General features: G+C 43.3%; 6 protein-coding genes, 1 long non-coding RNA gene and 1 pseudogene across 9 annotated transcripts; 3 read left to right on the top strand and 5 right to left on the bottom strand.

The window, feature by feature from the left end:
• Positions 1-2,745: 2,745 nt before the first annotated feature.
• Positions 2,746-7,847, bottom strand: LOC148813998 (uncharacterized). Of its 2 annotated transcripts, XM_088907319.1 has the most exons (4): positions 7,396-7,847; positions 6,656-6,859; positions 5,255-5,779; positions 2,746-3,381 (listed from the first exon to the last, which is right to left on the bottom strand). In XM_088907319.1, exons 3-4 carry the CDS (start codon positions 5,517-5,519, stop codon positions 3,209-3,211), a joined length of 438 nt encoding a protein of 145 aa, XP_088763445.1. In that variant the 5' UTR covers positions 5,520-5,779; positions 6,656-6,859; positions 7,396-7,847; the 3' UTR covers positions 2,746-3,208. The 2 variants fall into 2 exon arrangements, 1 of the variants encoding a protein (XP_088763445.1); XR_016086168.1 differs by lacking the exon at positions 5,255-5,779 and having other exon boundaries at positions 3,296-3,381.
• On the top strand, positions 6,335-7,031 carry LOC148813999 (uncharacterized). The gene is made up of 2 exons (XR_016086170.1): positions 6,335-6,577; positions 6,774-7,031. It is a non-coding gene; the product is annotated as an uncharacterized LOC148813999 (long non-coding RNA).
• A 3,529-nt stretch (positions 7,848-11,376) lies between the features above and the next one.
• Positions 11,377-14,360, bottom strand: dohh (deoxyhypusine hydroxylase/monooxygenase). The gene is made up of 4 exons (XM_088907617.1): positions 13,657-14,360; positions 12,951-13,027; positions 12,522-12,762; positions 11,377-11,980 (listed from the first exon to the last, which is right to left on the bottom strand). The coding sequence occupies exons 1-4, from the start codon at positions 13,928-13,930 to the stop codon at positions 11,664-11,666; spliced, it is 909 nt and encodes a 302-aa protein (XP_088763743.1). The 5' UTR covers positions 13,931-14,360; the 3' UTR covers positions 11,377-11,663.
• Positions 14,361-17,634: 3,274 nt separating this feature from the next.
• LOC148813996 (uncharacterized) lies at positions 17,635-21,523 on the bottom strand. Its single transcript, XM_088907450.1, has 2 exons — positions 21,339-21,523; positions 17,635-19,547 (listed from the first exon to the last, which is right to left on the bottom strand). Exons 1-2 carry the CDS (start codon positions 21,501-21,503, stop codon positions 18,432-18,434), a joined length of 1,281 nt encoding a protein of 426 aa, XP_088763576.1. The 5' UTR covers positions 21,504-21,523; the 3' UTR covers positions 17,635-18,431.
• A 917-nt stretch (positions 21,524-22,440) lies between these two features.
• Positions 22,441-35,423, top strand: fzr1a (fizzy/cell division cycle 20 related 1a). Of its 2 annotated transcripts, XM_088907448.1 has the most exons (14): positions 22,441-22,681; positions 24,970-25,084; positions 26,287-26,415; positions 27,264-27,327; positions 27,526-27,656; positions 27,772-27,854; positions 28,753-28,936; positions 29,336-29,401; positions 30,023-30,125; positions 30,616-30,800; positions 31,378-31,611; positions 32,067-32,171; positions 33,095-33,187; positions 33,588-35,423. In XM_088907448.1, the coding sequence occupies exons 2-14, from the start codon at positions 25,016-25,018 to the stop codon at positions 33,627-33,629; spliced, it is 1,488 nt and encodes a 495-aa protein (XP_088763574.1). In that variant the 5' UTR covers positions 22,441-22,681; positions 24,970-25,015; the 3' UTR covers positions 33,630-35,423. The 2 variants fall into 2 exon arrangements, with proteins under 2 accessions (XP_088763574.1, XP_088763575.1); XM_088907449.1 differs by lacking the exon at positions 32,067-32,171.
• A 1,980-nt stretch (positions 35,424-37,403) lies between these two features.
• On the top strand, positions 37,404-56,410 carry comp (cartilage oligomeric matrix protein). Its single transcript, XM_088907447.1, has 19 exons — positions 37,404-37,482; positions 40,985-41,058; positions 41,730-41,781; positions 42,813-42,976; positions 43,336-43,473; positions 46,897-46,974; positions 47,557-47,709; positions 48,624-48,728; positions 49,569-49,676; positions 49,852-50,011; positions 50,423-50,541; positions 50,790-50,842; positions 51,608-51,801; positions 52,474-52,652; positions 53,055-53,103; positions 53,401-53,597; positions 54,742-54,914; positions 55,121-55,260; positions 55,650-56,410. Exons 1-19 carry the CDS (start codon positions 37,404-37,406, stop codon positions 55,706-55,708), a joined length of 2,274 nt encoding a protein of 757 aa, XP_088763573.1. The 3' UTR covers positions 55,709-56,410.
• Positions 56,411-58,502: 2,092 nt separating this feature from the next.
• On the bottom strand, positions 58,503-101,476 carry LOC148813992 (CREB-regulated transcription coactivator 1-like). Its single transcript, XM_088907451.1, has 14 exons — positions 101,345-101,476; positions 94,113-94,229; positions 91,928-92,065; positions 90,888-90,949; positions 89,603-89,697; positions 88,289-88,374; positions 88,142-88,185; positions 85,360-85,580; positions 83,132-83,277; positions 80,224-80,703; positions 74,211-74,312; positions 71,957-72,043; positions 70,531-70,711; positions 58,503-70,141 (listed from the first exon to the last, which is right to left on the bottom strand). The coding sequence occupies exons 1-14, from the start codon at positions 101,468-101,470 to the stop codon at positions 69,930-69,932; spliced, it is 2,097 nt and encodes a 698-aa protein (XP_088763577.1). The 5' UTR covers positions 101,471-101,476; the 3' UTR covers positions 58,503-69,929.
• Positions 79,395-79,555, bottom strand: LOC148813993 (U2 spliceosomal RNA; annotated as a pseudogene).
• Positions 101,477-107,009: the final 5,533 nt, after the last annotated feature.

Here is a 107,009-nt window from a genome sequence, read left to right as displayed (position 1 = left end):
GAGGATGTCTTGGAAGAAGCAAGGGCATTGGGTTCAACAGCGTGGCTAGGTAGTTTGTTCCAGACTTTCTATAAATACGTGCCTCCTATCCTCAGCTGTTAATGCACTCAATGTAGTAGTTTCCACTTTGTCCTTTTGCTCATGTTTCACTGCTGGTCATGAAGAAATCCACTGAGTCTGCTTCGTTGATGCCTTAGAGGTTTTTAACTACATGCACCTTCACCTGTAGTCTTCTCGGTGTTCAGTTCTTTCAGCCGGTCAGTGTAGGACAATCTCTCCAGCCCCAGAATGCATCTGGTTGCTGTTCTCTGGACTGATTCCAGCAATATCTTTTTTGTAATGTGGTGATTACAACTGTACACAATATGTTAAATGAGACCTTATTGGTGTATTAATTTTAACCTAATATCTCTTGATTAAAGTTCTGCAATTTTACTGTAAGTGTATAACCTAACATTTTGTTTGCCTTCCTGTTGCTTCCCCACATTGTCTACAAGATGGAAATGATGTGTCAGCATAAATCAATAAGTAATCAGTCTCAGAAAGCTAGCCTGCCTTGATTGAAATTCAATCAGAAGCATTATCGGATAATGGATTTTACTTTTAGAGACTAATCTTTTAGCGATTGTACTTTCAGTAACAGAAGGAGAACATTTGATTGAATTTTAATATTTTTAACTACGTTAAACTGTAACTTAAATAGGAGACTAGAACTAGGCAGCAGTGTGGAGTAATCTTTAAACCTGGACATGAAGATTTGAGGGTTCAGATTCTACATAGATCACTGCTGTTGCACTCAGTGAACAATTAAAACACCCTGCTGTATGAATGGCTACATGCTGTACACACCAAGACCAGGTATAGACGGCTGTGGTTTGTTATAGGATCTGCCTTGAGACTGGCGTAGCAGAAACAACAAACCAAAACTCATTAAGCACGATTTGTAATGATAGCAAACACATTTGTATCTAAGACAGTGATGTCAATTGGTGTCCTGGACATGAAGGGTGTAGAGATTATTTAGACTTAATTAAAAGCAGACAGGTCACCTTTAGTTACTCAATGGAGAAGATCTTTAATTAAACTCACTAGGTCCCAGAGAAAGGTTGGACATCTTTTTTCATGTTTTGTGAAGTTTGCATTCCTTGTTAGCATTTCAATATATATTCCAAATATGCCCTTTGCCTAACATATGCTGTCCTTTATACAGTAGGTTATTCCTTGCTTGCAGCAGTGGATAAAAGAAAAACCATTGGTGTGGTTTTCAGAGTTACGCAGAATAAAGGTTTTGAGCAGCAGTCCCCAGTCCTGGTGACCCACACACCTGCTGGATTTCATTCCTCCCCACCTACATTGGATCATTGAAGCCTTACCTGATCTAAGAAGTTGCTTCAATTGAATTTGCATTTTGTTTCTAGTCACAAGCTTGGGACTTTATTTCACTTACAAATTACAACGGTTAAAGCTCCATCAAGTTTAAGAGCTGGGAACTAACATTTCAAATTAATTTTATTCTTATTAAGTCAATGAAGGGTTTGATCTTTAACACCAGATGTGGCTCATGACTAACCTGCACTTTGCTGCACTGTGATGTCTTGCTAGAGGTGGGTGTGTCTGCAGGATGTCTGGGTCTCTTTAAAGCAGCAGCACCTATAAGCTGGGAGAAGCTGCTAAAGTGGTCCAGTTTACCAGCTAGTGACCATGTAGTCCATCTCATGAAGACCTGAGATGAAATGAAGATCACTAAGGTCCACGAAAGATGGTTTTATGAGAACTGGAAACATGACATTTCCCATAGCAGATTAGGCAATGATATGAAAAGATAGAATGACATATGTTCCAGCTGAATGAAATTTGTATTTACAGGAGTGCAGGTTTATATCTGTGGACAATTCGATAACAAGAAACCTTTGTATTCAAAACTTCAAATGTACATTGTGGAATCCTTTGTAGATATTCCCCTGCATATTGTATATGTACTAATATACTGTACATGCAGCTATGTTTTACCAATGTGATGTAAAAATATGTTTGCACATTCATGTTTCTGTGACTACAATTGGTTTTATTTCAATTCCCGAGCTTGAATCGCGTCCTTACCTTTAACAGGCACGTCACACCTCTGTATGTGGAGAGTTCTATGCAGGTTCACAGCTCATGCCAGTTCATGCAGCCTGTGCATAATCCGTGTGTGTTTTTGTGCATGTGTGCAAATACTGTGTATACACTGCATGCATGCTGGCAGTGCTGTAGGTGCATCGTTTATCTGTGGTTGGGGCTGATGTGCCAACTATTATCCAACGTCACGGTCCCAAGGTGACTGTCTAGTTGCCAAATTGCAAAGTCCTTGGTTAAGCGTTTAAGATGGTTTAAGGTGTCTTACCATTTTATGCTTGTGCCATCATAAAGACAGAGGGCAAGGCCTTTCAACTCAGCAGGGGCTGCTTTTGGATGACTTCAGAAATGACAGATACAATCAGAAACACTAATTGAACCTGATACCAGGAAAGCAGGCAGTTGTATTTAAATGCTGTGTGAACTACTTGTTGTTAACTGCAAATCTACCACCTCTCTCAAATATCCCTCCCTTGTTGTTATCCACTGCCAGCCCTCATTCCCAAGGGTTTAATAACCCAGAGAACACTCTATTAACTTAACTTAACTTAATTTGCACCCTCATTTGAAAAAAAAATCAGACATCCCTGTTGGATCAGTCAAGATTAAGCAGGATTAAAGTAGAACACATTTTATTTTCTGAACCCAACATAAATATACATTATATTGCAGAAATCTAAGAACTCACAACTGATTTCATTTTGCTAATGTGTTCCGTTTTCAAAGGGCGGTCATTTACACTTTCAAGGAATTTGATATCCTATAGTACCTGGTTAGAATGGGGAAAAATAAATTCACAGCGGAAAACACAAAGCAATATTCTACAGGGTGATATGTCCCAAGAAATAGCCACAGGGAACGTTTTTGGGAGCCACTCCTTAAAACTCCACTCAGTTCTTTCAAAAAGACAGACTGGAACTCTTCGGGGATTTATTGGACCGGAGCTGTTCGGGATTGGGAGAGAAGGACCGTACGAGACAATAATGGGACCCAAAGAGGCCAGAACAATCCTGCTGCTTGTTGTTGTAGATACATTGCAATGACTAGACCTTGTGTTCCTTGTGCTCCTCCCCTGGGTGTCTGGCTGACCGTGTTAGGACTGGAGGGCTCTCTCCGACAGGACCCCAGACATGGGCAGGACCCCCCTCCTCTCCACCATCAGCCTCAGAACCTCTTCATCTTTGGTGTTTTCGTTTCTCACATCTCCCTGTCCTCCGCCGTCACGCTGCTTCCTTTCTTCCCCTGTGTTTGGCCCCAGCAACCAGTCTGCAACCACAGGCGGAGAAGGTAAGATATCAGAGTCACAGAAACAGCAAAGAGGAGATGTCAGCCAGGGTGAGACCAGCACACAATCTGACTTCTCACGCAAAAAGTTACCTTTTTTTGTGTTATCCTTAGTAATCAAAGTCCAGACTCACATGAGACTTGTAAACAAGACATACACACGCACTGCAAGCCAAGAATAACTTTAATATTTGTTTCTTTCAAGAGTAGTTTCACATCATGATCTTTGAAGCGGGGTAGAGAAGACATGTGTGGCTTTATACTTATTCTCAGATATTTTTGTAAGGTCAGTGATTGTAACCCCACTGGTTTCAGCAGGTCTCTTAGCAATAAATCTGAATCAGGGGTTCAGTGTGACACTGAAAATTACACTTATATACTGTACCCCCAAACCTCCCCTCACAATGGCTGCTATAAAAAATGATGTCGTATAGACATTATTTTTGTCTGTTGGGAAGGCGGTGTAAAAATATTCAGCCACTAAACATGAAAGAGAATTTCCTGAGACGTTGTATACCAGTTCAACAGGGGCATGTTTACAAAAGCTTGTAACATTCAGTTCTTTGTGGTGTTTTTAGTAAAACGTGAAAGCAAATTAGAGAAGACAGAAATGAAAATCAGGACTACAGAGATGACTTACGATTTGCCAGTCATTACCTTAAATGGGTAACACTTAAGTTGCTAGCAGGCTGTGGTATAATGACATTCATATGAGAAAAGTGTCTAGGTTGATCTTTAAGAAAGGAAAACCATCTTATCTCGCGCTGTTGAGATACCACAGAGTTCCAGCCTGATATGATGCCACCTTCATGTTGAAATCCTTCCTGAAGGTCTGCCTCTTTTTTTTCCATTGATCTGACCTCCATATCAGTGGTCTTATTACAAGCGGTCTGCAAGGTAATTCACGAAGAGTCTCTGAAATCCTATTAAAGGAGCTTGTGTGTGTTCATACACAGAGGGGGGAGGGGGGGACTTTGTCAGTCTTAACAAAATGAACACCTATCTACTGCCCTTGCAAAAGGGGACAAACTAAGGTCACAGGTAGGTTTGACCTTTTTGTCATCAGCTAGTCATTTACCCCACTGATGTCTGGATTTTCTGCTCTAATCTGTCTGGTACGGTTTCAATCTGCTGTCACCCACTATTTTGACGAGTTTCACAGCACTCCAGTGTGAAACTTACTTCAACTTTTCTGTCTCTGAATAAAGCTAATGATAAAACAGATAGCCGTTTTCTTTCTGTTTTAATGAAGGGCATCCTTCTGATATCCCAGGTAGGTCTTGCAGCCCCCAACAGGCCCTCATTTACATACGGTGGCCAAAATGTTAGGATCCCCAACAGAGCAACGTGCTGGGCCTCAGTTAGTGCCAAGAACAGCTTAAACCCACCCTGCTCTGCAATCAACAGGGTTTTGAAACCTTTGCAGTCCAATGTCATTCCATATTAGCACTATCAAATCAATATAAGGTTGTGAGGAGGGTAATTGTAAAACGCGTACAGTATGCTGCTTGTTTTCAGTCGAATTAAGGGATTGGAAATCTGTCTTGCACTCCTCTAACAACCATGCATTTCCTGTCCCCAAGACAATCTATTCACACGACTGGGAGTCCCTAGTATTTTGGCCACTGAGTGTAAATGCTCACGAGTGCCAACCTAGGGACAGTGAAACTAGATCAATTAAGGTACATCATTCCCAGCATCCCCTTCCCTACCCCAGTCAGGAGGCAGGATGGAGTGATTAGCCTCACGAGCTGACCAGAGAGAGCGGACCTCAAGCCAAAGGAAACGCTTTGCAGAGCCCCTGCCCCACCGAGGCAGAAGAGGTCAGCATCCCCTGTGGACGAGGTGCTCCTACCTGCCAGGTCATGAATCAGGTCATCGATGAGGTGGCTGACGATGACGTACACCACCGTGAGAACGACCAAGGCTCCCATGATAAGGTAGAGGACGTGCTTGGGCAGGTGGAGGGTGTCCCGGGCTGGCGGGGTGTAATCTACGAAGTACGCCCCATTGTCTTCCTCGGAGGGGTACTGGAAAAGGTGTCGGGTGGCACGGGCAAGTGTGGACTGGTTGGCAGAGAGTGGGAACTCTGTGGAGTCGGCAAGGGCTGCCACTGGCATGATGGGGGAAGGGGGTGGAGGGGGGGCAATCTTGTGTCCTTTTCTACAGGTCGTCCACCACGCTGTGCCCCCACACAGCCCTCACCCCACCCCCAGAGGAAGCAAGCGCGCAGGCCGAGTGTGGGGCAGCTGACCTTCTTGGGGTCTGTGCTTGTTTATGGAAGACAATCAGGTCCTGAAGCTTTAGTTAATTACTCCTCAAACCATTCAATTGTAGGTAATCCTTTTATAAATGTGCCTTCAATCCAGCATGCTTAATTCTGAAAGGGATATGGAGAGATAATGCACCAGGACATGCTAAAAATATTAATTTAATTTATAATATAAAAAAACACAACATAAAAGTCATGTGTGCCATAGCTTAAGAAAAGTTGCCATAATCCTTTATTAACATGTTTTTGTGTTATCTTGTTTGAAAATGTGATTAAAAAGGATATTACAAAGTGTCCCACGGTGCTAAGTAGCTTCTAAGAAACTGTCATGGAGTGTCTCAGTGCAGCACTCCAAGAAAGCAAGCTCGGGCAGGTGTAATAATTTAAATTAATCAATTAACCAGTTTATTATCAAGCTGTCAGTCATGCTAAAACCCAGTAATAGATCCTAAGGCTCTGTATTTAACAAGCCCTGAATTACAGAGATTTTGACAGAATTGTATTTTAATCATATTAAGTGAAAAATGGCTTGAAACACTATTTATGAGAGGCTCTGATTTCCATCTCTGACACCTGCCACTTCTGTACACAAAATAAAATCTGAGCAGAGCAGTTATTGATATGTTATTGATGCAACAATAATCAATCCTTCCTATTCACAGAGATCAGTCTGAGCTGAGCAGTGATGTTATTGATGCATTTCCACTGGTCCTGTCATGTTTCTTTCAGAGAGAAGACAGCGATGTGGATGAGCCATGGGGGTTCTAGATGATGACTGGTGACTGCTAACTTTCTTTGGCAAAACGAGTGGTTGGACAAGATGAAAAAGCTCCAGTGGATGACAGGATGTTGATGAGACACCAGCAACAGGTTCAGTCAGAATGGGCAGACTGCCAAAGAGCGAAGGTGGTTATACATGAGTGCTCTTTGATCAGAAGGTTTCGGAAACATTTTGAGACACAAAAGGATCAGAAGGTGCCTTACCTTTTCACAGACAAGCTGGTTCTGTCTGTGGAAGGACCAGTGCAGGGAAAACTGAGAGCTGGCCCTTCAGTCCACGCAATCCTCTCTTTCTCAGGTTTTCTTTTTTCTTTTTTGTCAGCCAATAATTCAAGACACAGAGGAGACACAAACCTTCAAGATCTTTCTGCTTATTTGAAGACCCACAGCAGGTGTCAGGATGACTAACTATCCCAAGACGATGGAAAAACAACAGGAAAAATTAAAGAGTTAATTCATGACAGTTCAAAATTCACAAAGGTTGTAATGACTTTGCAGTCCAAAGCAGAAAATCTGGTTTCTAACTTATTGCTGTTTTATGTAAATATGAGTAAGATTAAACAAAATATTATTCTGGAAACATTTTTACTTCCTTTTCTGTTGCATCGTTACAAGACTGTACCAGTCCTAGTCACCAGCTCTTAAATCCAGAAACACACCCATTTCTTATGCACTGAGGATAATATTTCAATTCATTAATTTTCTTCGCAGTCGATCAAAAAAATCCACAATTCCCAAATCATTTAAAAACAAGGAGGCGAATCATGTTTAAAAGTCTCAGCTGGTTCGAAAACTTAATTTTACTGCTCTTTCTACTCCAGCTGACTCAGTACCAGATTTGAAAAAGTTTGGAAAGTTTGTACAATTTCGTCCCATCAATTACAGGGCAAATTCTAACAAACCCCTGGGATCCAAAGACAGTAGAAAAATCATTGTACGAGTACCTGTAAGCTTGGCAGCAGCTGTTGTCAGCAAAGCCTTGGGACCCTATGTGAAGCTGTATGAAGGACTAAGAGAAAGTGCTAAACGCTACAAGCCAGGCAGTCATGCCCATGCCCTTCTCTACTTTCAGAAAAGGTGTCTGGATTAAGCTGGATTCTCTTTGGGCTTGGGCTCTTCCTCCACCTTTCTGGAAAAGGCTTCATGGAGCATGAAAGTCCAGTAAATCACAGTCATGGTAGTGTTGACTATGATTATTCCAATCATGATTGGGTGCAGCATTCTGCCGGAGGGGTCTCAAACGCTGGCTGGGGTCTGGCTCTCCGGGGCGACGGTCCACACACTGCTCCGCACCTCTCAACCGCGTCTCTCTGTCTCTTTCTCTGACGGTATTAATTTTCTCCCCTCAATTATAACGCCTTATCCCCCCCTGCTCCTAATCTGTCTGTGGCCTCCTGCTTCACGTTCACAACGCTAATGGGCCACAGGGGATTGAGGCTTTGTAAATACGAGTGCAAGATAAATCATAGGAGATTTTTAAGTCTGTTGCCTGGATGGTAGCAAAAATAATGGCCCAACTTAAACATCAGAAATCCCACTATTATTATTATTATTATTATGATTATTAAAAAACTGGTGTTATTTGTGGCAAATAGGCAGTTGGAAACATTTATAAATATGGTAATCTTATCTGCATCACTGAGGAGCTACACTGTAACACTAGTCTGCTGACAGCACCAGCCAGTTCATATATCTCAGTTTCAGTGTCTATATAAATATATTGTCTTCTGAGGATTAAAAGAACTTTTACGATTACATTTAAAAATCATATATATGGATGCTGGCTTATGGAAAAATGCTTAAAGCTTTCAAAGCCATGTTCAAATGGTAAATAAAATGCTAGTACTCATATTATTTTTTGTCAGACATTGTGAGCTGGCAACCTCAAAGGCAGCAGAAGCAAATACCAAGGGTGCCTTCGGTGGTGTATCAAATGTGTGTACAGACTTAACGGACAAACAGCATTGCAACTTGCAGTCTCAATGAATTTGCCTTACCTGTTCTTCTGGGGTTACTGTTTGAGCTCCATTTCAGAGAGGTTTTCTCCTAACATTCAGATTGGTTGCTTTAGATGTACAAGTCTTCTGGAGAGAAACATGCATTGACATTCATCGGAATCTGAAAGCCATTCTTACCACTTCCAGTAACCCTGAAATGCAGTAATACATTCCATGCCTGCATTTATTGTATAAAAGTTATGGATGTCAACATTTATTTTATCTTTATGCTTGCACAACATACAGTACACATTCAAAAATGTGAATCTCCACTATTATGTTCAACATTTAATATCCTCCTCCTTTTAGACTAATTTCAGCTGTGCTTCCAGACTTTGAAATGGCAAGAAATTACAGATATCACACATAGACACTTATTAAATGTAGTCTCAATTCTCTTACGGGCGCTATGAGGCAAAAAGCAATCTGCAAGAGAGGATTCAGGATTCAAAAGAACAAAAACTGCCTTTGATGTCTCAGCCATTAACTCCAAAAGTCATAATTTCACAGAAAATGCTTGTGCTAGTGATCTAAGGGAGTTTAGATGATGGATTCTCCAGTCTTTGTGGACTGGTGACCCAACAGCAACCCCCACTTTAAACATAAGAGTATGCATCCCTGTCAACAGATGTTATACTATCTATAATAGTTGTAAATAAACATGTGAGATTAGGCATCAGAGCCAAAGTAATTTTTGATGATGGAGAGAAGATCCAAAAGGAAATTAAGAACATAAAAGGGCAAAACAGCAACAGGACACTGCATTTGCCCAACTCATTTGTCCAATTGTGTGCCATATACAGTAAATGAAAGTTTAGATTTCAACTAACAGGGTTCTCTTAATATAAAGGATCCCACTATGAATTGCAACACCTGCTATTACAAAGCAAGTCACCTTTTATACATCTGAGGATTGCTGCTTCTCTGAACACGTAACACTGCTTCATTATTGAGATGAATAGTCTTTGTGTTCTTTTTTATAAGGTTGATTGTCTCAATGTGCTGTGTCTGAAGGCTTTTGCAGAAGAGCACAACGCAGCAGGTGTTCACAACAACTATTTTTTAGTAGAGTCGCCATACTTACTCTGGGAGGGACGTTGGAGTTTCAGATGACGAGGTTCAGGCAGCTGTGCGAAATCATTTTTTGGGTAGCGTGCTCAAGAAGCACACCCAAATATCCATCCATCTCCTGTCTCCTGTCTCCTTCCTTTGGCTCTTCCAGCTGGGAGGTTTTCAATCACAGCTCCAAATCACACCAATCTCAGAGAAAAAAAGCTAAGCAGCGTGATTTCTATCTATCCCCTGGATTAAGAGAATTTCAACTCAGAGTCTCCCAGTCAGCCCAGTCACATGTACTGAGAACAGATGGCTTCTGAAAAGAAGGCCAATTTGCCTTGAATGGCATCCAGATTGGACTGTGATGTGACAAACTGCAGTTTTTAAAAGACAATAAAAGCTTCAGTGAACAACAATCAATTTTTTAATTTTCCAGACAAGATTTTTGTTTTCATAGGTCCTTTTTCCCCACCCACTAATTTTAAAACTAATAAAACCACGCTGCCACAGTAAAGCAAAACTGTGGCTGAGAATCATATAAAAATCACAGGAGAATTGATCACATTCCCAAAAAGGAATTTGTATGTATTCAATTGATATACCTAGAGACACACAAATTGAGAATCAAACTGGAGTAGTGTATTCATAACGAGCACATACACATAAGCTTAAAAGACAAAAAATAAAAGATCAGACTAAATGCCCTGTGCAGTGCAGTGGAGGGGAGAACACTGGCAGAAAGATAGAGATCTCGGGATATCCATTCCTGGATAAGAACAAATCTTTTTCTGGTTGGTCTTATAATATTTAAAAATAACGAGGCTCCAATGAGATGTAGCTGTCCCAGATCCAGGACAGGTAAATTCAGGAGATCAAAAGGGGGCTTCTGGTTGTTTACTCTCGTTAATTGCTCTTCGTGGTAAATGAAGGGTTAAAGAGCCTTCAACAGACAGAACACAGGATAAAAAACAAGAGAAACAGGAGGAGACAGAAGAAGCCTCATCACCCTCTTCCTCTACGAACGTGCCTCTGGACAGGACCCGGTTTCGACTGGTTTGGGAGGCCAGATTGTGGCTAAGTGATTTGGAGGGAATGGGCGTAATAAGTCCATCATCCTCATTAGTTCAGTCAGGGATCTCTGGGTATAAAGATGGGTGGGACAAAGGGCAGAGATCACAACAATGGAGTTCAACTGCTTGGAAACAAAGCCAGGATTTAACACAATGAGCCGGAACCAGCAAGAAAACAATGATATCATATGGTTCCTACACAATACAGGCTTAATCTGGCCCACTGGATCAATAAACGTCTCAGCAAACAAACAGCAAAGATGTGCTGCGCAGCCCCCTCTAGGCTTTACTCCGGCAGGAATTGTGTTTTCAATCAGGCTCCAGTCTAGATCACACATGTTTGTCTGAAGTCACCCCAAATCAGGGCTGAAACTTAACTGATAATATGCAGCTGCTGTCCAAATGACAAAGTATTTGCTGTCATTACACACTTAATCTTTTTAAGTAACGTCTGCAGAAGAGGCAAATAAAAACAGACAGACCCAGCTTAAATTTGCATTCAAGTGGCATGGCTGGCTTAATTTAAAACCACAGCTAAAACAAACATGAGAACAAACACAGGTGTTCAGTGGAAATCTGCATTTTTGAACAGAAGCATCTCTTAAGATGATGAAAGATATTGTTCTTGATTGGTTATTATTGCCACTTACTCAACTAAAAACAACAACTGTCCAGGATCGGCATTGAAACAGTGCAGGTATGGGAGAAAGGCATGTACATGCTCCTATACAGAACTTCAAAATTTAGCAAGTACTGGGAACATATTTTACTGTATTTAAAATTACAACAAACAGCAGGATTAAATCAGGAATTGCAGTTTATTGAAATGTAGCAATGCCAGAGGCTCATGTGTTATCAAACTGATATATTTTAATATTTTAAATATAAGCAGCGATAAAACCATACAATGTGCAAATGTCCAGAAAACAAGTATATGAAAATAAGTCAATTTCCCTAACGTCCTAGCATTAAACATAATAAATCTGTTTGATATGGATCACGGACCCCCCAGGGAAATTCAGAAGAGCCAGGGAGGGAGGTGGTGTACTGTGCTCTGCTTTCTCAAGCAGGCTGAGTGTCCGAGAGAGGTCACTGCGCCCCCTGCAGGCGGAGCAGCCCGTCTGCGTACTGGAACTGCCCGCTGTTCTCGTACTCGTACATGTCCAGCGCCACCTCGCAGCTCTCGTGCACCACGCGCTCGCGGTCGCCCAGGTGCTCCCGCAGCGCCCGCAGGCAGGGCTCCTTGCCGATGGCGCCCAGGGCCTCCGCGCACTCGTGCCGCACCATGGCGCTCTCGTCCGCCCTGGCCAGCGCCGCGGCCAGCTGGGGCACGCAGGCCTCGTGCTGCACCTGCCCCAGGACGTAGCCCACCTCGTGCCGGAACAGGGCACTGCCGCACTGCAGCCCTGCCGGGAACACAGCAGACACGACCGGCTCAGGGCACACTCGCCTCGCCAGAAACCACATGTCACCCCGCTTCTGACCACTTCGTCCAGTACAGGGTCTCGATGGAGGGCGCATGCACAGAGACAGAGACACACACACACACTCACAACAGGACCAATTATCCCTGAAACCAATTAGCCTAACAGCATGTCTTTGGACTGTGGGAAGAAACTCATGAGAACATGCAAACTCCACACAGACAGCACCAGAAGGTCCAGGAACCCAGGGCCCAAGCGCTGTGAGGCAGCAATGCTGACCCCAGCACCACCGTGCCGTCCCATTAATTCTCGATAACACACACGCGCAACCTGCATGCAAACTGTGAGAACTGTGAGAACTGCACTTCACTCCTAAATGTTTTTTAGAATTTCCCTATACTTTAAAGCATAGCCATGAAGAAAAATAATTTGCTCAGATTTAAAGGAAGGTCAAGAGGGTCTCATGCTGTGAAACCGAAACCCCGTGCGGCTTGCCCACTCCTCCCGGCTGCGTCACACATACCGTCGGCCAGCGCCAGCACCGCCTCCTCCGTGCCCAGGTTCCTGAGGGCGAACATGGCTCTGTACCGGTCGAAGAGGGGCAGGGACTCGTCCAGCAGTCGGGTTCGGAGCTCTGGGACGCTCCTCTCCGGGGCCGGGGGGGCCGGGTCCACAGACATGTAGGGGCTGTCGTCTTTACACTGCTCCTGCCCGCTGGCCAGCCACTCGATCCGCCTCAGCGCCAGCTGACAGGTCTCTGCAACCTGAGGGGGGCCGAGGGCGGACACTCAGCTGCACAGACCCGCTTCGACCTGCCCGGCTGAAGCTCAGCACCGCACTGCTGCCATCCCCATATTCCAGCACTTAGAGCACTTCAGGATTTTACAGAGCCGTAGATAAGAGTTGTACTAGTTAACTGCTTAGATACACTTAAGCTTTATTTGGACCTTACCTCAATCACAGGGTCTTCAGAGTAACGCTTCAGGATATCCAGAACCTTGGGATTTCCTATTGCTCCTAAAGCTTCTCCTGGAAAGATAAGCAAAATCGGCAAGGGTTAAATCCGTGTACAACATTTTTATGCAGAGAACTCAACTGGACTCTTATCACACAGCGGCATGAACAACCCATGACAAGAAAGTGCTAGGGTGGGGCAAGCTACAGGGGTACCCCCTCTGCTTCCCACTGTGCGCACAGGCGATGCTCAACTGTCTGACGGTTACAGGACACCCCGTGTCTGGGGACTGACCCACGCAGAGTCCTCAAATACTCAAACCCTCAATCATGCTAATCACAGGAACAAGTCGAGGTTTATTCAATGTTTCGGAGCCTTCTTCTTGTGTTTCTTTTCTTCTCTTGTCAGAAGGAATAAACCTTTACTTGTTCCTTTGCAGCCTACGCATGCTGACGCAGCTCCCTGATTGAGCTACTATGCCTACTACTATACTAATACTGCTGTATTTCTTAACTTCACATCATCTGATCTAGCGACTTGTTCAGAGAGGTACTCCTTTAAGTAAAGGCTTCAGCTGCGGGGGGGGGAGAGAGATTCAGGACAACGGTTGGGAGCCCCCTGTTACAGAGATCTGAAAATTATCTGCACCTCTCCTGTCAGACAGCGGTTCTCGGGGCTCGGAAGGAGAACTGTGGACCCTCACCGGCCTCGTGTCGGACCATGGGCTCCTGCCGCGTGTCCTCCAGCACGGACACCAGCGTGGGGATGGCGTGCTCGTCCTGCATCTGGCCCAGGCAGTAGGCCAGCTCATGCTTCAGGAGCGCCGAGTCGTCCGCGAAGGCCTTGCTGATCCAGTCTATGGCGGCCGTCCCGCCCAGATTCCTCAGGGTGAACAGGGCCCTGAAACGCGCCCTGAGGGGCTCCTCGACGTTCACCAGTATACTTCCCAGCGCGTCGATTTCCTTGTCGTTCACCATCTTCCGTCAGAATCGAGTTTGCCTTCTGTTGTCGAGAACAGTTAACTATAATATCAAAATGATTTTAAATTCCTGATAAATATGGGATATATCTTGTTGGGTTTTTTTAACGAAACCCTACTTATAATTCAAAGAGGATAAAGTACATTTGCTCATCGAACGCTTTACAAATAAACGATCTGTTCAGGCGTATGTTGCAACGGTGAATTAATCGAATTAAGACTACCGGAAAGATTTCTGCAAATGACGCTGTTGTCTATTTGTGTTAAACGACAGTTCAACTGTCAGAACAATTATTATAAAACGATAAATGATAAAATACTAAACTATACGTGCAAAACATCAATATAGACACGACACACAGGGCGCAGCCATCTTGCCTCACTTTGCCCGGCGTAGACAAACACTCCTGTGGCAAAGGGGGGGGGGTGTTTAAGAGGGTGTTTCAAACGAATTTCGCTATTATAATTCAACATTAACGGAAGTTTACTAATGTACTTTTAATCTGTAAGCTTACACATTTTGTATAGATTTTCTGACAATATTTAATTAATTAATTCAACTTTTATTTGAATAAGGCTATACATATCTCCCCCTTGCAACGCGGTCCGTTGGTTCCGTCTGCTGTCTTCAATCAGAAGCGATTTAAAGCGCTGCGGTAGTTCTGGCTGCAGCTGCACACTATAGGTAGCGTGTGGTCCGGTTGGTGGTTAGTAGAAAATAGCTCAGAGAATGTCATCCAGCCGTTTCTTAAATGAAGTCAGCGTTCTACCATAACCTCCACAGCCCCTTGTGTCAAGTTTTAAACGCTCAGAGTTTTCACTTGTCTGATTATCTTTCACTGTTCATTCAGCTCCCCTCACAGTCTTCTAGTAGGTCGAAGCAGTGCATACTTTATGCATAGTAATATTTGTCAGTAATTCAGGGTTTTGTTGACAGGTAAATGCATATAAAATAGTGGTGCGTTTTAACACTGCTTGGGGTCCAATTCTTAAAAGGTTGCCATTCAGCTATTAATAAAATTTGTAAGTTAATTACACTATAAAAACAACTAACACACTGGGTATTTCCATTTGACCAGAATGATACATCACAAAACGCACCTTGGTCATTCTGTGCTTTTTCCCTTTTAAGAGCACAGCTATCCCAACCTCATTTCTAGAGAGCGAGATCTTCTATTTTTTTGTCTCATCCACACTTGCCATTACTTCACTGATAGAAGTTCTACCTGAATAAACGAGGGTGTCTCACTGGTGCAGTGGTTCAGTTACGGACCTGGGGTGCCATCACGGTGGGGTTTGTATGCTCGCTCTGTGTTTGTGTGGGCTTCCTTGGGGTGCTCTGGTTTCTTCACACAGTTTGAAGAGGTGCTGGTTAATTGGCTTAATTGGTTAATAGGTTAATTGGCTCTGGCGTGTGTGTCGACCCCGTGAATGACTGCCGTCCTGCCCAGGGTGTATCCCACCTTGCGCCCAGTGCTTGCCAGGACAGGCTCCGGCTCTCCTGCGACCACAGACAGAATGGACTGATTAGAAGATGGAAGGATAAATAAAATGTGTTTTAGATTTTTCACTTTCTCATTTCACAGGTAAAACGTTTTAAAATCATTTTAAAAAAAAAAGCTAATTTAGAAGCCATGAAAAGGAGAAAATATGTAAAAAAACACGTTTTGACTCTGCAGTGGCAGACTTATTGCTAGATCTTATTTGGTGTTCTGGGCTTGTCTGCACATTCAGCAAACAAGTAATCATAAATCCTCTTAAATGAAATTCCTTCAAAGCTGGTGACACACAGCATAATTCTCACAGGGTCACCTCAAGCTCAAGCTAACAAACAAACCTGTCACCTCTCAAGGAGGGGAGGGCTATGAACTTAGAGCTGGAGAGTTTTGAGGTCAAATCTTAGGTGAGACACAACTGTTGAAGCCCTGAGCAAGACATGTCGCTCAGACTGCTTTGGTTAAATGCTGAGTTACATAAGCAGGTAATAATGTAAGATGCTCTGGATAAGTGAAAATGAATAATATAAAGCTGCATTTATTAAAACAATGCTCCTGCTGGGTAAATATGCATACACTCATTTTATGGTGTCAAATTAACATGAAAGTCATTTTCAAAGTCTTAATAACAAAAGAGCAGGTACAAATGACAGGAAGCCATTCAGTTCTCCTTGCTCATTTGAACGCTAGTAGCTTACGGAGTCAGGGATCTTGTCCAGACACATTTTGGATCCCTAGAAATGAGCATCAACAACACGTCTGCACAATCCGTTAATAAAAAAAACATGAAAGAACATTAACCACTGACACCATCGAACCACATTGTTATGCATTCTGAAAGAGTGATCAAAAGCAGTGATATCGCATTTTAGTCTGCTCCTGTCCATGCCAGGGCTCAGAAACTCAGAATCAGGAATGGGTCCGGTCAGTACCGGGACCACAGATCTAAGGAGAACCAAGTTGCTGCTGCACATGGTCTTCGTGGACCAGAAGGTTGCACACGTCCCAGTGTGGTGCTATAGGGAGTACTGTCCCTTAGATGAGACATTAAAACTACTGTTTAGACCACTTTTGCAATGAAAGATCATATGAAAATGATATGATCTCTGAAAACGTAGGGGTGTCAACCTTGGTCTCCTGGCTAAAGTCCACTCTTGACCTCTATGAAATGACCTTCCTAAAGTTCCCATTAGTTCTAGCGGTGGGGAGTTTCTCATTCTCAGCTAAGTTGCAGTGCAGCGGTGCAGAAGAACCTGATGTGTTACCACATGGCATCCAGGTGGGGACTGTATTTCAATGAGGTGTGGATGGGGTCCTCTTTTATATGTGAACAGCTCTACATACAGTAAGTACAGTGTACTACTATTTGTTAATAAAAGAACCAATCACCATGCTGACAGCAAAACTACAGGTATCTTTTATCAAGGCACCTGACAACACAGATAATCCAGTGAACTACATTCTACAGATGGAGCTTGCAAGCTGGCCTGTCTGAGGCATTCTTTCTGTCAGTTGAAAAGTCCCTGATTAAATGTTACCTTATCTCTGAAGAAGATGGTATTTGTTTGCTGACGCTAACTACATCAATGCAATGACCCAGGAATAGCTACTAGAGAAGTCTAGTAGTGAAAAAACAATTGACAATTGTGTTACCTAATCTGAAGGTCACCTTATTCCTGGCATGGGCTTCAGCCATCCAGAGGAATGGCTTTCCTACCCTGGAATCACAGGACTACACCCTGGACAGGTCGCCTGTCCATCACAGGGGATGCACATGGGGGTAGTCTTGTGGCGGCCTGCATGTCTTTGGAAGATGGGAGGAAGCTGAAGCACATAGCGAAAATCCCCATAAACCTGGGAAGACCATGCAAACTCCACACAGATTCCAGAATCGACTGCAGGATACAAACGCTGTGGGGCAGCAATGCTAACAGCCATACCTCTGCCACACACTAATTTGTAAAGTGATGTACAGGAACCCTCTGGAATATCGTACTGGGACAGCAAGACAGAAAGGATTAAAAGATTGTTGGTAAGTCTTATCATTAATCACAGAGTTAGATCTGCAGCTATACATCACTTTGGCATTTATAATAAAGGTAGCACAACTGTCAATTGTTTTTTCTGTTTGACTGGTTTAATGAAAAAAGTGCTCTTGCGCCCTCTGCTGGCATTTTGTAGAAAACACAACAGTCATTGTTAAGTAGGTGGTGGATCAGTTTTGTATTTTTAACGCTCTCAGGGACAGGGAGAGAAATACCTCCAAATACAGGGTGAGCATACAGCTGTTCTACTCCTCTGCAGAAATCAACAGGAAGCCCCCCTGCCCCCCGCCCACACCAACACACACTTACACACCACAGAAAGCAACAAAGCTCTGAGAGGGAACCAGGAAGTGAAACATAAACACAGGTCTGTTTTCCACCCATCCATTTTCTAACCACTTCATCCAATTCAGAGTTATGGGGGAGCCGGTGTTTCTTTTAGCAAGCAACGGGCGTAAGGCGGGGTACACCCTGGAAGGGACGCCAGTCAATTGCAGGGGACACACAGAGACACACACGCACACTCACACCAAGACCACTTTTCCTAGAAGTCAATTAACCTACCAGCGTGTATTTAGACTGTGGGAGGAAACCCACACAATCTCAGGGAGAACATGCAAACTCCACGCAGACAGCCGCCCCAGCGCTGCAAGGCAGCAATACTGAGGCCAGCCCACGTCCTGTTTTCAGCTTTGATAAATGTGCCCCCCTTACCTACATGTCAACAATACCTAGTTTAAGTTTTAGTAAGCTGAACTCCAGTTGGAATTAACCTTATCGTACCCCTGGAGCGCTACTCCCTAGGAGGCACACAATGCACTACTTGAGAAATGACATCTCTCCCCAACCACAAGCCAGTAATACTGACTGGCTGCCACCTTGTCAGGACCACTGCCAGGCCCCACGCAGCTCCGGAGCGAAATAATTCCCGCTGACGGGGTGTGCGGGCCAAGGGGATCTAGTCCTGCTCCCGCTGCAGGTAATCGCACAGCAGGGCCCGCACCTCCTCGGCCGCCGGGTCGTCCATGCTGGGGGGCACACTGTCGCAGGGCTGCGGGCAGTCGGCCCCGCCGACGGCCTCCAGCCACTCCTGGTTGAAGGAGTCGCTGTGCACCTCGCAGACGTTGTGCAGGATGCAGCAGGCCAGGATCATGGTGGGCACCAGGTCCAGGCTGCAGTCGTTGCGCTTGTGCAGGCACTGCCAGCGGGCCTTCAGGCGCAGGAAGGCGTTCTCGATCACGCTGCGGGCGCGGCTCAGCCGGTAGTTGAACTTCAGCTGGCGGGCCGTGAGCTCCGGGCCCTCCGGGTAGCACTTCATCAGCCAGCTCTGCAGCGGGTAGGCGGCGTCGCCCAGCAGGAAGTACTTGAGGGGCCGCCCCATGAACTCCTTGGGCGGCTCGGGAAAGAGCCCCCCCTCGCTGGCGGCGCCCCAGAGGGTGGAGCTCTGCAGGATGGCGACGTCCTCCGTGCTGCCAGGGAAGCCGGCGCAGGCGTCCCAGAACTGGCCCAGCCCGTTCACCACCCCCTGCAGCACCACCGAGTGCCAGCCCTTGCTGTTCCAGTAGTCGGCGGTGTAGCTGGGGGGGGCGATGATGGCGACGTGCAGGCTGTCGACGGCGCCCACGCAGTGCGGGAAGCCCCAGCGGGTGTTGAAGAGGCGCGCCATGTCCTCGAGCTCGTGGGCGCTAGGCGCCTGCAGGTACAGCGGCTTGAGCAGGGCCACGATGGCGTGGCACACGTCGCGCACGCACTTGCACACGGTGGAGCGGCCCACGCCGAACAGCGCGCTGATGGTGCGGTACTCCACGTTGGTGGCCAGCCGCCACAGCGCCACGGCCACCCGCTTCTCCAGGGGCAAGGCCAGGCGGAAGTGGGTGTCCTGCCGCGCCAGCCTGGGCTTCAGCTTGTTGCAGATGTAGAAGAAGGTGTCCCTGGACATGCGGAACTTCTCCAGCCAGTCCCGCGGCTGGAACTCGTTCATCACCACCCGCTCCCACCAGTCCGTGCTCTGGATGTTGGTCCAGGCCCGCGTGCGGGAGCTGCAGGTGCAGCGACTGCTGCGCGCCACCAGCATCTTCACAGCCAAAAAAAAAGAAAGAACAGGGACTCAGAGGGGGGAAAACGGCAGGGGGGGGGGAGGTTTTCGAAAACCAACTTTCATCCAAAATCATTTTTCAATTCCAATACAAAAAAATATATACGCTTAGCGGTTTGTGACTTTCGGGCACATGGGAGCGACTGCCATGCTCAATCCCATCAACCCCTGCAAGAGCAGGTATTGTGGGATACATATAGACTGTACACGGGCTGGACAAAATCACGTCGTCGCACGCCATCCCAGAAACACCTTGACTGACGTATTAATTGATGCAACCTTGGTGGACAGCACTGGAAATCAAAATGTGACAGCACATAGGCTCGTTAAGTGAATAAAGGAAATACAAAAAATTCAAGAAACCGTAAAAGAAAGAAGCTGATCTTACGACGCTTAGACATCTAGGCTTCAAGTCCTTTGTACACCTTATCACAAGTGCTTCCAAAATCCAAAATCTCCAAAAAGCTTTGGAGAGTAACACAATACATTCCAAAAACGCCATCAGAATAGCTCCTAACACGCTTTTTAACTTAAACTTGACCTAAACAGAAGATGTAAAAAGCAGAGCTGAAAGTTGTCAAATTAAAAAAAAAACTGAGTGAACTCACAAAAATGGACACATTTCAGCAAAGACACGCAAATGCAGACGACAGTAAATTTAAAGGTATTTTTTTAAAAAAGTGTTCCACACTACTGTGGGTCTATGCCAGTCCGAGAGCCGCTTGTCATCGATTTAGTGTCTTTGGTTATTAAACATCACATTAACCTATGGGAAAGGGAGAAGAAGGAAGTGTTGTTTGTGTGTTTCACTCTGCCCACACAGAGGGCTTCCCAGCGGAGCTCTGTCAAGTGAAGAAATACTAACAAAACAGAACAATGTTATCAACAGCAATGGATCAACGACAAATGATTCTTGATCCATTCCTGCAAGAGACCCGTTGATCTCCCGTCGGCTCCCACTCTATTCTTTAAACCTTGAAGTTTACGTTTAAATCAGATTTTCAGAGTTTGGATTAGTTGTAATCTGGATTTTTTTTTATCTCCTACGCTTTTGATCTTGGGGCGGCGATTTCGTTTTTCTAGTAGAACATTTTCCAAACCTAAACCGGGTCAGGAATTGCGAGAGGCTGAATCCAGTTTAAAAAGGTGAACGCTGGCTTTTAGGACAACACTCAGGCTGGATGAAATTAAAAACAACGCCGATGAAAGAAAGGCTGCACATTGAAGCTACAGACAAGGACTTTCCCCCCGTTTTTGAGAGGCTGCAGCCAGCGTTTTTAACGACCAATCGGTAAGAAAGGTTCTCTTTTTGACCAGCGTTGATTCACTGTGAGACAAATTGCATGAAACATTGGCAATGCCTGGCTGTCGCGTTGTACCTTAGTCTCAGTTCGAGCTGGTGCCCACGGTGAATGTTGTAAAACACTTCTATTGTTAGGATTAATGAAATACTAAAGACAGGTGCAACCACACAATCCCGGCAGTGCAACCGAGGATAAAACAATGTTCATCAAAGACAGAGGGAAATCATGCTTGTGCTGCGGTACTTGTCTGTGGGCTGAGATGATGCGCATTCATGCAAGGATACAACAAAAGGAAGGTGCATTTAGAAATGGGACCTACTGACACTGCACACAGTACACTGCTAGGAGAGATGTCCAGTACCCAGGACACTTCGGATTTAACACTGAACCCAGGTTTACTTCGAAAACTATTTTCGCAGAAGGCGAATTCTGGTTAACTAGTGCTCACTGGTTCAACAATATTTACCATAAGCATCCTCCTCTGCCTCTGAAAAAAGTATTGCCTGTGTCTGACTCGCCTCTGTATTTCATTTCGTCTCTGGACACTGGCATTGTTAATATCTGCTCTCCGTTTCATAAGCATGTACAGCAGGAGGAACATCAGGGGCTGTAGGGCTTCTTCTCCAGCCATTTCCTCAAAGAGCCAGGTCAAACCACAGAGAGCTGCAAAAATAAATGCTTTGAAAGGAAGTCGAAAATGAGCGACGCGCTTGTTTTTCCTGTGTGGGGAAGGGAGAGGGAAATAGACATGGCGGTAGCGCGCCCCCTGCTGGTCACGGGTGAATAATACAGCGCGACCCTTTACCGTAAGTACGACAACAGGCGCATCTCTTGTTTTAACACATTTACATGCAAATCCCGAAACACCGACAGAATATATGTGACCGGCCTGTTGTGTTGGACCACTGGAGCCGGGTTTTTATGCCTGGTTTCCACTAGCCCTTCCTAGGTATAAAAGGGCTGAATGTATCTAAAAGGGTGCGCCTTCTTCTGCTGAATCTTTCCCTGGTGTGGGTCATAGATGTACGGTAACGCTAGTATATAAGAACATAAGGTTACAAACGAGAGGAGGCCATGCGACCCATCTAGCCGTTTATAGTTAATAGTTAAAAGCTAAAAATCGCTATGTCTTGCGTTGCACGTATCAAAAAAGCCGAAATTATGTCTCAGAACGCCAGGTGAGAAGACCTTCAGAAAAACAATATCTCGAATACTTGAGCATTTCACTCTTAAGAGTCCGTCATTTTTTTTTCCAGCAGCGCAATGCTTTTACCTTGTTCCTGCACTATTTAGTTTGTTTTTTGGACTTGATTAATGAAACTGATGTAGTACATTAGATTAAGATTTTACAGTTTCTACATATAGAGTCTTGGACAAGCGTGTCGGCTATATAAGTCAAATGTTAAGGATGGCAACTAGTAATACTAACTTTGTAATAATGTGTGTATGACTTGAGCGCACTGCCGCCACCTAGCGTCTGGAAAACGTGGCCTTCGTTGCCACAGCAACGCGCCGCAGCCCTTTTCTTGTATTGATTCAAACATTGTGTCGTCATCACGCTGGCTCCCAGAGTGCCCCGGGAGGCGAAAGATAAGTGTAGTCTTGCTCGTCCGCCATATTGGGAGAGAACGAGGAGGAAGAAAACAAAAAATTAAAAACAAAACCGTAAATACCGGTCTGTGCGGGGTGCCGAGCGGAGGTTTTTTTGATATACTGATTCTCGCTGACCGTGTATCGCGGCCGATACGTTTAAAACCCCCCAGCGCTGAGATCTGTAGGCAGTTTCTAAACCGGCACCCTTCGGCAGAGGTAAGTTTCCGAAGGAGCACAAAACGGTCTACTCTGGGAGAAGGCGAGGCTTTGTTTGGGGGGGTATTTATCTCATTAGGATTTGCTGTTTGTCAAAGAAAAGCGAATCTCCCTTAATTAATTAAGAGGGGATATGCCCTCTTCAGCGAAGAAATGCAGTATAGCTGCAGACTCAGCTCATCCCTAACGCCTACTAGCAGAATGGGAGTCCGTCTGTGGACTTTGTGTTGAGAAAAACCTCTAGACAGATTTCAGCGTTAATGAAAATGCGTGTTCTTCAGATATTTGCTGAACAACTGAAATCGGGGTGATGATGTTGCTTGTGAGAAACGAAATTCAATTATTAAGATAAGAGAGAGCTAACTGCGCTCAACTGTCAAGTATACGGTAGTTGACGGTGGGGTCGGTTGCTTTTTCGTGTCGAGTAAGAAGTTCAATAGGCGATACAGGAATGTCTGGAGGACAGCAATTTTTTGTATTTGTTTTGATGTCCCATTTTACGTGTTGGACAGCCCATCTTGTCCATCCGTTCGGAGACGGGGGCGTCGTATACGCTGGTGTCTCTGTTCGCTTTTTGCGGCTGGTTTCTGAGGCGAAGAAATAAGGGAGACGATTAGGATCAGGCAGAATTCCTGGGATATGTCGATTTTTTTTTTTCCCCCCGATCTGGGCTGGATATTTGCTTTGACGAAATGAGTAGAGTGGGTGGTATTTGGAAGTCACAGCTGTTGTAACACCTGGCCCACAACATGCCCTGACACAGCTGACCGATGGAGACCTACTGCTTGCTGTTCAAGGATTTAAGCTTCATGTGATATTTGTACATATATTGGTCTGCTTGTGTCCTTCTTTCGTAAAGCTTTCCCATATACGAAAACGATATCGAAATTAATCGCATGAGTCTATTAAATGGCAGCCAAAAAATGTATCCAGCCTGCAATCGCCTTAAAATCAAGTCAGATTTAGATTCATTCTGAATATATGATCAAACGTACTACTTTGCCTTCTGGGTTTAGTGAGGACATGTTTAAATTGCAGTTCTTGCATTGTGTGAATTTGTAATATGTAAGGGAAAGTGAGATCACTGGGCAAGTTTGTGATCAAACATACTGACCTACAGTAGGTGTATAGAGTTTCGTTACCCGCAGACGACAAAGACGGTTTTTTGTTACTCTTTTTCTCAAACAAGTACCACAAACTACATGCTGCTTGATAAAGGCAGGTGCTATCTTTGTTGTGGAAGCTTGTCTTGCATATATTTCTTTACAGTGTTAAGGTGTGTTAAGTAATAGTAACATTAGTGTACACATCTTATTTTTGTGCAGAACAAGGCAATGCAATCATTAACATGTCTGTTTTACTTTCTAGGTTATACTGTTCAAATCATTATTGCATTGTGGCCATCATACAAATTGTAAGCACACTGAAAAGATATAACAAATAGAATTGTCAAGAGTTGTTTGTTTGCTATTCCCATTCCATTTTAAATATCGCTCTTGGGTACAATCCGTGTGACTGTGCACAAGGGAAAAGGGGGGATTGTAGGTAGATACCTCTGACCTGCCTTCCTTCAAGCCACTCATCCGTTAAGGGGTATCACAGCCCAATACCAGAAAGGTCAGTGCTACTTAGAGGAGAGGCCTTTCCCCACTGAGAGCACTGTATGTCTGTAGGTCCGGGGATGCCACAGAGGGGCGCTGTGTTATTGAGAGCCAGCTAAATAATCCCACCCTAAACTCAGCGCCACTTGGCCAAGGGAATAGCTGGATAGCGACAGGACGCAGGCTTGAACCTGGGATCTTAGAGCTCAGCCTGCACTCAGCCCTTTGCCCGCTGGGCCACAAAACAAAGCTTCTTTTAAAGAAAACAAAGCTGGTGAAGCTGCAGTCGTGGCTGATCCAGGGGTTAAGGGACAGAATGATGCTGACACGGTGGAGGTTCCTGAATGCTAAATCTGGTATCAATGACAGATGTGTATAATGGTCAAATCTTAGCACACGGCCACATTTGCAGTTTTGAAGTTGTGATCCAGTGATTGTATCGCCATGCATTTGTTGTCTATTAGAAATGCACCTTTCTCAAGGTAACCTATTAAAATACAGGGCTTTGCTTCTGAAATTAATAATGGAGAAACTCATTTCTCAGAGGGTTAGAATGAGTAGCTTCCAAGACACGAATGCAGGCCAGACGCTGAGAAGCAAAAAGGGGGGAGAAAAAATTGGGAGCAGTTTCCAGGTTGTTGCAAAAAGGCCAGGGATTTGACTCTACTTTCGTCCGCCACATCCCAGGAAACGTTTTGAGGTCGGACTCTTGTCTTCATCGTCTCTCCCGAGGATGGACCAGGACTACGAGCGCAGGCTGCTGCGGCAGATCAACATCCAGAACGAGAACGCCAGCCCCATCGTGAGTGAGCGATCCTCCGCCGCACGGGGCAGCCTTCAGGAGTCCAGGCTGCTGCTTGTTGACCTCCCCTCACCTGAAGCATGTGCCGGAGAAGGAATCTGACCAATTGATAGGCTGAGCAATGCGTGCTGTCAGAAGTAGTCGGTGCCCCATTCTTGACTTGATTTCCTTATCTCTTAAATCTGTGGTGTTACAAATAGATCATGTAATATTACCAATTAGAAGGGGCTAGCTTATTGTAGCTAATTAAAATGATCTTGACGCGTTGTTGCCTGAAACAAGTGGTGGCATCGGCTTCAGCAACATGGCTGTTCCACACCTCTACGTTCCTTTGTGTACAGAAGTGCCACCTCTTCTCGGCGTTAAAAGTGCTTGCCCATAGATCCCATCTGCGTCCTCCTGTGCATTCCGTCGTTGATTCTGAAGAGGTCCGTTGGGTTTACTTGTCTGTAGCTGTGAGAATTTTAAATATTCAGGTCTCTTCTTTCCAGTTGAAGAATGAATGTGGTTCTGTACTTCTAGCCCATCAGTGTAGGATATTCCATTGAGCCCAAGTACCCAGTAGCTCTTCTCTTGACTGATTCCAGAGTGGAAAATATATTTTTTAATTGTATTGTACCAAATTCCGTTATATATCTAAGTGTCATTTTTGAATAGGTGAGTAATTGTCTTCTAAATTAATATTCTTCTGATCTTCCAAAAAATAGATCCTAATGAATACAAAATTGGAGGTGAACTGTTCACTTCATGATTTGGTTGTTTTTAACACTCTAAGGTCTACTGTGCAATAGATAGCCAGCTCTTGAAAAATGGGAAATCAGCTGAATTCTTCAGAGAACTTGCACCTTAGCAGCAACTGTGAACTATGCGGATTAAGATATTTTGTTCACAGTAGAAAAAAGTAACCTTTCCTGATGCCAGACTTTGCAAAGCTTTGAAACTACCCAGAACTGTAGCAATAATAGTTTTCCGAAACCAACACTGAGCATCCAAGAGAACTGTAAACTTTGTACCAGGAGGGCTTTGTCTCTTGTACAACAGCACTGTAGAAGAAGGAGTGAAGGGTGAAACTCCATTGTGTTGGATAGTCAATTCATTTTGACAAAAATTAAACATTTGATGAACACTTTCCTCTGTCATTTGTCTGTATTTGTGCGTCCCCAGCTAAAGATTTTTTTTTGGTGTTTTTGGCACCTTTACAGAAAGCCCCTGAGGTCATGCGAACCCTGACGCCCACCAACTCGCCCATGTCTTCCCCAAGCAAACATGGGGACAGGTTCATCCCCTCCAGAGCCGGGGCCAACTGGAGCATCAACTTCCACAGAATCAATGTAGGTTTGCAAAAAGCCGAGCGAAAGATCTTCTGTGTATCTCCAGTTTGTGGGTTTTCTGAGAACTGGCAGAGCAGTGATGTGATTGCTGGTTATTGTGTGTGGTGGTGGCTTTTATTGTTGTGGTGTTAATACTAAAGTTTTTGTTTTCATTGCTGTTGTCTAAAACAAGACAAATTGGACAACATTGAAGCTTACTAAAGTATGTCATGAAAGATCAGGAAAAATCTGTAAAATTCTTTCTTGCATAATTTCATATTATATGAAAAGTTTTATGCACTACACTACAAATTGAAAAACCCAAATGAAACCAAGTACAATCCTTTTTGTCCCTTAAACTCTTTTGAACTGAAATTGTAATATTCATTTGTTTTAAAGTTGCATGGAGATATTTTCATGTTTTAAAGGATTAGAGTCTAGAGTTATATAAAAATGCTTGCTTTTACTGCAGTTTGTCTGAACAAAATTCAGAGACACTGGCATAATTCAGTGCCATATGTCATAGCCTGTGGGGACTATTGGCTCAAAACTGAAATATTTAAGAGTTGCTGACAAATGGGTTCTTGTAACCCATGTTACTGGATTCTTTGAAATGAGAAAACTACAACGCTGGCTTGTATAGAATTTTGATTGTAATTGTTAAGTGCAGATAAATATTTCATTTATACAGTAAATATATTGTACTTTTCCATGTGCCAAGAATTTCACATGTAGTGTAATTCTTCTATAATTTATTTTTAACAAATATATGTTATGAATTATCACATTTATAGTATTTGTTTAGGGTAAAAATGCACTGATTAAGTTGCTAATGTAATGTGAATAAAATTTATTTTCTTCCTGTTCAGGAAAATGAGAAGTCTCCCAGTCAGAACAGAAAAACAAAGGATGCAACATCAGACACTAGCAAAGGTAACATTCACCAAGAGCCTAGTCAGTCTAATCCAGTAACATCTCTTGATTATCCGGAAGATGTTCTCTGTACCCTGTCAATAAAAAGCCTGGTTTGACGTTCACGCATCAATAATGAAAGGCTTTCACAAAATTGGGACTTGTCTTGGACTAGCCACCTACAAGCTGGTAGTCAAACATGACGATTCTCTTCCTCAGCGGATGGCCTGGCGTATTCTGCCTTGCTGAAGAACGAGCTGCTGGGGGCAGGCATTGAGAAAGTGCAGGACCCGCAGACAGAGGATCGAAGACTGCAGCCCTCCACTCCGGAGAGAAGGAGCCTCTTCAATGTAAGGACGTGCTCACTAATGCACATGGCATCGCTGGCTGTTGTGGAGACAGGTCTGCAGTGCTGCTGGCCCAGTGTGTCCTGCTTTAAAGTAATTTCATCTTTGTTGTGTTTAGTATTCTCTCAGTGCCAAGCGCTCTACACCAGATGATGGAAATGGTGTTTCCCCCTACTCCTTATCTCCAGTCAGCAGTAAAAGGTAAGTCAGTTTTAATCCCCAGTTGTTTGCTAATGTGATTTGTTGTTCAGTTCTGTTTGTGAAGTCTTTTTATAAATATCTTGTCAGTGGCACAAAAGGATCTCAGAAAAAGTCTTTTCAACTCCCCTGGATAGAATAACAACTAAAAACCTGAAGGGATAAAAGATTTATGTTCCAAATGTATTTTTATAAAGACCTACTTATTTTTTTCCCTTTGGTAATGTGTTAAAAAATGGAGAAATAAATCTAAGAGCTCTCCTGGATATTTTGTCAAAGGCAGTTGCATAAAGCACATAGGCAGACTGTCAAGCAAGTTAATTTGCTCTTGGCCAGTTAAGTTCTCTGTTGTAATACAAGAACATCTTACTACAGACAATTTCAGTAGTTTTGTGTTCATTTAAAACTTTCACAATCAGTGTACCATAAAATATTACTTGGGGGAAAAATGTGAAAATATACACATTTGTTACATCACAAGAGTACATTGAAGCCATCAATGTAATCCTGTTTTACAGTATGTAGGTTTCTCTTTTTATGTTGTGTAATTGATGGAAAAACGTTGCTCAAGACATCATAAAACATGCTGCGTCGACAAAAAGGCTGTTAACTGTAAAACCAAACACGTTTTACTTTTTACTTAGATTAATTTTGATTCCCACAGTCCAAAAACATACTGGTAGGTTAATTGGCTGCTGGTAAAGCTGGCCCTGGAGTGAGTGTGGACGTCGCTCTGCCGTCACATCCAGGGTGTATCCTGCCTCGTGCCTGCTGCTTGCCAGGACAGGCTCCGGCTCCCCCGCAGCCCTGAGTTGGAAGAAGTTGTTAGAAAATGGATGTATGGAAATAACCCAAAGGGATAATCCTGATCTGTGACTTTTTATTAATTCCAATATCGCAGCCAGAAGCTGTTACGCTCCCCTCGAAAACCCACACGGAAGATCTCGAAGATCCCTTTCAAAGTGCTGGACGCCCCAGAGCTGCAGGACGATTTCTACCTGAACCTGGTGGACTGGTCTTCTCTCAATGTGCTCAGCGTGGGCTTGGGCACTTGTGTCTATCTCTGGAGCGCCTGCACCAGTCAGGTAAGAGTCGTCTCCCTCTGCTAGATCTATGGGTTTGTGTAGTGAGAAAAGAATCTCTTAACGTGCAGATTTCATTCGAACTGTATGTGGTATTTTACTCTGTTTGCGCATTTAATTGATCTTATGTACTTTTATGCAGAAAAATACCCCTTTTGTTACAATTGTTTTTTATCGCATAAAAAAAGTGCTGGGTTTGTAAACTGGATATGGATTATAGTATATCTTCATAATCCAAAGTAAAATTAAGAAGTCGATCATGGCTGATGAAGTGTGCGTTACCACTTGGTATAGTACCCAAGACCTAGAGAAGGAAAGTAGTTAGGGGTTCATCCTCTCTCCTTCGATGTAAAGCAGGAAACAAATTGTCAAAACCATGTCCTCTATGCTCTGTATGTACAGGTGACCCGCCTGTGTGATCTCTCTGTGGAAGGTGATTCTGTTACATCAGTTGGCTGGTCGGAAAGAGTAAGTTTGAACTTGTCAAATTAAATTTCACATGAATGCAGACTGAGTGGGATAGTGACGCAGTGGTCAGCTTTGCTGCCATGCAGCACTGGGACCCTCAGTTCAATTCTGGACTTGGGGTGCTGTTTGTATAGAGTTTGTATGTTCTTCCCACACTTGAATGGTTTTCCTTGGGGTGCTTCAGTTCCCCATGGTCCAAAGACATTGGTAGGTTAGTTGGCTACTATGAAAGTTGGCCCTGGTGTGAGTGTGTTTGTGTCTGTGTGTATCCTCTGATGGACTGGTGTCCCATCCAGCATGTATCCTGCCTTGTGCCTGTTGCTTGTCTTGATAAGCTTTGGCTTCCTCATGATCCTGTACTGGATAAAGCAGTTGTATAAATGCTGACTGTATAATAAAAAAAACCTGCATAATATGTACTTTAAAAAAAGTTATGAGAAGATGACTGGAAATATTATATGCATTTTTTTTCTCCTATGCAGATCTTACAAAAAATGAACATTATAGTAATTGTCATTTTTATAGGGGCTATATGCTAAATGCAATCAGTGTAAGTGTTTTATCTAAGTCTTTGATACAGTATTTGTGCTCGTTTTAAAAGGTTATGCTGGTTTGTTGCAGGGAAACCTGGTAGCAGTGGGAACTCACAAGGGATTTGTACAGATCTGGGATGCTGCTGCTGGAAAGAAACTGTCGACGCTGGAAGGACACACAGCTCGTGTGGGTGGGTGTCACAGTAGCAAACATGCATTCATCACGTCATTGCTTCTCTTTCAGTAACCACTTCTGCAATTCAGGGTCACAATGGTCCAGAGCCTGTCTGAGAAATCATTGGACACCAGACCTGAACATGCACACACTCATTTTTACACGGGCAAATTACTCTTCCAGCATGTGATTGGACTGTGGGAGGAAACAGAGCACCTGGAGGAAACCCATGTGACCTTAGGGAGGGAGAACATACAAACTCCACACAGACAGCATCCCAAGAATTGAACCTAGGGCTCTAGCCTTGCGAGTTGGCAATGCTAACCACTGCAATACCAAGCTGCCCTCATGCATTCATTTAAAAATTAGCTCTCTTCTCTTTGGGATTTTCTGTGGGATAATATGGTCCAGATTAAATGTAAAAAAAAAAAGTCATTGCAGGGTACAGCAGCAACGCCCTCTCACCTTCACTATCTGTCTCTCCCTCTCTCTCTCCCTGTGCACAGGGGCCTTGGCCTGGAATGCTGACCAGCTCTCTTCCGGCAGTCGGGACAGGATGATTCTCCAGCGGGACATCCGAACACCCCCCTTGCAGTCGGAGCGCCGGCTACAGGGCCATCGGCAGGAGGTGTGTGGCCTGAAGTGGAGCACCGACCACCAGCTGCTGGCATCTGGAGGCAACGATAACAAGGTAGAGGGAGAGCCCAGCTGTGCGGAATGGTTTTGGATGTGTGGTTACAGGCAGAGTTCACCTGAAAATCAGAACACTTCAATTCAGACAAAATCAGGTGAATTTGTAGATCTAATTGAGAATAATGGGGTGGAACTTTTGGCTTTATTCAGGAAAGGTTTGTTCGTGTTTAAGCATACGTAAAGTACAGATTTATCCTGTATGGGGGAAGTTATACAGTTGTCCATACAAAAAGTCTGTTGTTTTCCTACAAGCTCTTATTCTTTTGGTGAATATAAAAATGCCATAAGTATTTTTATTTGATGAATTCTGTCATTAAAACAGAAGGAAACTTCAAATTGTGTTACTTAGTACAGCCTTTATTTTATATCCTGATACAACTGGCATGTGCTGACTATGATCACTGAGTAATGATTCATGAAGAGTATGGCAAAAAAAGCCAATAATTCAGGTGGTGTTTGAGTACTTGTGCATTGTTAATTATAAAAAATTTCAAGTACAGTACTATGTTGGTGAACTCTAGTATGTCTTATGGTGAGCATTAACAGTGTTGTTTTTGTGTGCTTGTGCCGGGAAGCTGCTGGTCTGGAACCACTCGAGCGTGATCCCAGTGCAGCAGTACACCGAGCACCTGGCAGCAGTGAAGGCCATTGCCTGGTCCCCCCACCAGCACGGGCTCCTGGCCTCGGGAGGAGGCACTGCTGACCGCTGCATCCGCTTCTGGAACACGCTGACCGGCCAGCCCCTGCAGTGCATCGACACCGGCTCGCAGGTCTGCAACCTGGCCTGGTCCAAGCACGCCAACGAGCTGGTACGTACGGGCCCGGAGACGGCATCTGTCTAGCTTACTGCAAGCCTGTGGCAGTACTGTAAAGGCACAAAACACGTGTGGCTCTCCTTTTGTCCTAGCACTATATTTCCACATCTTACACAAAACTAATCCTGTCAAGACATTGTGGTGCCATGGATTTTGTTAGTGTGGGCCTTAAAATGTCTAAGGGTATGGAAACAACCAGTTTTGGGCTTTTTCTTTTTGGCACGGTTTGATATTTGATTTCTTGAATGGGAGAATTCAGCACACGGATTTGGTTACATTAGGGTGTACAGTATAGAGATCAGCTCTGTAATACCTGATTTTGAGATAATAAAGCTTTCTCTAGAACTGTCCTATAGAAAAGAAATACAAATGTTTGCTAAAGCTTATGGTGTTGAGTTCAATGTGTAAGATTTTCCTGTACTTTTGCTTACATACGTGTTTTCCTGCAGGTCAGCACACATGGCTACTCTCAGAACCAGATCTTAGTGTGGAAATACCCGTCCTTGACACAAGTAGCCAAATTAACGGGGCACTCGTACCGAGTTTTGTACCTGGTGAGTCCTGTGTTTTTTGGGTTTAATTTAATTTTTTGGGGGTGAATTCACCAGCTACAGACTTACCCAGGATTGTCTTGTGCAGGTGAGGGAGTTAGCTTCTGCATTGTTTTTCAGTTTTACTAATGATGCAGAACTCATTTTGTTATAATAAAATACCAGCTTTATTTTTTCTAATAAACACTCATTTTTTGTTTGCTTGATTAAAGTATATTAAATTGATTTTTTTCCGTATAATGGCTACATTTCACTCTATTGCACCAGGAGTCACTGTTTGCACACATTTAAACAGTTATCTCGGGTGCTCACTTCCCATCAGCGCATCCCACAATGAGCTTTTCTTCTAAAAGAAATATTAGTAGCGTCAGTGCTAATGCTAAATGAATGGCATCTAACCACGGATACCTTTCAAACATCACTTAATTACCTCAGCATGTAATTAAATTGAAATGAATGATATTTGGAAGAGGACTCGCCCCAGCTCACTCAATTTGCGTGGTTTCTTGGACAAGCATTTGGACACCAAACTCTTATGACCTGTTTTGGTGGCAAGAAATTTCCAAATGAGATCTGATCGTACCTTGAGTTTCTCCAAAAGCGGCAACTGGGGATTCATATTTGAAAAACTAAGAAGTTGAAATTTCTACAAAATAATTACTTGCACCCGAAGAAGGCCAAAACACTGAGTTTTTTCTCCTCTTTTCAGCATGGAATAAACCTATTACTTGTTCCTTTGCAGCCTACGCATGCTGACGCAGCTACCCACCTGAACTAAAATATTTACTGCATGAAATGAATTGAGGCATCATTTCTGTTGGTGCACAACCTGTACAATGCATAGCTTGCTTAAAGTTACCCAGGTGGCATCGTGCAAAAGGAAAGCCTTCAGCTCTTCCATTTCCTGACTGATTCTCTCTCTGCAGGCAATGTCTCCTGATGGGGAAGCAATAGTGACCGGAGCAGGGGATGAAACGCTACGATTCTGGAATGTATTCAGCAAAACACGATCAACAAAGGTACTTTCAAATCATTTGTTCACAGATCTAAATTGCTGCCTAACAAAGCATTCTTCAAACTGCGACAAACATGTTCTGTTGCTCTTTCTATAAAGAGACTCCAGCTGAAATATGCTACTCATTACTGATTTGTATCCACATTACCTTATATGCTTGCTTATTGTCTTACTGCTTGCTGTTTCATTTTATGTTTTTTGTGGGGCATTTGTACTTTGCATTGTGATTATTTCTACTGTACCAGCATGTAACCTCGCCTACTATTATATTGAGATGTACACTATAGTCATTAGTTCATGTAAATCTTGAAATTATTTAGGTTACCCTGGATAAGCAATTTGATAAGGAAGGTCTAAATGTACATCATTACTTTAATCTCATTTTTGTGTTTCTCTCTTTTTAGGAATCAGTTTCTGTTTTAAACCTCTTCACCAGGATACGATAAAACAGGAAAACAGCAAAAGACTTCAGTGGGAATACACTTTCTTCATCACATACACCATAACTTGCATGAGACTCATTGTGTAATTCCATCAATTTCTTTTGCTGGAGCAAAGAAGAAACTGAAAAAGAACTTTTTCCTAACCATTACATTTGTTTACAAAAAGACTTTTGTTTCAAGACTGCCAAATAAGGATTTAAGGAATTTCTTTCTGAATGTTTGTTTTTAAGTTTTGTTATCAGTGTACAGTTAAGTTGCTAATTTTCTGTGTTTTTTTGTTCTGTGGTCACATTTGGTGTTAAGCAGCCTTAATGAAGCATCAACCAATGCTGTATAAAAATGAGTTTAAAAGGGGGCATCTTTTTAGTTTAAAAATCCCAAAGGCTAATTTATTTTCAAGATGAGAATTTTAAGTCGTAAGGAAGACATTTAAGGGGGTAAAATCAGGCATAGAAATTGAAGTTGCATAGAATTATACTGTTTTTTTTAAAGAAAATAATCTAAAATTGTATTCTTTGAAATCTAGCAATTAAAATCAGGTCTTTAAATATTTCTGGCAGTTCCTAAAGTCAGAGGTGCGTGATTGAGAATGGATACATTTAGAATTTAATTTTTAATCGTTTTTTAAATTTCATCTTTTTTCCTTCATTAATGTCTTTTATGTGCCGCTGCTTTTCCTTGGGGGATGCCGACGCTGTGAAAAGCACTTGTTTTTAAAATGTTAGAAATGAGCAGGTAAGGCGGTTACTCAGAATGTGCTGTTAAAAAGAAGTAACCCTTGCTCATCTGTTATGTGCTTTTCCTCTTTTTTTCTGATGGGAGCAGTTCTGACTGTGTGCTTGTAAGAATTTGACACTTTGTACCAGGTGGAAAATGAGGACATGAGATGCACAACCCGAGCCTGCAGTGTTTATTGACAGTGGAGGTTGGTGTGAAAGGATCAGAATTCTATTCAAACAGTTTAATTTCTTGCCAGTTTGTACCCTTCATTAGTGGCGATTTTGATCACAAGCGAAGGTGGAAGTGCAGTAGGCAGGGCTCCAGAAAGCGAGCTGTGAAGGGCCTCCTGAAAAGCAGAGGACAGGTTGTGCAGGGCTCCTTATGTAGCTTCTCCTGTTGTAAAGGGCCTTAATCTGAACATTAGAAGGCAGTTTTGAATGTGACCATAAAAGGGCACAGTTTTTTTGAGGGGCTTATACACGTCTAGTTTTAACTGTAATTGTCCGTAAACTGGGCCCCTCTCCCTCACAGCAAGGCTATGCAACAGATGACTTTTATTCTCAAGGTTTAAAGTACATCTGGTCACTTGTGATAAGAGGGATCTCTGCAAATGCATTCCTGGAGTTCCACCCATTACACTTCCCTGGGCTGTTTTGAGTGGCTGTACTTTAGGCAAGTCCCTGTTTTAAAAATGGGTAAAACCTTGGATTCCAAAATATTATGTTCCATTTTATTTCTGAGAAAGAACAGGGGGGTTTGTCTGTTTGGATTTTATTCCTAGTAAATGGGTTGTTCTTTGTCTCCAGAAGAATCAATGGTGTGTTTATTGGAGTAGTTGAAATGTGCTGAAATAGAGAATCTGACTGTAATACAGCCAGAATAATGGCCAATTGCCTGTGTACCCTTCATTATGTTTCTTGCTTTAACATCACAACTGCCAACTTGTACAGCTTAAAGAATGTCTAAAATATATCACAAAATGTGACCTGGTATGTTATATACTCTGTGCATAAGTTGTAAATAAGTGCAGTGTTTAATGTAACTCTGTTCCAGGCATTAAACTCTTAAATTCACCTATCCATCTCCCCAAGCTCTTTACAGGTGTTTGCGTATATGAAACTGCAAGAATCCAATTTTAAAAAGCAGTAAGTGTATGATGAGTGCTTCATATTACTATTTCGTATAAGGGTTTTTTCTATAGTCGGCTAAAAGTCAGCCTCATAAATACAAAATATGAAATTCTTTGATTGCAAATGTAGTTTTTGCTCTGAACTAACAGCTCCATATATACACACACGTGTATCAGAATGTAGCTCTTTTGAATGACTGTCTTTAGGTAGATACCAAAGCTACAACTGCATTCTTCCACCAGCTACAACTGTGCCTCACTGCTGTGGGGAAAAAGTGTAAAACTAAATGAATTAAATGGAATCGGTGGAACTGAGCCTGCCCTGCACCTCGCTAACAGTGCTAGCAACAGCTATTGCTACAGCTAACCAGCAGAGGACAGCCATGCACACGCAAGTTTAGATTCACATCTACAACACAAGCTTGTAGTTATAAAAATGGAAACACCTGGGTAAATAAGTGAGCCCAGGTATACTGAAAGCAAGGACTCATGCAAAGCTGTGAGTCCACTTGTTGTCCAAGTGGCTGAAATGGGTCTTCATTATTTGAAGTGACCAAAAAAAGATGCAGGCAATAATTAAAGTCACAAGAAAGGAAAGACACTGAGAGTGTATTAGTAGAGCAACTTCTACTTCGGCCTTTTATAGTGAGATACAAACTCCACATAAGTTGCACTTCTGAGAACAGCCAGTCGGGCAGTATGCCACTAGGGACAGATGAAACTGGATGTGCACTCTGTGTGAGAGCGAGCTGTGTTTTTGCTTGCTGCATCTTTGCTAAAGTATTTGAATGAGCAGAGGGAGAAGAATTCAAGGTTTTCCCATCGATGTCCAGAAAAGAGCCGAGGGGGGGAAGATTCTGGAATGTAGCTACAAGCTGTTGTTGGTGCAGAGACTCCGTTATCCCTAGAACTGCATTGATGTGGAAATCAATCAACATCTGCTCATCCCATTAAGACATACACACACAAACCACATCAAGCAAATTGTTTCAGCTTTCTTCTCTCAGTGAACAGAAAGAAAAAAGTCTGGTGTGGTCTTGAAGCTCTTACCCATCCCTGAAGGATTAAACTGTTTTTTGGAAAAGGGATAATTTACAGCCCACTTACTCTCTAGAGAAGGAGCTGTCTAAGTGAAACCATTTTTTTTACTTGAAAATGTGCATGAACATTGAATTCCTGTATATTCTGTGTACAGGAGGTCTTTGATAATTCCTGCTGTAGTTCCAGTAAATGGTTTCATTTTAAAGTTGTTTTTTTTCCCCCCAAGACATTTCAAGCTTTTCTCCCAGATCCAGAATCTGTATTATTAAAGTATAAATCGTCTTGTAAAAACTCAAAATGATGCACAATCAGGGCAACATTTAAATTGTTTTACTTTTGCCGATATAGTCAAAAGTAAATTTGTCAGAAACATAAAACTAAGAATTAGCCTTGAAAAAATCAGGTTTTTGGAGAACAAGTAAAATTATAGCAACTTTCTGCCCTGAAATTTCAACAAATAAAGGTGTTTAGAACTTCTGTGACTTAATCTACAGCAGAAGGTGTGTTAGTAGTTACTAAATGGGGGTCTAATGAACTTTAGCTAATAGATTTCTTCACCAAAAACTATGTGACATTTCCCCTTGAAATGTTCAAGGGTGATGAGAAGATTCTTGAATTGCGGAGTATTTTCCAGAGGTATGCGTCTCACAACGGTTTCAACGAGTGTCACAGGCAGGCAGTGGTGATGTCAGGTGCTGAGGTATAAAGACAAGCAAGAAGCCAGGAGCGCTCTCACTTGGAATCCACCAGCAACAGCTGGGACTCCAGACCCTCCGAACTGTGCGGACAACCTCTGTCCACTCACTGCTGGGACTTGATCTTCTTGTTCTCTTGATTTTTTTCCTTGTCTCAAATACAAAAGGAGCACCCAGAGGACCAGCTACAGTATGTGGAAAATCCTGCTATTCCTTTCTGCTCTCATTTCTCGATGGCACTATGGTTGTGGTCAGCTAGCATCAGGAAGAGGTATGCAGGCTTATGCTTCTTCATTCATTCCTTTATTTAATTCCTTTATTCTTCTAGTAAGAATATATCAGTAGGGTTAGTGATATTAAAAATTAGAGTACTTGATATGATCAACAAAGATCTTTTAAAAGTAACGTACAAGCAGTAATAGTTATGGTCTCTTAAAGAAAAATGACCATATTACATTTAATTTACTAATCTGAATCGTATTTATGGTGAATACATTTATTATAATATACTAACACTAGGTAAGTTTAATAAGGCCAGTGCTTTTTAATCAGTAGATCAGGTCTGAGAAAGATGTAACATATATCTTATCATAAACACCACAAGTGATGTGAGTTCTTTCTGAACAGCTCTTTAAAACGTGTGAATGTGATGACTGAACAACAAACCATTTACTGTATTAAAATGACTCAGATTAACCTTCTCCATTTTTAGCTCAATGCATTATTGTTTGAATATACTTCTTTTTAATTACCAACAGCATTAGTAGCACAGTTCATGTAAATGCTTTTTTTAGGTAAGCATGAACATTTTATTATATAACTTCTTATTGTTTAAAAAGAGCTCATTGTATATGGAGAGAAAACTGCGGCATGCTTATCTGCATCTGAACTATGAAATAAAGCTTTCGGTGGTCGCTGAGTTCTGTAAATATTAAGGAAACTTGCCCAGTATAAGTCAAAAACTAGTTATGTTGGAGAAAAATGTACATTTGCTTTAAGTAAGTATTTTTTTTCTACTACTTAGACTTTTAAACTTTAATACACCTACAAGTTACTGTCATACAACATGCACAAGGAGCATCATTCTGAAAATGTCTGAATATCAGAACCATTGAAAAAGACCTTCAAGTCAAATTACTGTAAAGATCCAGACTGCTGGCTTGTGATAAATTTCAAGTTGTTGCCACAAAGTTTTCCAAGCAGCTCTCCTGCTCCACAGTTTCAAAAAAACTCAAATGAAGGTTTTAGAATAAAAATAAGATGTTATTAGTCCACAATGAAACCCCAGGGACAGTCAAATTCATAAGGGCAAGCTTGGCATCTGAAAAAATGAATTATTTCTGCTCCTGAAGGACAACTGAAGTCTTCGTAAATATGACCTTTGAAAATTCAGGATGCAGAGAGATGAGTGGGAAGAGTCGTTTCTGTGGAATTTAAAAAGAAAATAACGTGATGTTTTTATTGGAAACAACACACTTCCTTCTCTCACAGCCCACAGGAGTGGTATTAATAACATGTCAGGAGACCAGTGTCCGTGAACAGACACCAGTTGCGCCCTCACAGCTGGGGGCACACGAGACTCCCAGGCCTGCGATCTCTGGTCCCTGCAGTGGCTGCATTGCACAAACTGCATCAATTACGGTGCTTTTAAGTAAGCAGGGTATCGATCATTAGACACATACACAGGAGAAATGTCACAAACTAGAAGCTATTCAGCCATTTTAGTTAATTTGGTTACAAATCCAGTCACAACACATGGCCGGGTATCTTGTTCCATTCTCCCACAACCCTTTGGGTAAGGAAACGCTTCTGGTTCTCAGGTTTTAATGCACTTCCCATCTGGTGTAGTCCTCTGGGGTCCTCTGGTTCGTTAATAATGAAGATGTCCACTGGGTGGTCAATAAAATGGACTTTTAAAAACTTCAATCAAGTCCCTTTGTGGTCTTTTCTATTCAAGACTAGAAGTGTGGGAGACAGTATTTAGTATCTAAAGAAACAGCATGTTTATCACACAATTGCAGTATGATATTGAATTGCTTTTGAAATATGTGCTTGCAGGCAGTATAGAACTCTAAGGGCAACTCCAGTCTCTTTTCATGAGCCATGGAGAGAGTGCACTCATACAGGTATCTTTGCAAGAGTCTACATGCTTGTCAAAATCAATAACCTGAATGTCGCACGCATCATGCAATATAGACAAGTCTATAAATACCACAACTTTGAAGATACTGTAACACATTCCAGGTTGAGTGAAAAGTAAAATAAAAAGTCATTTAAGTAAACGACGCCCTCCACATTATCTAAACGAATTAGAGACACGCAGCACAATCTCATGCTTTTACTGACCTACAGCATTCCCAGGACAGCGCTAATTGTAGAGAGCGATTACATTAAAGGAGTTGTGGTTTATGTAATGGAAATAAGAAATGTGATTCAATCAGCAGTTACATCTAAAACAGTCCATTTAAGGATCCATACGATATATCGCAACATCGGTACCCGTTGAACAGATCTGTAATGTCTGTGCAAGTCTCAAGTCCAACTGTCAATGGCTGCATATCGAATCATCGTCCTGTGTTTACACACATTCAAGACATGGCGTTAGAATACCGCCACATGATCTTATTTTTTCAGAAATATGCGCCGTCGCCTTCAATCATCAAAGCAGGCAAAGCTGTTGCCACTCAGCTGTCCTCACTAGCACGGAAGGGAGAAGCAGCAGGAAAGCAAGGGGAGCAGTAAAAATGATGAATGAGCAGGCCGCTGCAGATCCCTGCTCCGCACATCTGCAGAGTACATCCATTCGTGTTAGTCTTGGACTCAGATCCACCTCGGAACTGCCAAGGACGTTAATACCATATTTCAGTTTCCCACGTGCCCAGGAGACTGCACTCGGAGCTCGGCTGCCTGGTCGAGTAATTGCGTTGTCAGAATTGTTTTATTCAGAAAAGAAATCGGTCTCTAACGTATGAACGGATTCGGGGTCTCTTGCATGAAGATACAGTATTTCACCTGCCTCTGAACTACAAAAGAAATCTTTGTTAACTGCAATACACTTTTCCGCCTGGATTGCGCTATACATAATGACATTTGTGATCTTATTAATGGATTTCGTGAGGGAGCTGTTAAGAGTGTTCGGTTGTGCCAAGTTGATCCTGACGTAGCTGAGTGCAGGTCTGTTCGACTCTTGATTTTTAGTCTACACCATTCCTTCACTCCCCGAGGAATCGAGTTCTGAAAACACCCCTGAAGACTTTAGATGCCCTGAAGACTTGGGAAATAAGGAGAACGTTACTTTTTGATTTACTATCTTTTACCAAGAGGTGGCGCTTCAGGAACTGAACTCGAGCAGAGCAAGAGATTACAGTTAACACTGTATTTTAATAAACCACTGTTCCATAAAATCTAATTTATTAGGATGTTTTTTTAGCCCATTCATTGTCTTTTGAACGATTTCTTTCAGTAAAGGATTTACAAAAGAAAACTCTTCAAATTTCTCCTAAACATGTGGCAGAATCCAGTAAAGAGCATGGGATTGTAAAGCTATTTAACACGACAGAGTAATTGCTGCAAATCATCTGTTGCATTTATAATAGAAATAATGGTACATAATAAGTCGGCATTCCCAGATACCTTTGTACCATTATTACTTTTAAAATGATGATAGCTAGAACAGTAGTTATCTTTTTAGAAATCTGATAAGTCATCTAAGAGCTGCACTGCAGTAATGGTGCTGGTGATCGTTCACTAGTCTGTTTTTCATTCTTTTCTAGAAAGCGATATCATCAATCAGATCAAAGGCACCAATCAGGCTCTGGCAGAGATTAAAGAGCTGCTGAAGCAACAGGTGAGCAGCGCACTGGAGAGAGATGCTGAGCACTTGAGCCAGTAACAGGCAAAAGCAAAGTTAACAGCAGCCGACACTGTTAATGAAACAGAACTGGCATAGCCTGGCGCAAATAGCTACACATACAAATGGGACACCTGGGATTACATTGGCATGTACAGCAAGAGTATACTCCAGTGTGTGAGCTGTTCTGCTCCTTAGGAACGTACTGCAGGCGAGCTGGTGGGTAACAGCGATGTCTTTAGTTGCCTCTAGTTTATCATCGCAGAATGAGTTCCTGTTGGCCCCATCTGTACCAGCGCCACAGTGCAGTTTTCATGCAACCATTCCTCAGCAAGACACCTTCTAACTTCACAAGTGCCACGTGCAGTATAAGACAAATCAGTTAAATAAGAATCAGGGTTTTTTTTCCAAGGAGAAACATCACTCTTATGTACATGGAAAGTACACAAACTGCTCATAAGCAGTTGAACGTCCAGATACATCCAGGGTGTAGACCTGCCTTGAGGCTCCAGTGATCTGGTTAGGGAATATTTCCAAGACTGACAACTTTCTAGCTACTTGTAAGAACCAAACCTCTGATCGATTTGGGAACTGGGGATCGCTCACAGAAAGAAACCTCCTTTCTTGACCTTCCCAAATCTGACTCATCTTGGCATCTTATTTTTCAGCTGAAAGAAATCGTGTTCCTGAAGAATGCCGTGATGGAGTGTGAGGCATGCGGTGAGTGCAAGCCCAATAGAGTTCCCCTAGCCGCAGGAGTGACTGCAAGCCGACAGCACTCGTGGAAGAAGTCCCATCACCTGGGAGTCCAGTCAGAGTGGGCTGGGTCTGGCATGGTCCTGGGTGACAGAGGTCAAAGGCAAATCCCCAGGGAAGCAGGAAAGCACTCCAGTTAGACATGGTATTAGGGAGACCAGTAGGTGGTGCTCTTCTCTCCTGCTGGGCTAGGTGCTGAAGTTGACATTCTTACTGCTGCAGAAATTCCAAGCCAAGTCGCTGAGCCACAATATAACAAGGTCCCATCTGCACTGTCAACACTGCAGATCCAGAGGCAAACTAAACCCGACAGTACTTCAATAACAGGTTTTATCTGGATTCGTCTTTAACACCAATTTTCAGTGGTTAAATGGGTTTTATATATCCTTTGAAGTATTCTGTCAGTAAAATAGCAGTGATTACTAACATTTTCCAATTCTTTTCTGGACTCTTACTATTCATTCTGCCATGACTGCGAAGGTGATTTTAATTGTAATGTTTCCTAGGCAGAAAAGAGTTATTAGAAACTGTCTAATGTATACAACTTTTACATTACATCAATATCCGTGAGAGTTTGTGCTTTTTCACTTGATAAAACACAGTCCACTCAATTCACAGCACAGCTCCCTTCTTTGCATCGAGCTGCAGTTGTGATCTATATCAGACTGAGGCGCCTATATAACATCTATATGGGCAGAAGTGTGGTTCACTGCAGGCAGCGGGGTGCTGCAGTGGTTACCCTGGCTGATTTGCGGCACTATCCTGGGGTGCTGTCGTGTGGGGTTTGCATGTTCGTCCTGTGTTCATGTGCGTTTGCTCTGGTTCTCCAGTTATCTCCCTACTACACCAGTAGGATACTTTCCCAGAACTCCACGACTCAGAACCGGAAGACTCAAGATGGTCCCATTTGGTCGGGAGCGACTTCACAGGCAGGACCTCCTGCCGAGCTAGGACGGAGGTTCGGGACACGTACTGCAACGCTCGTTTCCCTGCAGGCATGCGCAGCGACAGAGTGGATCCCCCAGAGCCCCAGCCCTCCTGCCTGCCCAGTCCCTGCCACCCTGGGGTGACGTGTACGGAGACCGCGCGGGGCGTCAAGTGTGGGCCGTGTCCTGCAGGGATGACGGGGAACGGGACGCGCTGCACGGACGTTGACGAGGTGAGTCACCCTCATCGCGTTGCACGTCCTCTTCCACAAAGACCCCCCCCGATCATACGGCCTTTGCAGCAGCGCAGCGTTCACACCCACCAAACTGCACCCTGGAGATCACTCCACAGCCCGGGGGTCACAGCACTAACGAGCCGATGGTTACAGGCTCTAGCCAGCTTACACCTGGGCCACGTGGCACGCAGGACTGAACACGAGAGCAAACGGCTCGCGCTGCAGGAGGCTTCTGGAGGAGACAGGCGGATTAAATAGACGATGGAATCGCGTCTGTAGGCGTTGCAACCGGAGCACGCTGGGTTAGAGATGCTGCATGCCCTGACTGCCCTCCCCTGCTGCTCTGGTGCCCGCAGTGTGCCCAGGAGCCCTGCCACTCTGAGGTGCGCTGCATCAACACCTTCCCCGGCTTCCGCTGCGACCCCTGCCCCGCCGGGTACTCCGGACCGACTCCGCAAGGCGTCGGCCTTTCCTACGCCAGGGCCAACAAACAGGTAGGAGATTCCAGCCGGACACCTGCTCTGCTCTTTCAGCTCCCGCGGGCCTGCAGGGACTCTCCCTGGGGCTCCAGGCAGCTCTCAGGATTCAGATGTCAGGTCAAACACGATCAAATCAGGATTCACCGTGTGACGGGCTGTATCGGACGCGAGAACCAGCAGCTGTAGGACACTGGCCCCCTTTCTTAACAAATAAGAACACATCTGGGATTTAGGCACTTTTAATTTGTGCATTTTTGGTTTAGCGTGCCTAAAGAATCTATGCTATTTATTGATTTATTGCGAATCAGTTCTCACTTAAAGGTGCTTTTCTTGCAGCCAGCAACAAGCAGCTTTATAGCGTGTTTGAGACGTCTCTGGTCTCAGCTCTCTTCAGCCCCTGTTCTTTTCTCATCATCGTTTTTTAGGCTGTAGCTAATAAAATCCATCCATCCATTTTCTTACGGCTTTATCCGATTCAGGGTCGTGGGGGAGCTGGAGCCTCTCCCGGCAAGCAACGGGCACAAGGCAGGATACACCCTGGATGGGACGCCAGTCCATCACAGGGAACACACACACTCACACCAGGGCCAATTTTTCCAGAAAATTAAGCTACAGTGCTGGTATGTTTGGGAAGAAACCCATGTGAAAATGGGGAGAACACACGAACTCCTCGTAATTCCTGCCCCTGGCACTGAACACGGGATATAACCACAGAGCCGCTCTGGCGCCCCTGATAAAAGTCAATAGAAATGTATGCAAAATGCGCGAAAAACATTTAAAAAAGCTTCAATGCAACGCACGTTCAAAGTAAATCGTTTGTGAGCAAAACATCGCGAGAGTTATTTACACGTCGAAAAAACAAAATCGTCAACCTCGAGATTCAACAAATAAAACAATTAAACAAGCCAGTCTGCAATTAATAATGAGAGAAAACCTCACATTATGAATAAAAGAGGTGCAGTGGTACTTACGACACTTTAAAAACAAATGGCTTTTAAAACGCACTTACCTGGACTAGAAAGGACCGAAGATAGTTGCGCAGTCTGGACGTCGCTGTGGGTGCATGACTCGTACATTTTCCACTCCTTCATGGACACAAGAACAACGTTTTCACATTGTGCATGCGACTATTACACATTTTATTATTTGGCAACATATACTGGTAGGTTAATTGGCTTCTATGAGAAATGGAGGCTGGTTTTGTGTGCCCTGTGCTGGACTGGCGTCGTGTCACAGGTGTATCCTGCCCGTTGCTTGCCGGGACAGGTTCCGGCTCCCCCGAGAAGCGCTTAGAAAATGGATGGATGACATGTATCTGTCTGGGAACAGTGCCTCGGTGTCTTACACCAGAAGGCACCCCCCCCATTAATGCCATTTCTAGGGGAAATTATTATTTTTTTTTAATTCACGCGTTTTTCAGTCATGCAGTAACTTGCAGGATCGCATTTGAGTTGTAAACGAGAGGAACCCGAACACAAGCTGTAGATGAGACGCTATAGTAAGGGTGTCCGGGTCTCCGTAAAACTATAAACAAAAGTTATGGGAGGAATTTTTCACTGGCGCTAGTAAGAAAACGACCGCAAGAAAAAAACAAACATTTTAAAGAGCCTTGCACATCTGAACAATGGATTGATGATGAGAATGACTCATGTGATTGACAAAAATCCGAAAGGGTTTTCTTAAATACGGGCAAACCTGAATTAAATTAATGTCCCTCACTTTGCGCCTTTTAAAGGAAAAGGAAGTAATATTTCTATTCCGTGCGCGGACCATGTGGTGTTTTTTAGGACTAAGCTAGATTTCAGCTCAGTGATAGTATTTCTGTATTTAACCTTCCCATCTGTCTTGGCACAATGTGGAAATTCTAAAAAAGTGCTATTGAAAACTAACATTTTTGTTAGTTGCTGACTGGCCCTGCACATGAGAACTAAGCCTGTACCCACACTCTCATGGCAGGCAGCCAGTCTAGTAAACCAGTGCTCCAGACACACAGCAGCTTTCTTGAAGTGAACAAACTGAGTCTATTTCAAGTCCCCTGAGGGAAAAGTGTTACGATCCCTGACTCCCGGCAACGGAAGAGGCAGAAGAAGGCGTAGCCTTACTCCATCCGTTTACTGTACCTAGCAGTTTTCTTATTCACCACCACATCCCCGTCTCATCCTGGACTTAAACACCTGTCTTTTCCTACCTCCTCGCTCAGTATTGGTTTTCCTTTCGAGCTTCCTAGTTGCGCTACTCCTTCTTCTGCTTTGTGTCCTTCTTGGTTTTCGGTTTACGGTTTTTCGGATCACGGCTTGGCTTCGGTACTCACTCTCTGTTTTGGATCTCTGGCTTCCCCTGGACTCTCGGCTCGTTTCTTCGACTACGGCTTTCTTTGGTTCACGGCTAGGCTTTATCAGCTCCTGCAAGTGGGTTCATTCACTGGTTTCGGTTTCTCTTACCGAATCCGTAACAGAAAAGGACATCTCGGATATTTCAGAAGTGTTCCACAACTGCTGTATTATTGGAAGCAGTGCAGCTTCAAATAATTAGGTTTACAAATTCCCAAACAAATATTACAACAGTGCCAACAGTGAGGTCAGCAGAGCAATTTCTCACACACCAGAACAGGAAGCTAAGCCTGGCAACAGAGCTTCCCAGCCCAGGCCCTCTTGTCACCAGCATCTGCTGGTTATTATTCAAGCTGGGCGCTCAACTGCTTCATGTAACCCCCAATGAACAAATCATTTCATCGATTAGACCTCGTTCATTGTTTTCTGCTCCTAAAAGTTTGCAGCGTTCACATTACTTATGAAAATTCAGCAGTGATTTAAAAATATTTCTAATCTTTGCAGAGCTGAAGCAGTTAAAAATGTCTAGTTAGTAAAGTTATAGTTAAACCTGGCATTCAATTAAATAATCGGTCTGAATAGAAGCCGTCAGAAACTGGTGTCTCCAACACCTGTACTGGGAAGATATTGAGCTGTCTGTGGGTATGAAGCAATGATGTGAATGTTGATCGACCAAGGATTTTCAGGAAAGGGTTTTTATCGAGGTTGATAAGAGATCAGAGAGCAGACAAGGACAATGTCCAAATAGAGGTTAGAAAAAGGAAACAAATTAAATCTCACCCTGTATTTAATGTGTGTCTCAAGAGAATAATACATCTAAGGAAATTAACCAATGTCGAAAGACGTTTCAAGAATCAGAAATTGAAGAACAGGGCACTTGATGTTTTGGAGTTTTCTGCCTCGGCTGTGGTCTTCTTAGAAGAAAAGTGCAAACATGAAATAGGGAACGATCGAAAGTATTATGACTTGGCTTCCGACTGAAACTCAGTACGGGCTCTGTGACACGTCCCTCTGTATCGGCACCGAGCGTTTGGCCTCCTCCTCGTGCTGACGCCAGGGGAGAGTCCAGCCCTGCGCGCTCAGCGGCTTCTGCTCTGTTCCTCTGCAGGTCTGCAGAGATGTCAATGAATGTGAAGGCCCTGCCAACGGCAGCTGTGTGGCGAACTCCATCTGCATCAACACGCCGGTGAAGTACAGTGCCATGTCTTCTCACGCCTCACAGAGGATAGCTTTCACGCCACTGCCCAGGCCTGTCACACACGGTATTCTCAGGACATGTAGAATGTGGGCACGTAGAGTCGAGGGAACAGTCAGCTGCAAATATTAAATTAACACCCTCACCATGTGGTAAAAACTGCCATAATCAGGAGTCCCGCAGGTGGCTAAAAAAAATGACATCCTTTAGCTAGCACCAAATGTATTCTGTTTTGTGGTCCTGAGATGGCCCTGGCTGCTAGGATGCTTAACTTTTGTTCATACATCAGAAGAATTCTGATTCTGCAGATCATTAAAACTGGAATATAATCATTTGTTTAGTGTTGTGGCTGCAGTTGAAACCTGGTGGTTCAGACACTTTGTTTCATGCATAAATACAATAAGAAGTGAGCAGTTAGATTGCCAAAATACGTAACTAAATCCCTTAATTTACTCTTGTTCTGATTAATTATTTCCATCTTTCTGCCTTTAAGAGAGCCTTTAAGCCCCATAAGGAAATTCTATGCATGAATCTGACACTACAGCTGTAGATGAGCTGCCTTTTGTCCGGCAGGGGTCATTCCGGTGTGGGTCCTGCAAGCCTGGATTCGTGGGTGACCAGCGGCGTGGCTGCCGGCCGGACAGGTCATGTGGCAGCGGTCAGCCAAGCCCTTGTCACAGAAATGCTGAGTGTGCCGTCCACCGGGACGGGACTGCCACGTGTGCTGTAAGATGTGTCGCCGATCTTCAAACTGTCATGGATTGATAAAGGGCGTGGAGCAGAATCCCAGTCCAGAAATCTCGAGGGCACATGACCTTTCAAAACCATAACCAAGTCAGCAGCAGCTACTGTAAATCACTGGTCAGTACCTGGATGGGAGACTCCTGGGAAAGCTGAGGCTGCTGCTGGAAGAGGTGGTAGTGGAACCAGTAGGGGGTGCTCACCCTGCTTCTGTGTGGGTCCTAATGCCCCAGTATAGTGATGGGGACACTATACTGTAAAAAGGCACCGACCTTCGGATGAGACGTAAAACCGAGGTCTTGACTCTCTGTGGTCATTAATAATTCCAAGACATTTCTCGAAAAGAGTAGGGGTGTCACCCCGGCGTCCTGGTCAAATTTCCCCCTGGTCTTTACCAATCATGGCCTCCTAATATAATCCCCATCTCTGAACTGGCTTCATCACTCTCCTCCCCACTGAGAGCTGGTGTGTGGGGAGTGTTCTGGTGCACTCTGGCTGCCGTCGCATCATCCAGGTGGGGCTAAACATTGGGGGTGGAGGGGAGTCCCCATTAGCTGTAAAACGCTTTGAGAGGAGCGTCCAGAAAAGCGCTATATAAGTGTAAGGAATTATTATTAATAATTAAGTTACTTGCATGGGTTGGGCCAGGAGGTGGCTATAGGCCAGTATTTAGGACTTGATTTGACCATGAGGCTGCAGTTAATGGTGCAAAAACCCTCAATATGAGGTCACATCCTAATCACAGATTTTAATAATAATAAATGTCATCACTGTGATTTAGATTCTCCACCTTCATCCTCCTTTCCCTGCTGCTGGGACATCTGGCTTATCTTTTTTCCTCGTTACAGGAATTGTTTGCAAATTTGCACAAAGTAATTTAAGTATTTTTTTAATGCCAGTGTGGAGTTGGATGGGCGGGCAATGGTTACATTTGTGGGCCTGACATCGATATTGATGGCTTTCCTGATGAAACCCTGGAGTGCTCAGAACGAAACTGTCAAAAGGTGAGAGAACAGAATGGGCTGCCTTTCTCTTAAAACCAATGATGCAATTATTAAGGCTCTCTGAAGAGAATACATTTGTTACAAGTACCTACTGTATAATATGAATATAATATACTGTACTCCCTGGAGCAGAGGACAACCAGAGTTCCTGTATCAGAATGGCAATATACACTGAACATGAACCCATCAAGAAACAACACACCTCAGTCATTGAAGTCCTGTTTTGAAAGCTTTTTTTTAAAGTCGTTATCTACTATTGACATTTAATTTAATTAAAACAGACAGGGATCTAGATGAAAACAGTCTTACCCTCAGTCTCTTTATATTTTTTGACATGAGAAGGGATGAGAAGGTTGATTTGGGGCTTTTAGAAAGTTTTAGAAATTTGCGGGATAAATCTACAAACGTCCTGCCAAGTCTAAATTGTTGTGGGTGGCGTAGTGGTCAGCATTGCTGCCTCGCAGAACTCACCTGGGGTCCTGTCTGTGTGGAGTTTGCATGTTCTCCCTGTTTTCACATGGGTTTCCATCCACAGTCCAAAGACATGCTGGTACAGTAGGTTAATTGGCCCTAGGAGGGAGTGTGCACGTGTCTGTGTGTCCTGTGATGGACTGGCGTCCCTTCCAGGGTGTATCCTGCCCTGTGCCTGTGGCTTCCTGGGATAGATTCTGCGACTCCCCCCCGACCCTGAATTTGATGAAGAGATGAGTTAAAACACGATGAAAAGACATTGATGAACTGGGAGGAATACACTCTGGTCTATTTACTGACATTTATCTGTTGGTAACCTGCTCTGATACAGCCTCAGAGGTGAGAGTTTCCTATTACTGTGCCCTTCAGGATAACTGCCTGACAGTTCCCAATTCTGGCCAAGAGGACGCAGACAGTGATGGGATGGGAGATGCCTGTGATGAAGATGCAGATGGTGATGGCATCTTAAATACAGAGGTCGGTGTGTAAGGCCCGGAAAGCAGCAGTCTGTAAATGCGTAGGAATGCCTCTTATTATACAGCCATGCTGGGCTATGTCATTCCGAACGGAGCAGCCATAAAAATGCTCCTCCAGTACCGCTTTGCTTGTCCTTCACTGATTAACACAGCCTCTTCTCTTCTACCACTGACAGGATAACTGTGTGCTGGTGGCCAACGTCAACCAGAGGAACGCGGACCACGACGACATCGGAGATGCCTGTGACAACTGCCGCCTCATCGTCAACAACGACCAGAAAGACACGGATGGGGACGGGAAAGGAGATGCTTGTGATGACGACATGGATGGCGATGGTGAGACTCGGTCTTCCTCATTCCACACTGGAGGGCCCGAGCTTACCGATGAATCAAAACTGCCTACACTCATTTGATTACCCCCAGTCCCTGCAAAAAGCAGCACTGAAAATGTTTTTTTTAATATTAGATAGACGAGACGTGTATTATCTGCGTTTTCAATAATTTTTACCATTCATGGCAAAAACTGAGCTTTCACGAGAGTCTTACTAGTCAGACAATCAGCAATCTGCAGTTCCACATTTGAGAGAATGAATAGGAAAGACGCTGATGATTCCAAACTAATAAAGTAACGCATGGTTATTGAAACCAGGGTGTACGACAACTTACAACTGTACAGTATGTTTCAGCTGGAGACTGTTTAAATAAAGACCATCACCTGCACGTGACCCTGCGGGGCTGGTTTTTCAGGAATCCGCAATGCCCAAGACAACTGCCCCAAGGTGCCCAACACTGACCAGAGGGACAGGGACGGAGACAATGTAGGGGACGCATGTGACAGCTGCCCCTATGTCAGAAACCCCGATCAGGTGTGTCTGCATTTCACACTATGAAGTACATTTGCCTGCATTGAATAGCTGTTTTAAGTATGCAATAGTTTACTTCATCCTTAATGATGGTTTTATCATGCATTGATGGTCATAGTGGCTTCTAATGTTTTCTTCTACTGCTTCATTTATACTGGTGTTAATGTGAACACTTTAGGGGGTCATTTAATGGCGAGAGAAAGCGGGTTTGTCTCCAGCTGCCCCAAAGACTCTCTGTTTTGTTTCCTCAGATGGACATTGATAACGACCTAATAGGAGACCCTTGTGATACAAACAAGGACAGGTAACTGCAAACAGGGCATGTTGTTGTTTTTTAACCTAAATTTGCAACGGCCAGATGTTTTGCTTTTTTATGCTGAAGAATATTGAGATTTTTGCCTAACTGATCTGCTTGGCTTATCCCTACTAGTATAGCAGGACTAAGGTTTGGGTGTGTCTTCAAAAAAGGTCCAGCTGCCTGTTGTTTTTCTCACTCTTAGGTCCACAGAGTGAACAGCAGAGGACAAATGAAGTTGTCAGCCTTGCCCCTGACAGTTCCAGCACACAGGGACACTGCGAGTTTCACTTTGGTTCAGTGAGACTGGGATACCACTGCCCACACGATACCACTTAATCCTGGCAATTCTAAGCCAGTAGCACCCATGCTGATTCATCCCAGTCTTTGGATAGAGCCGGGCTGTCTGCAGTCCAAACAAGTGCTTTTCCTGGCCGAGCCCATTGGGAAACCCACTAGTGCAGACATCCTGAACATTATCCGTGCTCTTGTTTTTCCTAGTGATTTAAACATAACCTGCTTAGTCCAGTGTTGCTCAGCTTGTGGCTATGGATTTCTGTCTAGTCAAAGGGCAGTCAGTGTTCGAGGAGACTTTGTTGTTCTCAACAAAGGAGTGTGAGAATGAAAAGCTTTTGCCTTGTTTCTTGTCCCCTTATCTAGAAGGGAAATTCCACAATTGCCCCCAGCGTTCTTATCCGTTCTGTGTGACCCCCGAGCTGTTTGCAAGGTGGTCCAGCACCCTGATCTGTCTTCTTTGCTCCTTTGCCCTGGCAGCGATGGAGACGGACACCAGGACTCGCGGGACAATTGCCCGGCTGTCATCAACAGTTCCCAGCTGGACACGGACCGGGACGGAGTGGGAGACGAGTGTGACGACGATGATGATAATGACAGCATTCCTGACCTCCTCCCTCCAGGGCCGGACAACTGCCGGCTCATCCCCAACCCGCTCCAGGAGGATTCTGATGGTGAGCCAGTCTGCTATCCCGACTCCCAGTAGGCCAGGAAAAGGGCAAAGGACAGGCACGCCTGCATTCAACCCCTTTTCCTCTTTCAATGCATCAATAGACTACCAATCTGAGCTACAGTACATTTATTACAAATGGTCTCTACTATAGCCACAAACTTACCTTGCTTTTAAACAAAACCCTTGCCTCCCTATTTCCTCCAATGTCCATTTTCTAATCTCTACATGAAATCCAGGGTCACAGTGTGGGGCTTGGGACGGAGCCTAACCAGGCAAGAAAATGGCGCAAGGCAGGGTACATCCTGGGTGGGACGCCAGTCCACTGCAGGGCACACACAGACACACACACACCAGGGCAAGTTTTCCCAAAAGCCATTTAACCTGCCAGTAATGTCATTGGACTGTGTGAGGAAACTGGAGCACCCACTGGAAAGCCACAGGAACATGGAAGACCATGCAAACTCCACACAGATAGCAGGCTGGTTGTTGAACCCGGGTTTCCAGCCCTGCAAGGCAGTAATGCCAACCACTGCGCTACCATGCCATTCTTCCTCCACCACAGTTAATAAATCGGCGCTACGACTCACCCCCGTCTGCCATGAGAGCAGCATGCCGGCCCACTGCACGGTTTGAGCAGGGTCGTGTTCCCCGCTGTTCCCTGCTGTTCCCGCAGGAGACGGAATCGGGAATGCCTGCGAGCACGACTTTGACAACGACACGGTGATCGACATCATCGACGTGTGCCCGGAGAACGCCGAGGTCACCCTGACCGATTTCCGTGCCTACCAGACTGTGGTGCTGGACCCCGAGGGTGACGCCCAGATCGACCCCAACTGGGTGGTCCTCAATCAGGTCTGGGCTCATTTTCAAACACACGTGCCGTGTTACATTCCGGCTTCTGATTTGACTGCTCCCAAACCACAAGGAAAAGCCTGACCCAGAAAGCCCTTCTTTGAAAGGACCTGCAGTGTGTTCCTTAAAATACCTTAAAATTTTACATGTATTATCAGGCAGGGGGAGGCTATGGATTGGGTAAGGGTGAACGTCATCACTGGAAAGGAGCCGGTTATAATGTTAGAGTGAATCCCAGGAAATGGGCTTACTTTCTTTTTCCTGATGTATTTTGGGACCGAGGTGCAAGGAAAAAGAGGTGTTGGCACATTGCCTCTTAAAAAAAAACATCCAACACAGAGATGAAACACCTGCCAGGCGGTATTCTCTCAGGGGGTCTGAGTCTTTTTTCTGCTTTGGCAGGGGAGAGAAATCGTTCAGACCATGAACAGTGACCCTGGACTCGCTGTTGGTAAGGTGAACAGATTTCTGTCTGCCATCAGAGTGATTGCAAATGAGTGGAGGCCTAACTTGATGATCTAGGAAAAAGAACTTCGATGAAATTGTATAGCTCGCAGTTTCTGGCACATTGCAGTCAGATGCCTGTATCCCCTTCAGCAAAGCTAATTTGATGCGATTCACACAAATATACTGGACACTGGCTCACACAGACTGCATCGCTCAAGTGTACCAAAGCCTGGTACTGAAGTAGCACTGCGGTGAACGAAGAGGCGCACGAGCACTAGTGACCGCACTCTCTCCCCTGCAGGCTACACTGCCTTCAACGGCGTGGATTTTGAAGGAACCTTCCATGTGAACACGGTGACGGATGACGACTACGCGGGATTCATATTCGGGTACCAGGACAGCTCCAGCTTCTACGTGGTGATGTGGAAGCAGGTGGAGCAGATTTACTGGCAGGGCAACCCTTTCCGCGCCGTGGCCGAGCCGGGAATTCAGCTGAAGGCAAGTCCCTCCGCTGTGATGGCTGCCCGACAAGAGCATCTCCTTGGGGCTCCCAGGTTTCAAAAAGTGCTCTTGCCTTCACTGTATGTCTCCATGTATACGCTGAACTTGACTAAACTGTGAAAACGCCAGGTACTGTAAGGAGTTTGGAGGCCACATCCAGGAACATTTACCATGACAAATCACTTTACAACAGGCTGGTTTAGGGGAGCTCAGGGAACGCATGGACGATAAATTCAACGGTAACTAAAGTGAAAGGTTAATGAAATGTGATTTTGAAAGTGAGAAGGGATTCCCACAGAAACCATGTTGCACATTAATGATAACGGCTATTTCGAATCTGCAAATAAACTTGCTTTATTCCTCATTGTATTTTGGATTAGCTACACTAATGACTAATTTAGGACACATAGGCTCATTGAAAGAGAGATCAATGGTGAACAGCTGAGTCAGGTTTCTCTGCTGGCTTCATTACAAGCTTACCGTTGTGAATTTATTTATTTTTTAACACAAAGGCTCACTGTAGAAAAGAATAGAATAGAATATGAAATTCTTAAAGGTTTTAATTGCTGGAGGAGCTCTGCTGTGGATCATGGTCTACCACTTGTGTCATTACTCATGCCTTCACTCACTGGCTGTCCCGCATTCGGAGGATGTTTGTGTTCCTTGAAGCCAGAGGTACCTGATAGGGTCAATGTAGGATCCACACACCCCTGGCAGGCTGAAGAGTTGCTCTTCTCCCAAGCACTGAAGCTCAGATCAGCCCCCTTCAGCTCTGCTGCTTGGGATGTGTTACCCGGAGGTCTCCCAGAGAATGGAGAATGCACTCTTCTCCTTGCTTAGCCGTGGAATTCCATCAGAGGAGGCCAGCAGAAGAAGAGTGTTTCACTCCTCGGAAATGACGTCCTTTGACTGAACCAGATGGAGCAAGAAAATCTGGCACGAAGCTCAAGACTAGAAGACGAAGATGTCAGATGTTCACCGTGGGCCGGTATCTCGGGAGAGAACACCTGCTCATCCCTCCAGGAAGCGTGTGGATCCCACATCATGCTCTTCTGGGTGTACGGGTGGCTATCTTCCCTGCCCACCAGGGGCTGTCCGTGACACATTTTTCAGACCCGTTGTGTGTCCTTGCGTTTCTCAGGCGGTGAAGTCACACACGGGTCCCGGGGAGAACCTGCGGAACGCGCTGTGGCACACGGGACACACCGAGGGCCAGGCGAAGCTGCTGTGGAAAGACGCCCGCAATGTGGGCTGGAAGGACAAGACCTCGTACCGCTGGTTCCTGCAGCACAGGCCTCAGGACGGCTACATCAGGTGGGGGGGCGTTTGCAGGGAGTGTTCTGGCTTCTTATGATCTGTCCTTATGCGCCGCAAAAAAAAATCTTAAAATGATCCAGTTTTTCAAAATGGACAGAAAAATCCAAACTAAATGCTGCAAATGCATGCCATCTTGGATATGTGAGGCCCGCATCTAGACGCCAGGAGCTGACATGTCTCTCCTGTCTCCTGACTGCTCTCAGGGTGCGGTTTTACGAAGGCCCGGAGATGGTCGCGGACACAGGGATCATCATAGACACCACCATGAGGGGTGGGCGGCTGGGCGTCTTCTGCTTTTCCCAGGAGAACATCATCTGGGCCAATCTGCGCTACCGCTGCAACGGTACGTACGATTTCCAGCTGCTTTCCCCCGACACAGCCCTTCTCACGCGCACAGCTCCTGGTGAAATACTGCTACTAGCAAAGCAAAGCAAACCTGAACCCCTCTGTCAAATATACAGCACTCAGCAGGAAAGTGCAGGGACAGTCTGCCAAGAACAGGATAGCTCTCGCCCTGGGTACCACTACATACTACTCTTTGTACCACAGCATGATGGTATCACTCCCGAAATTGCTCCTATTGCTCGGTGAAAGCAAAAGATGATTTTTGCACAGGACTTTACAGAATTGTCACAGAAGATATTGTGTAATACCAATAACGTTCGGGACCCCCAAGTATCAGGGGCTCATTTCCAGTTGCTGACCTCAGAAACACTGGATTTTTCTCTCCAGATACCCTCCCAGAGGACTTCGACACGTACAGGACGCAACAGAGCCGCCTCCTGCTCTAGCTGCAGGTCCACCTCGCCACCCAAAAGCAAAGATAAAGGCAACGGATTTTCGTTCATCCGTTAGTGAGCAATGTTGCTTGTCTCCACTCCCTGTTTCCTGAAGGGATTTGAACACATGGGGACAGTCATCCGTTTATCTTATCACGTCTATACTTCATAGCTTTTTATGTAAACTACTGGTATGCAATAAAATGCAGGAAAGAGGTGGAGCATTGTTCATAGGTGGGGTGTGTGTGTCAAAAAATCATTTCTCTTTGGATGACTTATTTCTTGGACCAGGTAGCAACAGGTTTGAAAACGTATCAAACTGTAGTAATCCTCTTGTTATGTTACCTAGCTTGGGTGTTTATTTCAAACTGCTTGTACTGTCTGCTGCTACTTGCCTGTATCTGAACTGTCACTATGTTTGAACCACAGTATCATGAATAGTATTGTTTGATAGTATTTTTATACTGTATAACAAGTTAGCAGAGAACAGAGTCATGGGCTAAATCTTAAAAACTCTTTTCTTTGGAAAAATAGCAGAAACGTTTTTTAAGTGGGACTTCTAATATAAAAAGCTGGACGTATAATACTGTATATCTCCTTCACTAAATTAGTTCTTTCCATTTTATATATATTCTAAGCATCAAAACAAACCCCTCTAAACTAAGCATGTATGTTTTCAGAAAATAAAATATATAGATGTTGCATACTGAATAATGTTTTTTAGACCAGTGATTAATTGATCATTCATGACTAATCACGGTACACGGCTGACTTTTAGTGTTTCATTAATCATCTCATTAAAATTGATTGGATGCTGGTGATCTTAAGCTGTGATATTTATAAGACTGTAAATCAAGAATAAACAGAAAGAATCAATATTTCCCATTTATCAACGGAATAGCCCCTTCATGCTATTCTCATCTGTAGAGCTAGCTAAATCCTCTTCGTCAATGAATCCCGGTTTTGTGTGGACCACCTGACGCTGTCGTTGGGGAGGTACAAGCCTGGTAGTCTGGGCAGAAGTATCCGGTCGCCACAGAATTCCTCTTGTAGCAAATAAATAATGCCAAACTGTAATAACATGATATCTGTAAAAAAAAAGAAAAGTAAAAATGACTTTCTTCAAGCCAAACCAATGGAAGACGTACCTGTACTGTTAAGGGGACCACAGTGAAATTTAAAGGTTAAAACAGATGCAAAGAAAACACTTTTTAAAAATAAGTTATTGATCATGGCAGTTACACTGCGTCTTATATATAGATATTGTGCAACTTTAGATTGCAAGTCACTTAACAAATTCTCACGTGCAGCGATGGCCCATCTCTGCAGCAGGGCATTCACCAGAGCAATGTGATTGAAGGATCCTGGTCAGGGGCACAACAGTAGTGTCCCATCTGAACCCAGGACCTGCCAGTGCAGAATCCCGAGCCCTGCCGCTGGTGCGCAGAGCTCTTGGCCATGTTGTTGCACAGCTGAGGGAAATCCTACTGCAGGATGCACTGCATTGCACTGGACACTAGACCGCCAAGGTCAGGGGTCAGGATAACATTCTCTGAAAAACAGGGCAGTACAAGCCGTGAAGCCTCATACCCCCAGTGTGGCCTCTCTCCTGCGGCCCTTCATCAAGCTGCCGAGTTCTGTTAAACTAACGATGATAAATCCTGAACCTGTAACATGATTATGTGGGAAAGCAGATGGCAGAAACGGAGAAATATAGCCCCTAATAACAGGGAGGGCCGGCTTAACTGCCATGTGTCCTTCCTGATTATCCTGCTACTCCAGCCAGAGCCTAAATTTACACCATCATGACAGGTCACGCTGTAAAAGTCACCACCGCCACAGTAACTCGTAACTGCTTCTTATGAGAGAACAAAGTTTTCAAGTGTCATACTAGTCAGGAACATGTTCATACTGGGAGCACTGGTGCTGAATTTCTGATATTGCACCAGCACCACAGTTTCTTTTTACAGTGCGAAAATTTTAAGGGAATCGGCAAACCTAGCAGCACAAAATATGACATAAATAAATGTTTAATACAGGGGTTGATGTTGCTCTGCTTCAAGTACGCATCGGGGACAAGGTAAGTGACTTCTATGAAAATTTAAAGGGAAAGTAAAACAAGGAGGAAATACATTAAGAACACAGTCACACAGTTAAAACTCTTGAGGCTTAGCCTAATCATTGTGTGCAAGACTATCTCTGAAACCGATCACCTAAGGAAGAAAGTGCGCAGCTGGAATGGAAGACCGCAATTATTGGGTACTGATTAAATGCAACAGGAGCGGAAACTAACATATTTCTAATATCTAAGATGACTAAATATTAAAACTGCATTTGAAGCAAAAGTTTCAATGCTCATAAAATACACAGAAAAATAAAATTAAACTGAACTGAAACTACACTACTACTGTAGCACACTGAAACGTATACAGTAGTAAACCGTGTATTAAACATGCTAAACTTCTTTGTGATAACACAGGTCAAAGAAGTGTTTGCTTGAGGTTTTTAAGGTGGATAATTTCACCCAAATGTGATTTCTGGGCGCCCAAGGAAAGCATGGTTACATGTACTGAACAAGAGACACAAAGACAAAAACCGACTGTCAGGGGCATCACCAAGCAGAGCAACACAATGAAGGCAATCGCAACTTACTGCTGTATTTTATTAATGAACCCACTCAGATAATTTTATTAATGAATTACCTAAAGAATTAACTTTCTGTTGCTTTTCATTTAGAAATGTTATTTTCACTGAATAGCTAAAAAACCGCAACAAGAGAAAAACCCTAAGAAAACCATGATTTTTCCCCATCATTTTATTATATTTCATTTACAAATAGTAATGCAAAGATACAAAGACAGAAGCCTTCACACAACAAAAATATTTAAAAATGTACTGTTTCAGATCAAGCGTTCACATCGTTTCTGAGTTAGCACACATCTATAGCCCACTTCGATTTTCCCCCATATTTTTTTCATTTTATTTTTTAATATAAAAAGCACAATAAATAAAACCAGACATTTTAAAGGGCCAGCTCTCCAAAACTAACTTGGGATCATGGAGCTGTGTGACTGAATGTAAGTTTTTGCATATTTAGCGAGAAATGATTGTACAGATCCTGTCATAGTGTTGTGAACCGTTGTTGGACACACATGCATTGTCAGACGCAGAAAACTAGGTTATTTTACATTTTTAGCTGCCATTTATGAGAAACAACTGATGGAACAGTCAGATCTCATTTAATGCTTAAGTTAAGAGGAGTCTTTTTCTACATCTGTGGATCATTCCGATTTATTTATCTCACCTGTGTTTTTCTGTTGTTTATTTTTTTGCATTTCTGATTTGCATATCCTATTATACGTGGGTTGCTGGGACTAATTTGAAAAAGCAGCACCATCTGAGAAGATTGATGCAACTTAGGTCACGCTCCCTGTTCCTTCTGGGGGAAGCATTTCCCTGTGGGACAATGCTATGCAACCTAACAGAAAACCATGGCTTCCTGAACTGTGTGCAACACTGAAAACGCCCTGCCACAAAACGCCTCGATCGGTAGTGCTTAAGCAGTCTTTTCAGACATAACAGTGGTGGCTGGGAACTGTGGTCAATCTAGTGTAAGAGCATACGCGGCGTGGGTGGAATTAACAGAGAAACGCAGATGACACACATGACTCTCATAGTCCCTATTCTGCACGTAAACAATTCAGTCGCAGTGATTTCAGTGTCGTTCACATTATAACCCCCAAAATATAAAACCTTACACTTAATGGTGAAAAAAGGACAAAACAATCTGTCCAAATTTCCCTGGAGTAAACATTCTTAATTTCCCCTTGTCGTCTGATCAGTGTCACAATATGGCCAGAACTGCTTATACGATACACACAGCATTTTGTGTCCGATACGTGAGTGCAGATTTATCAACACACAAAAGCATGCAGACGAAATTAATGCGTACATATTTCAACTTTGGCTTTCAATGGCTAATTCAATGCCGTAAAGTTTAAGCAACAGTGTCCTCCCCCCACTCCCATTTAGAAACAAAGAACTCAACACAGAAACGGATCCATTACCGACAATATTGCAAAGCACTCTGAGGTACAGAACAATGTGCAATGCTTCAAAGTATATCCAGATTGCTGGGGGGGGGGTGGGGGGGTAGAAATGTTGCTTAAACTACGTTTTGAAACAGAAAAGTGCAACATTTAAACCAAACCCTCGTTTTTTTACATCCAACTGGAACATATAGATGATTTATGGCCCAATGCATTAAAGGAAAATAAGCTTATATGAAAAACTGAATATAAAATAAGTTGCAAATACCATATACAGCTTCTTCAGGGCACCAGCAAGCAATATGGCAAAGACAAGTCTTATAGAATAAGTTCTGTTTACAGATTTAAACCAGGAATCAAGCTAGCTGTTGTAACACTTTAAGCAACTAAGGAAGACTATCAGAAAAAGGACAAAACTGTGTGTACCTTTCTTTTAGGAGCTAAGTACCAATGTCTTATGTTGCTATCTTACCTAAACGCTCATGTTTCTTGTATTTTGGACTATGAAGCCAAGTAATGAAGCCAAACTTGAATTCTATCCAGTTCCGTAATTTCTCTTCTACTTTGGTAGGCACATCACCAGTGAGAGCTTCCCTTTCTGGTAGTAAAGACACTTTAAGCTTCCTGGGAAAGACTGCCGAGTTGTATACTAGGTGAGGGCATGACCTGGTGTGGGAGCTGAAGGCCTGGATTTAGGTCCAGTCACAACTGTATCAAGAATCCTGGTACAGAACCCCCCCTCCAAACAAATCGCACACTACAAATGTTAGTAACAGTCACATTGCAGAGGTTTGGGTAGAGCTAACAAACACTCAGCATTATGAATCTGACCAGTGTCCATACAAATGCATTCACAGGCTATTCTGAGACTCCTAATCTGGAAAACTGGAGTTAAGTCCCATACTCTCACTACAAATCAAAGTCAATCTGCTTAGTTATCACCCTACAAGGAAATGAGACTGAATGGCTGCAAAAAAGAAGATGCCATAAGGATACCTTTACATCAAGACATCAAGCCTAGAACTGGAGGTTCCCTGCATCTCTTGTCTCGAGAAAGTAACCCAATCCACACACCGACAATTCTCTGTGCAAAAAGCAAGTACATTGCACTTTTCCAAGTTTCCAGTTGCTCACTGAATGTTCTGAAAGCTTAGAGGAGGAATCCCCAAATTTAGACACTAACCAGACACTCTCCTCCCAGAAAGAAACCCACCCAATGCGGAATTCGGGGAATGTGAGATTTGCTGCCACCTCCAGCTTGACTGCAGTTGGGATTTTACATTCAGACAAAGGTGATGGATAACCTGGAGGCACTCATCACTAAACTAATTACATTCTCCGTGGCCTTGAGAAGTCAAACAGACACCACTGGACAACCTGGATATAGCTCTGCCTCTCGTGGTCTCAAGCAAACCAGAAAGATGATGAAAAACCCACAAATCAGACCCCAGGACATGAAACATTTTCCCTGTAAAGCATATCCAGGCAAGGGCCTTAAACCTTTTGGATTTTCCTTGCTATACGCACTGGCGATATAAAATCACAACTTACTGATTTTTTTTCCCATTAGATACACATCTGCAATACTGACTACATTTAGAGAGGCAGGAAGAGCAAAGGGGGAGGAGCATTGCACACTTTGAGCAACACCAATAATCCTCCCTTGCACCTTTCCCTCTTACTCAAATTTCAGGAAAAAGCACTTTAGTGTGAGTTCTGGTACGAGAATAGTGGGAAACGTGAATTGTTCTGTTTATTACAAGGATTATCATGTCAGGATCTACAGTAAGGGTAACAAAAACAGAAGCACAAGTGGATATGAGAGCTTTGGGCTGCAGTGGTCTCGGAAAATAACACTCAGAGCTCCCACCCTTTTCTGGTTCACCCTAGCTCTGCGCCTTTTTCATTTTAAATACCGAAATAAACAGAACGTCACTTAAATTTTTTATTCTCACATTCAGTCCGGAGTAAACATTACATGCCTGAAAGCAAGCAAACACCTGTTTCCACCTGAAGCAATATCTGTCTTGCAGAAAGAGTCCACCGGCCCGACCAACCGTAGCACACAGACAGCCCCTCTACTGTCAGGACCCAACAAGTTCCATAAAAAAGCTTTTCTTTAAATTTTAGAACTGACTGCTGTTGCCTGCCCTCGCAGGATCGCCGGTAGACGCAGAAACAAAATCAGGAATGCAACAAACGTACATGCAAACTGATGGAAAGCTAAACTGCCCACGTTTCTTGGTACTTCAGAGTCACAACGCACACGATACAGGACACAACAAACAGAAAGTGTACTGCAGTTGCAGCCTGGTGACAAATTGGAAGCAGAGCCCGATTTCAGCTTAGCATTCTTGCTTCTGTCAATTTCTGTAGTTTTGAGAGCTTTCACAATTACAGACTAAATACACAACATTTTTTACTGCATAAAATAAAAAAGCTTACATTTATATATATTTTTGTAGTTTTACATAAAAGACAAGACAACGTAATAAATAAGTTAATACATAGTTTTTCTCTCCCCATCCCCATTCTCTTTCTTCTGTACTACTCTCATTGTTGCATAAGAGAGTCTTTCTTCTTTAATTTCCAAACACAGGAGTCTTGCAAAAAAGAGAAGCCTTATACAGAGTAAGTGAATAGATCCCTTGCTCTTTTATGCTGGTATAACGACAAACTTTGCTTCTTCACTCACATGATCGGCAGCAAATTTACAGGAAACCAAAGAACCGAAATCAGTTTGCCAACAAGTGATCCTACAGTTTGATTACTGATGCAGCATGGCACCATGAACTAAACTTGTACGTGCATTCAAGGAGTATTCAACTCTAGTTTTACAAATGTTGTAAACTTTAAAATAATTATTTTAAATAAAAGCTTGCTCTTCACTGCATCCTGTGGCTCTCCTGGATGGAAACCTCACAACAAATCAGTGTGCAACAGTCAGTTTGTACACATTCAGAAAATACAATATTTTTTTTCACCTTTGACAAAATAAAAGAGCATAAATATTTTAACCATCCTCTTTTAGTTAAAAGCATTTTAACAGTATAGAATTAAGCTTGGCAGATTTAGGTTGAATACAGTTATGTATTTTGCATCTTATTTACGGGGTGGTGTATTCTTTCAATATTTCTTTCCAGCTTTTCACTCACATTTTGTATTGACATGTAAACAATTATAGAATAACACTACCTATACATATAAATGCATGTGCATATAATAAACATAATACATACACATAGTTATGTACACATGTATGCACATGTACAGTGTCTAAAACCATGAGTTTTGCAAAAAAGTATAACAAAAGACTCTTGCAAAAATCTTTTCTCCTCAGTAACTGTACTAAGGTAGAACTTCTCTTTAAAAATCCTACTGTTTTGTCATTTTGCCTATAGCCTAATTGCCATATTCTTTACTGAGCTCCTGCTCAGTGAATATTAAAGTACATTTTGGCTTCTAAAAAAGTAAACCATTATTGTGGTACAGAATTGTGATTTTGTAAGATGCTGCATGTTAAGTTATTTTAGTATTTTTCTTGGCAATCTGAAAATAAACTAATATAGAAATAAGATGTGCAGCAAAGTCTTAGCTGCTATAGACACTGCACACACACACGCTGCACGTGCACAGGACACAGACTTTGTTTGCATTTCAACAAACCCAAGTTTGCCAAGCTTAGACATAAGGCAATTTACACCACAGCTGGAACCATCAACGAAAACGTGTCAGTAGAAGAAGGGAAAGACCACAAAAACAGTGTAGTGCTCCACTTGCAAGGTATTAAGTCCACCCATTTAAAAAAGGAAATAAAAATCAATAGTAGTTCATCTTCACATCGTGCTGACCTTTAAATAACCAAAATAAAGACTGACATTAAAAAAATACCATGCGCAGCATGCCTACAGTACAGAATTCAAACTGGATCCCAAATTAAAGAACACAGAAGGAACACCGAAACACCAGACCCAACAAAAGCAAAATTGTTCAGACTACTCCCCCACTACACCCCCCCCCCTCAATAAGAGCTGTGAGCAGAAAGTTGTTTTTTTCAGAGGGTGTAGTACATTTCATGACTGTAAATAGTGACTGGCTTTCTGCATGCTAAGATGGTTTTTAATGCACAAGTTTTTCTCCTATTCAGCAGACTGAAAAAAGTGCAAACTTGTTCGTCTCAAAGATGGGAAAAAAGATAGTGGACTCAAAGATAGTCAAGCGTGATGCAGACAAACGCTACAGTGGCGACGAAATGGTGAGAATTCTTTTTACTTGTTTCTTTTAACTTGTTACTGCACGTTGTTTGTGTGTCCAAGAAACGTTTTGCACAGTGATATAATACTGGTACTTGATTCACTAACATGCACAAGCATTTCTAGTAAGAAAATGAAAAAAGAACCAGGACCGTCTGATCGATATGTTGCTCATTCTTCATGCAAATTTCAAAAGCTGCTTACTGGGCCATTCTAGTGCAGACAGGGAGGAGCCAAACTGAGTATAATGCTGTAATCAAGACTATGTACACAGAAGAGTTGCCTTTGTCAGGTGATTTAAGGCAGTTTTATTTCCAGTTTGAAGCTCTAATAACACCACAAAATCCCTGTTTTGGGGATTTATACTGATAAAAAGATTACAGGTCTGTAAGGGATGCGACACCCACAGAAGACTGAAATGTAACATTTAGCTGTCAAAACAAACGTGCTGTAGCAGAAAGTACCTGCAACATATCGGCTTTCTCTGTAAAAGCTTGATGCATTACATGCTTTCAGGATCACGTGCCAATTGAGTTTTTCATATTCTACGCATTTTCAGAAAAAAGGTGATTAAGATGCATTGAAGAATCATCACGAGGAGACTGGTCAGGATTCAAAGTTGCAACCAGGTAGTTATTGTGCAACACCCATTCTAAATTACTGGTAACTGCAACAGTGGAGCTACTTTCAAATTACCATCCAGTTTAACGTATAGAGTAAAAAAAATTATATTGTGCTTCTAAAGTCAAATTAATTAAAAATCAATCTACACAGCCTTTATGAGCAGCTAGTATTAAATGGGTCACTACAGTAAATAAAAACTGACTTAACTATGCCTTTTACATTGGGCACCCCAAGCTACAATGACAAGAGATATGTTACATATTTCCAGTGGGTTCTGTGTATGTATAGCAGAAGTCTGCATTCAGAAAGTAAAAAGTAAAAGGATTTAATGCCACATCAACAAAGCTTCCAAAACACAGGTTGATCTTGGAAAGTGAAAGAAGAGATAAATTCTGAATAATGAGGTTAAGTTTAAGCCTAGTATTTTACATTGTTTACAATTTGAAATGTAAACAGAAGTTAAAAGCACATTCAAAATCTTCAATTGCAAATAACTCCCTCCTGGACAATGGTGTAAGACATATCTGAGGAAAATAAGCTTCTGCTGAACCCAAACAAAACACATGCACCCCAAATTTTGATGTATCTCATAACATAATGTATCCACCAACACATTGTAGCCTATAAACTGAAACTTAACAGTTATCGGATCTGACCTCTGCATTCCATTACTTCACGTTTTTAATTCAGCCTTACACACAAGTCCTACGTCCACCACTGAACTGCTGAGGGTTCACAAAGTTAAAATGAAGTAAAAAGCCGTCTTTGAAAAAGTCAAAGTTTTCCTTTCACTTCAAGCTCACAACCAAGGCACGTGATAATAATAACACACCTTGTAAATGAATGCCCCTTCATTAATTACTCACATTACAATGGCCATCTTTAGAAACAAGCAGCAATAACAATTGTAAAAGCAATCTTTCGAGCTACTTGATAGTTAATACTGAAAAGGCGTCAGTAGTTTTGGTTTGGTGCAATATATAGTGGAAACAGCTGTGCAGACTTGAGTGGCTTTGCACAGCTAGAGGACAGCTTCAAAAAGTATGAGGTTAGCAGTCACACACGATGAACGTCATACTGTAGTGCTTCATGAAGTCCCCATTCGTTCATGAATCACACCAACATATAAAACCACTGAAATATGATAAAGCTTGTGAGCAATGCAACACAAATCACGCAAACCCTGCACAGAGCCTGACTGTACACAAAGGGTTTCTCCAGATGTTTGATCAACAAAAAGAATCAAAACCCACAGCCCTTTCTACAGCTCTGACTACTGCATGTTCCTAACACATCTGTGCATTCTTAAAAATGCATCCTATAACTACGAAGGAGCAGCCTGTTAACAAACCTGTTAAATTTCAAAGCTGCTTTTCAAAAGGCAAAGTTTTTAGGAGAGTTGGAGATTTGGGTCCAACATTAGGACTCCTGTACATTATTTGACACTGTGGTATACAGTGGATTTTATCAGGCTGTAGTTTACATACATTCTGGTTGCAGCAGTATTTCTAATGCTATAAAAGCCAGGTAGTGACAATCTTTTATTACAGAGAGAACGTTTTTTCTTCAATCCTGCGTGATGAATAACAGAAGTTAATCATCCTGCTTAGAGGAGCCCTGCACCCCTGCCATGCTTTTGTCCAAGGCATTCCAGCAAGACTTTCTATAGACTTATCTTCTGGATAATCAATATTGTTACAGGTTTTTACAGCTTTCTGCTGGTCGTGAGATAATCACACATGCTCTGAAAAAAAGGAAAACACGATTTGACTTTTCTGGTGAAACGGAACAGAAACACAGGAGATTGTGATCACTCAGAAATGGCATGCAGCAAGGGACAGATATAAGGCGCTTCTGCTCCAGCAAAGTTTGCATTATTTCTGTTCTTCCACAAAAACAGGTAGTGCTTTTGACCAAATGGCAATGTGCATATTGAAATTTGGCCCAGGTTAACAACTGTTTACTCATCGCACCAGATATGTGATAATTGTCTTGTTTTCCCAAACTGATCACTTCACCAATGATCCACTATTGACAACATACCCAGGTCGGAGGGGGGTTCATATCATTTAATACTTCTGCCTGGAAGCTGAGGAGGCCTTTTCAAGCCACTGATTAGTCAATTAGCCGCCGAAGCTAAATGACTAATCAACTGATTAAAACTTAAACTATTACATATTAGGAGTCTAATCATATTTAAACATCATGCAACAGATCTACAACCAGTATTTATTTCTGCCAGGGATCTCTATTCAAGACAGCAGTATTCAGTATTAGGAAAATATGAAAATCACGTCTTCATTTATACATATATACATACATGGCTGTACAAAAGTCTTAGTATGCACCTTTTACTATTTTCAAGTTTTTCCTTTTTGGTGATCATCTACTACATGTTTTCAACATTTTAAACTAACATTGGATCTGAACAGATCTGTATTCTGCAGCACAAAATATGCTACTAGTTGTATCAATGAGAAGAGAAGATCAAATGACGTTAACAATAAGGAACACCTGACAATGCGTTGGTTATATTTTTGCCTTAAACTATTGTAATTATTTTGAAGATGAGCAATGTGAATTCAAGACTTCAAAACCTAAAAGCCTGGCTTGTTCTCACCCAAATTAAATGATATTAATAACAGATGCTGCTGTTATAATAGTGTGCATAACGTTAGCAGAGGCTTCTAGTAATTATTGATCCTCACAACATACATCAGTTTTAACTCCTGATTTACTCTAAGACTTTTGCACAACTTTGTACATACAGGTCTACAGGTAGGGGAAATGTAAGCGATAACATCATGCTAGGAATTTTGAAAAACATCCCTTATGATCCAAAGCTATTTCACTGAATCCGATGGGAAAAGTTTTTCTGTGGTCACGTTAGTCTTAGAAAAAAACTTGGCTTGCCTAGTATATACATAATTCCAAATACACTTGATATGAACTTCACACTGCACTGGAGCAAAAGGTTAATAATTACCCTAGCCCCCCTAGGTATGCAACATAACAGGAAACAAAGCCACAAGAATCAATGATGGAACAGGACTCACTGCTCAGCTGTGTCCCAACTGGACAAGTGCCAGAACTTCTTTCTGCCAGATTGCCCTGAATTTGGGATGTGCCAAAAGACAAAGAAATAAAAATGAAAACAAGCCACCCGGAAAAAGGTATCCCACACCTTCAAGGAGTAGTAAACCTCCCACTACACCTGTTAGTTTGAAGGCTCTGGCAACAATACCCAAGGAATGACAAGAGAGGAGTGGTCGAAGTAAGAACAGGGAGCACAGGTTTGTGCTGCACAACAAAGCGTAGTCACAAACGATACTCTTCCTGGGGGTTTCTAAAAACAGAGCGCAAAAACATTCAGGAGATACTTCTTCATATTCACGAGCTAATGGACAATTGAAAAGCGAACCTGACTCATGTAAGGCAATCTGGGGTGATCTCACAGTGATGCGCTGGAGTTGGCTTGCTGGTTACAGTAGTGTTTTTTCCCCCATTTTCACATTTTGTTTTTCCACCTCAAAGAAGAATGAAGTGATCCCATAATGTCCACATCCTTTTTAAAAAAAAAAAAGTCTGAGAATCTGTTACAAACGCTACCGAGACCTAGATTTTCCATTTAACCTCATTTGGAAAAACTAAAACAATCTGAGCAGGTGGAAAGTAGTCTGGTTATCTCAGTTGGTGTGCTGTGGCACGGTGATGCGCCTTCAGACTGAAATGGGATATCTGCCATTTACGAAGAAAATAAAAAATAGTATCTAAAATATTGTTTATATATTAGTTCTGTAGAGTAAGCGAAGTGTTGTGCTGCGTGTTTGGTGTGTACATACAGGGACTTTTGTGTGCAAAGACGTGATACACATGGAGAATGTTTGAAACCTCTGCATTTCGCCGTCATCAGTTCCTGCCAGTACGGGGTGACTACGCCAAGTCAGATGAAACACTGAAATAAATCTGGTCTCATCTAAGCGCTCTTTTCTAAGCGCTCGGGCCTGGCGGGGGTTGTGGTGGTAACAGGCTGAGCAGGGCAGGACCTGTTCCCCAGCAACAGCCTCCAGACCCTCCTGGGGGGCACCCAGGTGCTCCCAGGCCATAATCCCTCCAGCGTGTCCTGGGTCTGTCCCTGGGGCTGTCCCTGGGGACTCTCCCCAGTGGGCTGTGCCCAGTACACCTCCAGCAGGAGGCGCCCTCGCCAAATGCCGAGGCCACCTCAGCCAGCTCCTCACGATCCCGAGAAAGAGTAGCCCTACCCCTAGGGTCTTCCCGGACAGCCGAGCCCAGCAGCCCTACAGAGAACATACTGTACTGTAGGTGGCACAGAAAGCTAGATGAGTAAAGACAACTCAATGGAGATAAAAGCAATAGTCACACACTAGCAACTGAACAATACTTCAGGAACCCAAAACCATTTAGAATGGGGAGGGTTATTACTCCTTGTGCTTAAAAAAAATTCAAAGAACGAAAACAGAAAACTTGACCAGTGCTGGTAGATTTTAAATAAATACAAAACTGAAATTAAAAAAAAGAACTATATACATATATAAAAAGAAAAACGCGCCGACTAAAACTATCAGTACAATTTGGCAGGGTACAAAAACAGGCAGTGAATGCTGGTCAATTCCAGAACAAACAAAAGGACAAACAGAGTGAGAGAAAAAGGACACTAGAAACACTGGTTGCTGATAATCACGCATTCTGGCTTTTAAGGAAAAAGATGACCGAGATGGTAAGTTAAAGGAAAGGGAATCTAGTGTAGCGAAAGTAAGACATGACAGAAGAAAAACATGTTGCAGCCATGACTCAGACAACACGGTGTTCATATTAAATGGTGATTAAGATGGGTGTAGTGCTTCAGCCCCCTTGTTTTCTTTTTAAATACACTACCTTGCTTAAAATGACCAGATACGAGCTTTATAAAATACCAAGGAAAATAAAAAAAAATTGACAACCTGCAGCAGGTATTGAAGGAAAGTCTGGAGGAGGCTGCAGAAGAAACCTCAGCTGTCAGCCGTGACAAGGGGCGCATGGCATAAGCGTACAGTGGGCGCAGTTGGCATTACAAGCTCAGAACAACAAGCTTAATATCATTGAACCTGTTAGTGCTGCAGTTCTCCTCTCCCCCTCTTCCCCCACAGCACGGAGCAGCACGTCACCGACCAATCGGTTTGGCTGCTCGTCTCGGCAGGGCCTCAGGGGTAGGGGCAGGAGTTGGCGTAAGTTGGGGCAGGGGGTGGGGGGTGGGGACGTGTGTGTTGGTGCGTGGCTCCCCATTCCTCCACGAACGGCCGGCCCTCCTCACAGCCTGTCCATCCGAAACGTGTCCTCCGTGGCGGGGTCGGCCAGCACCATGTCCGGGTCGTTCAGCATGTGCAGCCCGTCCAGAGTCAAGGGGTCGATTTTCAGTTCGTCCAGGGGGAACTGGGAGTCGGCGTCAAAGCTGACGTCGCCGACCCCGGCTAAGGAGTTGGTCAGCTCCTTGGACAGGCTGGGCGGAGACTCCCCCGTGACTGGCAGGACAAGAGGACAAAGGGACAGATGAGGCACTCAAACCCGACTCGTTCCAGAACAGGACAGTTATAGCACTTCTCCCAGGCCCGGGCATGAAGCGAGAGAGGCAGACAGGCAGCCTCAGACGGGAGAAGGGAAAGCTAAGCATGTAAGATACTTCACAGTTAAAAGATGTTTTTGGCCAGCGCTTCAAACTGGCGCTTTCTCTGTGAACATTATCGAACCTGACTGAAAGTTTTCACTTGAACCAAGATGTGTACTGAGGACAAAAACTGAACAGAACCTTAACATTCTCTACTTTGTTAACTGTAGCACAACACGAGCTGCATTTCTGCCTGCTGCTGCGAACGGAGCCTGCGCAGACAGCCCTGGCAATGGGGAGTGGTACCTGTCAGGATGATGTTGGGGATGTTACTGTGGTTGCCGTAGCCGAGCTGCTGGGGGTCCTGCAGGCTGCCGTGGCTGCCGGTGAGCCCCATCATCGCGGCCTGCGAGTAGTTCAGAGTCGAGCACTGGCTGTACAGGTTACTGGAGCTGATGGGGTTTTCAATCATATTGAACTGTTCCAGCTAGGAGGCGGACAGAGAGAAAGAAACAGGAAGACTGGAAGATTATTATTTAAAATATAAAGGACTGTGCAAAAGAAGTTTTTCGGTATTAATAATCCTAATTCTTAACAGCAAGACGAACCAAATCATGCAGCAAGTATAACTCAAAGGTGTGTGGAAGGTGGAAGCCGGTGTGCTAAAACATACAGTATATAGATGTCACTGTGAGAGGGGCTTAACACAGGGAATCCATCAAACAAGACATGTGTGCAGTCTTATATGGCAGAACATTCCTGCAAAAGAGCTGGAGTCATATATTGGAAATAATTATAACTGAAGCTAAAAAAATCAAGACTTGAAACAGAAAATGTCACAATTAATTAGTACCAGTGCTCTACATTGCTGTCCTGAAGAGACCTAAGAGATTTCCTTTCTACTGACAATATTCCCTGAACACATGCTAGTTTTTGCTTTCAAATCACAGTAATGCCATGCCCAAAATCAGGGATCAGGGAGAACAGACAAGCTGTTTCAGATTCCCCAGCAGAGTGCTGTGTTTCATAACGGCACACTGCATCTTCACTTGTCTTACTTTGGAAAGCTGGAACTGAACTGACGCAAGATGCAAGAAATGCCCCTGCTCCTGTTTTGTGCAGTGCTGAACTCCAGACGATCAGGAGTTAAAAACTTCAGATTTCCCTTTGATTTCTGCACAAGCCCATTTTACACTTAATGACAGCCTACTTGAAACAACTGGATTAATTATTAAAAGGAAGAAGCAATCTTGCAGTATACTGTACAGTCAAGTCAGAGCTTCATTTTGACTTATATTTTACATATCTTTTTTAAAAACACTGAAATAAGGCAACTTGGAATTATAACACATAATTACGAGAACAAATGGGTCATCTTTTTGATTGCTCTGTAATTGGTACTTTGAGATCAGCATGATTTGTGGCAAATCACATCACAGTTTTGCTTTGTTTTGCACATGCATCGGCATGCTTTGCAAAACAGACACCTGAACAACAGCCGAACGCTGCTTTTTCTACTTACCACTGAGGTAATAACCTCAATTTGCTCCTTTGCACCTCACATGCTATCAGAGCTTCCCACTCCAACCTATGCAAATGCATTTGATTTTGATGACAGAATCATTATGTCTTCCCACCCAAACCCTCACTCATTCCACTTGTGGTTAAAACCAAAGCAGAGCTTGAAAACTTTGCAGACCTCAGTGGTTTAGAAAGCACTGACTTCTCTCACCTGGTGGGACAGTGCGTTCGTTTGTCTGGATGCAAGCTGCTGGTCATAGAAAGAATCCCCAAAAACGCTGCCAAGGATTGATGTGTGCTAAAACAAAAGCACACAAAGTTATTATGAAGACTTGAGCATAAAGGAATAAAAGCATGGCTATATTTACTAGACGTCAAAGCAGTTCTCTCCTAAAAAAACTGGTAACAAAGTTTCATTTATAATACAACAGTCCACGCGCCTTGTTTTTCCAAAGCTCTCTGAGTAATTTAAACAAACAATATGCTTCAATAAAAAAAAGTCTTCCATTTCATGTGCTTTAATATGTGTTTGCAGATTAATATTACAAACTCAGGCTTCAAAGTTCAAAGAAAATGTTTTAGAATATTCATCCAGAAATACTGGGAAAGGTGGCAATTAAATATCTTCCACGGACTGTGCAATGCACCTGTAACCACAGCAGTCTTTACTAAGGATAAAAAAACAAAACACAGAACAAAAAGTAGAATCAGAGCATTTCACAAGCCAGCAAAATGACGTGCCATAAAATCAGCAATCAGGAATACTGCTAATTAAATTCAAAGCTGATTTTGTTGTTGAACTAATAAGTAATGCAAACTTTCATTTACTATACATAAATAAAAACTTACATTATCACCGAGATAAGTAGTTCTGGCATGTAAAATGTCTGTTTCCGATCACAGCCTGTGTCACACCACGTAAAATTAAAATCAAACCGCATGCAACATTATATTCAAGGTTATCACTGTATATGTAGTTCTGTCTGCTGAGGGAGAGCAGTCCTATATGTGGCGTCTTTCAACTCACTAAGTTTGCTTACAGAAATGAATGCTCTGTGCTGAAACAGAATACAGAAACAAGGACTTAAACGGCACAAAAACCTTTTTTGTTGCATAACATGAACAAGATTTCCAAAACATTCAGATCATAAATATGAGGTCAATATTTTTATAAAATGTTCTGTTACTGCCCCTTGGAGTCTGTAAATTTGTTGGGTTAACAGATTCCAGCAATCTAAAATACAGATGTAGGAGCACAGAAAAACATCTTTCTCAATGCATTAGCTGCACCTTTGCAAATTTTGACGCGTCTAACCCTTATTCTCAGTCATCCTGTAAGTTCAAACCCCTGAGACCAGCAAGCTTCAGGTTTTTAGCACTTACAGTATGCTGAAATTACAAAAAATAAACTAATTTATCACTTGTGCAGTGATAGTACACTGAAATAATTCTTCTGGTATATATGTCCATGGTAAAATATACTTCACACTTTCCAAAGAGAAAATGTTCCAATGCAGGTGTTAAGAGTTTCTGAATAAATACTTGAAAATGGGGGGAAAACAATGTTACGCATTAACCGTTAAGGTGAGACTTGCTGTCTTTTACAGAAACTAAGGTGACCTGCATTTAAGCCTTTTTTTACGCAAGAGATGGCGGCAGTCTGTGCAGTCTAACGAGCTATATTACTGAAGCCAGATGCTTTGACTCCTTCAGGGAGTGGCTGGATTTTATACTCAGTCACCACCGTCACTAAACAAATAATAACAACCGGACAGGCCCTCTTGCTTGTAACCTTTGCCGTTTTCAGTCAATGAGAAAGACAAAGCCTTTTACCCTGGCTCAGTCAAGGTGAGACAAGCTGCCCACTAGCTGTTTAGCGCCAACGTCCTGTTACACAGACTTTAGAACAATGACTGCTAACCAATGGATCCTCTGTGATATCATCACTGGAAAGAGCGGGACTAGGTGGCTGAAACACAGCCTGGAATTCAAGCAGTATTTTGACCAGATAAGGCCACTCGTGAGCCCCAAGAGTGTAACATTCAACCACATGTACTCAGAAACACAACTTAAAACAAAAGTGAAGGAAAAAAAAAAGACTTCAGGAGGCAGAAACAGTATTCACTAAACAAATAAACTTAAAGCATACTCTTCCTAACCATATACTGGAAAATAATAGATTTTAAACTATTTTAGGCATAGTTACCATTAAATGAGTTTGAAGGAGGGGGGGGGGACTCCAAAAACAGCAACAACCAGGAAAAACACTCAAGTCACAGATACTCATGAAAATCAAGACATTGTGTTTTGTTTTTTTAAAAACAGCAGCACACTGGAAGTCAAAGCTGAGGACGTTGCTGTGGCGATATGTGATGCAGACAAAAGCACAGTGAGACACCATGGCTCAAAGATGGAAGAGCTGAACGGGGGATAAGGCAGGCCCAGCAAAGCACATCGGCCCTTACTTGAGGAGAGCCACCAGGAGAGAAGCCTTGATTGGAGACAGGAGAAGTGGGAGACTGGTTGGCAGGGGACCCAGCACTACTGCGGTACTGCTGGAGGGCGGCCTACAGGATAACATTACAGTTAAAGACCAACAGATCCTGCTCGCCTGTTTGACACCTAGGAGACGGGACAGTTACTTTGTTTTAGCTCCTGGGGCTGCAGAAGGAAACTTAGAGTACTTTCAGACACACACACACACGTGTATACAAGGTTCTGCTCACACTAAAAGGCTGTACTGAACACTAGGCCGGACTGAAATAAGAAGAGAAGCGAGCCCTCTGATAAGCCACTGCACAGTGGAAAGACGCAGCTCGAAGAGGTGCTTTGTCTTTTCTTGGTGGTGTCGGGAGACTTCAACACTACAACGCATTCGTTACTACTTGCTTTCGTTCAGGCAGTATAGATTATAAACCCAGTCTGGTGCAGCTGCCTGTGGTAAGCAAAGGAGTCACGAGGACTTCAACTCTGATTCATCACTTTAAATTTTTGAGACAAAAGTGAGACAAAATAATTTAAAAGCAAAAATGCATTTTCTCCTTTCCCTCACTGTGGTCAACCACAAACACAATCAACAGGGCGAGATGCACTGGATAGCTCCCAGCTTGCTGTCTGACAGCTGAGGCTGGAATAGCAAGCAGTAGACACTAGGCCCTTGAGGACGGAGTCTAACAGCCCTGGTGCAGGTTGTGATTGATAGATAGATATCAAAGGAAGAGAAGAAGCTCTGATAGCATCCACTAGCTTTCCCTCTTGACAGCAAAGAGCAAATCTGAGCTCAGTGACTGGAAAAGGATTCTGCTCAGCAGTACAAGTTGAAGTTGCCTGCTGATTGACCAATCTAAAACACAGGCCCTGTGATGCAGATGAACCGTATTCACTGAGAAACTAGAAAGCAGAACTATGCCCTAGTGATCCTGAAGGAAGCACTGCAGTGCATCTGTGAAAGACGGTTGACTGACTGAAAAATGCACCTTGCTCAGAACGTCATTGAACTACTGCATGAGACAGAACCTAGAATGAAATAATGGCCCCAGATTAAAAACTAAACTGGAAAATCCAAAACTCTTATGATGGGGGTAAAAACTTCCAAATTCTGGCCCCTGGGGGCCCCGGCTTCCTCTCATTTCTCCTAGTCAAAGAACTAAGACCTGCTACTTCTTTGAAATAATAGTTTGCAGGCAGAAATTATTATGTAAATGGTCGTTTCTTAAAAGGCTGCAGATTTCAAACAGCCTCTGAATGTTTTCACTTCACCGCAAAAGTCCAAGTCTCCCTTTGGCTGAAAACAGTTCAAAAGGCCCCATTCGCAAATTAGTTCAGAAAAAAAAAAGATTTAAACTAATTTGGCTCAAGTTTAACTAGAATAAAGGACTGAAGACACTGGGCCTTCAAGAACAAGAACAGAGCGACCCATATTCTTGTTTTTTGCATGTTGGACACATGGGCTAACAGAGAGGGCTTGTTAAAACTTACACTGCAGTGAATTTCACTCCTTATCCGTCTCAAAGCGACCACTCCACTCTTTATAGATTTCTAGAAGCGCAATTCCAACATGACGTTTCCCTGCTCTGTCATGTCAAGATACTTTTATTCTCCTTGCTACAAAGGGCGATTCTGTTCCATTATTTAAACCCCTGGAAGCACAGCGAATCTTTAATTCTCTCACAAGTGAAGCTAAATGCACTTGAAAGTGGAGATGGGAAACCAAAACAGGGGAAGTTTTTGACCCAGGAAACCTCAGCTACTTCACTCAGATGAAGATAACCAACCCTAAGGACAGACTCAGGACAGCAGGGTCCCAGGCCTTGATGATTTCTTATGATGAACCACTAACTCATTGCCTACGGGGGGGTGGGGGGTGGGAGGCAACCACTGGGCCTGGATCCCACAGAGGTTTCTTCAACCCCACTGGGAGTTTTTGTTTTCCTTTCCTCCATGCCCACATGGTCTACTGTTCTTAAACAACATGGATAGCTATTGACTGTTGCACTATAGGGCACTATAGTAAATGACTGAACCGGATCAGAGAAGGTACGACAATGACCACTCACGCTCCAGATCAACTATCTCTGTAGAACAGCCAGACTGAACAGATCAAGCTGTCAAAGCCCAACATGTCTTATCAGAACTCTAATTATTTGATTTATAACAAATTATTTACTTTATGAGGCGTAATTTCATTTTTTCACAAGCAGATAATTCAATCTTTCTGAACCAGAAGGCAGACAAAAAGTAGACTGCAGTGCTTATTGGCTTGAGACCCAGGAAAATGAAGGGCTTCATTTTCCTAATAGGGCACATAATTAGTTCATTGAAACAGAAGAGTTCAGATAGAATGAAAATCTGAAGACAACGTAGCATTCAAGGTCTTTGGAGGCTGAAGGAAATTATGGTTGAATGGTTTGATTATAAAACAAAATGCCTTTAAGATATCATTTTTGTAAGTTTCGCCACTTGTAAATGATACAAGGAAAAAGGGATGAAAACAACACAAAGCAAATGGTTTTAAAAGTTTTCAAATAAAATGGGATGCTTGGCAGGCTCTGATTCATCTGTAGGTCTGCAGAAAGCTGACATTAGGTGTTTCCAGATCAGTACAAGATGGGAAACATTAATCCTTTATCTCAATGCGAAATCCTTATTTCAGCTCCTCTAGCTCGTGCACAGTGTGCTTATAACACAAACAGCCCACTATGAAGTCTTAATTGTCAAATTCTTCTTGTTCTGTATAAAAGAACAAAGTGTAATCAAGATTATTCTCTTTTTCTACCTTTAAATTGACAACTGCTGTAAAAAACTTTTATGAAGACTGCACTGAAACATTGATTGCACTGAAAAACATTTCTTTTAAAAAAAAATTGTTTCTAAACAAAATCCCTTGCAGATTTTCTAAGGCTTTGTGGTATTTAATGTAGGTTTAGTCTAGTTTTACTCCATGAGAAATCAGAAAAAAAAAACACCAAACAATTTTGGCTGTTTGCTTGTTCACTGCACAAGGTAAATGTGGCATGGTAGCATGGTGGTTTAGCACCACTGCCTCGTAGCTGCAGGGTCCTGGCTAAGATTCTGGAATAGGCAACCTGATGTGGGGAGTCTGCATGTTCTCTGTTTTTGAATAGGCTTACATCAGGTGCTTCACTATACTCCCACCTCACAAAGACATGCAGCACAGACACGACTGACCACACTATTCCAGTTATAGCTGAAGGAACTACAGTGAGAAGGGTCCAAATCAGCCTACTGGGCCAAATGGTCACCTCTCATTTGGGACCTTTCCGATGATCGGATGGCATTTTGAATACCAAACTGTAAGACAGCCCCATCAGAGATCGTGAGTACGTCAGTGAGCCTTACCCAGTAAGGAGGCAGCGATTTTAAGCATCCTTTTCTGTACAATTAAAACTAATCAGGAGAATTATTTGTTTTTAATTAAAATTAAATTAATTCATTGAAATTATGAAGGAGCCCACACCACAGCACCTGTGGACTCATAGCACAACATACGACATGGCCTGTTAGAAAAGGGTTTGTAGGACATCATCATGTCTACTGATCTAATCTGGCTTATAAATTTACATCAGCAGTTTACACAGCCTGTATGCTTATCAATGCAGACTTTAGCTTTCAATTCTCAATTATGTAGGAAAACAATGTACTGACAAAACCTAGGTGGGATATTCACATGGGTAAGCAAAGCAATTTCTTTCAACAAGCAAGAAATGAGATACACACTGCCTACTGCACAGCAGCACAAGGGTAATTCATATACACATGGGAAGACAGGAGACAACCTGAGAGCTGAACTAGAGTATCTGTTTACAAGAGATCAGAGCTGCATGACCCTATTATTCAATTACTTTAATAGTGTTTTCTGGCTGAGGGGCTAACAATATCGACTGAGATGATTCACACTTAATATTAGAGAACTGCTGCTTACATTTATGCTGGTCAATCATTTATAGCTTTGAAGTAAAGACCAGAGGCAAGAATTCAAAGTGATTCATCAGCTCGTATTTAAAACTGAAGAACAACTTCAGCTTTCACGCTTCACGTCATAAAAACACAAACATGACCGTGACTAAACTTTTCCAGAGCTCCAACTCTCTCGTATACTGTATATAATAATGGACCAAGACATTATTCAGCCAGCCTTGATATCATAGTTGCTTGTACTCACTCACTAACTCACTGTAAAGTAAAAAAAACAATCTGCATCCTTTCATGTCTATGGTTACACTCTTACATAATGACTCGGAACAGAAAACCTCAGCATGTGAGGTCCGTTGCCTACAGTCTTCACTACTAAAAGCTGTGCTGCGGCTAAGTGCTCATGACTAACACATTCAGAAACATCCATAACAAATTGGCTGCTTCACTTCAGCTTCAGTCACAACTATGCTACTATATACCGTACATCCACACACGTATGTGGTCTGCAAAAAAAATACTCAGACCACACCGAGGAATGCTCAAAATTTATAAAAACCTTGCCAACAATTTCCTTTTATTTTCCTGAAAGAAATCAAAAAGCTGGCAGAAGAGAATAAAGTGTGGGTCTTGTGTTGGGGAGGTCAGCAATGCAGGCACTCAGGGTTGCCATGGAAACCCGGAGAGAGTTCTCTGCTGCTCTGTTTTGCTACAGCCCTGGGTCTCAAAGACGCAACAGCGTTTTGGTGCCTCACCGGGCCACCGCGACCCCTGCATGTCACGAACGGCCCTTTTAGGCACACCAGAGCTACCCAGCCCAAGTCCTGAAACGTGGCTGGGGCACTGAAAAGTGGAAAGTCGTCAGGATGGGAACCAGTCACAGACGGTTGTGGCTTACTGCCTGATCACGGTTTTACCTGCCAGGAATAACCACCCGGAAATGCGGAAAAGCAGGAGGGTTGTCTGAACTAGCAAACACTTTGACACTGGTCTCTTTCGGTCCAAGACGGACATGGATACAAGACAAAGGTGTGTTTTCTAGTAATTACTCACACTCCCATTACTGAGAGAGTAAAAAGAAATCAAACATACCTATTGAAGCTTAATTTAAGGGGAGTGTGTAAAATATACAATTAATGCAACATGTATACCTCTAATTTCTATTTTGGTTTGAACTTCAGAGACCTACATGAATGTGAGCCTTTGACTAGACCTGTGAAATATGCAGATTTTTTATAAATTCTTCAGCACGTCATGCGTGGAGAGGACGGAGCAAGCTCCTGATCCAGCTCCCTGTTCCAAAAATCTGTTTAATACGTGGTCCCCCGATGGGGGACATATCAGAAATTAAACTGCATCTAAAAATATTAGATTCTATAACAGTCCTTTATGAGCTGCAAGTGCATGTTTTCATGCTGTTTGCATACATCACAGCAAGGGCCAGAAGCAGAAAATGATGCATTGTTCAATTTGGCTGCATAAATTATAGCCTCCTGTTTGGGGAAGGACAATCAGCACAAGAGCACTTGCTATCAATACTCATCACACGGTCACATCCCATCTATAATCTTACTTCAGGTGTTATCTGGACTACGCCTTGTTGACAAGAGTGTCGATACTGACCAAAGAGGGTGGAAGTTTGCGCTACAGAAATGAACTGGCAGTATGGGGCGAGTTCTGCATCAAGCACAACCCATAACCATGACCGCTGTTTTCATGAGGGGGCGGGTTTATGAGAAAGTGTGCAGGACGACGGCACACCCACTGAAAGGTGAGCTTCTTCAGAAACGAACCGAAGCTAAAATGAAGTGAAGAGCCACTCGCCCCAGTGGACGGAAGGGCAAGTCTTCTGCCACCTGCATTCAAGATTCACTTGCACTCTGAACACCCACTCTAAAAAGAAACTGGCCGGCGTCGACGCCTTTGATCAGAGGATTTCAACGGAGCGGAGTGGGCGGTCCAGAGTCTGAGAAGCCCTGCTCTAAGGCAGAGGGGAGCTGCAGGGCATGCTGCGTTGTCACAGGGCGCGATGCGGGCAGCACTCACCGAATTGATATCGATGCCCACAGAGGTCTGCGTCTGGTTGCCTGGGGGGGACTGGGGCAGGGTGGAGGCAGTGGACACGGACAGGGGCGGCAGCTGCACGAGCCTGGGCAGGCCAGAGCCCTGTTGCTGCTGCTGTTGTTGCTGCTGCTGCTGCATCTGTTGTTGGTGCTGCTGTAGCTGTTGTTGGTGCTGCTGCTGCTGCAGCTGTTGTTGGTGCTGCTGCAGCTGTTGTTGGTGCTGCTGCTGCTGCTGCTGTTGTTGCTGCTGCAGCTGTTGCTGCTGCTGCTGCTGCTGCTGCTGCAGCTGTTGTTGCTGCTGCTGCTGCTGCTGCTGCTGCAGCTGTTGCTGCTGCTGCTGCAGCTGTTGCTGCTGCTGCTGCAAGCCGCTCACCACCTGCGTCTGCGTCGGCGACGTGGGCTGAGAGAAGAAGGAGTAGGGTGGGAGCTGCTGCTCCAGGGTCAGCGCTTCCATCGTCACCGCCTGCAAGCAAACACCATGCTCTGTCAGGCAGAAAACCCCCCGAGCTGCAGGTCCATCACAGAGGACAGTCACCACCCTGGACATGAGCTCTTCACCCCACTGCCCTCAGGAAAGAGATACAAGAGCATACGGACACTTATCACTAGACTAGCTTCTACCCACAAGCAGTGCGACTGGTGAACACATTTGGCCATGCCCCTTGGACCACACCTACACCATCTACCTCATTGTAATTTCTTATTTATTGCACATCTGCAGTCATTGTTTACATGTCTGCATCATTTACATTCAAACTGTTTACTTGTTGACTTGTACATAGTCTACTGTTTGTTTGTATATTGTCTTGATGCACTGTCTGCACTTTGTGTTTTAATACTTTAACAATCGAGAGACTTTCTGTAAGCAAGAATTCCATTGTACCAGTACATGCACCCATTACATATGGCAATAAAGTTCAAGTTCAAGTTTCCTCCCTTCTTTGCACACAATTGTAAACTGCAAAACCAGAGGGGTTAATAAAGTTACACGCATGATCACACAGATTACGCTGTGTGGAGTTGTGATATTGGCTCTGCTGAATCAGAACTGCCTTTGCAAATTAAAAAGAAACCTTATTGGAAAGCCCACCTTTCAGCACAAACTGTAAGACTACAGTAACTACAGCCCTCAGAAGATCACTTGACGGTGACCTGTTCCAGCGGCAAGCAAATCCGACATGAATAAAAACTTGCTTAAATTGCAATGAATGATAAACAGCAGTCTGCTGTAGAGATATGGTCTTGTGGCCTTATGCAACTTTGACTATTCCAGTCTTATTATAGGGCTTTCAAGGTAATTACAATAATTACTGAAGTGGTACATAATTGCCCCAGTCGCTAAAGGATATTTGAGAAATCTTGGATTAGCTTGGACCTATAACAGAAAAGACAGTTAAAGTTAATCACCCCTGAACCATTCAGAACAGAAGCCACAAGACTACTGAATACACTACAGCACACCGCTCTTTCTAATTTATTACAATTTAAACATGCTATAAGCCATGTTTTAAATAAACCACACAATTTAAAGTAAACTGCGTGGCTTGAACACTTCACATCTGGCCTGTCCTCAAAGGGTTTGCTGGTCCCTGGTTTTCCTTTCACCACTGATCTTAACTCGAACAAGTTCTGCCACAAGGCTGACGTTTGAGGAGTAAATCTTCCCTGGTGTGCAAGATGATGGAAACCCAGGAGACGCAGCAGGAAAAGAGGGAACTCCGAGGAGGCAAAGACAAGCCAGACAGGCACTGCGGCACGACTCTCCCTGCTGTGTGTGGGAGAAATTGGCTGGAGGTTCTGCAGTGCAGAAGGGAGCTGATTAAGCCTCCTTCAAATCAGGGAGATTCCACTGACAGAGAGGAAGAATACTGTTGCCCCCCTTTTCACACAAAAAACCTGTGCAGCACTAGAACTATGCAACCTTACATAAACTGCAAACCAAATTCAGGAGTTAATCAGGATAACAGAAACAAGTGGGAGGCTCAATCACAAGCTTCAGATGATCTTATTAAGCTCACAATAAAAGCATGCGGAAATAAATCAGAAAAGCAAACTGACTTTCTTGATGTTAAATTCTTATTGATTTACAAACAGATTCTGCCCCTTGTACATAAACTATGCACTAAGGAATATGCTGTGTAGCAAATCAAAACTACATTCTAATACTAAAAGACACAAGCAAACTATTTCTGAACTTCAATGGGAAACTAACCTCCTATATCCCTATTTATTACATAAGGTGTTAAGTTACATTAATACCAAGGTACGCATATTATTATAGACAAATAAGTGGCACTCGCTATTCTGAACTGTGTGAAATTAATATACAATAAGAAATCTATATACTGTAGGACAATAAAAGCATAATCATTTATGACTCTTACAAAAGCGATTAAACTCTTCCATTTAAATGCTGGAGTCTCTCACACCTGTCTTACAGGTTACCTCTCCTGCACCTCCTAGGAGCAGTTGGGCAGCCATACTGGTTTGTAAGATTATGAACCAAAATGGTGAAAAAAGACGATCACGACTTCACTGAGCTTCTCTGGGAACTGCGTCGTGAACATGAGGCTGAGTGGATGGTGGGTGGGGGTGCGGGAGTCTTGGAGGCATTACTAGATGATTCTGGAGCAGAAAAGTAGGAAATGCTACATTTGGCCGACCGTGTATGACTGTAGGTAGTGAAATGTTTTGTGTCCAGAAGAATCTGTTCCTACTGTATTCTCTGTGTATTATCAAGTCCACGTTGGAGAAGGGTTTACCTTATTAACAGCATGCAAATTTATTACAGCACCTGCTGACTTGATCGTTCCAGGAAAGAACAGCTCAGCTCAGTGGAATTAGAGAATGAAATTGCTAGGAGTTCTGCAGTGACACAGCTGGCCCATTACCTGTGCAATGGTCAGAGGAGGAGAGAGGGTAGGAGACAGCTGCTGTGTCTGCTGCCGTCTGGAGTCTGTGTTGAGGGTCAGTGGGACCACCGTCTGCTGCCTGCGCTGAGCTGCCCCGGTCATGGCGGCTTGTGATGTAGGGACACCTGCAGACATAAAATCACAGCCTGAGGACTTACAGTCTGCCAGCATCAGCTCTGCCATTAACGAGGGCACCTAGAAAACAGCAGCATCTGTCTGAGGACAAGTGATAGGAGGATCTCATCCTGATGTTTCTTAATATTGCTACCAAGTAATACTGCTGAATGGAATATAGAATTTAACTAAACTAAGCATTTTCTGTTATTAATAAGCTCTTTTCAAATTCAGGTAAGAGAGGAGGCTTTTAAACATTTTAAGGTGAAATAGTTTAGTTTGAGGGTGGTTTAGTTATGGATGTGGCATTCAGAATCAGTATGGAACACAGGAATTATGCATGATGTATATTGGTTAATAAAAAAAAATACGAAATTACATTATTTTTTGTGACGTTACAAGTTAAATTAGTCCTGGCAGGGGTGGTGTGTAAAAGAAACGCAAAATAGATTTGTAGAAATGTCCTAACTGGTTTCCTACACCAGGCAACGCCTGTGGTGGAAACAGATTTTCCTGTAACGTGTTTGCATTTTAATCACAAGAGCAAACCAAGCCAAGTGCCATTCCTCCTTCTGACAACCATCTGGACCCTTTCTGAGAAACGCATGTTTGAGTAAGGCGTTCGAGGGCAGGCTGCGCACGAGACATCAGACCTGTAATAAACATGAAGCCTGAGAGCCCACAGAGCGCTCACTCTCCTGCAGCCAGAGGATTGTGCTAAAGCCACCAACAGCCTGCTGTCTTCTACAGGCGCAGGTACAATCTGAATTACACAGGTGTTAGTATGAGGGGTCACAAAAAACTGGTTCAGTTTTCATTTTTCCCCCCAGTGTTGGAGGGTATTTTATTAGGTTTCCTACCTGGAATTTGACTCAAACATTAAAAGAGACTGCTCTTGCTTGTCTACACGGCAGATATTGACAATAATGTCTTGGGATAATGGCATTCAGCATCAGGTCAAGGCCTAAGACACCCAGCCAAGGACTGCTGAAAGATATACAGCTTTGAAAAGCCAGGAGAACAAAAAAAAAACTTGGCTACACTGACAATCAAAATTGCTCACTAGTCCCAGATCCGAAATGCACACAATATTATATTACTCTGCTGTATTAACCCACTCATTCGGAACAGATAATTACAAAATCCGCTGTACTTATCTCCAGCTGCATTGGCCTTCATGACATTTTAAATCTGAATCCCTGAACTGAGAAAAAGAAAGAAGAGAACACCAGATTCCTCTCCAACACTGTGTGCACTCCAGGGGAGGCAGACTGATGAACTGTAATTTCATTGTTTCTGGCACCACACCTCCTCACTCCTGTGCAGAATAATGCAGCCCTCCTACTGTTATAGCTCAACAGAGATAATAATTACTGAACTTCCATTTTACTTTGCATTTAGCATTTGAAACCAAACAGAAAATCAAAAGATCCCAGCAGTGATAACATAAGTGCATTTCAGGCAGCAAAATAATTCAGCAGACATGACACTGAGTGCTTCCGAGAACAATCCATATCCATGAGATCAAAATCAGTCACTTGTCATTACTGTCACAGCTCCCAGAAGTGCACTATTTGTTGTTCATGGCTAAAGGAAAACTTTCTTTTGAAGACCTGAATTAGTCCTCAGAATTCTCCAAAGTTCTGCTGGCACATAATATAAACCAAGCCACTAGATCAGGGCCACAGGTGACCGTTTGACCTGCCTGTAGTGAGTGACCACCTCTGAGTCAGAACACAAGCTCACAGGCAGTCAGGCACACCATTAACGCCACTTCTGCGTGGCCCCCTGAGGATGGCTGACCTATATACACCCCACCCTGGAGGCAACACGGCCTGCTGCACCCAGATTCAAACCTGCAGCATCTGCACTTCAAGGCCCAGCACGCGGCTGGAGCAGGGACTGCTTCTGCTTGTGCCCGTCGAGATCTCCAGAGAGCTCCCGGGTATTGCACGGCATAAAAAAAAAAATCACCAACATGAGCAAAAACAACACCTCGGCAGAAGATCAAGGAGGAAATGAAATACCAGCAGGCGCTAGAAATCGCTCGCGCGGGGGCTGCCTGCTTTAGTTGACAGCGCTAAGGGGTTCACCTTGGCTGGCAGTGCTGATGCCCAGGTGGGTGAGGTTGGCCGCCAGGTTGCCGGTGCTGTTGGAGGCGCTCAGCGTGGGGAAGGAGGCGTCCTCGGGGTCCAGGGGAGTGGGCAGGGGCGGGGGGAACTGGATGTTGGTCAGGTCGGGCAGGGAGCCCCCCGTGTTGTGCGCAGCTGGAATCAGAGACGTGGTAGTTTCCTGGTCAGGTGACGGAAATATACTAAATCCAAAAAGAAAAATAACATTGACATTACTCGATCCAGTCAGGCCTCTGGGTGTATCTCCTTTCTTAAGCATAAAGCGCGGGTTAAAATGCTTCAGCTTCTTCTCTCTGGCCCTGTGCTCGCAGCTTGATGGAAACGGCATCGCCCACACCAGTTAATTAACGCAGCAGATGAACCCAATCAATCCAACCTTTTCTGATTCCACTGAGCAGCCAGAGTGCCACAGAGAACACAGACCACCTTTGCCAAATCCTGCTCCGTAGGGGTTACTAATCTAATCTCCTCTGTAAAGGTGGTCATTCCCTGAAGACTGTCATTTTTTTTAAATTCAGTAAGCGCTGCGATTTCCTGACTTTTTACTACTACTACCATTTCTTTCGGCTTGCCACTGCACCTAGGCATTGGTCCTGAACAGCTGTGTGCAAACACACACAGGACTATCCTGAGTCATGCATTGTCAGGATTCTCCACACCCACTGTGCTTCTGTAACAAACACAGGGAAGCGGACGCGTTCCCTGGATGAATGACAACATCCCTGCTGCTCCTCCGCCCGCTACGAAAGTGGCCAAGCCAACGAGGAGAATAAGGTGCCTCACATCAAACCCCATCCTGCTGAGTCATTACCGGCTCAGTTCCCTTCTGCCACTTTTCCTTTCTGCTGTTTTGATTAACACTTTATAGCCTGTGTGAAAATGGGGTACAACATCTCCTTTCCTTCTCACAGGGCTCTTTAGAAAGTGTGCCAATGGTTAAGCTTGACCAGAACACAGGTAAAGAATCCCAGCCCTGAGTTTTGCTGGAGCGCACCTCCACGTGAACACATCCGAGCCAAATCAGCATGGCACTCATTTGCTTGACAAGGTCTGCCCCCAGTCTGGAGTGAAATGTCATTCACTTTCAAAAGAATAACAGTAATTCAATATTTAACCGACGTGAGTTTTGTTAAGAAAAAAAAAAGCACCACCCATATGTACACTGTGCTCCGAACAAGGAGTATCAATCAATGTAGGAAAATACAACAAACAGGTTCTACACAGTAGCCTTCACATTTTTTATTTTAATTTATTTTATGTCTTAAAAAAAGCAGTCTCTTAACTCTGAATTCAACAGCGGAACCCAGGTTTGCTGTGCTTTTTGCTGTTTTTCCAAACTATAAGCTTTAATCCGGGTGATAGTTTGGTTAATTGGATAACTTCTGGCTGCATAAAAGGCTGCTCCACCCCTCTTTGACTGGAGCTTGACAGACAACAAACTGACTGTAGAACATTATTATGGTTTTAAGCTGTATGGAAGCCATTCCGATCAGTGATTAGGAGCTTGAGAGTGGAGAAGACGGAAACATGCTGACTCTGTGCAGAGAGAAGGCAGAAAGGCACCAAAGCCTTATTTTTTAAATAATTCTGCATTGATGAAGAGTAAAGAATCTAAGTGCAATTTTGATAAAACATGCAATTTTTATAGGTGGAAGGGATAAAAACACTATCGGGTTCTGAATAATACAATTTTTTATTGTCAGAAAAGTGTGAAATTTCAACAGAAGTGCATGCTAAATAGACTCTCCAATCCTGCAGTGCGGTGCCAATTACAATTCTGGTGAAAAGTTGTTTTATTGCATTGAAGGAGCTTTGAGGAATCATTTGCAGCCAACCACCCATCTCAGACAAGTTAAGGAGATGTCACAATTGTCTCAGGAACGCGGCAGGAAAGTTTCAGCCTCAACCTAATACAGGTTAGAAAATTCCTACAACACTTCTTTTGTGTTGAATCGCCTGATCCTAGAAATGAGCTTTATCTGTAATTTATTTAGAATGATTTGACACCTAACTACATTTTGTATCTTGAATTTCAGATGTACAATCAGAAAAGTCTCTTTATTAAACCCATCAGTTTCAGACATGGGTTTACCTTCATAAATTTTTCAAAACGTTTTTCTATAAACACTTTCATTTTTATTCAACTCCCCCCCTTGCATTTATTAATTACCAAACACATTTGCAGCTAGAGAGCAAAAACAGACATTAGCATTATTTTTAATGTGCATCTAAAGATTTTACACTTACACTAAAAACTGAATCAGCATCACCAATTAGCCAGAAATCGTCAAGCTTGTCATAACAAGCTGAAAGCACGCTGATAATGTACAATCTAATTGGAATGGCTATACTACATTTAAAAATGAGCAAAAAAAGCAACCACTTGCACAAAACAGTTTTAATCAGTACTGTGAGTGAATTTTTCTCCTTTGTGAAAATGAGGGTCACCGTTTGATGAAAATGTCATTTATGCACATGTTTACACACTTGTGCAATTCAACGAGTGAGCAGAGGTCGACAAGGGGATTTGCCAGCAATACTGTATTGCAGTGGTGTTACAGTGCATCGCTGTATTAAGTGCTCGGGTGGATGCCTTGAGTCCTGCATTTTGATTCCAAAACCAGTCTGTATATGCTGACTGCATAAGAGAAACGCTTGACCCTTTCAAAAACAAATTCAAACAAAATGAAACAGAAAATCTGAGTGCACAGGCCTGCTATGGGGATAGACAGTAGGAACTCACTTGATTCCTGGGACTTCGCAAGACTTCGGCCTTGCTGATGCATTCTGAAAGAAGAACAGAACGCCTCTGAATCTACCTGGTTAGCATGAAGGCATTTCTGAATTTCTAAACATGAACTTCCTGCCCTTCCCCCCCCCCCCGACGTACCTTTTTATTATCCCAGATTTGATTCTGGAGGTTTTTGTCCGCCTCAGATTCCTGCTCGTCTGTGCCTGGCACTGTTAGAAGAAGAACTGGAAGGAGAGAGTGTCAGCTGTAGGATCTGTAGTGACAGGTTTGTAAAAAAAATAAAAAAAGCACCCAAGACCCATCTCGGGACACTTTCCACTGATGCATGGTGCAATTGGTATTGTTATGGCACGGTACAAAAGCTGAAAGCGATAGAGAGATTCTATACAGAAATCACTCACACAAAGCTGGAGAGAACAGAGGTGCCCTGAACATTCAGAAGCATTCCTATGCATCCAAAGGTCTACAAAAAACACTATTTTCAACATGTAGTTAAAGGTTGCAGCTGCTTGTTTGGAAAGTTCATGCTTTTGTAAATGGGAAGGAATGCAAAAAAACCCAGCAATTTAATTAATTGCCTCTTGACAAATACAGCACCATACTTATTACCTGCCCATAAAGTGTGGACAAAAGACTGGAGTCAAATTACAAGAGATAATGGTGTAGTTTTATTGTGAAGAAAAGGTTCAGATTTATGCTAATATTTAAATTTACACTTTCTACATGTCTCATTTCTTCTAAATGCCTTTTTGTTTGTACACTGAATGTCTGAGCAGCCACAATAGGCTTTAACAATACATTTGTATTTTGTGTCCTGAAACTAATTTCAGGGAAATAAGGGACCAAAAAGTGTTATTTTTTTACCAAAAAAAGACAAATCCAAGATGGAGAAAGCTGAGATCATTACACATTTATAATCAACTGCATTTAATATTTAATAGAAGATTCTGTTAGCCCAGTGATATATTACATACATTTGATACATTTTTAACGCACACATCCCAGGACTCCTTTCTTAGCCTAACTAATTACATTTAATTCTCAGGAGACTTTCGGTTTCAGTCAGGGGTGTCAGATGGGGGGTTTCCTATCTCGCAAGCACAACTGTAACTGTACCCCAAGCTCTAACAGAAGCTCCAGATTAAAAATGGGAACAAAGGTGCCCCCCGTTAAGAAAAATTGGCCGATGCTCCCTCTCCCGTGTATCTGCCCATACTGTACATCTGTTATCATTTATATCCTCACGTAAATCTGTTTGGTGGGGCCAATGATTTTAGTACATGGTGGGCACCCCAATTCCTCACCAGGAAATTATTTAGTGCAGCGGGAAACCCACAATGGATAAGGGTCCCCCAAAGTGATTTCTCCCACAAAGAACGTTGGGGAACCTTACCTGCCCATCTACCCCCCCCCCCCGCCCCAGAATGACAGGGACAAGAGTCTTTTCTTTACCTCTCTTCGGCTGCAAGTCTTGCGAGCCCCCCGAAAAACCGTCCTGTGGAGTGGGGTTCATAGTACTCTGATGCAAAGCGGAATCAGAATTAGTCCTGCAACATAACAGCAGGGTCCCTTAGGGCACATCACATCCAAGAACAATAAGAACACCTCAAACTTAAATGCTAATTACATATTAGTAAAAAAAAAAAATCAAGATTGTTTTGCCAAACCCTCTCTCGCCCACAGGTCAATGCACAAAAAGCAGAATCCTTTCATATTTCAACACTTGCAGAAGAAAACATGAATGTCCAGTCAGAACACAGAGAACACCTACACTGATATTTCAGGTTTCTGTAAACACTACAAAGCTAGGGCCCTCCTGTGAGGCCCATTGTGGTGTAGGCATTAACATGTCCATTAGCGAATATTACATAAAATTAAACATCATTGCAAAGACCCTGACAAAGCTTCTAGGGGGCAGGTCTCATCAGAAACCAGTGCTATGGAGCTTACAGGCTTGAGCAGAAAAAAGCAAACCCTCTCAATTAGTACATGCAGTTCTGAACAGACGCCTTTGGTGTTTCAAGAAACCTTTTGTTCTTTTCACAGTCTCTGTACAGCAGCTTTTAGCCTGTCATAAGATTGCTCTTAAGTTCAACTCAATGACACAAATCTCCACTCCACACAGCTTGCTTGTAAAACTGCATCACTGAAATACAGTGTTCCTGGCCTAAATTAATTTGTTTACCGACATTATATTTCATTAATGATTATTCACCAAACCCCTGCTGAAACACTGCTGCTGCACCCTTGAGCAAAGCACTTCACTCGAATTGTTCCAGTAAAAAACGCAGCTGTACAAATGGGTGGAAATGTAAGTAGCTTTGAATAAAGGGCTCTACTGAATAAATATATATCAAATATATGGAACGAGTGAACGACTACAGACCGAAACAAGGACACAGGGTCACAACAGTAAACTAAAAGAGAGCTCATTTATGATGGAGGACGAGATACCCTTACACAAAGGGTTGCAAGCTTCTGGAACAGGCTTTCCAGCCGAGTGGTTGAGTTCTTTCAAGACACTAGCTACTAAGCTATCAAGAATGAAAGTGTGACAGAACAGCGCCCTTTTTCTGCCTCTTGTTATCAAGAACATGAGGATCTTACAGATGATGTAACTATTATTAGCCATCCTAATGAAAGACATCAAGAGAAACGCCCACTTGTCACACACCTTTCACCCTCCACTTCGGCCCATTCGAAAGCGAAGCAGGTCGCTGACGATTTCCTGTCTTACCTTCTCCAGCTGGTGTCAGGTGGTGGTGACAAGTACACCGAGCCATAGGGACAGCTGTCAATGTACGACTTCCTGTTAAGGTTGCAAGACAGCAGGACTCTCCCGTGATCACACAGCTCCCCAATTCAGATAACAAGCCAGCATGTGCTTTGCAAGCTCAGTGAGAACACACGTCTGCTTAAGATATTTTTTTAGTAACTCATGAGGTTCAAATGGGAAGTAAAAAAATGAAGTATACAATGAAACGTAATGCATCACTCGCAAGCTATAACGACCTCCTCCCTGAAGCTTTGCAGAGGAAACACAAATCTCTTGGCAAAAATGCCACCACCTGTATGAGCTGGGAAAATCTGAACTAAAAGCCAACAAATCTAAGCTGTTCCACAGCCATGGAATATGTGTGTACGAGCATGAGTATAAGAAGAATACTCAGTTGAGTCATAAAAATGTGTATACTACTGAAAACGTTCAACCTGCCTCAGAAGAACGAGACAATCACCAGCTTAAAAAAATGCAGCAGCTCTTTATTCATACGGAAGCTGACACCCTCTTAGGAGAGCAGAGTGGCTAGTGTAACAAAGAGAGCTGCAGCAAAACACTAAAGACTATTTTGTTAGCTATGCTCCAAATATCCCATTACACCTCTGAGCCTGAATAATGCATGGGCACCCTCCTTTGCTGAAGCTTCCTTGCGCTGTTCATTCAGCTCCACAGGTGAGCAGGGGCAGGACGACACTAGCTGAAAATCTGAATGGCCTCATGACTTATTAAATCCACTTCTGCGCCAGGGCTGAATAACACCTTCACTGGGCAGACAGCATGCATGGCATTGCTAAGCCACTTTTCCACCTTTCCAACCAAACCTTAATGATTGAAGCCCACTTCAGCAGCAAGCTCAATTCAATCATTCATAAGCAATTACAAAAAGCACAGTAAGAGACAAACTGGAGTCCTGAGATGTAGGGGAACTGTAGTGCTGATGGGATCCAGCCCTGGTGTCAGGCTTGACCCAGTGACACAGTGCTGAAATGAAAGGATATCTGGCGGCCGTGCTTGTCCACCGACAGCGGGCGGCGGTGAGGCGAGCTGATGCGGTTCCGGTCGCGATAGACCCGGTCCACCAGGCCATGGTGCCGGGTCGTCCGACTGGTGTCCAGCCCGGTCGTCTGAAATGGTGTCTATCAAGGCAAAGCATAGTTTAGAAAAAAAAGTTCTCTTTTGTGAAGTTAAATAAAATAGAAAGTTTCCAGCTCTAGCAGATATTAAAAAAATTGAGGTATTTAGTGTTCCTAACCCTGAACAAAGAAAATATCTTCAAACAAAACCATTGGAATCTGTTTCCTTTTTCGCAGACTGGCGTTTGCCTGAGACAGATGGCTCCTCTGTTCTCCTGAATTCTTTCTTAAAATCCCCAGGTCACGAACGCTGGCAAGAGCTAGTGTCCTCTTCGCTGTACCCAATGGAGTCCAAACGCATAAGGATTGACTTTACAGCCATGCCTTGCTTAGCCCTGAGCATCCAGATAAAGGAGTGCTGTGGGAATCACTGCTAATAGAGAAACAAACTAGCCTGGGTTCCAGGCGGATGAGTTCCCAAGAGCTGTATTTCTTACAAATGAGTGACATATGGGGGCTTGTTCAGTAAGAGCATTACTGATACAGGAACACCATCCTCCAGTGCCGTCAGCTCCTTACTCCAGAGCTTTCAAAGCATGGTTCTTGAACTAATGTTTATTAAAGGCTGGGCAGTCTAATCTTACACTAACAAAAAAACCTTTCATTAGCACACAAATATCTTTACAGAGGCTGTGTATTGAGTAGCTACTCTTTTGTGGTTACAATACACAAACTCCCACTACTACACACATTCTACTAACACATTTTTGTTTAAATGCATGTGAAAAATTAATTCCCCTTTGTTGCCCTCATTATGAGTTTTATTTCAAAATACTTGCCCTCCAACATGTGGTCTAAGTGCTTATTAACATTACCCGAAAGACTGCAGAAACTTCACTTTTTCCCTTTCATCACCAGAAACTGTGCCAAGAAACAACCCTGAGCCTTAGGTGCTGACTGATTATCAACAACACCCCTGTGAAGATTGTTGATAATGCCGCCACAGCACCACGCTGTCAACTCAGCCGAAGCATCTGGGAGTTACCTCAAAATTTGAATCTTATTACGCACACCATGCTGTGGGGCACCTCATCTCGGAAAAAGACCGAGAAGATACAGCCTCGGTCTGGGAATGCTGGAGGCGTAATAGCGCAGCGAGAGCAGCAGATGACGGAGAGGAATCGTGGGATGCAGTAACGAGGGCAGCCACGGATGCCGTGGGTAAGCACTTGTAGCCAGAAAGCGCTCGGGGTGTCGCAGAGATTGAAAAGAGAGCACCAGGGTGCTAGCAGGCAGACTGGCACGCTGGCGCAGGAAGCGGGATTTGCAGACGTTAACGAAGACGACACGAAAGGCTCGCTGGAACCCCACGCTGAGAAGCCGACAAGTAAAGACCTCGCGGATCTGAGTGCGCAAAGGAAGAGCGCCTGGCCTCACTGTGAAGTGTGCCGCAAGCTCTCACGCTAACTGAACAAACCCTAGAGATTTTCACAGAAGAAGCAAGATAAGAAGATATCACTTGAAACTTTCATGCCAAGGGATCCAGCGCCTACTCACTTATCTGATACAGGCCCGCGAGTCTTTGCCCATCGATGCTGTGTAGTTCTGCTTTTCTTTTTTTTCCCCCTTTTAAGCTGTTATCACCAGTACTGTTCACTTCATATTAATAACTCTTCATCATAGCAGCTATATCAACCTGCAGCTCACAACTGGCAATGCACTGAAGCTCAGCAGTACCTGGATGGGAGACCTCCTGGGAAAGCTAAGGTTGCTGCTGGGAGAGTTGATAGAGGGACCAGTAGAGGGCGCTCACCCTGCGGTCTGTATGGGTCTGAATACCAGAGTATTGTGACGGGGACACTATAGTGTTATAAGGCGCAGTCCTTCGCATAAGACATAAAAACCAAGGTCCTAACTCTCCATGGTCATTAAAAAACCCAGAGTGTTTCTTGAATAAAGTAAGGGTGTTCCCCAGTGTCCTGACCAAATTTCCCTCCGGCCTTTACCAATCATTGCCTCCTAATAATTCCCCTCCACCACCACCAATGCAGCCTTTTTCTTTTTTTTAATGATCAATCATGAGAAGGGGGGTGAAAAACAAGGATCTCACCTGAAAGGGAAGGTCAATGGTGCTGCTGCCGATCTGGTTGACGTTGGGCAGAGACCCTCCATAGTACTGTCCGCGGTTCTGTCCGAGCTGCAGATACTGGGTCTTCTGTAGCTGCAGCTGTGCCAAAGGCAGAGCAGGACGCAGAGATAAGGAATCCGCAGGATATGAAATAATCATCAAAAGCAATTCCAAGGGGGAAAAAAACTGTTACTGCATTACACTTCAACACACAGCAAGAAAGGGATCAACTCAACTGAAGTCAAATTAAAGCCCATCCGCAGATCTTGAGACTCACTGGGTTGGACTGCATCCCAGTTTCTGTAACATTAAGGGGACATTAATGCTCCCTGACTGAGACACTAGTCTATTGCACCGATTCCCCCAGAAACGATAGCACCCACATGTACAGCTGGGTGGACTGGACCTTGCTTAAGTGCATAACTGCTGTGTCTTCAGTGTGGACTTGAACCTACAAACTTTCAGTGTCCAGAGCCCTAATCACTACTTTATTCAACATGCCCCCTTATTTATCTAAGGATAAAACATTTTTTTTAATCTTTTATTTTCCTTCTCTTAGCTCAAACAGTACTTTATCTGTTTTTAACCTATAACAGACAGGAAACGTGGTTTTTTCTTGCCAAGTGAGCAAGAGCTGCCTGTACACAGAGCTGTCAAGTGCAAACTGGAATTCAGAAAGCGACTGCCAAGCCACACTCATACAGTAAGTCACGCCTGATAATGTATTAATGAAGCTTAAGCATCGCAATGCAGTGGGGAGTTGTTGCCCACAAAATGATAGCAATAGCATGTACTGTAACTGCACTTTTAGAAAACATAAATGAAGTTCATCCACCTTAATGATTTCTGGTGTCAACACGCACCTGCAGATAGATAATCACCAAGCCTAAGCCACATGCGGCAGAGTGATCGTGCCCCACACCAGCAGAGAAGGCACCTGCTCATCTCAGCCTTACGCACATGGAACAACGACGTACGAATCGATCTGTCTGAGAGCTCGGAATCGGCAGCTCCAAGTCTTGATCCTATCGCCCCTTGAATGAAATTAAAACAAACGCCCACGAGCAAGAGTCCCCCGCCAAACCCTACAGTGAGAGGTGGCTCTTTGATTTCTTCAAGCAATCGAATCAGAGAGGCCTTGTCTCTCAAACCTGCTGACAGAAACACTTACCGCTAAATATGCTGAAGTATATCTTCACTACAGGGAACCTCTACACTAATAAAATCAAAGGCATTTGAAGAAACAGGGCGACTGCCAGAATGGCCTTTGAAATAACAGCTAATCCCACCTGACGTATAAATAATACAGAAAATGCAAGCATGCTTGGGGTTTCATGACCTGTGCAGCCAGCTTATAAAATCTGATGCTGAGAGGCACTGTCTGGCTGAGCGGTAATTTAATTGAGAGGCCACTCATTCATTCTGCATTACCCCAAGCTGACATCGCTGGCACCTCATCTGCACACACCTACAGCTGCTGAAGCCTGACAAACTATATTAGATTGCCAAAAAGTCATCCTTTCCTGCATTCTCATTGTGTTGTATTGCATTAAGGCTTGCAGGAATTACATTGACATTGTGCTCTGTCTAGACGAGCTAAACTTGAAAGACTATGAATGTGTAAAGGAACTCGCTTCACACTGCTGAACCCAAACTCTTCCTCCTGTGCCGGGTCTCCGACTTGTATTAGTTTGTAGGAGAGATAACACAAAACATGATTCTTTTCTTGATTGTCATGAACCGCAATTGGACAGGGTGAAACTTATTCTTAATAACGTTCAAATGTGACATTAGAGATCACTGTGCTTGTCACAACCTTGAACTGTATCCTTGAGGAATAGCTGTGCTACACTAGCTTCCACTAACAAGCCCCTTGCACAGTAGCTTAGATCTGAACACTGAGTCGCTACATCAAGCACTAAAGTGGCCCTGCTCTTCACAGGCCTACACATCCTACACGCCCACTGGAGTTACCTGCCACCTGCGCTGAATCCTCATCGCCTTCCACACGAGGCAGACAGCACCGTCACACGTCGACAAAGGAGCGATTTCTTTCAGAGGACTTACTCTGCGAATCTCTGTATGTGGCCTTAATGAAAACTATTTTCCTGACAAAACGCCTGCATACCCAACTAGTGCCATTCAAATAGGCGCTGTTATCGTTTAAAGTGAAATGCAAATAAAATACGGATGGATTCAGCGAGATAGCACCCAAGATTCTATAAGAAAAGCACCAGTTGTTTGGGGACGAGAAGCATACCAGCTTTTCTCTGATACACTTATCAGGAACTACTGTACGGGGCAGTCAGCATTAACATTAGGAGCAATGCAGTTCTCATTGACATTACTGCACGCTCACAGCTGCCTAGCAAGCTGGGAGACCTCAGCTAATTATATGGCACTGACAGTGCGCATGTGATCACAGCAAGGTAATAGCCCAAACTCAACCAGGGGAGACAGGCTACAGTATAACCAGCCATGGGGAATACTCAGATGAGTAACTGGAGTGATAGAAAAGTTTAAATCCGTATCAAGAGAGATCAATAAACGAAAGCATAACTTCCAAAGGGGCCACAAAGTTCATAACTTTTTGTATTAAACTGACTACATGGACAGTACATACTACATTTTACATAAAGGCTTACGGTCTTACATATATCTTCGCTCCTGTACTGTGCACACCACAACAAAGTTTATCAATCAATATGTTTTCTACAAAACAAATCTTGATATTTCAAATTAAAGGCATTTTTAAACAAAAGCCTATACAACTTATTTTTCACCCTCTGGCTACATTATTTACTGCAGGCACATTGAAAAACTACATGCAGACAAATATTCCATTCAATTTACAGTGATGTGAACCACTTTTAAATGCAGTTGCTAATAGTACAAAATACTTAGTATATCATACTTAGTATAAATACTTACATAGTATAAAATAACAAACATCTACATAAAGACTGGTGACATGCATGGCTGTACAAGCTGCTCCTGATGGAAATCTGAGGTGAATGTTAATCTGAGCCTGGTCTTACCTCAAGACCAAAACCTCAAATGCCACATCTACTCATTCAAATAATATTGCAGCTACCTACCCACTGTGCAGTAAAACAGATTTTACTCCCTTTCTACACCGAAAGCACATCCATGGCAATGAAGAACATCACTTGTGTTGAACTCTGAACTGTGATCGAGATGGTCCAATGGTGCTAGCACCACCATCACATAACCACGCTTGAGAAGATCAGGCCAGTGAAAAAGCGCACTTACCAGTGTTACGTGAAATTTTCTCTAATTGAAAAAAAAATTCCAGATAAACTTCACATTTTAAAAGAAAAGATCCCAGAGCATCCCGCGCCTTATTACGCTTGGAATTAAAAAAAAGTGTGTAATCTTTCTATTTTATACTCTCTCAATTTGGAAATAACCGCCACCTGAGCCTGATCAGCTGAGCATGCTGATATTTTCCCAGGAGCGCTAGCTGAGGTCGAGCGAGCAGCTAACTCTCTCACTGAAAACCCTGTAAACTCATGGGTGACTACTGGGTATCCTGAGGTCACTGCTGCTGAATGACCCCTTGTCCGACTGCAGCAGCAACTGATTAATTGTACACCGCTGTTTACGGAAATCGGTCAGCTAGCTGGCTGCAATTTTTTTAACCATCCAATTTCGAACAATCAAATTGCTTGTTACCCGTTTCAGCATGAAAATTGGCCTTGAAGGTCTTTCATATATTTTGAAGCCTGGAGAACTGCATAGAGTTCAGCTCAGCCCTGCTCCACAGCTGTTTGAGAGCATAATGTGGAATGAGCTTACTAGGGAGGACTTGAACTTCACGTTCGATAAAAGTCATATGCATCAGGAATTCATCTTTGCCAGGTGAAGCAATTTCTTACACCCCCCCCCCCCCACGAAGAGCAGACGGATCAAAACCTTGCATCAGTTTTTTCCGTTTACATTTTGCTCAGTGTAGCTCCACTTCCCTTCCAAGAGGCGCTATCTGAATATTCACATAATTATCTTTGCACAGCTCTGCCAAGCTCAATTTCTCTTCAACCCTCATGGAATCCCTCCTCCTTAAACAGCTCGGCACTCCCCGCCGTTCTCCACCGCAGTGCAATAACGGCACTGCCAACCCGCGCATGCCACTGTACAAGAGGTACAGTATCGCCTTGACCTCTTCCGGTTTTGCTTAACACGCACAGGATCTGGGCCCTGAGCGCTCCCATCGCAAACCTGAGCCACGTGCTTCTAACGTTTTAACAATGATGGGCACGTTCAGCTCCACAGGATGTGCACACCTCCGCTCTGATCACTGCCAACAAATATCAGAGACTTCTGCCAAGTACTGGGGAATAGTTCGGAAGATTTCTCTTGACACTCACCTGAACAGTCTCGAACACTAGACAAGAAAAACCCAGCAGCTCACCGACATACAGTGGGTCCTGACAACAGCGAATAAGAATTAATCAACAGTCTTTAGATGGCTTTGGTTCTTTAAATCTATGGAAAAACCAAACATTTACCAAACAGATGCAACTCTAAAAGAGCCAGGTGCATAAATACACTGCCTTCAGCATCTCCACAACCGATCTAATGGGCCAAGTCATTTTCAGGGCTCTCGCCTCTTGAAGCAAGGAAGACAGGAACGGCTACGAGGGAAACTGCTCAAAGCTAAGGACAGGAATCATGGCCCATAGGCAGAGGACACCGGGGTGCCTGAAATTCTTTATGATCGCCCAGTAAAGTACCAGCTTCCGTTGGGCTGACAAAGGAATTAAATAAAACATGGCATTTAGGAAATCAACAAAGAGGCTTTACTTCATTTTAATGTATAATCCGCCATCAGAACTGGGACAACAGACAGAGCTCAGAAGCCCAGCCTTCTAAGTAATTGATATGAAACAGTGTAGTCGCTCCAAGTGAAAACAGGATATTTTTAAAAGCTTATATACAGTGTACTCCTAGAACAATTTATTATGACAGAATGTGTTTTTTTAAAAGTTAAGCTGATCTTCTCATTTTCTCCAATAACACTCGACAGTTTACAAGAACCGACAGAGGCAAATTAATATCAGTTCATTTTTAATACTCTTTTTCTTCTATGTCAGCTTTTGTCAGTTGGGTATCTGGACGAAACGTCTGGTGTCTGCATCAGTTGGCATAATTCTGTGATATTATAATGTTAGAAAACAAACATGCAAACAGTATGATGAGTAAGGCATGTCTCAAGTGACTGCTGAACACAAACTGAGACGTACACAAAACAAGGGAAAGTCTGCTTCTGTCAAGCCTGTTTTAAACGGATTTCAGGAATTTTTACAGTTACCGAAGTTAAATTTTACTAAAAATACATGTAAGAACTGAACAATAATGATAACGTGCCCTTTTGATCAAGCACACTCAGTCCCCAAGTGTACGCTCAGAGGATGTAGAGCACTTTTGATTAACATCAGATACCAGGCAGCAAGATCAAGATCAGTGTCATATCTTGCAAGTCAAGTTCTTCCGTTGAAACATGTTTATTATGGAGACTGTGCGTAAACGTCATGCGCTGCATTTACAAATACCATTACCCTACCCTAAAGCAGACACTTATAATAGAGTATATTTGAATTTAGGGTTTTAAATAGACACCCTTACAAATCTGTTGATTAAGAAACGAGGTGCTTTTACGCACAACCTGTGTGAGAGGCGCTTCCTCCTCATTCCCGGAGCGGACAGCCGCTGGCGATAGCTACACTGAAATGCGTTTTCAGCTCGTCCAGTGTTGAACGTGCAACGCAGTTCGCCTATCTGTATGAATAACAGCGCCAGATGTTTCCCAACACGGTTTAAAAAAAAATCCCGAACTGGTGATCAATGAACGCGAAGCCCATAACTGAAGTAGGTCAGGGAGTGTGTGTGCGTGTGCGTATACTGTATTTATGTACGAGTACGGTATTAGGCAAAAAAATAAAATAAAATAAATCACAGCTGGAAAGCTTGCCAGGGGCAAATGCCTTCCGTGACAATCAGATTAGAAGACCGCTCTGACAGCAACGCATCGGAACAAGTTGGCTGCATGATCTCCCCCCGGACAGCACCGAAACACTCATCTGTGAGTGTGAGAGCTGCTGCACGGCTCCAGCTAGCGACGGCTGCCCACTCGCCCCTGCACCGGCCGTGTGGAGCCCCTCACTCCCCCACACCTGCCCACGAACACGCCCCCCCCCACCCCAACAACAACAACAACAACAACAACCCCAAAAAAAGCCCGCCCCTTTTGAACACCGTGCAATTTCTTTAATGCAGCAAAAACACACAAGACGGGGTTCGGCGGCTCCACCGGACAGCTGATGCTGTTATTCCTTAAAACTACACGTCTGTACCGGCGTGAGCGCCCTACCGCACCTCGGGCGAAGACCAGGGCCGGACTTCGCAGGCAATGTGTGCAGAAATGTAAAAACGCCCGTGCAAATTACACATGAACTCCCAACCGCCCATGCCCAGACGTCAATATAGTACGGTAACTCGAAATGCTTTGGCCCTGAAATTAATTTCCAATTTTCCGCTCACCTCGGTGAAAACATTTTTCTCTGATTTACTTAGTTCAGCGCGAACACCCACCCCCCACACTGCCAACTCGCTCCCGTTGACAGCTGTGTGCACGATTTACTCACAGAAACGGGAAGTCGGAGTCTGCCTTGGCGGGGTGCACCCCCTGCCCAGCCACCTTCAGACTTCCCCTCTCCCCACGCCTGCTTAGCGACCCGGGGGTTCGAGCTGTCCTCGCCATGCACACCCCCAGCCTCAGCCGATACCGTTTCACGCTGCAGCCTGGGGACCGGGGGGGGGGGACATGCATGCACCTTCCACAGGGTGGAGGGGGGGGGGGACGGCGCGTTTAGTCGACCGCCGCGGAGAGTCCAAACACAACGCACCGACAACACAAGTTGCACATGAACAGCGAACTGTCATCACTTGCAGTGCCGTCTTGGTGACTGATGCAACTTTCCTCGGTTGAGACCGAACCAGAAACCCCGGGGGTGGGGGAGAGAGTCGTGCACGGTACACGTCCATCAGCCGAATCGCCATCAATCTCGCCTATCGATTAGCGATTGCATTGATAGGGGGTTTGTTATTGTTTACTTCCACGGCCAAGGTAACGGGGCTCGCCTTGCACGCTGCAGCACGGGGACCACAACAAAACGACGCCGGGGCCCGCTTACCCGCGCCGCTCTGGTGATGCTCAGGTCCTTCATCACCTCCTCGAAAGCCGCAGTCTCCTCGGCCTGCTTCTGGTTGTGTAAAGCGATTTTCTCGCTGAATTTCCGCGGATTGTTTGAGGTCGCCATCTTTCGCTCTTCTCCTCCTCTTTCCCTCGACGGGACGTGGCGTGCCCACGTCCCCGCGCGTAGGCGTCGTCATCACGCACACGGCGCTGTGCCGCACATCGCCGCCCCCGTCTGCTCTCGGCTCAGTGGTGTGGGATGGGTGAATTTAACCTGAACTAGTTTTTATATATTTTTATATGCATGAAATATATGTGCTAGATGGACCGAATTACCTCTTTTGTAACCTTGTTTTTTTTTAAATTTCGCAACCTTTCTACTCCAAACTTAGCTTAGAATATTAACGAGAAGCCAATGATATAAATACCTGAAACGTTGTGTTTTATTCATTCCTAGTCCTTCAGAATCACCAGAAATGTCTGACTTCGACATTGGTTCTGTGTTGTTAATGGCTACATTAAGAGGATTGTTGAGTCATCTGGTACACATTACCATCTTCTAAAAGTTTGCCCATCCTGTAAAGTAGGATTCATAAATTTTGGTTATGTCATATTCATACTGTGTTCTTTTTCTTGTATTTGCAATGAACTAACACACATGATTACCGTGTGAAACGAATACAAATATCACAGATAAATAATCCTGAAATAGAAATGGTCAGAATTCAAATACACTTGTGATGATTACAATTAATCGAATCAAAATAAAACTATGATTTTAACTTCTTATTTACTGATGAAATGGCAAAGTAAAATAGACATAGTTTATTCTTTCGTCTTTTCTTTTAGTTTACAACTGCACTTTTTTTATTTATTATTTATGTTGTGTCAACAAACATGGCAGGTTAAATCCAAAAATAAATTCAATTAGTCAAATCTGTTAGTTTGGCCATTACAGAAAAATAAAAAAAAAATGGTCTACACAGAAATATTACTTGGTCTAATCTCTGGTATTTCCTCTCTTTGCTGCATAACGATGCTCAGCTGAAGCAATGGTTAACTCCCTCCTGAACAGAAAAGGAGAAAAACAGAAAAAAACATCCCACTGACAAAATCCAACACAAAACCAAAGCCATCTTGTTCTTTCAGCCCACTGTCAACATCTGTTGCCACTCTCGGATGAACTTGACAGGGCTTAAGGATGTTGTGACTTGAGGATTAATCTAGTTACTGGAGTGTGAGAGAGAAATCTGGCTCTCAGATCTACACAGAGAGAGGCTCCATCAGCCCCCAACATTATTGGCATGTAGAGAGGGGACAGCACACTGGGCAGTAGTTAGCATTGCTGCCTCGTTCAAATTTCAAATTTCTCCTCGTTTGGGTGGTGCTGCGGTTTCCTCCCGGCCAAAGGCATGCTGGTAGGTTAATTGGCTTCTGGGAAAGCTGGCCCTGGTGTGAGTGTGACTGTGTGCCTTGTGATGGACTGGCGTCCAGGGTGTGTCCTGCCTTGTGCCTGTTGCTTGCTGGGATTGTCTCCTTGATGACCTGCTTTGAAAAGGGATGGATGGTCTGCAGAGACAAATGAACAGGGAGGAGGAAACGCTGTAAGCTGGACTTATTTTAGCTGGAAGCTCTGAAGTTATTAACATCTTTTGTCAAGTCGCCCGCAGTTACTGTACCTAAAAACTCAGAGTCAGAGCTTCTGTGAAGCGTACAAGGACAAATGAGATATTTAACCTTGGAGCTTGAGCTACAGGCAATAAAGGCAGAGACAACAATACCTCTGCTGTTGAACCTGCTGTTGGCCCTGGTATAAACTCAACTGTAAAGTAACCAAGGAAACCGCTGGTTGGGGAGAGGGGGCTGAGAGAGGGATGTGGGAAGCTGTGCAGAAGGCTCTTGGCTGCAAAAAAACCTTGAAGTCCTGTCTTTGTCCAGCGCTTGAAAAGGAAAAAGTGCAGAATAATCACGTCTCCCTGTCTGGCAAGCCTCATGAATGCTGGCTTCTATTAATGTCCTCTTCAGCTCTAATAAATACACTCAACTGCTGCAGCTGACCTTGCCAGCACACAGATTTTCAAAGGGTAAGATTTCATTCTCCCAGAGAAGAACAGGAGCGGTTGAGGTGGAAGACACTCTTCCTGGGCGACATGTGCAAAAGCCGACTTTCCCTGACAAAAGCGAAACAGATTCTCTAGGAAAGAATCAGCCCCTGAAAGCAACAGCAGACTTTAATCTAAAGAAAGGAGTGACACCATCTTGTTATTGGCTGACATGTCTTCCTGTATAGGGCTCCATTGTTTTACTCATCTTAGGATCTTCCTTGCCAAGCTACGTAACTCCTTCAGCATGAATAACATGTTCAAAGAGTTCTAAGAGTTGAATTGGATAAAGCAATTCTGGGAATGATAAACCAAAACTCTTTCTTAATACCCCCCAATTCTCCCCTTGGCTTTTGCACACACAATTACTGGCTGTGTGTAAGATTTTTCAGATGCTACTTTAATGGAATAGTGATCTAGAATGACGGATGGACATCTTGCACATTAACCTCATGTGGGGTTAGGATCATAAACAAAGATGACTCACTTCCACTCTTCATGTAGGGATAACACCTGCATGAAACCATTAAGCACACACTGTAGGAACAAACAAAACACATGAACAAGGCAGAACATGGAAATCCCTTGTACACCCAGGACTGGGACATCAAGGCACCTGCACAGTTTGTGGAAGATCATTTTGAAAAAAAATGTGACAGGGTTGCGCTTCTACTAGGGGAGAAAGGTTTCTGTTTTCATTGCAATCTATTTGTCTTGCACCAAGAACGCTTTTAAGCAAACCTCTCAACTTCCTAAGCTATGAATGTAATTTATATTTATTACTAGATTTAATTTCTTTGTCTGTCCATTTTTATTTACATTATGTACCACATGTTTCCTAATCTGATGTTTTGTCCTATAAATGCCATTTTGTTTAAGATGGAATGACATGAAAATTTGGAAAGCCCAGATTGTTCTCTTGCATAATTTAAAAGCAGGTCTGATCTATCGAGCCCAAGAGTTGAAAAGAAGGTCATAACTAACTCATGTGCAGATTACCCTGCACTTAAAAGACCAATGCACTAAATCTCTCTTTATGCGTTTCAGTTTTCACCCCACATAAGTCTTTTTTTGTGATCCAATGTTATGCTTTTTGCACTCATGTATTATTTAATAATATCAGCTGTAGAATCTTTTATTTTTTGAGATACCATCAGCTGTCTTGCCTACTTTCATAATGTGCTACATATATCAGAAACGTTTGCCTGTTGATATGAGTTTACTGTATATTTAGATGAGCAATTGCTATCACTCTGTTTATTTAAGCTGTCCCCTGGAAAGGATTTTTCAAAGAAGATTATTTTGAATTCTACAGAGAATGATTTACAATGTACTATTTTCTAGAAAGTCACGAAGGATTCTATTCAGTGCTTTAGTTATATATTTCCTCCCTTAGCTCCCTTAGTTAGGTGTCTTTTTTCCTAGAATATTTATCTTTAAGCTAATCAATAATTAGTGACAACAGGGAGATTCATATCTAACAGATGCAAGATTTACCTCTATTAAACATAAAATATTCATCACTTTAAAAACCTCTCAAAGAAATGGTCAAAAGAGACGATTTAAATGAATATTGCATAAGATTTATAAGTAACATAACTACATTTCTGTATTTTCCTTTGCAAAAAAAAAAGCACCAAAGTAAATTTCATGCACTGCAGCATGCACGTTTTATGGCAATGGCCAGTAATGGGATAAAAGGAGAATAATATAAATAAGTTTTCCTTTTTGACATCACATATGACCATGTTGCCATCTGTCTCACAGCAAGTGACCAAAGAACACCAGTAAAGTGAAGCATTTTATTCTTTTTTAAATGAGAAAATGAGAAATGCTATTTAGTGCTAAGGGTGCTGCATGGATGTTACAGCCACACTCAGAAGAGTTAGTTATAGCTGAATTCTTGGCTCACAGCCCATTGCACACATTGTGAAGCTCTAGTGATACATTGCCTTGTAAAAGCTATAGGGTTCAAGTCAGCCTTTGACTGTGCCAGTCAAGAACATCCTTTTGCAATTAGATCAAAAAGTTTCCATTTTATTTTGTCAAACATTTTGCCATGTTTGAAATATTACATTTCTTTTCAGACCTATACACACGCTTTTTGTGGAGTGATCAGAACACTGATGACCCACAGACATTTTCTCCCATCTCAGCCACTGAGCTCTGTATCTTTTTTAAAGTCATTGCTGTCGCACAGTGGCATCTCTCACCTCTTCCTTCAGGCTGCGTCTGTGCGCTTTCCACTCCTTAACGACCAACTTCACCGTGCTCAAAGAGATATCAGGGGTCTTTGAAATGTTTCCACACCTTTCTCTTGAACTGTATCTTTATATAACTTTATCGCTCAGCTGTTCTGAAAGCACCATGGTTTTCATGTTTGAATCTTTGCGGGAAATTTTCTACCCGAGTGAAAGACCTTTCAGAGACAGGTGTATTTATTCTGAAATCAAGTCAACCACTATCATTGCACAGAGTGGCCATTAATCTAATTTTGTAGATTAATGTAGATGTGGCACAGTAAAAATATGTATGCAATTGTATTTTCCCATTTTTGTTTCCTCTTAATCTATTTTCGGGCTGTTTTTTGCTTTTTGTGGAGTACGTGGTGTATATACTGTAACAAATATGAATTCTACACATCATGACTGCAAGCTTTAAAGTAACTAAATGTGACAACTGTGCAAGGGTCTGGATACTTCCGCAAGGCACTGTATTATCCTCTTGAGAATATTAATTATACCATCGTTAGACTGCATAATGAGTGGCTGACCTTGTGCAATCGCTGCTGGGACCAGCTGAAAGGTAATTATCTAGTGCTGTCAGGCAGAAGCTGAGCAGCAGGAATGTGAGAAAACAAGGCTACTTCTTTGGTGAGTCTATACTGTCTACCTACTGGCAGCGATCACCTGTCATTACAGTGGGAAAAAGGTGTGACTGAGGCTTGCCACTAGAGGGAGCTCCAGTACTCTTCCGAGCTCAATTGGTTCATCAAAACTTCTGGTAAAGGAACGGAAGAATGGGAAAACCGTCTCATCACAATGTGATTCTCGCAGCTAAGAATCTGGAAAAAATGGCCATTTTTATGCTGAACTAACTCAACAAAGGTATCAAACAGCATTTTGGGATACTTTCATGGTTCACGTCTGTGAGCGAAAGAATGGCTTGAATCACTTCATATTGGTATGCATTATGAGCTAAACGTTCCTAAAAGATGATAATATAATCATCGTCATGAACATAATTTGCTGCATTTTATTAATATCTGTTACCCTTTTAATTTAAGTGGTTTAAACAGAATTTTAGAAGATATATTCAGGGAAAATACTGGACAAGCATTATATGCATGCTCTCTGAGACACGGCAGGAAGTGAGAGCAAGCCTGGAATTACGAAGACATTATGATTTTGATCGAAGTTAAGCCTCAGCAACAGAGGGCTGTGGCGCTGAGATCATTCAGCAATTAGGTTCCGTATGGGAAACGGGGAGAGTTTGCTGGACCAGACCTTGAAAAATGTACTAGCCCTACGACACTGTTCAGAAAATAAGGGGGTGTTTACC

This window comes from Atractosteus spatula, chromosome 28, assembly GCF_055471065.1.
Source record: "Atractosteus spatula isolate fAtrSpa1 chromosome 28, fAtrSpa1.hap1, whole genome shotgun sequence".
NCBI lineage: Eukaryota > Metazoa > Chordata > Actinopteri > Semionotiformes > Lepisosteidae > Atractosteus > Atractosteus spatula.
Note: the sequence above shows the minus strand (reverse complement) of the source record. Positions and strands in the feature narration are given on the sequence as shown.

Excerpts from the sequence above, each read along its gene's own strand:
- LOC148813998 (XM_088907319.1), bottom strand. The coding sequence starts at position 5,519 with ATGCCAGTGGCAGCCCTTGCCGACTCCACAGAGTTCCCACTCTCTGCC. Across the intron at positions 3,382-5,254 it reads CCTGATTCATGACCTGGCAG|ACTGGTTGCTGGGGCCAAAC; the intron begins GTAGGAGCACCT and ends CTGTGGTTGCAG.
- dohh (XM_088907617.1), bottom strand. The coding sequence starts at position 13,930 with ATGGTGAACGACAAGGAAATCGACGCGCTGGGAAGTATACTGGTGAAC. Across the intron at positions 12,763-12,950 it reads CTGAAGACCCTGTGATTGAG|GTTGCAGAGACCTGTCAGCT; the intron begins GTAAGGTCCAAA and ends GGCCCCCCTCAG. Across the intron at positions 11,981-12,521 it reads GGTGCTGGCGCTGGCCGACG|GGCTGCAGTGCGGCAGTGCC; the intron begins GTATGTGTGACG and ends TGTTCCCGGCAG.
- LOC148813996 (XM_088907450.1), bottom strand. The coding sequence starts at position 21,503 with ATGGCTGGAGAAGAAGCCCTACAGCCCCTGATGTTCCTCCTGCTGTAC. Across the intron at positions 19,548-21,338 it reads GGCAGAGGAGGATGCTTATG|ATGCTGGTGGCGCGCAGCAG; the intron begins GTAAATATTGTT and ends TTGGCTGTGAAG.
- fzr1a (XM_088907448.1), top strand. The coding sequence starts at position 25,016 with ATGGACCAGGACTACGAGCGCAGGCTGCTGCGGCAGATCAACATCCAG. Across the intron at positions 30,801-31,377 it reads CTGGAGGCAACGATAACAAG|CTGCTGGTCTGGAACCACTC; the intron begins GTAGAGGGAGAG and ends TGTGCCGGGAAG. Across the intron at positions 31,612-32,066 it reads CCAAGCACGCCAACGAGCTG|GTCAGCACACATGGCTACTC; the intron begins GTACGTACGGGC and ends GTTTTCCTGCAG.
- comp (XM_088907447.1), top strand. The coding sequence starts at position 37,404 with ATGTGGAAAATCCTGCTATTCCTTTCTGCTCTCATTTCTCGATGGCAC. Across the intron at positions 41,782-42,812 it reads GATGGAGTGTGAGGCATGCG|GCATGCGCAGCGACAGAGTG; the intron begins GTGAGTGCAAGC and ends GTTTCCCTGCAG. Across the intron at positions 46,975-47,556 it reads CCATCTGCATCAACACGCCG|GGGTCATTCCGGTGTGGGTC; the intron begins GTGAAGTACAGT and ends TTTGTCCGGCAG.
- LOC148813992 (XM_088907451.1), bottom strand. The coding sequence starts at position 101,470 with ATGGCGACCTCAAACAATCCGCGGAAATTCAGCGAGAAAATCGCTTTA. Across the intron at positions 89,698-90,887 it reads CCTGACACCAGCTGGAGAAG|GACTAATTCTGATTCCGCTT; the intron begins GTAAGACAGGAA and ends GTTATGTTGCAG. Across the intron at positions 83,278-85,359 it reads CATCAGCACTGCCAGCCAAG|GTGTCCCTACATCACAAGCC; the intron begins GTGAACCCCTTA and ends TTATGTCTGCAG.